Genomic DNA, 107,593 nt, shown 5'->3' with positions numbered 1-107,593 from the left:
GAGAGAAGGCTGGGGGCCAGGATTCCTGGGTTCTATGTGGGGCTGGGGGGGGGATGGTTAGAGGTGGGGGCTGGGAGCCAGGACTCCTGGGTTCTATGGGGGTGCTGGGTGTGGTTAGAAGAGAGAAGGCTGGGAGCCAGGACTCCTGGGTTCTATGGGCCTGGGGGCAGGAGGGGTAATAGGCAGCCCCCTCTCCTAGGGCCTGCTCAAAAGAGTTTGGCTCAGATGCCCCCTGAAAGGGGGGGCTGTGTGTGACGGTGGGGATCCCATTGCTCTGCCCTGTGTGGCCTTGGTACACTGCTCCCCTACCCCAGTACAGCACTGGTATCGCTGACGGGGGGTGGGGGCATGGGTCAGTGCTTGCTGGGGCCAGAGCAGCCCTTGGCACCAGGGAGACCAGCTTATGCCCCTGTTGTGGGTACGTTCAGGGCTGGGAGGGGGCAGCTGTTTGTGTACCAGCCTCGTTAATCAGTGACAGCACCAGGGGACATTAACGCAGGCAGAGGCCTAGCCTGTCCCCAGTTCAAGGTGAGCCCCCCCTCCTATCCCAACATGCCCCAGCTGTGGCCTGTTAACCCCCTCTGGATTGGGGCGGAGTTCCTGCCCCGCTCCCTGGGAGGGGTAACACTCTGCCCCAGATCCCTCCTGATTTCCAGCGGCAGGCAGGAGAGCCCAATGGGGCCCTGCGCCAGCAGCCTGGGTGCAGGGTGCATGTTACAGGACAGAGTCCAAGAAGAGACCATCACAGCGGCTGTATATCCCAGGGGCCCAGCCCCACCCTAAACCCACCCCCCAACCAGGACCAGGTAGCACAGGAGCCTAGACTAGCTTGTGCCAGAGAGCATGAGGCCCTGGAAATGAGGGTGGGACACCCCAATAATCCTGCCAGTGACCTGCACCCCCCCCAAGGGCCCTGACAGCTGAATGTGAGTGGCAGTTCCCCCCCCCCGCCCCCCACGGCCTTCAGTGAGACCCTGAGCACGTTAGCAAGAACCAGCCAAGGCCCGGAGTCACGGCTCTGTGCCTGGCCCTGCCCAGCCCCTCGCGCCCCCAATGCAGGCGGGATCCCTCGAGCTCATGGGCCGACTCCTCAGCAGGTGTAAAGCAGCCATGCTGCATCACAGGGGCGTTACAGCAGCAGAGCACTGGCCCAGGGTGTTTAGAAGTTAGGCCCAGTCCCTTGGGCCAGTTCAGGCTAAACAATGGTCATGGGAACTTGCCCTGCTGGTGGATGCGACTGGCTCAGCCCCTGCAGGGGTGGGGGGGATGCTCTCCACTTCTCCTGCACCTACCCAAGGCAGCACCGTTTCTCTGCACCCGCAAAGCAAGAAGAATTTGGAATTTAAAATAAATGCATGAAATCCTGACCTCCACACGCCAGGCAGGAAAAGCGCTGCCCATGCAGCTGGGGGGGTGGGGGTGGGGGTGGGGGGTGCTCGCCTGCGTCTCAAGAGAAGGGGGTGCAAAGCTGACCTGAAAGGCAGCTGGGGCTCGAATGGGGCAGCTCTGAGCAAGCGGACGGGGGATTCTCCTGGGCCATGAAGGGCTCAGGTTTAGGGGAACTTTTGCTCTTTAAACAAACCCTGAAGTTTGGGGGCTAGAACTGAGCTCACAGATTCCCCCAGTAACACAGAGTTAAAATCCAGAGCCTGCCCCACAAGGGAGCTGATGGGTAAACACCCCAGGCTGAGCCCCATAGGTATCCGGATCTGCCACGGACTCCCCCACCTGACTCTGGGGGCGTCACGCTCTCCAGCTCAGGTCCTGGCTGCAGAACAGAGAGTACGATCCTGCCTTGGGCTGTTTCTGGAGAACAGAAACCTGAGCTGGGCTAATGGGGGGCTCCACCCCCCTTGCTCCTGACACCAACAGGCCCTTGGATTCCATACACACAGACTCAAGCCCTCGCCCCAGCATCACAAAACATAAGCTGGTTCTACGCCGTGCAGATGCCATGACACCCTTGAAAATACCAGTGTAACTGATGCCTGCCTGAGTTTACAGAGAGCCTAAAGCAGCAGCTCCACAAGGTGTGAACTGACCCTCACTCAGGGCCCCACTTTGTGTGTGTGAGCAAAACACACACACAATTTGGCATTTTCCCCACATACCACAGAATTCAGCTTGCCAGCTGCCAGAGGGGAGTTTGCACTGCAGAGCCAGGCATGCGTGCAGGGGCCGGCCTTACACGGAGACACAACAAATGAGCATTGGGAGAACCTGGTCCTGTATCTGCAGAGCACCCAGGGCCGTGGATGTGATGAGTGGCCTGGTGGCACGGCTCGAGGAGTCGGGGGCAAGCAGCAGCCCTCAGACACAGGCATGGCCCCGGCCCCCTCCCCTTTCACGCTCAGAAAACAGAGGCTACGTGAGACGATCTCAGAAAGAGACGTTTTTATAAAAGGCTATTTTTTCCCTCTCTTTATACCCATAAAATGATACAATTCTGTAAGTATAGAAATGTGTAATAAATTATACGGACTGCTCCTCGGGCCCGGCCCAACGCCACCTCCCCTCCCCTCCCCCGAACAAACAGAAAGAACCAAAAATAGATACTCTAGCACACTAGCGCCCAGCCAGCTCTCAAACAGACAGTTCCTCTTTGGTATAAAAGTCAGACTCCGGGGGCCATGCCCCTCCCCCAGCCAGGCTGCTTCAGCCCTCGCCCCTTCCCAGAAGGGCTTAACACAACCACAGCAATGCCTGAGGTTACTTCAACCTTCCAGAGCCCAGTCCCTTCTGGGGACTCCAGCACAGAGGGGAGGGAAACTGAGGCACAGAGCCCATCACAGAGCTGGGAATAGAACCCAAGAGTCCTGGCACCCAGACCCCCCTCCCCCATTCTAAGCACGTGGGCAGAGCTCTGTGGTCACCCCAGGAGCTGTAACCCTTGGGGTGCAGTGACACCCCCCCCACCCGAACCTGTCCCTGGCTTGCAAGGCCCCTCACCTTCAAAGGCAGAATGAGATGGGGGGGGTGAACACTGGGTCTCCCCCCACATCGTATTTGGCAACCAGCACAGACAGAGATCAAGGGGAGGGAGGAGGGTGGATCAGAAGGCATCCCCTGCACAAGACTGGCCTGGGCCCATTGTGCCCCCTCCCCAGGGGGCTTTTTCATCCCTCTGCCTCCAGCTGGATCCCACCTCACTGGGGCTGGCCCCTTAGCTGATCCCCACCCTAGGGCCCCCGGGATCTTTCCCAGCCTGGCCACAGCCCAGGGTCTCTGACATCCTGCAACATCAAGCAACTCAACCTCCGAGGGCCCCCAAGCTATCGGGATCGGCAGCAGCTGGGGCACTACAGCAGTGAGCCATGCGTGGGCAGCGTGCGTGCCAGAGGGTGGTACCGGGGGGAGGGGCTGTGCAAAGGACACGAGGAATGCATCACAAGAAGCGTGCGGAGGTAAGCTACAAATACGTGTGCAAGAGAAGGGCCATGCACCTGCCAGTGCTGCATGAGGGGGCGGCCAGCAGGCTGGACGCTTCCCCAGGGAAGCGTGGACGGGAGATGGATGGCTGGGGCGCCCCAAGGAAGGTGGCTCAGGACACACACATACACACACTCACCCCGTATTCCCAGCACAGAGGGGAAGGGAAACAGGGCCCATAACACCCAGATGATTGTGAAAGGCTCCCTGGTGCAGGGAATGAATCACAATCAGCCCGTCAACAATGTTGACCCCAGGACCTGGCCCCTTGCCTAAGCCTCTGGCACGCAGCAAAGAAAGGAGTTGGGGGGGTGGTGGTTCCCCTTTTGAATCCATCGGCTGGGCTGGTCCCAGGACCTGGGCAGAGGTCACATGAGGCCAGAGCCAAGCTCCACCAGCTGGAGGGTGCGGGGGGAGAAGTACCAGCCAAGAGCCCGGTGGCTGCGCCCTCCCTCCCCCAAGCTGGGAGAACCTCAGGGCTGCCCCTGCAGCCAGGACCCCGAGGAGCCCCACTCAGGTGACCTCTGCACCACGACTTTGCTCTGGTCTGTAACAGCTCCCTAGGGCCCCGTTTGCTCCCCAGCTCTGGCCCTGGCTCCAGGGGCCACAGCCTCCAGCCCAGGGCAGGCACTGACTGGACGCAGCACCCAGGGCTCGGGTCTCTGCCCGGCCACATACGGTTTCACCATGTGTAGAAACCAGCCGCGGCAGAGGAGAGGGCAGGGCCAGTAACTCCTCCGTGCCAGGGCATCCCTCTCCCAGCCCAGGCTCCCCCCACCCCACCCCTGCCCTGCTGCAGGAGGCCAAGCCCATGCTGGGGCGCCCACGCAGCCCTGGGACTGACGCTGCCTGCGTGGGGAGAGCGTCTGTGCCCCTCTCTGCTCAGCCGGCTCCTCTCCAGGAGCAGCCAGTGCCAGCGGGGACAGAGAAGAGTCACTTTGTAAACATGGGGGCTCCGTTTGCTGCTGCTTTTCTCATTTTATAGATATAAAAAAGACACGTGGTGGCGGGGGTGGGGTGGACGCGCTGCCAAGCCCAGCGCCCCCTGCCAGGCCCTCCCCGTGTCTCCAGCATGTTACATTCGCGCGTGACTCAGGCTCGCTGTACACTCCGGGCAGGTGGATGTCCCGATATACGACGCTGCCGGCGCTCTCTGTGCCCGGGCTCCGGACGGGGGTGCCGTGCCGGGCCGCTGGGCCGTCTGGATGGGGGTTTTTTGGTTACACGGTTGGCTGTGGTCCAGACTCCGCCTCCAAACCTCAGCACCTGGGGAGCCTCCCGGGGCGCCCCAACCCCTTGCCACAGCAGCACCTGCAGCAGCCAGCAGGGCCCGCGTGGGAACAGCCGGGGAGCTGCCAGGCAGGCCAGCCCCTAGCGGCAGTGAGAATCGGAGCCCCCCAGCCTCACACCTTGAGCGGCTTGTCGGCCCCCCCGCTGGGGCTGCTGGCGGTGCTGTCTCCACCCTTCTTCTTGCGCAGGGTCTCGATCCAGCTGGAGCTGGAGCGGGCGGCGAAGCTGGAGAGCGCCAGGGAGCTGAGTCGCATGTTCTTGCCCGACATGATGAGCTCGCCGAAGCCTTCCTGGTGGGAGAAGGCGTAGCCGGAGCGCCGCGAGCCGGCACGCCCCACCCGCCGCATGCAGCGGTGCTGCGCTCGCTGCTTCTTCCGCACCAGCTGGGTGTAGCGCACCTGGGGGGGGGGCACAGTGAGAAGCCCGGCCGAAGACCCCACAACCCGCCCTCCGTGAAACTGCAGGGGAAAGGCCCAGCCAGGGTGAACGGGGGCCAGGAAGAGACGTGGTAGCCTGCCCGAGACACCCCCCAGTCCTCCCCTCCCCGGGCGGCTCCTGCAGAGACGGGGGCAGGGGCCAAAGCCATGGAGACGTTCCAGTGAGGGGGCAGTAGCCTGGGGGGAGGTGGAACCGGCCCCTGCCCCACCATGAGATCACTCGGGACAGACAACTCCCCCCCACAGCCCTGGCCGAGTGGAGATGGATCCAGCCCCCATGGTCCACAGCAAGGCCTTTCCTGGCTCTGGTCAGAGGGGGCACTGCGGGGCAGCCCACTTGCCCTCAGCCAAGCATGGGGCGCTGGGGGTGAGGGAGGTCTGAAGGCCGAGGAGGGGGCCCGCTCCGCACTGGGGGACGCGCGAGGGCCCCGGCTCGGCTGCATGTGCTCACCGTGTCCGATAGCTCGGGCTTCAGGTCCAGCTTGAGGAATCGGAAGGCCACGACTGGCATGATGCAGACCACGGTGGTAAGGGTGATGGTGAGCCAGACTGTGGGCTGGGCCAGCGTGTTCTGGGCATTACCTGGGCAGCAGGAGGGGGAGAGACCTGAGAGCCAGGCAGGCGGGAGCGGCCTGCCCCACTCCCCCTCCTCCCACAGCAGGAGTCAGAAGAGAAATGAAGCTGTCACTGGGGTCTCCCCCGTCCCCGGGAATCAGGCGTGGTGCTGGGAGAGCAGCAGAGTTCAGAGGGCACCAGTTGGGATGGGGAAGGGGCACCTCACTAACCCACTAGAAACCTGCCCTCGTCTGCCTTGGGGACCCCCCTGGTGGGGTCAGGAGTGAATCCCCCCCCCAGGTCAGACTGGCAGGCACCTTGGGGCGGGGTTCCCCTTCCTTTGCCGTGTAGAGCGTGGTCACCGGGGCACGTCTCGTGCAGTCAGCCCCTGGCATTGTGGGGACCTCAGGGACACCTCGGTCTTGCCTACTCTCTGCCTGCGGCACCAGCCCCTCAGGTGAATGCAGCTGCTTGGACTCACCCACGAAGCGGAACTGGTTGGGGAAGATCTGGAAGAGGCCATTGCTGTGCATGGCAAAGAGGATGGCGAAGTACACAGCCAGGCTGCCCCAGATGAAGAAGTGGTTGATGGCTGTCCAGAACCCCGTGTCCAGCCCAATCTGAGGGAAGAGGAGAGAGCTCAGGAGGCAGAGCAGACAGGATGCTGAGCCAGGCAGGGAGAGCCGATGGGCAGCCCCGGGGCAGTGCCCTTGGTCCCGAGCGTCACACAGGCCCACTGCCCTTCACCATGCACTCCGCCCAGCACCGAGATGCAGCCACCTCTGGGGGGGCGGGGGGGGGCACAGCAGCCGTTCAACAGCTTAGATCCAGGCTCCTCTGCTTCCTGGGCTAACTGACCCCGTACGGGGTGCGAGAGAAACGTCAGGCTGGAGGGGACCCGAAAGGCCACGGAGGCAGAGCCAAATGGGGGCAGCCCACCTGCACGCTGACCACGATCACCAGGGAGGTTGCCACGGTGACAGCAAAGGACTGGTAGTCGGCCAGCTGGGCGCCATCGTCGCGGGTGGCGTCGGCGAAGACGCCGTAGGGGATGAAGAACATGAGGACGGAGGTGTAGATGCCCTGGGCGATGCAGATGAAGAACTCCCGCTTGTTGAAGAGCAGGTTGAGCTGGCCCGGCTCGTAGAGCTTGGGGTACTCCATGCTGCGCTGCTCCGTCACGTCCTGGGGGGCGGGGACATGGCAGGGCTGAGCCTGGGCCCCCCCCAAGAGCCGCCCCTGCAGGGAAGCTGAGGGCTGGACAGGCCATGGACCAAGCCCACCTCTTGCCCCTGAGGAGGGGGCCCTGACCCCATGGGGGGAGGGAAACTCGTCCTGACCCCACCCAGCTGGGTTAGGGCCCGCAGTGCCCAGGGACCCAGAGATGGGGGAGCCTTGAGCCCGCCTCAGCTGCTGCGGCCCTTCCAAGCGGCACCCCCCGAATTCCCTGTCTCCCCACCTGCAGGATGGGGGCTCCCTGCTGCGATCGCAGGCCATGAGGCTCCATGAGCATAGGAGACAGCCTGAGCCCCCCCGCCTCAGCCCAGCAGGAGCAGATCTTCACCCTGCCCCTCCCCCAGCCCCACCGATCGAGGGAGACGTACCTGGTCGAACACCCCCATGGCGAGCACGGGCAGCGAGGTGTAGACGATGTTGTACAGAGTGATGAAGTATTGGTCATAGACCGTCTGTCGAGAGATGGGGGGGGTTAGGGCGAGGGGCGGGGAAAATACTCCTGCTCCCCTGCACGCGGGAACGGACGAGCAACTCGCTTTCCTGCCTCGGAGACACACGCGCTCCCCCATCGACTCGCTCCCCCCAGCTCTGTGCTCCCCTCCGGCCATCCCCAAGTGCTGAAGGATCCAATGACCAGCCTGGTTCTCTCTACCCGCGATGATGAACCAGCAGGGTGGCCAGAAGGGAGCTCACCTGCGGCCTCCCAGTCCAAAAGCACCAGCCTGCCCTGCTTGGGCATCCTGCAACCTCTTCCAGCAAGGCAGGGAGGATGCAGCCATTGCAGGCTGGCGCTGGGCTGCGCCCGGATGCCAGCTCTACACTCTGAGCCCCCGTCGCGCTGCAGCAGTTGGAGCTTTCGCCCAGGTTCAGCGCCAGCTGCTGCCCCACAACAGGCTGGGCGCTCGAGGCCCCATCGCCGTCCTCCCCCATCATCACCCTGCAGGGCAGGGCCCGTCCCTCCCCGTGTCCACGCAGCACCCGGCACAGCAGGGCCCTGATCCTGGCTGGGTCCAAATCCAGCAGGCATAGTCCAAAGGGAAGACCCATGGCCTCGGGGAACCCTGTCCAGGGCCCAGCAGCCGGGCACCACACCTGGGCCGAGAAGCCGCAGAAGAACCCGAACCAGAAATGGACCATGGTGAAGGCAAAGTTCTTGTAGAAGAAGTAGCAGAGGAATTTGCACATGCGCAGGTAGGACCAGCGGCCGTGCACCAGCAGGAGGCGCTGCAGGAACTTGAACTGGGAGAAGGAATAGTCGGAGGCCAGCACGGCCTGGATGCCCTCCTGCCCGCTGATGCCCACGCCGATGTGGGCAGCTGTGGGGGGAAGAGACGTGTAGGTCAGCAGGGAACTCAGAGCAGCCCCGCATAACGCCCTGCAGTGGGAGAACGGCGCTGCCCTCTCCGCCGGGGCCTGGACCTGTGCCACAGGCGGAGACTCTCCCCTCCCCGCACAGCCCTGACCCCAACCCCGCAGGCAGAGCCCCTCCTTGCCCAGCCTGCAGAGCCCCTCCCCTCCCCTCCCCTAACCCTGATCCCGCCCCACAGGCGGAGCCCCTCCCCTTCCCTCCCCTCGCCCTGACCCCGCCCCACAGGCAGAGCCCCTCCTCACCCAGCCTGCAGAGCCACTCCCCTTCCCTCCCCTAACCCTGACCCCGCCCCACAGGCAGAGACCCTCTCCTCCCTTCTCCTTCCCTCTCCTCGTCCTGACCCCGCACCCACAGGCAGAGCCCCTCCCCTCCCCTCCCCTGAGCCTGATCCCGCCCCACAGGCGGAGCCCCTCCCATCCCATCCCCTCCCCACCCTGACCCCGCCCTGCAGGCAGAGCCCCTCCCCTCCCCTCCCCTCCCCGCCCTGACCCCGCCCTGCAGGCAGAGCCCCTCCCCTCCTCTCCCCTCCCCGCCCTGCAGGCAGAGCCCTTCCCCTCCCCTCCCCTCCCCGCCCTGACCCCGCCCTGCAGACAGAGCCCCTCCCCTCCGCATCCAGCCCTGACCCCGCCCCACAAGCAGAGCCCCTCCCCTGCTCGCCCTGCAGGCAGAGCTCCTCTCCTCCTCTCCCCTCCCTGACCCCGCCCTGCAGGCAGAGCCCCTCCCCTCCATGCCCTGACCCCGCCCTGCAGACAGAGCCCCTCCCCTCCGCATCCAGCCCTGACCCCGCCCCACAGGCAGAGCCCCTCCCCTGCTCGCCCTGCAGGCAGAGCTCCTCCCCTCCTCTCCCCTCCCTGACCCCGCCCTGCAGGCAGAGCCCCTCCCCTCCTCTCCCTGACCCCGCACCACAGGCAGAGCCCCTCCCCTCCATGCCCTGACCCCGCCCTGCAGGCAGAGCCCCTCCCCTCCTCTCCCCGCCCTGACCCCGCCCCACAGGCAGAGCCCCTCCCCTCCGCATCCAGCCCTGACCAGCCCTGACCCTGCCCCACAGGCAGAGCCCCTACCCTGCAGGCAGAGCCCCTCCCCTCCTCTCCCGTCCCCGCCCTGCAGGCAGAGCCCCTCCCCTCCGCATCCAGCCCTGACCCCGCCCCACAGGCAGAGCCCCTCCCCTCCCCACCCTGACCCCGCCCTGCAGGCAGAGCCCCTCCCCTCCTCTCCCCTCCCTGCCCTGACCCCACCCTGCATGCAGAGCCCCTCCCCTCCTCGCCCTGACCCCGCCCTGCAGGCAGAGCCCCTCCCCTGCGCATCCAGCCCTGACCAGCCCTGACCCCGCCCCACAGGCAGAGCCCCTCCCCTCCTCTCCCCGCCCTGACCCCGCCCTGCAGGCAGAGCCCCTCCCCTGCGCATCCAGCCCTGACCAGCCCTGACCCCGCCCCACAGGCAGAGCCCCTCCCCTCCTCTCCCCGCCCTGACCCCGCCCTGCAGGCAGAGCCCCTCCCCTGCGCATCCAGCCCTGACCAGCCCTGACCCCGCCCCACAGGCAGAGCCCCTCCCCTCCTCTCCCCTCCCTGCCCTGACCCCGCCCTGCATGCAGAGCCCCTCCCCTCCTCGCCCTGACCCCGCCCTGCAGGCAGAGCCCCTCCCCTCCTTGCCCTGACCCCGCCCCACAGGCAGAGCCCCTCCCCTCCTCTCCCCTCCCCGCCCTGACCCCGCCCCACAGGCAGAGCCCCTCCCCTCCTCGCCCTGACCCCGCCCTGCAGGCAGAGCCCCTCCCCTCCGCATCCAGCCCTGACCCCGCCCCACAGGCAGAGCCCCTCCCCTGCTCGCCCTGCATGCAGAGCCCCTCCCCTCCTCTCCCTGACCCCACCCTGCAGGCAGAGCCCCTCCCCTCCTTGCCCTGACCCCGCCCTGCAGGCAGAGCCCCTCCCCTCCTCTCCCCTCCCCGACCCCGCCCCACAGGCAGAGCCCCTCCCCTCCTCACCCTGACGCCGCCCTGCAGGCAGAGCCCCTCCCCTCCGCATCCAGCCCTGACCAGCCCTGACCCCGCCCCACAGGCAGAGCCCCTCCCCTGCTCGCCCTGCAGGCAGAGCCCCTCCCCTCCTCTCCCGTCCCCGACCCCGCCCCACAGGCAGAGCCCCTCCCCTCCATGCCCTGACCCCACCCTGCAGGCAGAGCCCCTCCCCTCCGCATCCAGCCCTGACCAGCCCTGACCCCGCCCCACAGGCAGAGCCCCTCCCCTGCTCGCCCTGCAGGCAGAGCTCCTCCCCTCCTCTCCCCTCCCTGACCCCGCCCTGCAGGCAGAGCCCCTCCCCTCTCCGCCCTGACCCCACCCTGCAGGCAGAGCCCCTCCCCTCCTCTCCCCTCCTCGCCCTGCAGGCAGAGCCCTTCCCCTCCTCTCCCCTCCCCGCCCTGACCCCGCCCTGCAGGCAGAGCCCCTCCCCTCCTCTCCCCTCCCCGCCCTGACCCCGCCCTGCAGACAGAGCCCCTCCCCTCCTCTCCTCTCCCCTCCCCTCCCTGACCCCGCCCTGCAGGCAGAGCCCCTCCCCTCCCCTGCTCGCCCTGCAGGCAGAGCCCCTCCCCTCCCCTCCGCACCCAGCCCTGACCCCGGCTCCGGCCCCGCAGGCGGAGCCCCCCCCGCGCTCACTCTTGATCATGCTGACGTCGTTGGCACCGTCCCCGATGGCCAGCGTCACGGCCTTCTTGTACTTCTTCACCAGCTCCACCACCTGGGCCTTCTGCAGCGGGGTGACGCGGCAGCAGATCACGGCCTTGCAGGCGCAGGCCGTCTCCAGGAACTCCAGCTCCATGTCGGCCTCCAGCGCGTGGGCCTGTGGGGAGGGGCACGGACGGGTGAGCGGCAGAGAAGTGCCCTGGAGACCTGTGCACCTGAGCCCAGCAGGGACACCCGGAGTTGGGAGCAATCAGGGACAGCAAGGGAGCGCCGAGGGAGGGAATGGCAGGGGGTTACCGGTCGGGACAGGTAGCACCGGCAGAGTTGGGGGTAGGGTAGGGGGGAGCCGCAGCTGTGAGTCAGGACTGAGGGGCCCCGGAGGGGGAGAGGGGAGTTTGCCCTTGGTAACACTGCTCCCCTCCCCGCCGCACCCCTTACCAGGCTGTGCCCGTTGATGACCAGGGCGTACTCGCCCGCAATGGCCTCCAGCACCGAGGTGAGCCGGGACGCCGACATGGAAGAGGCGAGTTTCTCCTGGCAGGAGAAGCCGTTGCCCATGGAACGCGACGAGTCCATCATCTTCTCCCGGGCTTTCCTGGGGGAGAGGAGAAGGCTCAGCCAGGCTCCCGTCAGCAGCACAGGGACCGGGATGGGGCATCCTCCCTACTCCCCCCAGCACCCCTGCCCCAGGCCCCCCCGAGCCCTCACCTGAGCTCCTCCCGCACCTCCAGCACAGTGTGGCCTGTCACGATGAACACCTCCGTCATGTCGTCCGTCAGCATCTTGCAGGAGTAGCCGATGTTCACGGCCGTCTCTGGGGAGGGGAGATGCGGGCTGAGCTTGTGCCCAATCGCTGCCCCTCGAGCCCCCTGGGGAGCCCCCCACAAACTGGAGGGGATCAACTCCCCCAGCCCACTCCCCCCTGCCTCACCCCAGACTTGATCACCCCTCCCCTCGTGACCCTGGGGGCACCCGGGCTTTGATCCTCATGGTGCCTTGCAGGAGGATTCCTGGCACCGCTGGCCATCAGATATCGATGGGGGGTCCTGCCCCCCAAGCCCAGAGGGGCTGGGTTCTCTGCCTGAGCCTGGCGAGCAGCGACACCAGCTGTGCCAGCCCAGAACAGCTCCTCTCCACCCAGCCCCCCGCGCAGGGCCAGCCTCACCTTGCTTGTCCCCAGTCAGCACCCAGATCTTGATGTTGGCCAGCGTCAGGATGGCGATGGTTTCGGGGACCCCCTGCTGCAGTTTGTCCTCAATGGCGGTGGCCCCCAGCAGCTGGGCAGAGAAAGCAGACACAGCAGTGATTCTGGGGCACCACCTCGCGCCATGGCCCCGACCTGCCCCTCAGGCGGCGCTCTGAGCCCACCTACCGTCATGTCCCGCTCCACCTCCTCGTACAGCCGGGCCAGGCGGTCCTCGCGGCCCTCGGAGGCTGTGCTGGCTCGCAGCAGCTGATCGGCCCACTCCTCATAGTACCCGTCCTCCAGGTCCTTGTAGGCCAGCACCAGCGTCCGCAGCCCCTCGCCGGCGTACTCCTGCAGGGCAGCGGGCACGTCAGCTCCCCAGCCAGCCCTTTTGGGGCCCAGGCCAATCCCTGGGGACCCCCAGCCAGCGGGCGCGTCAGCTCCCCAGCCAGCCCTGCGGGGCCCAGGCCAGTCCCTGAGGGCCCCCCAGCCAGCCCTGTGGGACAGTGGCCGCATTAGCTCCATAGCCAGCCCTGCAGAGCCCAGGCCAATCCCTGGGGTCCCCCCAGCCAACGGGCACGTCAGCTCCCCAGCCAGCCCTGTGGGGGCCCAGGCCAATCCCTGGGGGCCCCCCAGCCAGCGGGCACGTCAGCTCCCCAGGCAGCCCTGAGGGGGGCAGAGTCTGGCAGTGGAGTTCCAGGGCAATGCCCCACAGCAGCACCCAGGACTCCGGTTCGATTGGCAGCTGCCCTGTGATCCACCCAGCCCCCAAGGGATCAGGGCCCCCAGAGGGCCAGCTGCAGCCAGCGCCCGGGACCCCCACTCACATTCAGATGGTCGGTGGTTACATTCAGCAGCTCGTGGTGGGCCGGGTGCAGCCGCTCCAGGAGGATGGTGTCGGCCCCTTTGCAGTACAGACGGATCCGGCCCTCGGGGCTGCGCACTGGCGGGAAGGAAGGAACTGCTGGGACATGCAGGGACCAGAGCGGCCAGAGACCGCGGTGCCCCAAGGGGAACGACCCCCAAGCCCAGCACTGGCTGGGCCCAGCCGGGTCAACGTGCCCTCCCTCCGTGGGCAGACTGCCAAGGTCAGGCCCCCAGAGCTGAGGGGGTGAGAGGGGGACGTCTCTGCGGGGGGCAGAGGTTGGTGATCCTGCACTGCCCCAAGGCCGCCGTGTTCTCCAGCCCCACCCTGCTCACTGCATGGGGCCCACCACACTCAGAGGCTGGACCCCCAACCCACGGGGCAGCAGGAGCCTGAGGGCCAGCAGCCTCAGGCTGGCAAATCCTGGGGAGCTGAAGGTCCCCTCCACAACCCCTGGCTCCCAGTGCCTGCGGCCGAGCCCCCTGCGCCCCCCAGGCACAGACACTGCCGGGCCCCACAGGCCCCTGCCGCCCTCCACCCCACTGTTCACAGGATCCCCCGGCCCGGCTCACCGATGACCGACATGCGCTTGCGGACGTTGTTGAAGTCCAGGATGGCCAGCAGCTGGTAGGTGACGGCCCGGCCCAGCTCCTGCACCGTGATGGTCTTGGGCGTGCGTGAGCGGAAGACGAAGCTGAAGTTCCTGGCGGCCGTGACCAGCGCCCCCTCGTCCGGGGACTGCGCCTTGTAGTACAGCTCCCCTGAGGGGGCACAGCGGGGGTGGGGGGGGTCAGCACTGGGCCTCCACCACCAACACCCCCCATGGGAGACGGGCCGAGCTCCCCTGCACCCCCAGGGGACAGCCCAAGCCCCCCGAGAGGCCACCCACCTTCGTTCCTCTCCTCGGACATGACGGTGTGGCAGAGCGAGAGCAGGCGGAAGAACTCGTGCACATGGGGGTTGCCCAGCTGCACGGCCTGCAGCAGGCTGGCGTCCCAGAACCGGAACCGCGGGTCGGCCAGAGGGTTGAAGGAAAAGTCGACCGGATCCGTCCTCTAGGGATGGGGAGAGAGTTACGCCCCCGTCTAACCCCAGCCATGGCCAAGGGCACCCCAAAGCCTGTCCCCCGCCCAACACGGAGAGGCTTGGAGGGCAGGGCCCCCCCTTGAAATGCACAGACCACCCCCTGCGCCCCACCCCCCAACAGAGCCCATCTCCCTGGGACTCCCCACTCCATCTCAGTCACCTCCCACCCCGGGATGGGGCAGCTCATACCTCCCCCAGCTCCGCCTTGTGCCCAAGCACGTCCAGCACATCACCTGCAAACGCAGAGGGCAAAGGGTTAACGTGGGGACACCTGGCAGCACAGCACCGCGGGGCGGGCATGCTGGGAACCCCACCTCACAGGAGCCGCGCTCTCCCCAGGACAGAGCCGCCCAGTGGAACGAGCAGCTGCCCCTGTCCCACCCAGCTCCACCCGCTCACCCCCCAGCGGCCACAGACCGAGAACAGATGGACATGGGTGGGGGGTAGCTCCTTTGGCAGCAGCCCCCCGGGATGCAGCAGTCAGAGTGGCTGGTCCCCCGTGGAGCTGCTGCCTGGCATCCGCACATCGAGGCTAGGTCGGCCCTCGCAGGAGGGGTGTCCCAGCACCCAGGGAGCTGGGGTGCACCCACAGTAAGTGCCCCAGGGAGCAGAGGATGGGGAGAGCCCCCACCAGGGCCGGGGGAAGACATCCTCTCCCTCTCCCCAGGCCCCCGGCCCGGCTCACCGTAGCTGCGCCCGTTGATGGAGCACTTGCTGAAGATCATGATGTTCTGGGTGAGGGTGCCGGTCTTGTCGGAGAAGATGTACTCGACCTGGCCCAGCTCCTCGTTGAGCGTGGTGGTGCGGGCCTCGGCCGGCGTCTGCCGCTGCGCGCAGTACATCTTCTTGTCCCAGTTGATGAAGTAGCTGTGGCCGAGGCGGATCACTTCCACGCTGCACACGGGGAGGGAGGGGACACAGGGCTCAGCACGGCTGGGCGGGGAGCACCCCCCAGGGGAGCAACTCGCTGCTGCCAGCCATGAACCCCACAGCACCCCCGGCACTTCCATCACAGCGTCAGCACTTACCCTACCATCACACGGAGCTGGAGCAGAGCCGGGGAGAGAACCCAGGAGTCCTGGCTCCCAGCCCCCTGCACTAACCACTGCAATCCCCTCCCCTCCCCGAGCCAGGGAGAGAACCCAGGAGTCCTGGCTCCCAGCCCCCTGCACTAACCACTGCAATCCTCTCCCCTCCCAGAGCCAGGGAGAGAACCCAGGAGTCCTGGCTCCCAGCCCCGCTCTAACCACTAGGCCCCACACCCCTCCCAGAGCCAGGGAGAGAACCCAGGAGTCCTGGCTCCCAGCCCCCTGCACTAACCACTAGGCCCCACACCCCTCCCAGAGCCAGGGAAAGAACCCAGGAGTCCTGGCTCCCAGCCCCCTGCACTAACCACTGCAATCCCCTCCCCTCCCCGAGCCAGGGAGAGAACCTAGGAGTCCTGGCTCCCAGCCCCGCTCTAACCACTAGGCCCCACACCCCTCCCAGAGCCAGGGAGAGAACCCAGGAGTCCTGGCTCCCCGGCCCAGTGCCCACTTTTTGGACTGCGCTATTGCCTCCTAAATTGGTTGCCAGGGCCCCACCGCTCCTACTGACCAACACAGGCGCGTGCCGGCCGGCAGGAGAAGCGCTGCAGCCGAGGGGCTCAGATGAAGGGGGAGTTCGCGTGGGAGTGAGGGGCTCTTCAGCTGACCCCCCAGGAATCCTGCACAAGGCCTGGCGCTAGAGCCATGGACTAGAGGTGCCCCCATCCCCCTGACCGCCCCCCAGCAGGAAATGGAGGAGCTAGGCTCAGGGGCGGGGCGGGCGTGACCGGTTCTTACCTCGGGGCTAAGGGGACAGAACCATGCTGGGGAACGAAAAGAGAGAGAAATTAAAAGAGAGAGAGAAGGGGTGGTGGGGCAGGGTGAGATGGGCACCGGCAGCTGGGTCAGACAGAGCCGCGCGGCAGCCAGGCCTGGAGGCAGGATGGCACGGGCGGCTCTGTGCCTCGGAGACGCCGACTTGGTCCTCCACCAGAGAGCAGCAGCACCGTCGTTTCCCGGCACCCCCCACAAAGCCTGGTACCCCCTCGCCGGCACCCCCCCCACACACAGAGCCCAACGCCGTCATTTCCTGGCACCCCCCACAAAGCCTGGTACCCCCTCCCCGGCACCCCCACACACACATACAGTCCAGCACCGCCCTTCCCTGGCACCCCCCACAAAGCCTGGTACCCCCTCCCCGGCACCCGCCCCCCTCCACACACAGCCCAGCACCGTCCTTCCCCAGCACCCCGCACAAAGCCTGGTACCCCCTCCCTGGGCACCCACTCCCCGGCACCCCCCCCACACACACACAGCCCAGCACCGTCCTTCCCCGGCACCCCCCACAAAGCCTGGTACCCCCTCCCCGGCACCCCACACACACACACAGTCCAGCACCACCCTTCCCTGGCACCCCCCACAAAGCCTGGTACCCCCTCCCTGGGCACCCCCTCCCTGGCACCCCCCACAAAGCCTGGTACCCCCTCCCCGGCACACACCCCCCCACAGTCCAGCACCACCCTTCCCCGGCACCCCCCACAAAGCCTGGTACTCCCTCCCTGGGCACCCACTCCCCGGCACCCCCCCCACACACACACAGCCCAGCACCGTCCTTCCCCGGCACCCCCCACAAAGCCTGGTACCCCCTCCCCGGCACCCCACACACACACACAGTCCAGCACCGCCCTTCCCTGGCACCCCCCACAAAGCCTGGTACCCCCTCCCTGGGCACCCCCTCCCTGGCACCCCCCACAAAGCCTGGTACCCCCTCCCCGGCACACACCCCCCCACAGTCCAGCACCACCCTTCCCCGGCACCCCCCACAAAGCCTGGTACCCCCTCCCTGGGCACCCCATCCCCGGCACCCCCCCCCACACACACACACACACATAGCCCAGCACCGTCCTTCCTTGCCAACCCCACAAAGCCTGGTACCCCCTCCCTGGGCACCTCCTCCCCGGCACCCCCCCCACACACACAGAGCCCAGCACCACCCTTCCCCAGCACCTCCACATACATCCTGGAATCCCCCTCCCCAGCATACCCCCCTCACACACACACAGCCCAGCACCCCCTCCCCGGCACCCCCCACAAAGCCTGGTACCCCCTCCCCGGGCATCCCATCCTTGGCACCCCCCCACACACACACAGCCCAGCACCGTCCTTCCCCGGCACCCCCCACAAAGCCTGGTACCCCCTCCCTGGGCACCCCCTCCCCGGCACCCCCCCCCACACACACAGCCCAGCCCCGTCCTTCCCCAGCACGCCCCACAAATCCTGGTACCCCCTCCCTGGGCACCCCCCTACACACAGCCCAGCCCCGCCCTTCCTCAGCACCCCCCACAAAGCCTGTTACCTTCTCTCCGGGCACTCCCTCCCTGGCACCCCCACACAGCCGGACACCCTGTCCCAGACACCCCAGACACAGCCTGGAACCCCCTCCCTGGCACCCCCTCACACACACACAGCCCACCACCGCCCTTCCCCAGCACCTCCACATACATCCCGGGATCCCCTTCCCCAGCACACCCTCCCCAGCACACCCCGCTCACACACACACAGCCCAGCACCCCCTCCCCAGCACCCCCTCACACACACACAGCCCACCACCGCCCTTCCCCAGCACCTCCACATACATCCCAGGATCCCCTTCCCCAGCACACCCTCCCCAGCACACCCCGCTCACACACACACAGCCCAGCACCGCCCTTCCCCAGCACCCCCACACAGCCAGACACCCTGTCCCAGGCACCCCTCACACAGCCCGGCACCCCCTCCCCGGGCATCCTCCCCCATACACACACAGCCCAGCACCGTCCTTCCCCAGCACCCCCCACAAAGCCTGGTACCTCCTCCACGGACACCCCCTCCCGGGCCCCCCCCCCACAGTCAGACACCCTGTCCCAGGCACCCCCCTCCACACACAGCCCAGCACCACCCTTCCCCAGCACCTCCACATACATCCCAGAAGCCCCTCCCCAGCACCGCCCCCACACACACAGCCAGCACACCGCCAGCACCCCCCCAACACACACAGCCCGGCACTGCCCATCCCCAGCACCCCCCACAGCCAGACACCCTGTCCCTGGCACCCCCCTGACACAGCCCAGCACCACCCTTCCTGGCATCTCCACATACAGCCAGGTACTCCCTCCCCAACACCCTCCCTCACAAACACAGCCCAGCACCTGCCCCCCAACACAGACAGGTACTAACTCCCCGAGTGCTCTCACACACACACAGAGCCCAGTACCCCCTCCCCAACACCGCCACACACATAGCCAGGTACCCCGTCCCCAGGCATCTCCCTCAAACAGAGCCTGGTAACCCCTCCCCACACCTCCCCCCCAACAGCCTGGTACCCACTCCCTGGGCACCCCTTTCAAACACAGCCAGGGCCCCCCTCTCCACTGGACTCTTATCCCTCCCCCCATCTCCACCACCCCACACTCCCTGGATTCCCCTCCATGCACCCTCTTTCCCTGAGACCCCCAATCACAGGCCCTTTTCCTTGGGCTTCTACCCGTATCTCCCATGCGCCCACCTCCCCAACCTTCCCATGCTGCCCCACCGGGCCTGGGCTTCTGACCCCCAAGTGACTGTGTCCCCTGCCCCAGGGAAGCGCCACGCAGGAGCCTGGCAGCAGCCCCCAGCCCCGGGCCCCAGGCGCTGCCTACCTGACGTAGAGCGAAATGGGCACCACAGTGTTGAGGATGATGATGTAGGACCAGAAGGAGAGGAAGCCGGAGAAGAAGGCACTGTCCACCGCTGTGTCCCAGGGCAGATAGATCTGGAAGCAGGCTCCCACCTCGTGCTCCCAGATGGCATTGCCGATGGCCAGGATTACCCCCATGCACACCAGGAACCCGAAGATCTGCCAGAGGGAGGGCAGGGGTCAGAGTACATAGCGAGACTGGCACTGCTCCCCCGTTCCAATCGGGGCCGGCCACACCCCCGGGGGCTGGGGCCACGTCCCCCAGCCCGGGATCGGGGCCGGCCACACCCCCGGGGGCTGGGGCCACGTCCCCCAGCCCGGGATCGGGGCCGGCCGCACCCCCCGGGGGCTGGGGCCACGTCCCCCAGCCCGGGATCGGGGCCGGCCGCACCCCCCGGGGGCTGGGGCCACGTCCCTCAGCCCGGGATCGGGGCCGGCCACACCCCCGGGGGCTGGGGCCACATACCCCAGCCCGGGATCGGGGCCGACCGCACCCCCGGGGGCTGGGGCCACGTCCCCCAGCCCGGGATCGGGGCCGGCCGCACCCTCGGGGGCTGGGGCCTCTGCGGTTCTTTATTCCATCCCAGGTTTAAAAGCCTCCAGGAACATCATGTCCTGGCACCTCGGCACCACTAGAGGGCAGCCTCTGCCCTCTGCACCCAGAGGGGAGGGATGGGAGGGCAGGTGGGGGGGGGGTACGGGGGGCTGTGCATGGGGGTGCGGGGGGGGGGGGGGAGGCTCCGGCTGCCACACGCTGGAGCCGAGACGGGCGCTGCTGCTCCACGGTAACGGAACCAGTACATGGCAGATCTTCCACCCACCAGGGGCATCTCCCCTACCCGCCGGGCAGGTCCGGGGTGTCTCCCCTACCCACGCACCCAGAGCACCAGCGTGTTCATCAGCCGGTCGATGCTCGTCCTCTTGAACTTGGTCCTCCCGCTGTTCTGCATCAGCTTGGTGTCGGGACCTGGGGGGTGGGAAACACGTCACCAGGAGCCAACACCCTAGTGCCCCTCAGGACCCTCCCCTCCCGTTCGGAGGGACCCCCTGTGACGAAGTGGGGGGTTCTAGGTTTTTCCATGTTTTCCAGTGGTTTGCGTGCAGAGGGGGTGGGACTCAGTGTCCCCAGGTGTTACTGGTTTAATGAGGGGAGGGGAGAGGGAGTTTGTTGTTACAGAGGTCGGGAGAGGGAACTCAGGACTCCGGCCATCTGGGAGGATGGAGACCCCAGCGACTGGTGACCTGGCGACCGGTGACCTGGAGACCTGGAGACGCAGCTCAGGAGTCACAGCCAGTTCTGGCCAGTGGGAGGACAATGGACTGTGGGGAGAGGACCCCAGTGACCTGACCAGCCGGTTCCAGCCAGAGGGGCCTGGAGAGAAGACAATGGACAGAGGCAGGGTTGGGGCCAGGAATATCGGAGGCCCAGCAGGGAGCAGGGGGGCTGGGGCTGGAGAGGGGGAGCAGGCAGAGCCCCCCTGGATGCAGGGGGACTGGGATGTGCTGTGCTGAGGCCCTGAGAATTTCCTGCGCTGGGTTCAACTCTCAATAAACTCTCCTGTTTTATGCTGGCTGAGAGTCGCTACGGGCTAGAGAACAGGGCTGGGGCAGTGGGGGGGCATTATTCCCTGAGGGGGCCCACAGCAGAGACAGACATGCTGAGGCTCAGAGAGGTGCGGCTCCAGGAGATGGAGGGGCCTGACCCCAAGAGAGAGTGTACCCCCGAGAAGAGCTGTCACACTGAAAGGGGCACCCCCCACGGACCGCACGGGGCCATGAGTGGGCATGACCTGTGAGTCTGTGACACCCCACTGAAGCTCTGTCTGACACCTGGTCGCTCGTAGGGCCGGGAACAGCCCCCTCCATGGAGAGGACTGATTACATGGCAGAGCAGGCCGTGGGGAGAGGGGACAGGCCCCGGCGTTAATACAACCACCACCCCCATGCCCCCACCTGCGAAGACAACGAGGCCAAAGCACCACTCGGTGTTGCGAAGCATGCAGCCCCGCAGCAGCATGTTCTGGTTGCTCAGCTGGTATTTGTTCTCCTTCCAGTACAGGGTCCCGCTGAACTTGTCCAGTTTGTTGTTGGGGGGCTCGCAGATCACCTCACCTGGGGAGAGAGCCAGCAGCCTGGTACCCCTCAGCCCAGACCCACAGGCTTCTGGCAACCCGGGCACAGGGGCTGGGATTCAGGCTGGGCTGAGAGCTTCATTCAGACATTCCCGGCCCCTCCCAGCATGGGGCATGGGAGGGAGCGGGGCGGGAGCAGGCTGGTCCCACCTACAGCCCGGTGACACAGATACACCTGGCAGGAGCCAGCAGGTCGATCACCCCGTGTCTGACCATCTCCTCAGTACCTGGCCCCATGGGGTCGGCACTGCGAGGTGTGTGTGTGTGGGAAACAATTTCAGAGTGAGGTGCCGTGAGAGGGGAGGCAGGGAGCTGCCCCAGCCAGGCTGGGGACAAGGACACCGCCAGACAGCCTGTGTTTCCTGGCCAGGGACCTCCAGGGAGACAGCCAGCCCCGAGAGCTCTTGGCAGAGGGGCCGCTGGGCTCAGAGTATGTGGGAGCAGAACTAGCCCAAAGGGTGACCCATGACAGGGACTCCGCCAACAGGGGCTGGCTCAGGGGTCCCAACTCTCTGGCCGGGACAAGTGCTGCAGGGACCAGGCAGTGGGTGAGAAATGCCAAATGAGACAGGAAAGTCGCTGGTTACTAAGGCCAGGCTATAAACTGCATCTTATGTTTTCCTTTTATGTGCGGCCTTACGTTCCCAGATCTGAGCCTGGCTTGAGTTGGACTCTCCCTCGAGCTCTGCTAAACCAACGGCAGGTTGGCTTTACTCCAAACCTGCAAAAGTGCCTCGTGCTAAGGACAGTGTCGAACTGGGGGGAAACCAGGGGCCCTGCTTCCCTGGAGTCGGTGCCCACTGGGGGTGCCGGAAGCTGGGGATGGGGCACTTGAGTGTACTGACGTGGGCTGTGTAAACCGCTGGGCTGCACCGGGAAAGGGGAGGGCTCCCGGAGCAGAGCGCCTGTGTGGCCAGCAGCTGGTGGCTGGGCAGCGTTTCCCCTGGTGGGCACAGACTGGGCTCCCTCTCGCTGTGAGCAGGGGTAGGAATTTACCCTCAACCCCTCAGGTAACCCCCAAAAGTGCCATCCCCAAAGCACGTAATGAGAATGCAGAGAGAGAAAGGCTGAGCGTGCAGGGCTGCCCTGGCCCCCGCACTCACCATCAAACTGGGCCAGCTTGCTGATGTCCCCGAGCTCCGAGGTGACAGGAATGGCCTGGCGCACTTTCATGTTGGTCTCTCTGGAAGGAGGAGAGGCAGCGTGGGCCGGAGCGAGGGCACAGAACAGGGGCCTGAACACCTGGCCCCATTCCCTGCCCAGCCTGGGTCTGTCTCGTGCATGTAGCGCGAGTGCTGGGGACAGGCCGTCTCCCACTGCGTCTGTGCAGGGCCTAGCGCGATGCCCCTGTCCTGGCCAGCGGCCGTGCCAGTGCGGGAACGGCTTGCGGTCATGCCGGGCAGCAACTCACTGGGCTTGGCATTACCAGCCTGAGGGTGCCAACTGGGGGACGAACTGCTCCGGGGCAGAGCTGTGTCACGAAACTGGCCAGGGCGACGCTCACCCCCGGGACTCTTCTGAATTCAGCCGGGCCTGCGGGAGCCGGGATAAGGGCTGGCTTTGGGGAGAGAGACACTGCGCCGGCTGCGTGGGATGTGGGCCAGGCAAACCGATAACGTAACCTTTATTCTGTGGACGAGTCTCGGACTCCCCACACTGGGCTCTGGGGCCAAGAAACCCAAGTACTCTGAAAACGCTGCCGGGTGCCCTGCCAACACGGGGGGGGGGGGGGGGGGGGGGGACCCAGCAGGGGCCGGAGGTGTCTGGCTCAGTCGGACTCGCTGGGCAGAGCTGACGGGGCCAAGCAGGAGGCCTGCAGCCCAGAGGCTCTGTCTGGGAGGCGCTGAGGCCCCACACTGCCCCTGGCTTGCGGATCCTGCTGGCTCTGAACGGCCTTACTGAAGGATGCAGCATCCATGCTGGGGTGCCCCTCACACCCCTAGCGGCTGGCCGGGAGGAAGAGAGACGAGGTCACTCACCCATCGAGCTCGGCCGTCTCTATGTAGCATAGCCCATGGGGTTCGCTGCTGGAGAGGAGCAGGAGGTCAGCCTGTTGGGGAAGAGGAACAGCCAGGGCTGAGCTGCCATGGGGGTCCCTGCCGCCTCCCCCAACCCTGACGTTCCGTATCCCTGCCACTGGGGGAGACGCAGGCTCCTCGCCCCGCCGAGACCCAGGCAGGCCAGCCTGCCGCCGGCTGCCCAGACCGCCTCTTGCCAAGGTGGCAGGTGCTAGCGCATCCCCAGGGGAGGACCCCTCACCCCTAGGATAGGGGAGAGACTCCTGCCCCCCACCTGGAAGGCAGCTCTGGGTTGGGGGCTCCGCACACAGGCTGCAGGGCTGGACTCACCGCCACAAAGTGGTTGTTCTCCAGCTTGATGATGTCTCCGACACGTACGTTCATCCACTGCTCCTGCTGGAGGCTGTGGGGGCGAGAGGAGCAGAGTCAGGGGGTCTGGGGAGCAGGAGCCCCCCACCCTCCCCTCCCATCTCAGCCATGCCTGTGCTCCAAGGCCTTTCCCTGCCTGAGCCCATGAGAGCAGCGGCTCTGAACCACCACCCCCCACCCCTTCTTCAGAGGAGGCCTGCTCCCCACAGCCCCTCTCCCACGGAACTTCTGTGCCGGATGCTGGGGGAGGCAGACAGCCCATTTTCAGCTGGGGAACCTGCCTCCCTGTGGTCCCCCAGGGCCTCCCTCAGGCCGGGGCCCCAGGACACTCACGTTCCATTGATCAGCACCTGAGATTGGCGATTGTTCACCTGGTTGTCGCTCTTGTGGCGGAACTGGAAGGGGAGGGCAAAGACCTCGGTCAGGGGATCCCAGGAGGGGCCCCATTCCCCCCACCTGCACCCAACACGGGCTGCCGAGCCTGGGCCTTCCCAGGAGTAGGGGGGACAGCAGCTTGGCCTGGTAGTGCCCGTCCTCTTGCCCCCGAGCAGTGCCCGGCTCCATCCGGACCACACACTGGACAGCGGACCCAGCTTCACCTCCCCATGCTCAGGGCAGCTGGAAGGAATGCTGCTTCCCCCCTGCACCCCGCCCTCCACCCCGGGCATGGCGCATCACTCACGTAGTCGTCAGTGGCATCTTTGACAGCTGTGATAGTTAAGACGAGAACCAAAGGCACGATGGTGGTGAACCAGGAGAGTGAGGAGATCTGGGGGATCAGCTGGAGAGAGGGGGGTGCGATTACACACAAAGGGCACCCCACCATCGCCGCCCCGGGGACCCCAGGGCTACCCAGCCCGGCCAGAAGGGGCACCCGTGCAGGGAGGGATGCTGCATGCAGAAGGCACTGGGCCCCACTAGCCTAGGCAGGGATCCCCAGCAGGGTTCCACCCCGGGGCCCATCCCCTCCCCTCCCCAGGGGACCCCCCCAAGCCAGCCACTGTACGCTACCCAGGGAGGGAGGGGCCGTGTCCCCCCACCTGCAGGATGAGGAGAAAGAGGAAATAGGTGTTGGCCACTTCCTGGAACTGCTCGAAGAGGTTGACGGGCAGGAAGGTGACGATATTGTACTTGGAAGTCTGGATACAGTTGCTCTGGAGAGAGACAGTGGGAGATGGGCAGGATTAGGGGAGACACGGACCACGGGTCCCACTCTGAAGGGCCCAACCCCAACCATGGGGACCCCCTAAGAATCCCTCCCCACCCCAGCTCTCCTACATTCCACTCACCCCAGGCTCAGAGAGGAGGAAAACCACTGTCTGAGCTGGCAGCCTGGACTCCTGGGTTCTGTTCCCAGCTCTGACTCGCAGGGGCCCTCTCTCGGCCTCTGTTTACCCCCCTGTACACGGGGGGGGGGTCGATAGCCCCAGGAGGGAGGACGAGGCGAACAAGCGGAACCAGCATCTCTGGCCCCACCCTCTGACAGCTCGCCAGGCAAGGCACCACCACAGCCCAATGCCAGACACACACCCCCCACCCCACAAGCTGTCCTGAAATAGCACCAAGAAGAGCAAGAGGCTGGGCCCGAGGAACAGCTAAAAATAACCTTTCCCTGCCCCCTCCCACAGCAAAAAATGGCGGGGGGAAAGGCCAAGGTGAACTGCTCCCATCCCGCCACCACAGCGCTGGCAGAAGCAGCTGGTTAAGTAGCCAGACATGTAAATGCATCGGGGACTCCCGTGGGCCCTCCAGAAGCCAGGAGGAGGGAGGTGTGGTGCCCGGCTGTGGTGGCAGCCCCCCCACCGGGACATCCCAGAGCCTTCAGCTCCGCATTATTAATAGCTACTCAGCAGCAGAACTTTCTCATGGACAAAAGCCTATTTTTAGCTCCTACCCCCGACCCCCAGAGGAGTCAGACGAGGACAGTGACCCGCAACTCAGAACCACGATCCCCCAGCACTGCACGCCCCACATACCCCAGGCAGAGCCACCTCCCCGCAGACCCGCATTTCCCCACTGGGTCCCACGCCCCCAGCCCCACGCGGGGAACCCAAGCCAGAGCCGCCTCGGCAGTGACCCTGCGCAGGAGGGGAGAGCAGAGTTAGGGGCACAGGGACAGATGGGGAGAAACCTTTGGGGTGGGCCTGGAGACAGAGAGTCTATGGGTCACTGACCCCCACCCCATCAGCCATGCCCAGCTGCCCATACTAGCCAGGCCCTGCAAGGCGGGGCAGTCGCCACACACCCCCATGGGCTCGATGGCACTCACCGCATACTGGAACTTTTCGTTGTACTCTCGGGCATTGGCCTTCACCCGCCTTTCTTCCTCTGCAACAGAACCCGGGTCAGCCAGAGAACGACGGGCCCTGCACATGCCCCCCGCCAGGGCCACTACGCCAGCCCATAGCTGACACTCCGGATACAGGATAACCTTGATGGGACATGTGCCCACCCTGCCCCCCCAGCTCTGCCAGTGCCCTTCACTCCCGACCCGCAGCCCCTCAGCTCGGCTGGGCCCCCCAGTTCTGACCCACAGACCCCCAGCTTGGTTGGGCCCCCCAATCCCAACCTGCAGCCCCCTAGCTTAGCTGGGCACCCAATCCTGACCCACAGACCCCGAGCTCCACTGGGCCCCTCACTCCCAACCTGCAGTCCCCTAGCTCAGCTGTCCCCGCAATCCTGACCCATAGACCCCCAGCTTGGTTGGGCCCCCCAATCCTGACCTGCAGCCCCACAGCTCAGCTGAGCCCCTCAATCCTGACCCACAGCTCCACTGGGCCCCACAATCCCAACCTGCAGCCCCACAGCTCGGCTGGGCCCCAATCCCAACTTGCAGCCCCCCAGTTCCACTGGGCCCCCCAATTCTGACCCACAGGTCCACTGGGCCCCCCAATCCTGACCCGCAGCCCCCCAGCTCCGCTGGGTCCCCCAGTCCTGACCCGCAGCCCCCCAGCTCTGATGGCCATTCCTCCCCAGCTCAGCCCCCCACCATCGGAAGCCTCTCAATCTGGATCTGGTTTCGGGTCAGAGCTCTGGAGTGTAGAAACTCCACACCCCGCCCCCCCAGAGATTAAGGGGGTGGGAACTCTGTGCCCCAGGGGACATACAAGCACTCCCAGCTCTCCAACCCCGTCCCAGTCACACAGGAACCCGAACCTGAGCTGCAGGCCCCAGGGCAAGGCGGGTTGAAGAGAAGCAATGTCTGCAGTGTACGTCTGACCCCATGGAACCCCATTGGCACCGAAACCCTTCACTGGCCCCAGATGATAGCCCCCTCCAGCCTCATTTAAATATTTAAAGGAACTGCGCTCCAGCAGTGGATGGGACTAGCAGAAGGAAAATGTGCCGCTCCCATTACACGGACCCGCCCCTCGGGGCCAGAGGACCTCTTACCTGGGGGGTGTTTTTTTGCACACAGCTCCATGGCATCCACGGCCGGCTAGTCAGGCCCATGGGAGACCCTGCACTGAGGGGAAGGGGGAGAGAAACACGTCAGGAGAGCCAGAGACCCCACTTCCCACCCTGCGGCTCCAGGACCCACAGCCTAGAAAGTGCTGGCAGCTTCTATGGCTCCCCCCAACTCCCTCCTGGCGGCTGAGGGAGGGGAGGGAATTGGGGGTGATTGTGATCAAGTCAAACTGACCAGAGCCAACACAGCCTGAACCCCTCAGTGCCAACCAGCAATGCACCCCCTGCCCCCGCTGCACACAGACCTCTGTCCATGCTCCTCGGTTCCGACCTACAGCCCCCTGCTACCCCAGCCCTGCCCCACATCGCTCAGCAGATGTTCTAGTAAGTCCCTAGACGCACCCCAGTTTCTGCACCCCCTTCCCACTCTGGGGGATAGTCCCAGGTATCCCGTGCCCGATGGGGCCCGTGGGGAGTGGAGGCAGCCCCAGCTGGCAGAGCTGCTCCCTGGGAGCCTCCCCGCCCAGCAGGATGAGCGGCCCAGGACACAGCTCAGCTATGCAGCCCCAGGGACACGTGGCTGTGGGACCCTGGGGCAGGGCTCAGACCCTCACGTCTGGCTCGCTGCGCCTCCTCCCACACCTGCCCATACGTGGGCAGCCAGGAGCTAGGATGGCAGCCGCTTGCTTGCAGCCGGCCTGCTCCAGGCTGGGAGTGGGGGGAATGCACAGTACAGGCCCCATTCACACGCTGTCAACAGAGGCGCTGCGTATGGTGCAGGCCTGGAACCGCCATCCCTTGTGCCCAGGCCTGGCCCTCCCAACCTGCCCCAGACACACCCGATGAGCCAGGTTACTAGGGCGCACAGCTCTGCGCATGGCCCCCGAGGAGACACGGAGCTCAGGGCCAGCCCCAGGGATCTGAGACAGTCGCTGCTGGGATCAGCATGGCGGGAGCCTCAGAACGATCAGACCTGGGGCGATAGGGAATCAGGAGCCCCACGCATGGCAGCACCCAGGGGCTTGACTGTTTCCTGTCCAGCATCCGTGGGCAGCAGGGGCAGCAGCATCTGGAGCTCCTGCCTGCGGACGTGCCTGGCCCACCCCACAGGGAGATGTCTCCAACCCGCCCAGAGAGCCGGAGTCCCAGGCATTCAGCTCCCATGCAGAGCACCCTGCCCAGGGAAGAGAGATAGCTGGAGGCTGCTCCCAGAGACCCTAGTGCAGGGAAGCTGGGCGCAAGGCCCTGTCCTAGATCTCTTTGCACTATGTCCTAGGAGCCCCAGAGAGGCTGCAGGCAGTTTGACCAGAGCCTCACATGGGTATGTCAGAGCCACTAGCAGCACAGAGAGTACAGCCCCATGCATCCCACTCCCCTGCTCCAGCATCCCCCCAACTTTCAGAGGGGAAACTGAGGCACAGAGGCTAGCTGGCCCAGTGGTTCGGGTGCTGGTCTGTGATTTGGCAGACCTAGGTTCAGTTCCCAGCTCTGAGACAGTCTCCCTGTGAAGTGGGGATGGTCTTTCTCTCCCTGGGTGTCTGTGCAGACCCTGGGGATGCTGCCAGCGCATCCCTAGCTCGACTCTGACTCCCCTCCAGGCTCCTGAAGACTCCCCCAGGGCTCCCTCTCCCCGGATAACACTGCCACCGGCCTCCATCAGTGACACACCCAGCACAGGATGGGGCCACGGAGGTGTCACTGAGGCAAGAGCCTGAACGGTGGGGAAAGGCCGCACAGGCAGTGGCATGGCCGGGCAGAGAACTCAGGTGTCCTGGCTGCTCATCACGCCCCTGCCTGTGGTCACGAGGTGCAGATCAGTGAGCCAGGCCCAGCAGCCACATCACGACCTGAGAGCCGAGGGACAGGAAATGGAGGGGGATGGGTCAGAGGCAGTAGGTGCAGAGACCATAATGAAGGGGGCAGGGGGGAGCCTGAAGCACATGGGGCCCCGAGATGGGGGGGGAGGGCCCTCACTTCACCCTCCTCCCTGCCCCATGCCCACACCGCTGGGGACTCCACAGGTGGCAGCAGCTGGGCCTTGGGGGCAGAGAACACTCCAGGAGGGGCTACCCAGAGCAGAGAGACCAAGCCAAGGGTGCAGGGGCACCATAATCTAGTAGCCCAGGCCCAGACAGGAGCCCAGACTCCAGGGTTCTCTCCCCAGCTCTGGGAGGGGGGCGGGGTCTAGTGGTTAGAGCAGGGTGGGCTGGGAGCCAGGACTCCTGGGTTCTCTACCCAGTTCTGGGAGGGGAGCGGGCTCTAGTGGGGGGTGAACAGGTCTCCTCACCCCACTAGGGGCCTGTAACCCCTACAGTGTTGGGGGTAGACAGCTCGGACTGCATGCAGGGCCTCCATCTCCCTCTGCCCGCACAGTGCCCAGCGCCACAGGGCTGCAGCACCAGACATCTCCTGCCTGGCTGCAACTGCTCAGAGGAGGCTGACCTGGGACAGGGCACCCAGCTGGGACACCAGGGAGCTCGGTTCCATTCCTAGCTTTGCCACCGGCACCCCAAGGGCCCTTGGACGCATCACTGATGCCCTCTGGGCCTCCGGTGCCAATCGTAAAAGGGGAGAATAATCCTGCCTAGGCCCATTCAGAGGTGATTGCAGGGAATGTGTTTCCCTGGGTCTGCACAGCGCGGGGCGGCCCCAATCCTCAGTCCATCTGGCACAAGGGAGTGGCCCGGGGTTCTCAGTCATGGCCCAGTACAAGGGGGCAGCCCTCAATCTCGGGCAGGGCCCCCCAGGTGCTACTCTGAGATGCAGAATAAGACTAAAACAAACAGCCCCAGGGGACCTGGCTGATTTCTGCGCCCAGGGGCTAGTTGGGCTCCCCCAGCCCCTGGTGGGGGGGGGAGAAGAGCCCCCCAAAAACCCACCTGCCAGGTTTAAATATGTCCCCAGCGCATTTGGAGCCAAAGCCAGCTGGGCTGGGACTCTCCCAGCTCCCCCCACATGCGGTCAGACCCGTGGGGCCCGGTCCCCACGTGGGGGTTGCGGGGGGGGGGGGCTGGGCTCCAGCGGGGGCGTACAGAACTCGGGGGTAAATCTGTGCCTCTTGCACGGGGGATCTGGGTCCCCCCCACCCCAGGGAGCGGCCCAGGCCGGGATGCGGCGCGGGCCGGGGGGGCTCTCCCAGGCCGGGTGACACGAAAGCAGATTCTGCTCCAGCCGCAACCAGAGCCAGAGTCGGGCCGCACAGCCCCCCCCAGCCCGCGCCAAAAACCGGAGCGGGGCTGGGAAAACCCTTCCCCACGGCGTCCCCCGCTGCCGGGCGGAGAACCTGGGAGCAGATCCCGCATCGTCCTCCTGCCTCCCCGCGCCCGCAGCATCCCCCTCTCCTCCCTGCAGGAGCCCCCCTTCCTGCCCCCTCCCCCCAGCATCCCCCTCCCCTCCCTGCAGGAGCCCCCCGTCCTGCCCCCTCCCCCCAGCATCCCCCTCCCCTCCCTGCAGGAGCCCCCCCCGCTCTCTCCATCACCTCCAGGAGCCGCTGCCTGGCGCCCCCCACCGCTGCAGAGCCCCATCCGGGGGGGCCGCGCCTGCACTCCCCCCGCCCCCTCACCTCTGCGAGCAGCCCCCCCGCCCCGTCCTTGCAGCGGCGGGTGCGCGGGGCGTGGGGGAGGCGGCCCCGGTGCTGCGCGCAGCCCCAGCTCGGTGCCAGCGCCGGGGGGGGGGGGGCGGAAGTGATGAAAGAGGCAGAGCCCGGCCGGCTGCGGAGCTGCCATGGGGGGCTGGGGGGCGAGTTAACCCCTGGCGCGCCGGGGGGGGGCGGGATCCGCGGGGCTCAGCTCGGCTCCTGCCTGGGAACCGGGCCCGGTGCAGCCCCTGGCCGCGGGGACCCTCCCCGGCCCCCCAACCCTGGTACACCCGGGACCCCTCCCCAGCCCCCCAAGCCTGGTACCCCCTGCCCGCCCCCCGGGACCCCTCCCCCGGCCCGCCAGCCCTGGTACACCCGGGACCCCTCCCCAGCCCCCCAACCCTGGTACCCCCGCCTGCCTGGGACCCCTCCCCGGCCCCCCCCCCAGCCCCATCTCCGGCTAGTCCTGACCTGGACCTCCAGGACCCCTCCCCCGGACCCCCAGCCCTGGTACCCACCCCCTGCCCGGGACCCCTCCCCCAAACCCCAACCCTGGTACCTGGCCCCTTCTCCGGCCCCCCCGGGACCCTTCCCCCAGGCCCCTGAGCCCTGGTACCCGGCCCCTCCCCGGTCCCCTCAGCCCCATCTCCAGCTAGTCCTGACCCAGCCCCCTGGGACCCTTCCCCCAGCCCCCCAGCCCTGGTACCCAGCCCCCAGACCCTTCTCCGGCTAGTCCTGACCTGGCCCACCTGGGACCCTTCCCCCGGCCCCCCGGGACCCTTCCCCCAGCCCTGGTACCCAGCCCCCAGACCCTTCTCGGGCTTGTCTTGACCCGGACCCCTGGGACCCCTCCCCCGGCCCTCTCTGTCCCCTTCTCTGGCCAGCCCTGACCTGGTACCCGACCCCCCTGGCCTCTTCTCTGGCCAGCCCTGACCTGGTACCCGGCCCCCCTCTGTCCCCCTGTGCTACCTGGCTTGCCTGGCTTCTTCTCTGGCCAGCCGTGACCTGGTACCCGGCCCCCTGGCCCCTTCTCTGGCTAGCTTAGGGCTAACCTGGTCCTCCCCCTCGGATCCTGTCTCGCTCCCTGGCTGCCGGCTCCTTCTCTGCCTGCGGTGCTGTTGTACCCTGTGGTCCCAGCAGCACAGAGACACAAGGTGGGTGAGGGAGGATCTTTTAAGGAACCAGGCTCTGTGGGGAGAGGAGGTTTGGAGCCCGGCCCAGCTGTTCTCCAGGCCTGGCCATGCCGGGTGAGAGCTGGAAAGCCCGTCCCTGCCCCTGCAGACCTGGGCTATCACCGCCCCCACCTGGTCACCCTGGCATTCATCTGGCTCCGAACTGATCACCAGGCTGCTGCTCAGGGCAGCACATGTTCAGTCCGTGCCAAGCAAACCCGGCAAGGCAGCCCCTACCTCACCGCCACATCGCCTGGCTGCGAATAGTCAAGTGTGATTTGATGGTCAACGCCAATGGTCCCACCCACCTGGTCCCACACGCCAGCCCCTGATCCCGGCCTGGAGCCAGCTGTGTGTTTTACACCCTGTACAGTGCTGTAGTGACTGGTACGGCCAGCAGGGGACGCCCTCCTGCTGCCCACCCCGGGCACAGAGCCACCCACCCACAGAGATGGCAGCAGCTCTGGGGCATGACACAGACACGGCCGCTCTGCACTGCATGCTGGGCCGGTAGCCTCCACCAGCCGCACCCCACCACCACCACCACCGTTGGCTGGTGCTGTCCCTGCAACCACGTCACCCCTCACTGCAGAGCAGACACCTCTGACAAGCAGCGGCAGCTGTTCTCTCCCCCGCTCCCCCCACAGGAGGCTGCCTTTAGCCTGGAGGAGGATGGGGGCAGTGGGGGTGGCTAGGAGGTAAGGGGTGGGTCTGGGAGTCACACAGGTTTATAACAGGCTGAGGGGAGCCATGGGACATTTACACCCCAGCCCTAGGGAACAGTCAGCACAGTCCTGGCCTGGTCCCCGGAGCTACCTCAGCTCAGAGCCTGGACCAGGCTAAGCTGCCCAGACTGCTCCAACTCCAGAGGTGCCGGTGACTCTGGGAGCCCTGGAGTAGCAGGTTCAGGGATTTATCAGCAGGGGAATTCCACTGCCCTGCTCCCTCTAGGCCCTTCCCAGCCGGAATCTGGGCCAACCCCTGCTCCGGCTTCCTGCTCCACATTGCACGGTGCCTCGTACAGCCGAGCCCCCCTGGCGTTTGCTGCACTGGGATCTAGGAAGGAAGCAGCCCAGGGTCTGGGGCAGTCAGGCAGGCCCAGCTTCTGTCTCCCGCCCTGCTCAGCTCACATTCTTGGGCGCTCCTGGAAGGCCAGGAATGCTGCAGCTGGCAGCTGGCGTGTGCGTGTGTGTGTGTGTGTGTGTATAAGCCCATGTGCAAGGGGCAGTGGCGGCCTCTAGTGGGGCACACGCGCACCCCAGGAAATGCTGCACCAGGGCTGGGCGTGCTGGCATCATGCTTGCTGGCTGCCTGCCCTGCCAGGCTGTGAGCCTGATAAGGGTGGGGCGGGGAGATAGCGGGTGCAGCCAGCGGTGGGGCCGGGGATGGGACGAGATGGCTTGACTTTCACTTCCTGTGCTGGGGGGAGCTGGGTCTGTAGGGAGGCAGAGACTGAGCCAGCCTGGAGTCCCAGGCAGGGGCTTGGCTCAGTGGCAGGCCGCAAACCCAACCCCTAAAGGGGCCCCCTGGGCCTGGCTAATGCTAGCTACACAGCCCTGCTGCTGCCCTCAATCCCAAAGCTGCAGCCCCCTGACCTCCCCTCTTCCTCATCTGTCCCTACTGGCAATCCCCCCCCCCCGCCCTCTTCTACGAGCCCTAGTGCACTAAACCAGCCCCCCTCACCACAGTGTCCTCTGGCTATTTTCTGATGTGCAAGAGCAGAACTTCTGCTGTGGCCCTAACAACAGTTACTGAAACCATTCTTACCAGCATGTCTGCTGTGGCCAGCTCAGGGCCCGGGAGCGCCAGCCGCTGGCCATTTCATGTCGATACCAACGGTGAGGGGGAAGGACCGAGAAATCTCTTGGATCCACACACATGAGGATGCCCGAGGAACCCCAGCGTCCTGCACCGAGCAGCCACTATGTGCCAATTGCACCGGAATCCATCAGTTGCTCTTGCCAGGATGGGACCTGCTGGTTAATTCCCCAGCGCTGACTTGCAGAGTAGCAGGGCACTTCTCCCCTTCTGCAGTGCTGCCAGGCCTGGGGATCTCAGGTCGCCAGTGGGGTAAGATTGCTGTCCCTGATCCCTTCTCACCTGGTCACAAGCCAGCCTGTGCCATCTCTGCTTGGGATTTACCTAGAGCCTTCAATCTGTCCGTGTCTGCCCCAGCTGTAACAGCAGGTTGACCCTGGAGGATGCTGCAGGTAGGGACTGCGGCTCAGACATGTATCTGCACACACTTCACCCAGGGGACGTTAAGGGCAGAAAGATTTCCTGCCCCTCCTATGCCCTGTCTGGCCCAGCCTCCTGCACAAGGATGGATGGCAAAGCTCAGCCCATCTCCGCTCTCAGCTGGGGCTTTTCCTGGGCAACTCCATAAACAGCTGGTAGAGGGCAGAGCCCACAACTGGACGTGCTGGGGGGTGCCCCCTCCAGACCGCACAGGGCGAGGGGCAGGTCAGACGTGCCAAGGGACGCGGAGCCAGGGCGTTGGTGGGAAGAGGGGATTACACCGAGCACATGCTGGGCTCTGGGATGCAGGGAGGGGAGTGGCCTGGGGGCCAAAGCCCAGCCCTGGCACAGACGTGGGGGTGGGGGGGAGCTGCAAACCAGAGCAGACTGAAGCACTGTTCAGTGTCAAAGTGCAGTTGGCAGGGGCTGGGTCCCAGCAAAGAGCCATGCAATGCAGCACCACGGGGCCCTGGGGTAAATGAAAGGGGACGGGTGCTCCTGAGCCAGACCCGGCCAGGGTTGTGTTTAAGGACAGGCAGGGGGATGCAGGAGGGGGTGGCAGCTGCTGGAGAGCAGAGAATGTGCCCCACACCCTTTCCTTGCTCTGTGCCCCTGGCCAGCAGCCCAGCCCCCCACAGGCAGGAGCTGCCACCAGAGTTGGTTACATTTCCTGTTGGCTGAAGGGCTCAGCCTGTGGCAGGGCAGAGCCCAGAGACGTGCCCCCCACCCCCTCCATGGTGCTCGAGCTCCCTCTGACCAGCTAAAGGGAACTAGGCAGGAATGGTCCCTCCGCCGGCCCCACCCAGGCCTCTGCAAAGGAGACAGTGCCCAGGGAGTTTTTACTCTCCTCTTTCCTCCAGCTGCCAGCTCAGCACCAGCGCCACGCTGGGACCCTGAGCCCCTTCTGGCCCCCACAGTACCTTGGAGCTGGCCCGGTGCCCGGAGCACCCTCACCACCCACAGGGGTTTTGCTTTCACCCCCATCGAAGACCTGGGTGCCCCAGCCTGCCACATATATGGAGTCACAGCCTGAAGTCCCAGGGCTGGTGCAGCCGCAGCAGGAGCCCATGGAGAGGACACTAACCAGAACCATCCGCCCCGCGGCCCCTGGGGGATGCCTTGTTCCTGCATTCACGATGCCCAGCATCAGCAGCTCTGTGCCCATCACCTGCCCAAGGAACCACAGGGACAGGGAGCTGATCTACCTGACTCTCAGCCCCCACAGGGCAAGGGGGCATGGCTGGGGGAGGCGGGGAGCAGACCAGCATACACTCCTGGGGGACCTGTGTTGGAGCAGACGGGAGCTAGTGTGACTGACTGACAAATGCTGGAGGCTGACCCAGTCAGGGCACAGGGGCATCTCTTCCTCTCCAGTTCACACAGCCTGGGCCATGTGGGAAGGTGACCATGGTCCCAAGGGCCAAGGGCTCCGACCTCTGGAGGACCACATGCTGGGAGCTGTGGCCCCACATGGCTGCTACTGGCCCCATTTCATGCCAGTTCAGCCCAGCATCAGGGCTCCCGCTGGGAGCTGCCTAGGATGGGGGCACCTGCCGTGACCTTCGTTTTGGGGCAGGGGAGAGGGGCTGCAGCAGCCTGAACTGCCCAGTGCCCCCAGCAGGGTGGGCAGCATGTTCGCCACACAGACTGACTCTCAGCTCCGTGCCCCCTGAGACGATTTGCATAGCAGTACCCAGAATGCTTAGCACCTTCTGGCATGAGGTCAGACTTCAGGCACCAGGGTTCCAGCTGGCTCCTCTCCACAGCTCATCCAGACATGTGTCAACTCCCTGTCTCTGCAGCGAAATCAGCTGGGGTCCTGGGCACCTGTGGGTGCCCCACCCTTACCTACGCAGGGTGCTGGGACACAGAGAAACCCCATTATGCTCCTGGGGTGGGGACAGCTTGGGAAAGGCAGCACCCTCCCCCCTCCAACCACCCCGGACACCTCACTGTTCCCCTGCTCACCCCAGCACTGTGTAGGCACGCACCACACTGCAGGGACCCCTCATTCCTGACCCGCAGCCCCACAGCTTGTCACTGCCCTGACTGCAGCGTGCCAGGCAGGCGGCTCGGCAAACCGGCCTCAGACCAGTCCCAGTCCCTGCAAGAGGCCATGGGGAGGCGTTGGCAGAGCCAGGGTGCGTGTAACTAGCTGGCACAGGACAGAACCATGCAGGCAGGAGAGCAGAGCCAGGGTAGGCAGGCCCTGCAGCCAGTGCTGCCAGCAATGCCCTACAGCCGTTTGCCACAGGGCTGTTCACCTCTGGGCCAAGGACTCTTCACCCCTCGGGGTGCTCCAGCAGCTGGGGTAAGCTTGAGCTCCATCCCAGAGCAGCCGTGCCCTCACCCCAGGCTCAGTGGTACCCGGCTAAGGGGTCTCCATTATCCCAGCACCACACAGCCCTCAGAGCTGGTGCATGCCCATCACCTCCAGGGCAGGCCACCAACCCCATCTCATTCTAGCCAGTGGCTGCACATGGGAGGGAAGGTGCCAACCCCTCCCCCCAGCACCCAGACTGGGCACAGAGTGGCGCCGACGGGTACCAGGCGCTCCCAGACAGCTCACACCACACCTGTAGCAGAAATAGACTTTATTCCTCTGCATGTACACAGCACCCCTGTACTGCAGCTCAGTGAGCCCCCTGGAAAGCTGGCAGCCCGTCTGGCACAGGGCACCAGGGCCTGGCGTAGCCTCGGGTTTCGCTGCTGGGCTTCAGACACGCCTGCAATACAGGGCAGCTGGAGTGAGAATGCCCCCCTGGTTCTCACCCCAGCACCCATCAGCAGACCCAGAAGAGAGGCCAGGGGAGCAAGCGAGCGCCTGCCAGGCTTGCAATGGGGCAGAGCCGCCAGCCAGCCAGGCCCCACCTGTCAGACCAGATGAACTATCAATGCCCCAGCCCTGAGCCTGCTGCCACTATCCCATCCCAAGTGCAGGTGGGGCCTCATTCCTGCCCCATCTGAGAGCCCCCAAGCGCCTGCCACTGCCTGGGCCCAGGCCTTGAGGAGCTGGCCTCGGGCTTAACCCTGCTGCCAGCCGAGCCCTAGCCCTCAGGGGGCTGAATCCAGGAGCCACGAGCTCCCTCCCCAGATCACTGCAGCAGGCAATGCCCAGCTCAGGAATGTGTCTCCACCAGTCACCCTGCTGCCTGGCAGCCAGCCAAGGCTCAATGCAGCTGCAGGCAGAGTCACCCCGTCTCCCCTGGCAGCCAGCGAGGGAAGGCTGAAAATGCAGAGTCCCCCGCACTGCAGGCTGGAGAGACACCCTCTTCCAGGGCCTAGGAAGTAGGGATGCTTGTGCCCTGCGTCCTGGCACGCCCCCCCAGGGTTACGTACAGGGACTCCCAGGGATGCTCCAAGGGAAGCCAGGGCTATCGGCTTGAGAACCAGCCACGGAAGAAGGTCTCCAGGAAGGAGAAGGGGTCACCCAGGTTTGGAGTACGGAGTCCCCCCTGCTGCTGCCAGTCGCCCACAAACTGCACCAGCTCTCCTGGACAGCAGAAGGAAGGATCAATGGAGCCGAGTGCTCCCAGACAGTCCCCAATAACCTTGCCCTGACTCCCCCACTGGCTCCATTCTCCACCCGCCCCCAGGCCCAGCCAGTGGCAGAGCCCAGCCCCGGGCCCACACTCACCATCCTCCGGGATGGTGTCCTCTTCCTGAGGGTCCTTGCCCTGCCCACCCTCTGGGATGGTGGTGACAAGGGTCTGATCCCCTCTGCGGCGGGTAACAACGGTCTCTCTGCGCCCTTGGCTGTCCTGCACCGTCCGACGTTCCTCCACAGTCTGAGGATGGGACGGCAGGCACTCGTCACACCCAGCCCAGAGCAGCCCTGGCCCCTCCCGGCCCCACCCGTGGGAGCCCAAGTCTCCGGCAGCCACGAGGCATAGCAGGCCGTGCAGGATAGGCACTGTGGCTGAGCCGATGGCCAAGGACTATCCCAGCCACCAGCAGGAGCCACACCAAACACGCCCCGCTCCCAGGCCGACATGTGCAAGCCCCCAGTGAGAAAGGAGGAGACGGCCCTTTCCGCCACAGCCCCGAGGAGTCGGCCCCTTGATGCCTGGCCATGCAGCACTCACCCCATCAGGCCCCGTCACCGTGGTGACGGACACGCTCTGGAAATAAGAGTGGGCCTTTGGCTCGCCCGGTCTCAGGACGGTCTCCAGCCCCTCCGAGGAGACTCGGGAATCCAGATCTGTGCAGAGGATGGAAATGCATGAGGCAGGAGCGCAGGGACCCCATCCTGGGAAGGGCCTGGGAGAGAGTGGGGCTCTGCAACCATGACCCCAAGATGTGTCTCGTGCCCCAGACGGAGCAGCAGGAGCTCAGGGCCTCGGTGCCCCCTCCCAGTCCTGGGAGCTCCGGAACAGCACCTACCACAGCCAGAACAGCCTGGCAGTCCCAGCTGCACCCTCCCCCCAAAGCTCAGACTCTCATGCAATCCCCCCAGGGCACTAGCTGCCTCCAGACCTGATAGGCACTGACCTTTGTCCTCTCTGGCACTCGGGGGAGCCGGATGCATCTCTCCCAGCTAGGATGGAAAGCAAAGAGCCAGTTAATGGAGGATGGGGGCATTACAGTGGCAAACAGGGCAAGTGATGGGGCCTCTGATGGCTTGTTACAGACCTGTCTGGCTTTCTGGCGGGGCCTATTCCCACCAGCTTGTGCCAGCACCTGCCAGGAGGGCCCCTGCTATCCCTGAGGTACCAACAGAGAGCAAGGGCAGCGCCCCTGCCATGCCAGCAACGAGAGAGATGGCTGCTGCGAGACTCAGATGAGAAGGCTCCCATGTGTTCACTCACCCCAGCAAATGGCCGCCAAGGCCTCATGCCTGGGGCTGCAGGGCCCACACTGTCCCCCAAGTCCCTCCCAGGGACCGGGCCCTCTGCAGAGCTCATGGGCTGGTGACTGTCCGGATATTTGAGCATCGAGTCCCGCAGCGCCTGCCGTTTCTGCTCCTCACTCAGGTGGCCCGAGGCAGGTGGGGCGGCCTCAGTGCCAGGAAGCTCTAGGGAGCAAAGAGGGAAAGCAGCACATCACACCCCTGTTCTACTAACAGCCCTCAGCTGTGATGTGTATCCCCCGCCCCGTGCTGCTGTCCCAACCCTGGGCTATCCCCACCCCAGGGCCGCTGGTGCCCCTCAATCCTGACTCGCAGCCCGTTATCTCTAGGTGCTCTCTCCAGCAGATGATGCCAATCAAACAGCAGGGGCTAGAGAAATTCACAGGCAATGGAGCTGTCTGCTCAGAGCCAATACCAGCCCCATACAGGGAAAGGCCCAGCACTACTCTTGACCCAACCCAGCACAGCACCCTACCGAAGGGCTGGCAGGGCAGGGTCCAGGCCCCTATCTCGTTGAAGAGCTCGTTAAAGTCACGGAAAAGCTCATCAAAGCCAAAGTTGTCATGGAAGCGCATCCCGCCAAAGCTGAACCCAAAGTCCTCGGGGCGCACCCCAAATGAGGGGCCTTCGTATTCGTCCTCCTCATCTTCATCCCGGGTGATGCCCCCAAAGAAGGGGTCTCGGGGCCTATGGGTGGGGGGAGAGGAGTCACAGCAAAGCACATTGGCATTTGAGGGGAAGGCCCCCCACCCTCTGGGGGAATGTCCCACTCCTCAGGGAGCCTTGCCCAGCACCACGACATTGCCACCGTGGGGGAGGGGTGCCAGACTTGGGCCTGGGGGGGAGAGAGGGGTGCTAGGATCGGGCTGGGCCTGGGCGGATGAGGAGGGGCCAAGTGGGGTTGGGGCCAGGCTTGGGGGGCCAAGACGGGGGAGAGGCCAGGCAGCAGAGCCTGGCTCGGGCCAGGGGGACATAAGTGAGCTGGGTTGTGCTGGGCCCTGGGGTCAGGCCTGGTAGGGGAAGGAGGGTGGGGCCCAGGAAGGGGCAGTGATGGGGGTGCCAGGCTCTGGCCGGGGGACGATGCGGAGCTCAAGCCTGGGGGGTGGGGGAAGGGCCAGGCTCTGGCTGAGGACTGGGGGGGGCCAAGCCCGGCGGGGGGGGGTGCTGAGGGCTCGGGCCGGGGTGTGTGTGCTGGGCTCGGGGAGGGGGGGCCGAGCCCGTGGGGGGGAGGGTTGCTGGGCTGGGGGGGCCGAGGCCGGGGGGGGGGCACTGGGCTCGGGCGGGGGGGCCGAGCGGGGGGGGGTTGCTGGGCTGGGGGGTCCGAGCCCGGGGGGGGGTCCGGTCCAGGCGGCTCCGCGTCTCCAACCTGCGACCCCGCGGGAAGCCGAAGAACCCCCGGAACAGCTCGTAAAGGCTCATCCCGCTACTGCCGTAAAGCCAGACGGCCCCTCTACCGCAAAGCGCGGCCGCTGCGCGACCTCCCCCTGCCGCACGTCAAACGCGGCCCGATTGGTGCCGCGCCGCCGTAAAGCGATACCAGCCCGACGCTCTGGCGACTTCCCACAATCCTCCTCGGGCGCGCGGCCGTAAAGCGAAACTTCCCACGTCGTACGGCTACGTCCCCCTCGCCGCCGAAAACCAAGGCCACTGTCGTGAGCCACGCTCTAGCTCTCCCTTCTACCGTAAACCGAGGCAGCCAGTGCCGCCGTAAAGCAAATCACGCAAAGAGTCGTAAAAAGTTCTGGGGGGGGTTCTGCGCAGGTGTGTGGCCCCGCCCCTCCCGTTGTTGTGTTTGGGTCGCAGGGGGAGGGTCAGACCGGGACACGCGGGATTCCCGCCCCGCCCGTCGGAAATGAGCATAAACAATACAAGTAACTTATAACAGCCACACATCCCATTGTTCTGCCTTGTATGTGGTCACTTGGCACCCCTCCCCCGCCTGGCCCCCCCCGCCCCAGGGAGATCGGGGGCCCCTTGTGCCGGGCGCCCCCACCCCTGAGAGATTGGGGGCCCCTTGTGCCGGGCACAGCCCCCACCAAGAGCAATGTTGGGCACAGTCCAGAGCCCCTTCTGCTGGGCATGTACAGATCCTGGCGGAAATCAAAGCACCCCTTGTGCTGAGCCTGGCACAGACCCTGAGCAAGATCAGGGGCCCCGTCATGCCAGATCCCCACCAAAACCAGGCCCCGTTGGGCCAGGTGCAGCCCAGTCACACTGGAACTGTTCCTGCTCTGAAGTGCTCATGATATAAACAGGCCAGACGAAGGCAGGATTATGTTCCCCATTGTATGGAGAGGGAAACTGAGGCCCAGGAAACAAGACCCCCACATTGAAAACCATCTCTGTGCTGGCGCTGCGGGAGGCATGTATCTGCCCCAGCCATCTGGAGACGCCGGCGCGGTTGGGGGCTGAAGTCCAGTTTGGGTGCAGATCTCACGGCTGTCAGAGCTTTCCCTTCTCTCTCACAAGGAGCTGGACGGGTCCCATGGGCAGGGCCCTGATGAGCTGCCAGGCCTCGAGCCGCATCAGCCCCTGCAGGCTCCTCTCCCCGATCTGGAGCACCTCGTCCCCAGGCTGCAGAAGGTCCTTGGGGCCCCCTGCAGGAGACACCGGGGTGAGGAGCCTGGACCCTGGGACCTGGATCGAGGGGCTGCACTGGGGCCACATGCAGACAGGATGATGAAGCAGGGACCATGGGGAGAAGGCCAGCTGTAGGGATGGGGGGCGGGGGGATTTCTCCGCTTGCAATGGGGGACTTTGTTCCCTGAGCCCTCTCCCCCAACGGGGCTGCTGTGAGGGTAAAGCCAGGCCTCCCTGATGACAGTCGCTGGGACCCACAGGGCAGCGATGGGCTGGGAGCTGCTCCTGTGCAGAGCGCGACCCTCTGCCCCAGTCAGCCTCCCCCCGCCAATGTCTCCCTCCCTCTCGCTCTCTGCCAGCTCCGCAGCCCTGCAGACAGGAGGTCGCTGCTCAGGGAGCAGGGGCAGCGCAGGGAGCACCGGGCGAGCTCCGATCCCCCCACGCCCTCAGTCACCATGGCTGGACACTGGGCCAGCTGGCTTGGGGTCTCTAATGCCCCACTGGCCAGAGCCCCTCAGACCTGCTTCACACAGAGGCCTCCGGAGGGGGCTTGGTTCAGTTGCTGCCCACTCTGGTGGGGCAGCCCTGTCTGACCCCTACACTGCCCCCCTGGCTCTCACCCTGGAAGATCTTCTTGACTGTCAGTGGCCTGTCCCCCTGCAGCGACCCCCGTCCCCCGTCCAGGCTGAATCTGAGCCCGTTGGCGTCTTTCACCACCTGCACGGGCCTCACCATGGTGTCTGTGGGGGGACAGACAGAGCCGTCAGACGCCAGCCCCTCCCTGTTCAGCTCAGGGCCCTGTCTGGCCGTCACTCACCTGGTGCTGATGGAGGGGGCTGTGGGCACGGTGCTGGGAGGGAGCCGTTGGGGAGCCCATCCACTCCCCCCTTCCGCAGCACCACAATGGCCTGCCGGGCGGTCCGGGCCCGGTGCAGCGTTTGCAGCGCCTCCCCATGGCTGCAGCCCGCCAGCGAGTGCCCATTGATGGAGACAACCTCATCCCCTGGCTGGATGGTGCCCTCCTGGGCGGCCAGGCCTCCGGCAAAGATGCGGTGGATCTGCAAGGAATCATGGCAGGGGGCTGAAGCGTTAGCCCCTAGAGTCGAGGCCCACCCTCCACTCTCATCCCGCCGGCCCTGCCAGTCGCAGGCCCCCCTCCCCCTGCTGCTCCCTGGGGGACCCCAGCACTCACCGTCACCTTCTTGTGCTGGTCGCTGCCCCCTGCTAGGCTGAAGCCCAGCCCGGCCCCCTGGTCCTTGTGCAGCACGACCACCTGGATCTCCTGGAGGTGCTGCTGGGAGAGAGGCCAGTCAGGGGCTGGGGCCTCTGCAGAGCCCGGGGCTGGGGGACAAGGCTCCCTTCCATCCCAGTCTGCGCCCGGGCACCTGGGCTGGGGATTGACGTGCCCCCACCAGCTGCAGCCATTGCCTCTGCTCCTCTGGCAGCTGGGCCCAGGCCGCAGGAAGGATCAGCTTTAACTCCCCTGCCCCCGACCAGCCCAACGCAGAGACCCAGCCCGATGGGGAGCCCTGGCCCAACAGGGAGCCCGGCCCGACGCGGAGACCCAGCCCGACATGGAGCTCTGGCCCGAGCCTCTTCACTCTGACCCCACCCAACCCGGCTCAATCTTGCCTGGGTCCCAGGGGCTAGGGCCCAGCCAGGACAGGTCCCTTGCACAGGCTGAGGGGGACAGACAGGCGGACGGCACCCCTCAGGCAGCACATACCTGCTGGCTCTCATCTCCCAGGCCCTTCACCTCCTCCAGCAGCTGCTCCAGGTCTTGGGCTGGGATGAGGGACACCATGGACAGGCCGGACAGGCTGGAGTTCAGTGATGCCGAGTGTCCCTCGTCCAGGCCAAACTCCCTCAGCTCGGCCACGCTGGGGGCAGCAGAAACCCTGTCACGGCCAGGCGCCAACCCCCTCATGGAGGCCTCAGCACCCACACCGGCCGCCACTCAACCCTGCCCTTCACCCCCCACCTCCCAGCACTGCCCCCCAGCACCCACACCTGCCCCCACACCCCAACACTGCCCCCAGCACCCACACCTGCCCCCCAACACTGCCCCCAGCACCCCCCAGTGCTGCCTCTGTCTCCCAGGGTTCAGGCACCCTGCACCAAACCCAGCTGCCCCCCAAAGGCCCTCGCCCATCCCAGCAGAGCCCTGCTCCCTGCCCCTCCCGCTCAGCTCCTGGCCCTTGGGTCCTGCCCGGCTCTGCCAAGGGTGGCTGGCACTGGGCTCTCAGTGCGAAGTTCACACACCCAGCCACCCTGGGTTACCCTGGCTTTGGTACCAGCAGGGTGCCAGGCCCCCCAGCACAGAGAAAGGGGGCGAGAGCTCTCCAGGCCCAAGCTGGCAGGCAGGACTGAGCAGGAGGGGAGACTCCAGGGCCAGCTCAGCCCAGCTACCCACCTGAGGGCGAAGCTCCTGCCGTCCAGCTGGCTCTGCTCACTGGGGGCGGTGAGTGAGGACTCTGTGGAGTCAGAGTCGTCCCCGTCGGACTCCCCCAGGCCCCAGGGGGCAGGGGGCAGGGCCGGGGGCAGCTTTGGGGCCCTGCCCTCTGTGGGGAGCGGGGAGGATGTCAAGGGGCTGCACCTGGGCAGGTGACTCTGGGATGGCCCCCCAGCAGGCCTGGCCCCTGGCAGCCCCTCACCAGCTGGACCTTCCCCCCAGGCCGCCTTGGGTCTGCTGGCATCTGTGGGGGTCCAAGGCAGCCTCGGGGCCCTGGCTCCTGCTCTCCTGCCCCCCTGGGGCTGCTCAGGGGCCGGTGGCTCTGTCTGGGGCAGCCCCGGGACCCTGGCTCCTGCTCTCCTGCTCCCCTGGGGCTGCTCAGGGGCTGGTGGCTCCGGCTGGGGCAGGCACAGCCTGGCTGGCAGGGCTGAGAGTTGTTGCCCTTTCCCAGGAGGCCATGGCTCCAGCTCCCTGCCCCAGGCTGCCTGGCTTTGCCTGCCCGTCAGCCTGCCTCTGCCCCGGGGGGCAGCAGCCGCACAGGAAGCCTGGCTCGCCCCGAAGCGCAGCTCGAAGGAGCGAACCTGCTCCCTGACGGAGCAGCCTGGCCCCACACTGAGGCCCCTGCCCCTGACGGGGGGAGGCTGCATTTCCCCAGCTGGCTCCATCTGGGCAGGGGGCCCGGAGCTGCTGGGGCGCAGGGCTGGGTCCCTGCTGGACGGGACTCTCTCCTCACTCCTGCGGGGCGGCCAGTCCCTGCCACTGGGCCTCAGCTCCTGGGCCCACCTCCCCCAGGCCCTGGGGCTGGGGGGCTGGAGACGCCGGGGGGCAGGTTCCTCGCTTGCGGCCAAGTTCTTCTGGAAGAACCTGATCCGCTCCTGTAGGCTGAGGCTCGGAAGGTCAAGGGGCCTCTGGGCCGACGCCTCCTGCAGGGGCCTCACTTGGAAACGCGGGGAGGGCCCCAGCCCCTGTGGGCTGTCACAGCTCCCAGCTCGCCAAGGCCTGGCTGCGGTGGCCCAGCTCCTAGGCCGTGGCTGGCCAGGGCCCAGATGGGGGGTCTGGGCAGCGACTGGCTCCATTCCCAGCAGCGGGTGAGGAAGCTACAAGTCCGTGTCCCACGGGGCGGCTGAGGGATCCCCAGCTGATCCCACTGGATCCCTCGTAGCTGGTCCTGCTGGATCCGTCAGCTTCCCCCAGCCAATCCTGGCATATCCATCCTGGGGGGATGCTCCCCCATGCGCTGGGCTTCTTCCCAGAGTGATGAAGCCTCCCAGCCTCGCCCACCTGGACCGGGACAGCGACTGAGGAGATGATCTGACCGTGGGGTGCCCTGGACTTCTGCGTCCCTCCTGGACCTGTTGGAAGCATAAGCTAAAGGGGGGTTGATTCCCTGGATCCTGCTCTGTCTCTGTGCGACAGGGCCTGGCCTGGGCACTCCCCCACCGGAGTCTCATTCCCCCAAGTGTGTCATTACCGGGAGCTTTGGAGCCACTGAGTTATTTAAGGTGCCATTTAGACAGAACCTGCCCTGGTGTGGGAGGGAGCCATTTAACCCCCCGCATGACTGGGGCCAGGCATGGCCCCAACTGTCTCGTGTTCTGGGCAGGTCTGGGACTGAACAAACTCCAGTGTCTTTTGGATTTGGTTGCCTGCAAGAACGATGAGGCTCTGGGAGAGGGCAGGCAGCGCCAGACCAGTTGAATCCTGCATCCAGAAACACTTTGAAGCACTTTACAAACTAGCCAGGGATGGCTTCAGCCACCTCTGAGATGCAACACATCAGCTGGATAACAGGGAGAATGGGGTGGGGGTGGGGGGTTGTTCAGCACCCAGAGCCTGGTTTTGTTAAAGGGAAAAAAAACATTTTGCAAAAAGCAAACAGCAGCAGATTTGTAACAAGATTTACAAAAATCAGTAAAACAGGGATTTAATTCTGCTGCAAGTTTGCAGCCTGGACCCCCACGGCCTGATGGGCACTAGCCACCCAGATGCCATGGGTGTTGGCTGCCCAGACCCCACAGCCCGACGGGCACCGGTTACCCAGACTCTGCTGCATTTCTACCTGCACATGGGACCCCAAGTGAACGGGTCCTGTCTGCGTTTAGCTGGGTGCTGGACCTAGCTGGATGTGTGCAGAGGCAGCTGACTTTGTTCCTTGCTCCTCCCAGGGAGCAGCGAGAGGCCGGAGGTTTGGGTTGAACTGTCTGATGGTGAGCTGGGCAACATGTCTTAAATGGGCCTGTTGAAGCCAGCTGTTGAGGGCAGGGATGCACCCACCCCAGCTGCCAGGGAACCAAGGGATGGGGAGAGGAGTTGTTCACGTGAGCATTTGGCCAGGACGCTGGGGTCCAGAGAAGTGCCAGGCACCTTCCATCACAAGTAGCCAGGATGCAGTGCTTTGGGGTTCATCCAGGTGCCCCCCACTCCCCATCGCACGAGAGGCAGCACCTCTCCTCTCCCTGGCAGTGCAGGGTTAGAGCAGACGCACGGCCACGAGAACAGGGGGAAGACAGCCTGTGATTACGTGGGCAGAGCGAGTGCAGCCTTGGCCTTCTGCTGCCCCCCCCAGCACCTCCCCCAAAACACACTGCCGAGGAGCCAGGTAACCTCTCCCCCACCTCTCACCCCGTTCCCATCCCCCAACCTCCTGAGCAGCTGCCGAGGGTACTCGATAAACCCTCCAATGGGGGGCACATGGGACCAGCCCTCCTCCCAGTACTGCTGTGGGGGGGGGTCTCTGCCAGTTTCTGCCCCCTCCACCAGCAGGTCTGACCTGGCCTTACCCTGCAGAAGAGCCCCAGCCCTGGGGGTGGCAGTCAGCTGATGCTGTACCCCCCCTGACTCGGGCACCGCCAAGCGGCCGGAGCCGCAAGAGGGTCTTGCTCGGCCGTTGCTGTGCACGTGGGGTGCTGAGCAGCCTCTGGGTTAGAAAGGCAGGGCCCCCCCGCTCTCTGTGAGCAGCGCAGCAAGGTGCAGGGGCGACTTCCTGCCCGTCTGCTTCCGCTGGGCCTGGGACAAGCCGCCACGGCTTCCCTTCTCGACAGAGCCCGCCACGGGGCTGCTGCGCGGGGAGGTGTCTCTGCAGCCCCTTGGTGCAGCCAAGCTGGGGTAAAGGGGGTGGCAGACAATGAGGTGTCAGGGCCACAGCTCCCCCCTCACTCCATCTGCCCCCCACCCCCTATTGCACAGTCCTGCTGCTGCATGGACAGCCACCCTGAGCACCGCTCTTCACCCCCATTAACCCCTGGCCCAAAGAGCCCTCGGGAGGGTTAACTGGCCCCTGGGGCGCAGCTTGGAACCTACAGGATCCTGCTGCTGAGGGGCCCTGCACAGCACCAACTGGGGACAAGGTGGGAGCCACCCCTCTCCAGGAACCAAGGGCCAGCCTGGATGTTCCTAGCCACCACCACATGTGGCTCTGGCCTGGGGCACGGCCCTGCTGACAAGCCCTCGCACCCCCTGCAAAGCCCCGACTGGGGAAGGGTTGATCAGTATCTGCCAGGCTCACAAAGATCACGTCACACCATGTACACCAGCACACAGCACCAGGGTGCTCGCTATATTGGGTGCAGGGATTTCTAACCATTCCAGGGCCCAAAGGGCTGCAAATCACAGAGCACTTTGCAAAGCGGCCGTCAGCTTTGGTATTGGAAAACAGGAAACTTGTCAAAGGTGCAAAGAGCAACGTTCTGCCCTGGTACAGGCAGGGACCAGAGCAGCACCTGGAATGCGAGTACCCAGACCAAGGAGAAGGCAGGGACAGAGCCGGAAGTTAAGGGAACGGAACAAACGGATGGGTCAGCCGTGAGGGGCAGGTAGAAAGTTCTGTAACTTGTCACACCAGCCTACAAGTGCTCCCAGAGGAAGCGCGTAGCTTCAGCATGTGTGAACCGAGCCACACTGCACAGAACAGCTTCCCGGGAACTGGCTTGCGTCAAACCCATTTTCCTGCCCTACGTGATGGACTTTAGCAAAAAACCTGGCTGATGTCAGCTCTCCGGTCTCCAGTATGTTTCATTAGGAATCAAGCTGTGATCAACCAATTGCCTGGTCAATCTACCAACCCAGAGACAGTTCCTCTAGGAGGGCTACATCCCACCCGTCCCTCCTGCCTCCCAGAAAGGAGAGCTGGTCACTGTGAGGCGGGACCCCAACAGGCCAGCAGCTCTTGGAGAAAACTGAGGGAAAGGACGTGTGCTCTGGGGCTAGGAGGGCCTGGGCAGCAAAGACCCTCCCAGCACTTTCAACCCCAGCCCAGGTGTGGGCTCTGCAGCACATTAGCCAGCCAGGGTGGGGCTGTAAAGCCAGCCCCATCCTCCCCATGCAGGGAGGTCAGCAGGAGCTAGTCTGTTAGTCACCACTGGGTGGCAGCCTCTGCCCAGGAGAGACTCCTGCCCCATCTCCTGCACAGTGTGGGAATGGCCTTGGGGGATTCTGCCCAGAACCCCCGCACAGACTTAGACAGGGCAGTAAGGAGGGGTCAGGCCTGCCCACCTGGCAGTGGCATGCAGGAGACAGGCAGCCTCGAGGTGGGGACTAAGCAAAGAGCTCCTAACGAGAGCGCAGTTCCGCTGTGTCACCGCCCGTAGCCAGTGACCACTTCATCTGGGGCAGGAGACCATGCCTGCAGCCGGCCCACCAAGGCATGGGCCCTGGAAGGGCAGAGATGCCTGGGGACCCGGGGGGGGGAGGGGGGAAAGCAGCTGCTGAGACATGAGTGTAAACAAAAAGGGGCATGCAGGCCTGGAGACAGAGCGGGCCTGGCCTCCTCCACTACCCATCAGGACAGTGGGCCAGGGCCCGGCCCGCTGCTTTCCCTCGCCAGCATCTGTGACCTGCTCCAGGGCCCAGTACCAAAAATCCTGACCAAGGCTCAGAAGGTAGGTATTAAAAAATACACACATCACTTTGTGATCTTTATTCTCTTTTAGTAAATAACCCGCACGGGGGCTTCATTTGAAGTGACCAGTTCCAACTGAAAAATACAAGATCTGGACCGCATAGAAAAAAAAAAAAAAAGACCAAAAAAAACCCAAAAGCAGAATATACTTACAGCGTGCAAGGGGGCAGGGGAAGGGCCTGGCCTGGGGCCCACTGTGGGGAAGGGGGCAGATGGAGAACTGAAAAGAAGGAGGGTTTCCCTCCACATGCCCTCCGGGGCTGGCGGGAGCGATGGAGTGTGCAGAGGAAATGAGGACTCCAGGACGGCGTGGGGTTTTCGTTTTTATATACAAGACACATTTATCCATTAAATTTAGAACACAGTACAAAAAACACTTCAACTAATTCATCGGACAATGCTGTTCATATCAATGACTGTTCTTATTCCTAATAGTAAAGGGGGTTTGCTGTAGGTGGACTTGCAGCTTTCCACTCCTTTGGGTCCACCGGGGTCAGGGGGCAGCAGGATGTGGGGAGAAGGGGGGAGGAGAAAGGAGTAAAAACCAAAAAAGGCCCCTACGGCAAACGGTTCAGAGTCTGAACGCAGAGAGAGAGAGAAAGAGAGAAAATACAAATTCTATATTACATACAACAGGAAAGGTGGCTGAAAACAGACACAATGCAGAGCCATGTGGCCGGCCTGCTCCGGGGGCTGCTGGCGCTGTGCCGGGAGATAGGGGGCGCTCTCCTCCCCGGGTTCCGTTGTCGTCGTTTTCGGTACGTTTCTCTTCCAGAAGCAAGAGGCGAGGGGCGCAGGGCCGCTGCAGCCTCAGTTGGCGCCCCAGTTGTAGCTGTTGTAGGTGGACTTGTTGGCCTGGGATTTCTGGGGGATGGAGCTGCCCTGGCTGCGCTGTCCGGTGCCGCTCTAGGGGGGTGGAGGGGAAGCAGAGGGTTACTGGGGGGAGCTGGAAGCCCTAAGAATCCCCGGGGTCCTGAGCCCGGCCTGCCAGGACACACCTTGCCCTGAAACCCAGGAGTCCCGCACCCGCACGAGCTGCAGACCTGCGAGACCGGTTCCAGGTAAGCTGCCCCAGCCTCACCGTGCCAGGTGCGTGTCGCTCTGCTGCACAAGGCAGCCATGGCGCCAACCTGCTGCGGCTCTTGCCCAGAGAGACGGCCCAGCCGCCCGCACCGCACCCCCAGCCTAGCGGCTCTCTCAGCCCATAGCCCCCGACCCAGCTGGGATCCCCGCCTCCCCCTTCCACACGAGCCACTCCGCGCATCTTCCTCCAGACCAGGAATGCTTCCAAGACCAGCACGCAGCAGCAGCTGGAGGACTCACCAGGGCTGGGGCTCAGGGAACCGGGGGGTGGGGGTGGGCAGGGGTGAGCATGGGCGTGTGTGTGTGCCGCGGGTGTGAGTGTGTGTGCACTTACTGACTGAGGGCCTCCCTCCTCGCCTGGCAGGGTGGGACGGGAGTGGGCGCTGAGGGGCCTAGGGGCAGGGGTGGGGAGAGGGCAAGGCATTATCATTCAGAGAGGTTCATTACCTGGTCCTCCTGCTGGCGTTGGCAGCACAGTATCATCTGCAAATATGGAAGCTGTTGCAGTACCAGGATATGTAAAATAAAGGGACAAACTATGACAATAGAAATCCACGGTTAGACCTGACAGCTACGGCGGGATCGTGGGGGTGGCAATTAACCCCTCCACTGCTGGCCTGCGGAGCCGCCATTCCAGGGAACGGGGAGGTCAGGACGTACCAGGTATGTTCCCGGGGAGAGGGGCAATGGCTAAACGTACCTGGTACGGCCCAGCAGCAATGGGGTGGCGCTGAGTACCTCCCAGCTGATGCACCCCAGGCCTTCCTCACCTCTTCCTCTCACAGGCCGTGTGTGTATGTGCAGGCGTGAACGAGCGTGTGCATGTCACCGCGTGTCTGCATGTGTCCGCTGTGGGGCATGAGAAGGGAAGGGGGGCCAGGGGAGCGAGAGAGAGCCCTAGGAAATAACCCGGCAGGGGCTGGGGGGCTGCTTACCTGGCCGTCCTGCTGCAGATGGTGGTGGAGGATCTGCGAGTGGGGCTGCTGATGCGGGGTGAGGATGTGCATGAATGGCGCCGGTGGGTACGCTGCAGCTGTCGCGGGGTTGAGGGGGCCACCGCTGCCCAGTGCTGAAGGCAAGTTGAACGAGGCTGCCGGGGTTCCAGTGTGAAATCCCTGCTTCTCAAAGGACTGCTGCCAAGGAGACACCACGAGGGGTGAGAGATGCCGGGGAGAGCCACGCTAGCAGTGGCTGCAGCGTGGGCAGGTGCAGGGTGGGGCTCTTTCACCCTGCCTGCTTCAGATGGGACACATTTTCCAGCCCCAAAAGCAACATCTCCGGCTGCTCTCTCAAATCCCGCCTGGCTGGATCTCCTCTGCGGGGAGAGAGACAATCGCTCCACAGAGCCCCCTGCATTAGGGGGCATGTCTACACTGCAGCTGGGAGCGTGCTTCTCAGTCCAGCTAGCATGCTACAAACAGCAGAGTGGATGTCGCAACGACGGCAGAGGCTCAGGCTGTGTCCACAGCTGTTTGCAGTGCTCTAGCTCGAGGCAAGCTAGGGAGTGTCTAACTGGCTGAGAGGCACACTCCCAGCTGCAGTGCAGACACCCAGACAGGCCAGCAGTCCCCACAAAGCCTGGCACGTCCCCCCGGAGCGCCCCTCCCCACCACCAGCTACTATCTGCCCAGAGACTATGGACGAGACACCAACCTGGGTCTTGGAGTAGACTGAGCCCGAGATGTCTGGCACTCCCGTATTACTGGATGTCACTGATACACCTGTGGAGGGAGGAATCCAAAAGGCAGCGTCAGGCAGGAGCTCCATCAGCAGGCAGGCAGGGGGTGGGCACCCTGGGGTTCCCAGGGGAACCAGTGCCACTCCTGGGCAGGAAGGAGCCACAGCACTGAATACAGCCACTGGAGAGTCACCTCCCTCCAGGTGGGGTTTGGCGAGAGCCCCTGCCTGGCAGGAGGAAACCCCTTCTCAGGAAAGTGGAGAATCTCTCACATTCCCAGCTTGAATACCCTGGTCTGACACCCCACCCCGCTCCTACCCCTCTGCCTCAACCCAATGACACCAGGAAAAGAAATCCTCTGCTTTGTGTGAGTTGCCAGATGGCCCCCGGCAGCGGCTCCTAGGAAGGGCACGACAGCTCTGTCCTTCCAGAATACAGTCCTCAGAGGGGCTTTGACCTTGGCCTTCCACGGCCACCCATTTCTACCAGCTGCCATGTCCTCATCTCTCCGGTTCCACTGGTGCGCTCTCCCTGGGCTGTGTGCTCCCGAGACAGCTGAATGCTCTGCAGGGGTGTGCCCGCAGAGCTTACATGCTGTCACCAGGCAGCCCTGGCACTACTAAGGGGTGTGCTGAGGAGACGGCCCAACACCAGCATTCAGTCCACATGCCAGTCCTTCTGCGTGGAGCCGTTTCGCACCTTGCTAATGCTGGTACAGGGAACAGTTCCAATGCCACCAAGCCCCAAGTTCAAGATCCGTCAAGGAGGAGACAATCAGGCAAGGGTGACAGGGAGCTCTTGACTCCAAGAAGAGAACAATTTGCTGCCAAAGCAGTTTCTTTGGGTCTCCAATGAGAAATGTGGTCTAGATAAAATTATTATAAAGTGATTGCAGAACTGGTTGGAAGCCTGACCTCAAAGAGGTGTTATCAGCAGTCTGCTGTCAGAGTGGGAGGTGTATCTAGTGGGGTCCTGCAGGGGACAGGCCTGGGACTGGTACTAGTCAATATTTTCATTAATGACTTCGATAACGCAGTGGAGAGCATGTTCAGCAAGTGTGCAGGTGACACTAAGGTGGGAGGGGCTGCGAGCACGATGGAGGAGAGGACAGGAATGCAGAAGGGTCATGACAAATTGGAGAGTTGGTCTGAAATCAACAAGGTGAAATTAAATACAGACAGTGCAAAGTCCTTCACTTGGGAAGGAAAAAATTCAATGCCCAATTAAAAGTGGGGAATAACTGGCTAGGTGTTAGTACTGCTGAAAAGAACCTGGGGGCTCAAGGAGATCATAACTTGAATGAGGCAATGAGTGATGCAGGTGGAAAAAACTTCTGAGGCGTATTAAGAGGAGTGTCGCACGTAAGACACGAGAGGTCACTGTCCCAGCTCTACTCAGCATTGGCAAAGCCTCAGCAGGATCCTGTGTCCAGCTCTGGGGGCCAGTTCAGGAAAGATGTGGAAGCGTTGGAGAGTCCAGAGAAGAGCAACAAAAATGATCAAAGGTTTAGAAAACTGGGCCTAGGAGGAAAGGTTAAAAAACTGGGCAGGTTCAGCCTTGAGAGAAGACAACAGAGGTGCAGTGATTAAGAACTGGATAGTCTTTGAATACATGAAGGGCAGTTACAAGGAGGACAATGATCAATTGCTCTCCACGGCCACGGGAGGTAGGATAACAAGTAACGGCTCAATCTGCAGCAAGGGAGATGTACGTGGGATCAGGAAAAACTTCCTAGCTCTCAGGGGAGTTAAGCATCGTCATAAGCGTCCGAGGGAGGAGGTTTAAAACAAGTTGGACAAACACCAGTCTTGGCTGGTCCAGGTTTACTTGGGCCTGCTTCAGCTCAGGGGCGGGACTCGGTTACTTCTTCAAGTCCCTTCTAGCCCAGCGTTTCCAGGATCTCCTGGCTGCCACAAAGAAGGGATGGAACATTTCCCCATCTCCTGAACTAGCCAGGGCTTCGTAACCAAGGAGGTGGGGCTGAGAGCAAGGGGGCTGTGGCCACAGTGTGCTGGGGGCAGCAGGGGCGAAGCACATTCCCGCCCCTACAAGGCACAGAAAGGGCAGGACAGCCCCTTAGTAAGCACGCTCATTAGGAGCGGGCTGAGTCTAACGCACACCTGAGTCCAGTGCTAGCTAAAGCCCTTGGTTTGTACACAAACGTTTGTGGGGACTGAGCCCACACACACATACACGGAGATTTCACTTCAGCTCACACCTTCCCAGCAGACTTCGGCACAGAGCAACAGGTGCTGTCGCTCAGGTCTTGGGGGAAGACAGATGACAGTGGGCTGCCAACTAAGAGTGGCCTGAGGCAGAAATGGATCTAGGTTCCTGGCTGCTGAGAAGTCCCCTGGCCTTAAGTGCTGACCTTGGCAGTAAGAAGAGTGGCCTGTACATTTCCCACCTCCAGTGCACCAAGGACAGGCTGGAAAGGCCAGGGCAGGGTCAGCGACTCACCGGGAGAGCACAGCAGCAAGAATTACTCTGATTTACAGGTCATGGTGGGGGACACAGACCAGCTGGGCCTTCTCACCCTGATGCTGTGCACAAATACTAGAGACACCTGCCATTTGTCAGAGCCCGGCGGAGACAGCACATACTGTCTGGTGTCAGACAAAGTCCAGACTGCCAACACACATGCAGAAATCTTAGAGAAATTCCAGATGACTGGGAGAATGCGACTATTGTGCCAACATTAAAACAAGAAAAGACAAGCAGGATGACCTGGGTAACTACAGGCCAGGCACCCTGACATCAATCGCAGACCAAATAATGGAAAAGCTGATACAGGACTCAGTTGATAAAAGGAATTCAAGGACAGGAATATACTTAACGCCAGTCAACCTGGTTTTACAGAAAATAGGTCTTGTCAAACAAGCCTTACTTCCTTGAGATTCCAAGTCCGGGTGATAAAGGTAAATGCACAGATGTAACACACTTTTGGAAGGTGTCTGACTTAGTGCCCCACGACTTTCTCATGGAAAAACTGGCACTGTACAATAGCCGTGGGATACACGTTACATGGATTAACAACTGGCTGACATCTCAAACACCCATTGACAACTACTAAGTCAGACCCTGTTGTGACGAACTGGGAAAGTTCTTAATGTTTTCTCTGAATACTGTGTTGGTGCCTCAGTGTCCCCATGGCAGTTCTTAAGTATCTGGCAGAGCAAAGGGCCAGTGCACCTAAATGCCTGACCCTCTGTCTCCTAGCAACTGATGGCCTGGGCCCCTCCCCTGCAAAGGTGCCAGCTGAAGGTGTTGGAGACAAAGGGATCAGGTGACCTCCTGGCCCGGGAAAGGGGCTGAGGAGAGAGGAGGGGCTGGGAGGGGTTGTTAGTCTGGAGCTGGCTGGGGTCAAGGGTGGAGGGCAGACCTGGGGGTCTGGCTCACTGCCCCCCAGAATGGACCCAGCCGAGGGGTCCGGCTTGGGACCCCTTGTATCTACAAGCTCTGTATAGGCCTTGTATCTACAAGCTCTGTTTTAGACCCTGTTCCTGTCATCGAATAAACCTCTGTTTTACTGGCTGGCTGAGAGTCACGTCTGACTGCAAAGTGGGGATGCCCCAGGACCCCGCTGGGGCGGGCTCGCTGTGGGAAGCGCACGGAGGGGCAGAGGATGCTGAATGCTCCAAGGAGAGACCCAGGAGGTGAAGCTGTGTGAACTTCTTGCCCTGGAGACAGTCTGCTCCAAGGGAGAGGAGGCTCCCCAAAGTCCTGACTGGCTTGGTGGGGAGCAGTTCCAGAGCATCGCCCGGTGACTCCGTGACACCTGTTCAACAGTTTCACCAGTGATCTGGAAACAAATATAAAGTCACTGATGATGAAACAGAGACTGGCAGAGTGATAAACAATGAGGAGGCCAGGGCACTCAGCAAGTGCAATCCGGATTGCTTGGTAAGGTGGGCCATTTGAATAAAATGGGTTTGAACAGAAAATTATACATCTAGGAACAAGTAATTCCCTACAGACGGGGGGCTGTCTCTCGGAGGTAGTGACTGATAGCAGCCAAGCAACTGAACGCGAGCACCCAGCGTGATGCTGTGGCAAAAGAGGGCAGATGCCATCCTCAGACTTAAGGAGAAAGGAGGTGATTTTACCTCTGTACTTCACAGACGAGCTCGATGCTAGAACAGCACGTCTGGTTCCCATGCACGTGTTTCCAAAGGAAGCTGAAAACATGGAGAAGGTGCAGAGGCCCCAAAATGATTTGAGGGCAGAAGAAAACGCCCTGCAGTGAGCAACTCCAAGAGTCTGATCTGTTCAGTTCAACCAAAAGATCAAGGGGTGACTTGATATGAGTGTGGACCTTCACGGGGAGAAAATCCCAAGTAGTGAAGGGCTCGTCAATCTAGCAGAGGCAACGGAACAAGAACCAATGGCTGGAAGCTGAAGCCAGACAAATGTAATTTAGAAATTAGGCCTAAGTTTTTCTCAGTTCAGGGGATTAACCATTGGAACTAACTGCCAAGGGAAGGGGTGGATTGTCCATCCCCCGATGCCTGCAGACTAAGACTGGCTGCCTTTCAGGATTATGAACTTTAGCCAAAAAAGTGATCGGACTCACTACAGGGATATGTGGGTGAAATTCTCAGGCCTGTGACACATACAGGAGGTCAAACTAAGTGATTGAACAGTCCCTGCTAGTTTTAAATGCTATCTGTCTATGAGAGCGATGCTCGGGGAGCCAGTAATCCAGCATGTGACTCTCTGGAAGGGTGTGCAGTGCTCCGTGCATCCCATACAAGCTAACTCAGGGATATGGCTGGGCCGGTCCAGAAGAATCAATATGCTGTACAAGGGTGCATCAGGGCTACTGTCTCTCTCGAGTCCACTCTCGATGCTGCTGCAGATGGGAAAGAGAAATGTCAGCTATGTCATTCAGCTGATGGCTAAATCCTGCAGCAGCTCTGAAGGGCTGTACATCTGTCTGCCCTCCAGGCTAGAGGTCACAGACAGTCAGGAGAGCAAGAAGAATTCACCCAAGTGCCAGGGGTCCTGGCCACCCCTCTAGAGCCACACGTGAATATCTTATAAGTCATTCCCAGGAAGCACTCTGGGCCCTCACTCTTCTCACTCACCCATGGGCAATCCACCAAGAACAAGGTGTCTGTACATAAACAGAGAGGACATCCCAGCATCTTCACGGACAAGTTGCCCCTCAACCCAGGACTCCACAGCACTGCTTCTAATTAGCCAGCAGGTGCCCTCCCTATGAGGTGTAAACGCCCCTGGATAAGCAGCCATTCTAGCCCCAGGGCTCTTGAAGTCAGTCTCAGGAACGTTGGGCACAGTCCGACACCAGGATGATTTTTGATGGATCTCCCGGCCTGGGATTGAAAGTGGTGTTTGCCCAGCCTGCAGCAGCACTTTGTTTCCAACAGCAGCCCGGAGAGACCCAATGCCAAAAGGCATCGTCTGTGACAGCCCAGCAGCCCAGAGCAGGCAGACTCAACGGACTAGCTGGTTCCAGCCCAGGACAATTGCCCGTTTCCTCTCCCGTGACTCCCAACAACGCTCCACACGTTACAGACTGACTGGCTGGCCACCGAACGTCTCTTACCAGTGCTGTATCCATGAGAGCCATAGCCGCTGGGCTGCTGGAAAGGGGTTGCTGACGCGTTGACGCTGACATTCACACCATGCTGCTTGGAAGAGGTAGGAGCGACCTAGAGAAAGGAAGGGGCCAGGATGGTGAGCACGGGGCCAGCCAGGCTCCTACGCCCTGTCTCCGCCCCACCCCCCGAGGCGTGGGAAGCGGGAGCACTCACAGGGAACACGGCGGGCCCATACTGGAAGGTGCTGGGGAGCCCTGGTACCCCTGTGTAGTATGGCAGACTGGTGTAACTGTAGCCAGGAGGCAGAGCTGGGTTCAGGAACGTCTGCTGCGTGGTATGGTGTGTCTGCGTCTGGCTCTGCTGAGGCTGTGCCAAAGTTGTTGCTGGAGCAGGGGAGGAGGCGTCGCCTCGGCCAAACTTCGTGAGGTCACCTGGAGCGGGGAGGGAGACAGGTGGGAATGAGGTGGCCGGGCTGAGCGACAGATATGTGAGCGACTGCTTTGCACTGGTCACCTTTCACAAGGATCTCAAAGAACTTTGCCAACAGCCGGCCTCAACCCCCCATGGGGGACAGGTGAGCAAGGCTCAGGGCGGGGAGCTGGCTTGCTCAGGGTCACAGAGTGACAGCTGCAGAGCCAGGAACACAATGCAGGCCCCTGCCCCAACATCCAGATGATCCTTTGAGGATTCCAAGCCATTAAATCAGAGGGGCCTGGTACACTGAGAGAACTAATCTCGGACCCCTCTGCAGCTAGACCTACAGACACACAGCAGCCACGCAGTTCCCAAAGCCCCTTTGTCCTCTGTGCCCCTCACAATCCATAGCGCAAGCAGACTCCAAAGGGAGAGGGGTTCCTGTAATCAGCTCCCCAGGGGCGAATCGACATGACAGTGTCCTGCCGAAGTGCTTCAACAAGCCCTTATAGCAGCCTATGGCCTTCACACTCCAACCCCCGCACAAGGGAGCGAGACCCACCCACACTGGGGTTTGTCTGAGAGACTCCTACAGGCCCCACTCACAGCCCGAGCGCCAGACGCACCAGGATCTCGCAAGTAGAGTCCCGCAGTTTATGGCGATTCCAAATGAAGCTTGGAACAGGCCCAGGACAAAGCAGCAGCTCACCAGCGACTCCAAGCTGCAAGGGTAGGTGTACACCGGGGGGCCTGCGGGGCTCAGGCTCACGGGCTGTTTAACGGCAGTGTAGGCGTTTGGGCTGCAGCCCAGGCTCTAAGCCCTTGCAAGGTGGGAGGGTCTCAGAGCTCAGGCTGCAGCCCAAGCATCTCACCATTGTTAAACAGCCCCTAGCGGGTGCGTGAAGTGCAGTGTAGACATACCCTAAGAGCCCTGCCCCGTCAGCCAGTAGCTGCCCGGTGCTCAGGTCTCACTGAACATGAGAGTCAGATACTGACGAGCTGAAGATGTGAATAGTTTCTTTTTCCAATGCTGCTCACACCTCTGTCCTCTCCATGCCATGGCAGAGACCCAGAACATTGCAGGGGCCCAATGGCCTGCAGAGAATACTCGCAAATATCACTTCCTCTGCTCCCGCCAGCAGCTGGCCCTGCAGACTAGGCACAGGCCGAGGGGTCTGCGAAGCCTCCATTTGCATTTCTTTAAGAGCACCTGCTCGCTCTACCCTGCAAACACTCTCCCCATTCAGAGCACACACAGTAAGGCAGTGACTTCTGCCGGCAGCCAGCTCCAGGACAACCACAAACACCAATTATGGCTCCAGTGCTAACGTGGCAAATTATGCATGTGGCAGCCCACCAGCCTGGGGCTGGGATTCTGAGTCCAGCGGGCTGGTCCAAAGCCCTTCCTGCCTGAAGCAAGAGGAGAAGCAACGCACAGGAAAGCAAAGACGAGCAGCTCAGGAGCGAACTGCAGGCCTCAGTGCTGGAGGTGGGACAGAAAGCCCCTTTCAGGCGAGGTGGCCCCTCCTAATTCCAGCTCCGGACTGGTCCCTAGGGCGCATTTGCTAGGGTGGTGCCCAATAAAGATCTGAAATGCCCCACCCGACTCTTCCCTTGGGACATTCCCCAAAGCCAAAAGGAGCTGATTTTCCAGCTCTTCAGCCTGAATTTCATGCTGTTACTTCTCAGCATTCCTGTCCCTCCTGTGTTTCAACCCTTCAGAAGTGCTGTGCCAAGTCTTCATTTACTCACTCTGATTTAAGGTTTCGTGTGCCAGTAATAAATTTTAACGTTTTTAGAAGGTCTCTTTCTATAAGTCTATAATACATAACTAAACTACTGTTGTATGGAAAGTAAATAAGATTTAAAAAATGTTTAAGAAGCTTCATTTAAAATTAAATTAAAATGGAGAGCCCCTTGGACCAGTGGCCAAGACCCAGGTAGGGTGAGTGCTACTGAAAAATCAGCTCAAGTGCCACCTTCGGCGCACGTGCCAGGAGGTTGCCAACCCCTGTTCTACTCCCTCCAAGTATCTGCCAACTGTACCTTCCCCTGCTTAGATGCTGCTTTGCCAAGCCAGACAGGCAGCTCTTCATCTGCCTGCTCAATGGATCCCTCTAGATATTTTACTGCAATGAAGTGTCCAGTCATGGTCACACCAGAAACGGGACTGTCAAGAGGAACCAAAAGGAACCAATAAAGCCACTAAGCTGGTGAACCACCGCAAGCCATGGGTGGTGCCTGCTCCGCCAGCCACCCCACACTCCCGAGGATAGAACCGCACAGTGCTAGTCCCAGCAGGGCAGTGCACAGGAAGCTACAATGAACAGCAGGAGTTCGAGTCAGCTCAGAAACAAATGGCTGGTGTCAAAGCCCTTCCCTAGCATGGCAGGTTAAGTGCAGGGTGAGCAAAGCACAGGAAATGCCACACACTCAGTGGGAGAAACACACCAGGCTGAGCTGCAGTCAGAGAGGCTCCAGCAGAGCCTGCCACGTGGAGCATCCAGAATCTAAGAGCTCCCCTACATGGCTGCTTCCAGGTGCAGCGTTAAAACTCATGCACACAGAGATTTTACTTTCAGAAGAAAACACTGCCCAGGGCTCACACTACAGCCAAGCCACCCCGAACGCCTCTCTCCTACCAGAATACGGATTGCTGCTCAGGCTGCCGTCTCTTCCAGTCAGCGGGGTGGTGGGGGTAGGGAATGGGATGCTGTAATAATCCTGAAAGAGACATGGAGAAAGCACAATGAGCTACATGCTGTTACAAAGGTGGGCCTCTTGGAGAAACAGGATTTCCAGGCTGCAACAGCCCAGTGTGTTGGAGTAATGCAGTTCAAATCAGTCACATGGTAGGCTGATCGCATCTGGTAGCAACTCCGGATTTTCTCTTGCATTTACCATCCCCCTGTCTGGCCATTAGAAGAGCTAGAAAGGGTTTACTGATATCCATGCTCTTTAAAGGTCCAGCACTGTACCTGCAGCATCACAGCCATAGGAACAAGAACAATTTCCCTTCTGCTGACATGTGCCACATCCCCGGGGCAAGCAGTTCCCTGTCTCTGGAGACAGTCAGCACCATCCGCCCGCTCACAGTGAGCAGAGTGCTGCTTGTTTGGACTCGGCTTCAGAAACCTACCGTCCCAATCATCACTGCTGGCCAAATAATTAATGCTACTGGTTCCCAAGTGCCCGAAGAACATGTGGAGGAGCTGAACTGATCAAATTGAGTAGAGTGACCTCTACAGAAAGCACCACAGCTGTATACATACGGAATCCCATTTGCTAGTCTCTCACAAATATCTTACAACCTGGCATGCCTGTCTGGATTCACTGGTTAGGTCCAGAGATGCAGGCCAGCTGCTAGGATTAGAGAAGCGCCTTACAAATCTTATTTTACGCACTCACCAATGGGAATCTCGTCTGAAGCATCTGCAAGTCGTCATAACCATACACTTGTGGCTAAGAAAGGAGCAGGAGATTGCGTTAGGTACATAAATCTTACAGCTCATGACCAAGTAGCCAAGGCAGATCTGAATAACCATGTCCATATAATTATCTGACCAATGATGAAGACCAGCCCCCCCATGACAACAAGGGAGAGTGTGACTGGAAAGAGAAACTGCTACGGGACCTGGTCAAAGATCTCTAGTTCGCTGATGTGCAGTCTGGTGCCACATGGGATTCCAGGGCTCATCAAATATCAGTGGGACAATCCTGCTTGTGAGTAGTTTGCAGGAGTTGTATACGGAAATCTGCAACTTCTCTAGTTTTTCTCACACACAGACAGACAGGCACACACACGCTTGTATCACACAGCTAAGATTGTGGGCTCTTAACCGATAGAGCACCTCACAGCCACCCGACAGAATGGTGACTGGTGTGGAAAAGCTGAACACGCCAGCTAAGATCTTTAGTTCAGTCTGTCACCCTGGTCCCCAGCTCTTGGGAAAATTCTCCAGCACAGGCACTGCAATCAGTGCTCCAGGGATCCCACTTCTCTACCGTACGGAGAAAGCTCTGTGGTAAGTCCTAGTGCCCCACTGCTGCCTACCTCCCATTCCAGCTGTTTGCACATTAACCCACCAAGGAGCTGGCACTGCTCCAAACCTCCGCTCCCAGGGACCTTGGATCAATAGGTGCTGGTGGCTGAACAGGCTGGAAACCAGGGCTCCTTGCTCTGCATTGCATGGGGGTGGGGAGTGTCTGCACATGCGCTACTTGCTGGAAGTTAGCAGCTCTGACAGAGTCCTCCATCAAGAACACCCCTGCAGTCATCTCCACCAAGTGACACTTACCCCTGCACCCAGATCATTGCTCCCTCCCGCAGGGCCCTTTTCCAGCCGAGGGAGGGGCCTCCCACCCTATTGATTAGCTTTTGTAAGAGTTTTATGTTGCAAGTTCAACCAGGTGGTGTCTGCTTGACTGCATCTGGTACCAACTCTGATTCTTCTAGCATGCACTGTCCCTCCCTGCTAGCTATAGAGAGCTAGGAAGGATCTACTGGCATGCTGCACTTCTGCAGCCCGCGGCTCCCCAAGCCCACTCACCGGATAGGCATGTAAGAGCCCTGGAGCCATGATGTACGGATTAGGCAACAGTGGTGGAACTCCAGGAGGGAGGTTGGGAGGGGCTTTTCCTGATGAGGAAAACACAGTTACACAGTGAAACAAACACTGATCAGATCAGCTTCTCCCCCGGCCGCCACCCAGATCAGCTTCTCCCTCTCCCCCCACCACAGGCAGCGCCCCTCCCCCCAGTACCAGATCAGCTTCTCCCCCCGGCCCCGAGGTACCAGATCAGCTTCTCCCTCTTCCTCCCCTGCCGCCCAGTACCAGATCAGCTTCTCGTCCTCCCCCCAGTACCAGATCAGCTTCTCGTCCTCCCCCCAGTACCAGATCAGCTTCTACCTCCAGCCCCGAGGTACCAGATCAGCTTCTCCCTCTTCCTCCCCCGCCGCCCAGTACCAGATCAGCTTCTCCCTCTCCCCCCACCACAGGCAACCCCCCTACCCCCCCGTACCAAATCAGCTTCTCACCCCACCCCCACCCCCCTAGTACCAGATCAGTTTCTTGCCCCACCCCCACCACAGGCAGCACCCCCCGGGTACCAGGTCAGCTCCCCCCCCTGCCCAGCAGCCTCCCTCCCCAAGTACCTGCTGTTGTGGCCACAGAGCTGCGAGTGGAGGCTGTCACTGTGGAGTTGCTGCTGAGGCTCAGGCCCAGGCTGCTGACGCTGCTCAGACTGGAGGAGACGCTGACCACAGGTGGGGCAGCCGAGACTGTGGTGGAGGAGGTGGAGAAAGTGCTAGCAGAAGAATGGAGGCTCACTTCACTCTCCACACTAGTGTGCTAAAGGAAGGGTGGGGAGAGAAAGAGTTAGAGGCCCAGGCACTGTCCATGTAGCCAAGCGGGGCGAACCCCCCCAACACACACAGGAGCAGTATGCCGGGGGGAGGATGCACACAGCTGTCTGGACCTGAAAATCCAGAACTGCAGCAGCGAGATGGCTTTGCTGGTGCACTGGGCATGTAGCTCTGCAGTTGGGCTCTCCCAAAGCACAGGCCTGCATTTAGTTACATCTCCAGCTATCAAACAGTACCACATGGCTGCAGGCAGAACGAAATGCAGCCAGGGAAACTCGGTGCAGCAACTGAGCATCTCCCAAAGTCACAAGGTAGAGGAGTTAACCTACACTAGGAAACCAAAACCCGCTCTGAAACCTCCCCTCAGTCACCAGGGCAAACCTTACGGTCCCAGGTTTTAAGGGCTCCCCTATCCCTCCAGCACCCCGAAACAGGCAGCTAAGGAACAACAAGGGGAAGATGGGTGAGAAAATCCACTGAAGCAAGACTCTGTTGGCTCTTCACAGCCTGTCACCTACTCTGCAAATAGGACAAAGAGCCACCCCTTTGGCAGGTTCCCTGTTCAGACTCAGGTGAGATCCTCTAACATCAGACTGCTGCAGTCACAATCTGGGGAACTGGCTGCCCAACAGCCAGCCTGAAAAACAACCCCTAAGACTCAGCCCAGGACCTAAGGCTCTTCAAGCTACTGATACAGGATGAAAAGGCCCTTCGGTCTGGAAGGGGCAGTACTGGAAGAACCCACAATTAAAAAGGAAGCAAAACCCCTAAGCAAGCCCAGAGCCTTCCCCAGCACACAGGGAACAATACAGTACTGCAAGAGAGACCAGGAGAAAAGGACTGCTCATCCCATCTGTTACTGGAGTAAGTGCAATGTCCCAGGAACACCCAGCTCCCTGACGCTTCCAATAAAACCAAACCCTCCCCTGCTCCCAAAAGCAGAGAGTCCGGAACCTCTGCCAGGTATTTAAACACACTGAAGGCAGCTCCAGAGCAATCCCAGGAGAGCGGTGTCTGAACACAGGCTGCTGTGAGCGCCAGCCGCTCTGGGCTCAGTATTTCAGCACTGCCAGCAGTCGGTATGTCGGAGAGCTGCAGTTCAATCAGCCAGTCTAGTCTGACTGCATCTGGTTGCAACCCCAGGTTTCTGTGGCATACGCTCCTCCCTTAATGGCTACAGCAAGCTAGGAAGGAGCTATTGGTATGTGACAAACAGGCACGGCCTCTTCTTGCCTTGAACCACGGACAGGCGTGCAATATATTGAAACAAATCCCCCCTCATAACCATTAGATTGTCACCCAGCCCCCTCCGTGGCCAGCCTGGCTGAGCCCCGCCCCATCTCAGACTGACTGGCTGCCCTCGTTACTTGGTTGTGGGCAGTTCTGCCACCAGATCTACGTTATACACATTGCCTGCTGCTGCACCGGGGCCTGGCTTTCACAGGGAATGGTGCATCCATATTTCCAGTGAGTGGGGCCAGAGTAACAGGCGCTCAGTGCCTTAGCAGATCTGCACTGCAGTATCTGGACTCACCAGAAGAGTTGATGTTGATGTGCGCCCAGAGGATGTAGACGAGGAGAGGCTGTTCTGCTGGGTGGGTAACGTGCTGCAGGAGGACAGAAAAAGCTGTCAAGCCAACCACAGAGGTAGACAGCAGGGCTCCACTCCCCCTCCAATGCTGCCACACAGCTCCCTTATCTTCCTCCACAGGAAACGTCAGGTGCCAGGACAGGACTGTGTTTGGGATGGATGATCGACATGGAGGGAGCAACAAGACTGGAAGGCAGGTGCAGTCCAGCCCCTGGCAGCAAAGCTGAGCTTGCTTCCCAGACAAACAGCATGGGACATTGCAGGGGAAGATCCCTTGAGAGCACTCTCCTTGGTGGAGCCAGTGCTTCCCTGGCTCCTTGGCCAGGTAGGGGAAGGGGCACCTTTTCTTGCCAAGAATGACTGTAGCTCCATCACATGGTGTCTGAGTGCGGGGTTCCTGGAGGCCCCTCTGGACAGAGGAGGGGTGCCGCATCCCCACATGGGCAGCAAGTGGTCCCCTCTGCTCACCATTTCTGAACAGGGCCTAGCATTCTGCTTCTCCAGCGACTGGCATGCCCGGAGCTCACCTGCTGAGTTGGGCGGTGGTCGTACTGGGGAGCTCCTCAGCGTGGTTCAGGCTACTCAGAGCTGATGAGTGCTGGCTGGCTGTTGTCAGCAGGGATGATGCTGATACTGCATCGTTCAGAGGTGCGATATTGGGGGCAGAGGGGGAATCTGATTTCACCACAGGGCCTGGAGCACCTATGAATGAAAGCTGTGGTTAGGAGCCTTCTGAGCACTGGAACACCACCTGCAAACATTCCCCCTCCCAACAGCCCGTGGACGAAGGGGATACAGCATGAACTGGCGGCAAGAGCAGACAACTAGGAGATGGGAGACCTGGGGCTTATTTCTGGCTCTGCTACTGACCTGCTGCATGACCATGGTCAGGCCACTGCATCTCTGTGCCTCAGTTTCCCTTAACTATAAAACAGAAGCAATGATCCTTATCCAGTTTCACACAGAGCTGAGATCTATGAATGAAAAGCCCTTGCTAAGGGCCAAGGATCATCGTCAGGAATAGACTGTCCCACTACACAGGCACACAAGTTACATGACCTGAACAAAGTCACAGAAGCAAGTGGTAAAATACAGAACATTTTAGCATAAGCAAATCTAACAAGCAACACGGAGGTGACCAGCATGGTGAGGATTTTCTGCCAGCCTGGATCGAGGCTGCTGCTCACAATCCCCAAAGGAGCACAAGGCCATGTGTGGTGTGAGCAAACCCAACCCCCAACCTGTCATGCTGGCACTCACCTTCGACGGCCTGCGTGGTTTGTAACTGCGTGGGCTGCACAGAACTGAAACCATTCTGGAAAAGAAAGAGGAGAGTTCGGTATGGCTGCAGCTTGTCCTCTCTGACCCCTCAGCATTTGTTTAACTCCCCTCCAGGCCCATACAATAGCTCCAGGAGTAGACTTGTGACCATACGAATTGTCAAACCAGATCAGACACGAGCCTAACCTCGTTCAGGCCCCCCTCGAGCCTAACCTCGTTCAGGCCCCCCATGATTCCTTCATTCCACTGCAGCACCAGATGCTTCAGAGGAAGGTGCAAGAAACCTCCTAATCCCTAGTAGTTAGAGACCAGCTCAAGCACTGATCAAGAAGTCTGCATCTCCTCCAACGCAGATGTTTCCATTAACTATTCCCACTCTGGACGGTTTTGTGATCCATAGGAATGTACAAGCCCTTCTGGAATCATGCTATAGGCTCCCCCTCAGCACTACCCTTCTGCAGTGAGTACCACAGGTGGTGTGTGAAAAGCAGAACTGTCGGTTAGTTTTCATTTGGCCATCAGTGAATTTCACTGCAGGCGAACAAATCTCAGCACTGGGACTCTTGATACCAGTGCATTTGGCAGGGACGTGACATGTAACCAACTGTGAGGGGTTCTCAGTACATTTATCAGATTCCACAAGACAAGAGGCGACACTAAAGGATCCTCGAGGCAATTCCCCCATCCCACCCAGAGAGGTCATCAGGCCACCCTAAGCAGCCTGCAGGGAAGCCCAGAAAGGGACAGACTCTCAGCAGCACCAGAAAAGAGAGAAGAGACTTGTTAGCTGAGCAATACCCCTCTCAGCAGCTGACCCAGGTGCGGCGTGGCAGGTTCCAGCGGACGGTGTGTGCAGCCCTTGGCCAGAGAGAGGGGAGACACTAGGGATCACGGGAAGGAATGAGAAAATCCCACACGTTCCCCATCCCAAGAAATAACTGATCATCCGCTGCTGGCACTGCAAACGCACCGTCCACACCAGCACCCAGGGGGCCACACTTCAGCTACAAGACCCAGATTACACCTGTTCCTGCTTGGGGCTAAATTAACGATGAAGCTCCAATATATACCAAATATTGACAGACCCTGCCACTAGCTGGTGTTGCAGATTTTGCAAGGAAGTTACAGTGGAATGAAGGAATCATGGGTTTCCACACTCATCTCTCCATTTAAAGTGACCCACTCCCACCTCTCCTCCTTCAGTCCTGAGCAAGGCCAGTTTGCAGACAACCATCACATCCTGTGGTGACATTAGCTCCACCTCTGCACAGCAGCTAGTCCCTAGCTCAGGCAGAGGAGAGGGCTTTTCCATAGCAAGCCAGCAAAGCTGAGCACTCGGCTCTCCCAGTTTTCCGGCTCTCCCTCTGCGTGATCTGCAGGGCCCAGTTATCAGCTTTTTGATTCTTACACCTTTCCTGTGCTGCAGAATTACAGCCACCCCTCCATACAGGGCTTCACACTCTGCCACGGTAAGACAGCACCTCCGAGAGGGGATGCACTGGCCCCGGAAGGCAGTCAAGGCCAGCTCCCTACCTTCGCCTGGGTCAGGTCTTTCTGGGGTGAGGAGGAGATGGAGTTTGGGTATCGCCTGGTTTGGGTGGATCTCTGTTCATACAGTGGTCCCTGAGCGCTGTTCTGGGAGGTATACGTTGCTGTCTGTATTGTGCCGCCCTGGTAACCAGACTCCTGGCTTTGATTGGACGAAGATTCACTAAACAGAAAGAAAGGAAGGCGTTTGTTTTCTCTTCAAAATGACCCTGCTGGGCTGGCAGCCTCAAGCCTTTGCTAAAATGTGCTAACCAATGTAGCTGAACCCAGCAGAGAAGTGCAGCCAGGAGAGGGACGGCCTCGCCACAGAGAGACTCTCACGGAAAAAGGCTTGTGGTGCTGTGGACTGAGCACTGGATGGAAGAAAGGAACTCCCAAGTTCTGACTGCTACTGACTCGCTCAGTGGCCCAGGCCAAGTCACTTCATCTTTCTGGGCTTCCTTTTCCCACCCATAAAATGGAGCTAGTACTTAGGAGGAGGCTGTGAGGACCGGCTAATGCAGGGATACTCAGAGTGAGGCTTGCAGCAGCTCTTCAATGGGTCTCCTGCCGCTATTTGCAGCACATGATGTAAAAACCCTGTGCAATTTAATTACTAACTGAAATTATTAACCAATCAGGATGCTTTTACTATATTATTAACCAGCTGTAGTTGATAAAATAATACTTGGTCAGTCACTTTGCTGGGAGAATGATATACATTTCCCCAGCCAGGCTGTTTAAATATGAATTTATAGCACTCCAGTAAATGAAACATGAATTCCCACAACTGTGACTCTTGGGTAATGCTGATAGCTAATTTGGCTCCTGAACCGCTGAGGTCTGAGTATCTCTAGACTAACGGTTCTGTAATGGATCGGGGATGGAATGTTCTGTATAAAATTAAGGGTGAAAAATCCAGGCAAGTTTTCCCCTTTCTGACAAACTCAGAGGTTCCCATCCTTGATAAGGAGAGAGAGGATATAAATATATGTGAAATCAGACTGGACAAGCACATAAACGGGGACACACGGTAATGCCTGGAGGAGGAACTGCCTAACGTTACAGGTCTTCCCCAGCAATTCCACCATTCCCCCCAGCTTTGAGCAGTAAGTGCACAGAACCCAGACACCACTGAAACCCTTGGGAATTACTGTGCCACGGACCTTGCACAGGAAGGGGTTGGGCAGGCAGGTCAGCTGTAAGTCACAGTTTACATTAGAGCTCCTGAGGCCCATTGACTCTCACAAACCACGACTGCTTCCTCCACTCCCCGGCCTGAATGCCAGACATCTCCAGTAACTCGCCCGGCCGGGACAAAAGGGCCAACAGTTTCCTGTTCAGCATTACATCAGGGCAATGCTGTTGCACAATAAGGGATGCTGGGGACTGGGAGGATCAGCCAGCCAGCCTAGGGGCGAGAACCCTTCAATTTGACAAGGCACGCTCGGTTTTAACGGACAGAAGTGCTCAGCTCTCTCCCGGTTCGCTACAGAAGTCTCCACAATTTGTATTTATAGCGTGAAGCAGCAAGCACACAGAACCTGTTCACAAGGAACAAGGCGCAGTTGTGCTGGGGATTCCCTCTCATTCTTCGGAGGGAGTGGTTTAACGGCAGCAGGAAACCTGCCCTAATTTACTTTCTGTTTAAGTACCGCAGGCCAATCAGCCATAGGCTTGTCTGAATGAGTCTGCTGGCAACTTAACTGTTTACTGTTGCATACGCTGTCCCCCCTTTATGGCTATGAGGCCAGCCAGAAAGGGTCTACTGGTATGCGGTAGAGTTAGGGAGCTCCCAGAACAGGTGGGGGCAGGCTGCAGGGCCAGCTGTGACACAGGCAGCTTGGACACCAAGGAAACTCCCACCCCACTGTGCTGTGGCTGGTACAGGAGACTCCAGAATCTCAGCAGTACAACAAGGTGCCCCTGTGGTTAGGACGAAGCTGTTTCTCCTCCTGACCCTGCAATGGGTTAGAGCATCGAGGCTCCTTATAGCAGGTCCACTGAGACCCAGACGGAGCTGGAAGCAAGGCTGCCCCTAATGGCTAAGGAGCAAGTGCCACCTGCCTCTGTCCACCATGGGTACTGGGGTGTTTCCCTGTGCGCCCCAGGCCTTTACCTTGCAGTGCTGGCATAGAGGCTGCTTTGAGACTGGCTCACAGAGGCGCTCGTCGTGGGCGTTGATTCATACTCCGAGAGAACAGGCTCCGAACCAAACTGTAATGCCCCAAACTGCAGGTTTAGCCCTGAGATATCTGCTGAGCCAGGCATTTCCACCGCAAGAGCAGGAATCTGCAAAGGAAGGAGGGGTCCCTGAAAGGCAAGTCACTGCAAGGACAACCGAACTGGGCAATCAGGACTTCACATGAGCGTCCTGCAGGCACAACAAATCAGACTGAAGCGGGCAGAGAAAATTCAACGTGTGCACAGCAGGGCTCTGACCTCAGCCTGCCCCATGCTTCAGTGCCACGATGCTAGAGCTAGGTCAGCTGACCAGCAGCCCCAGAATACAGGGATCAGGCCACAAGGGCTCACCTACGCTGATGTCTGCAGGGTTACAACTCTGCAGTCAGATACTGAGGTACTGAGAACCCCACACTTGACTTCAGTGACACCCACCCTCACCCTGCTGGAATTTCAAACACGCTCTTCCGTGGTCTGCAGGTGCTCTGGGCACTCCGGATTATACCGTGAACACGAATCTGTTCAGCCGGGAACACACAAGCCTATGAAGAGCCTAATCCAACTAAGGGTAGTCAAATCCAGCTCCGTTCCCATTACTGGGGGGAGGCTGCTACAATTCCAACACAGCTCCTGCTGCCACCTCCCTGCACATCCCATACCTTAGATGTCAAGGAGGCTTTCTTCTTCTGCTGTTTGAGCTTCTGCTGCACTGGCTGGGGACTGGAGGACTGGTTGTCCGATGACCCCGGGGACATCTGAGGAACAGGGTTGGTTTTGCTGGGCAGAGGGGAAGATGGGGGGGGTGGTGCCGTTGTAGCAGCTGTCACCACAGGCTGCTTCTCCTGCATGAACACCTCCATCATCGCTGAGGCTGGCGTGAAAGCCTGACGCTTGGTGAAGGGGCTGTGAACTGATGAGTCCGTTGGGTTCTTTAGATCTGCCACACAAAACAAAGTTGGATCAATACAGGTTGTTTTGTGAGAGCTAACGCTAGTCCCACCACTTCTAGGTTTCAGAAATGAAATAAATGTTTGAGAGTTTGCCCCTCCTTGGAGCCTTTCATCGAGCATCTCAAAGCTCTTCACACAGTTAGTTAACCTCCAGGGAGATATTAGGCCCCTCCTACATGGGCACATGAGGAATACCACTCCCAAGGGAGTCAGGGACTTTGCTGGGAAAAGAACTGCAGGAGTCCTGAGTCCCAGTCCAGCATTCTAACCAGACCCCCGCCTTCTTCCGCGGGCGGCGTGCCGACGTGTCAAGCATTCCACCTTTCAGCTCAGCGTGCAAGGCCTCCCTGCGGCTCTTGCCACGAAGTTTAGGGGAGGAAAGAAGCAGATCTAGTCAGCAGAGCTTCTCCATCACAGAACAACTGCAACTAACTCACAAGAGAGTACGGAACACCGACTCTCACAGAAACCTGTCTTCACTTCCCTTCCCTCCTCTGCAAGTTTGGCTAAACTGGATTGCCCGATTCTTTTGCTTCACCTACCGCATACCCAGCAAGTAACACCCAGGCCTTCCTCCCCTCAGTACGGCTGCGCCTCCTGTACCCCTCAGCACCAGGGCTTACTAAAAGCGCCTCCCATTCTCTCTGCCTCTGCTCTGGGGCTCCTTATCTGAAACGCTCAGAGGATGCCAACACTGGCAGCTGCTGGAACAGGGCTGAGTTTTTCCTCAGCTCGTATTTGAGCCACAACCATTTCCCCAGAGCAAGAAACAACGTGTAGGAGCTGAAAGAACAGCATCAACACTAGATCATGCAGGGCTCAGAGAGACCTTCGAAGCGCAGAACAGCGAGAGCTGCTTTTGTATCACAGGTATTCCCCAGGGCCAGGAAAACTGCTTCCTTTCCCCACTGGCCTCTGGCATGAGAGCCACCAGCAGAGGCTAGTTTCCTTTCCAAGGGGCCTGATGAGATCAGCAGCCCAGCTCCCTCCAGCAGACGGTGGCTGACACATGCCTGTGAATCAGATCTAGTCCGCGGGCTTGCTCCTGGGCTCCCAGCACTTGAGGCCACCACTCCCCAAATTCCTCTCTGCAGGTCTCTGCATTTCAAGAACATGCCAGGCTACATAAATGGCAAGAGGACTGGTCAGCAGATACCTGCGGGTGGAGTGTCCGTGTGGCAGGCTGGCAGTGCTGAAACAGATGCCAGTGCAATGGGCTCATTTCAGCTGCTGGGAGCAGAAAAGGGACGAGGAAAGACCCTGACACGGTCTTAATGAGCAATAATTACTCTCCAGTCAGACAGCAATTAGATGCATGTTCCCTGAGATTATTTCTGAATGGCAACGAGCCCAAAGGCTCCAGGGCTCGCATTCCCAATTGAATCCTCCATGCCACCCACTGCAGCACGCTCTGCAGCCCTGCCTGCAATCAATTTACCGCCTGGAAACCGGGTCCTTGCTGCCTTACCATACTGCACGAGAGCCGAGGACTGTGCTGGGGATCCCATGTCCCAGGAGGAGGAGGTGTTGCTCCCGCCAGGCTGGGTGTGCTGAGCAGCCAGCTGAGCCAGAGCCTGAGCTGTCTTGAACTGCTCCAGGAACTGAGAGCCTGTGGTGCTGCTGCTTTTGGCCTCTCCGACATCTCCAAACCCCTTCCCCAGCATGCTCACCTGGGGTTTTAACAAGGAAAGGAAAAGTCACCACTAAAAGCAGGGGCTAAGATTTCCAAGGGCAGGCCTGAGCTGCACGAAAGCTGAGTGCCCCTGCCCTGCGTGTCACTGCGCTGCCTGTTTCACACACAGGCTTTGCGTCTAGTGGATGTATTGTGGGTGCTGTCTGTAATGAGAGGCTTTATGCTCGTATTGGGCCCTGTGCTGCGCGTGATGACAGGTTTCAGAGAATGGACGCAGCACAGCTGAGCTCTCCAATAAGGTAACAGGTGGATCTGCAAGAATCCCTAAGTGCCAATGAAAGTCCAGGGGGCTCCCGCTCCCCAGTCACATACATGCTTTGGAAAATGCCACCCATCGTTATCCTCCCAATCCTTCTGCCAGGGTGACACAAAGAAGCAGCTGTCCAGCTCCAGGCACCTCTCTGGGACCATTTCAACAATTCCCTTCTTCGCTCTTCAATACAGGACTGCTGGGCTCTCAGCGGCTGGGGGGTACCCATGCTCAGCTGCTGGTTGGCCAAGAACCAACCCTGCACAAGCTAAGCCTGAGATGTAGGGACTGAGAGGAAGAGGGACATGCAGGACAGAGCATAGTGGCAGCACTCGCATGCCTTAAGGAACAGGCACATTTGGTGCTTTGAAACCAGGGTCTGTCCTTGGAACACATCACCTCCTTGAGAGGGAGAAATTGGCTCTCTGTGAAGCCTCCAGAAGGGTACAGAATAGGAGACACCTGGCAAGGCTACAGTCACAGGCCCAGCTGCCCAGACACACTCAAAGGCACGCTCCCTTGCTGTGGTTACCACCCTCAGTCACCCTTTCAGACAACACAGCTCACAGCTGCTCAAAGACTATGGGATTTGCTTTTCCCCTTTTGTAGGGAGAAAGAGGCACGAGGCCTGGAGTTAGCAAGGACTGAACACTGCTCCCACACTGAGGCTACCTAACTCCTATGAACCCACAACACTGGGAGCCACGGGCGCAGGCTGAAGCTGTAAGACACACAGCCCGGGGATTCCCACCCACTCTGCCCCTCTCCCATTATGCAAAGAGAGGGTCTCAGAAGGTGGCTGAGAACCACTGAATTCAGCAGGTGCCATGCCTAGGCAGAGGTGAGTGGCAGCTTCCTTACCATGCTGTGATGAGGGAAGGCGTTACCAGATGCAGGCTGGGATAAAGCCGTCTGCTTGGAATTGCTGAACACCAGAGGCTGGGCAAGAGAAGGGGCCTGGGTTGAATCCAGGTTTGATGACTCATTCTCCAGAGAAGAGGGTGTCTTTCCTAACAGCACCGCAAGGTCAATTCTGGGAGAAGGAAAAGGATGAAACCACCAAGGTTAACTGGAGCCGTACCATCCCTTGAGGGTTAATAGCTTTCTACTCCTGCCAAGAATGCCCTTCCCCACCCCTGTGACCTCAAAGAGAGTCACACTACACTACCTCAGCAACCGTCTCTAGCAGTCTCAAAGGACCGACTGAAAGGAGCAGCCACCTGTACCTACTACAAGTAACCAAAAGGAAAAAACAGGCCTAAGAGCAACTACTACGTATGGGCACCTGGGCAAGACACACCTGTGCTACTTATCAGCTAGGCTGAATAAGTGGCGCGAATGTAACCCTGCCACACTACTAAGAAAAGTCTGGCAAGCAACATAATAGACAAAGACAGAAAGGTTTACGCTTGGTAACCAGGGCAAACAAATTAAGTTATACAAAGCAAGAGTCATGTCCAAGCAGGTAAAACCTTGACTAATAAATTAACAGGCCACTGATGTAACTGTTGTCCTGGGACCAGCAACTGACATGTTAATGGTTTACACCTGCAAACAGTTCATTGAGCTCGACATGCAAGAATAAATCTACGCTCTATGGAAATAATTCTGATTGGACCTTTTGGAGGAACTCAAAGCTTTTACAGACATGAATAACCCTCAAATCCTCCTGGGAAGTAGTTAAGCATCTTGGCTAAGACGTTCAAATCGGTCTAGGGGATTTAGACACATGCCTTTCATGAAAAATCAACAGATGTGCCTAAATCTCTTAGTCTGATCTGAAAATCTCAAAGCTGTTTTACAAAGGGAGAATTTGATGAGCCCATGCCAGCGATAACAGAACTTGGGAATTCCAGGCTTCCAAACCTGGGCTCCAAGCACTTAGCCCTTCCACTCAAACTCATGGGAACTTATTCAGAGCTCCTCAATATTGTCCAAGTGGATGGCCATCTGTCTTGGATGGTTTAGACACAACAAACCCTGCATCTTGGCAGGGCGTTAGACTAGGCGACCCTTTTAACCCTATGAAGCAATGCCCTGCCCCCAGACTACCATATTGCTATTAACATAGCATTGTTATTAAGCTATCACCTCTGGCCAGCTGTGATTGTCACATTCTCTGCAGGCAGAGGCACTGAAGACACATTGGAGGCAGTGAAAATCTTGGTCTCTGAAAGCTAGAAGACAGAAGAGGGAGGTAACCCACATATTAGAACCATGCTTTAAAGCTCCGAATAAAGAGAGATTTCAAAGTTAAAGCAAAAATGCAAAGAAACTGGGGCTGGGCAGAACATGTGCAGGAAGGTTCACTCATGGCATCCCACAAGAATCAGTGTGTGGCTTGGGTGCTGACCAGAAACAGCCAGCCCTTGGTTTTGCCTGGGTTCACCCTCCTCAATGACTCAGTCAATCATCTACCAGGCTTAGACAGCATATCCACTCAGTGCTGGTAGCCCCCTCAGTCAGTGAAAAATCTGTTGGGAAACGGGCATCTGGAAACTCACCAAGTGCAGCACCCCAAACCCACCCGACATGGAGGAGGAAACATCTGTGAGAGGAGAGTCAGCTGAGCCTCAATTCCCACAGCCAAGGTGAGGACTTTGGCTACTGGGCCAAGGACCCACAGGCCTGCTAGGGCGGTGAGGAAGAACTGCTAAGTTAGGCCCTGAGTCAGCAAAGCCCCCTCAGATGTGCTTGCATTTCACTCAAGTCACAGACAAGCTGAAGTGCTCTGCTGAACTGGGTCTACAACCAGCAAAGGGGCAGTCTGCTTTCTACAGCCCCAGGAGCTACTGTCTGAAGTCTAAGGAATGCTCAGGATAGATGGATGGGAAGTTTTAGAGCAGCCACCAACCACATAGTTTAGAGGGAACTATATTTGTATATAAACAGCTTTTATCCCTGAGAGAGAAACCCAAGAACGGTTGCAAGCACCTCTGCAAGTAATGGCAAAAAAAAAATCACAGAAAACCATCCCAGGCCAGAGCGTTTGCTTTGCGTGCAAAGGGCCTTCATGTAACACAAGAAAGGGTGTCCAGACTGCCTTCAAGCAGAGACCTGATAAGCGCAGGAACAGCTCTAACTGCCTGTGTTTCTACACACAGCACTAACACTTCCTTCGGACCGCGCCTGCAGAATGAATGCCTTTTCCTTTGCTGTCAACTCCAGCTGCCCAGCTGAAAGGAAGTGAAAAAATGCACAATAAAGGGCTCAGTCCTGCAGCCATTTAAGGTGATAGCAAAACTCTCCCTTGATTTAAATGGCAGCTGGATGAGGGCCAAAGTTCTAAGAACTTTAAAAACCAAGGCAAAGTTTCTTCTGAAGCAGTGGATTTGGATGCTGAGAACACAGATAAAGCAACAAGATGAAAATGAGACAAGCCACAGATTAACACAGAAGGAAGAGCTCAGAGCTCCTGGAAATGAGCATAAAAAGCACAACCTTGGCAATAAAGACAAGCAAAGGTACTTGACATTCTGCATCCAGACTCCCTCCCGCCAGCCCCAGAGTAGATATTACAGATCCACAAGAGGCCGAGCTTTCCAAGCTGCAAACTCGCAGTTTTAACTTTCCACAGAGTTCGGTAGCGACAATATTTAATCCACCTGAGTCCTGCAGTGCAGTTCCTGGAACAAGGAGCCTGGTTTGGGGCTATTCCTACTGTCCTCAGCTAGCAGGTTTTGTTCCCCTTCTACCATGGGGAGGGGATTGAGAGTACCTACATCTTCATTCCAGTCCTCTGTTCCCCATTCCTCCGTCGCTGTCCTCCATGCACCTACAAGGAAAGCAAGAGTTTGGGAAGTTTGCTGCATGTCGTCGTCCCATTTCTCGCAAAAGCCAGGAAAGTGGTTTGGAAGCATAGCAGGCAGCTGGATGGGTTCTTACTCAGCAACCAGGCACAGGCGAGAGGCTAAGAAAGGCTGCACACAGACACACCCCAACACCAAAGCAGAAACTCAGGGTATTGGGTTTAGCCAGGGGGCTCCCTGGGTTCTTCCCCAGCCCCTTTGCTCAGAACCAATAGTTTTCCTGCTTCCCCCTCTCCTTGCAGCAGCTGCACCCACAACCAGCTACTCCCAGCCCAGCAGAGATCGAGAGCACCTTCTCCAGAGTGCCTTCTGCCAGAGGTGGCGCCAAAGTCCAGCTCTCTTGTGGGACACCACCATGCAGCGAGACTGGCTAGCAATCATTTGGGTTTTCTTCAAAGGACACCGTCAGATCAAAGTTATTCCCAAGTTTCAGGGACTTTTATAAGACCCAAGAACTGAAACGTTTACCTGGGTTTATTTTTGTTTCAATGAGAACGTTTCCCTGCAGTGTTTGAAACCCAACACGGGGGCACTTTGCCTAGTGCATGAGACTCTGAAAGTGAAATCTACTAGGAATCTATGATTCATGAATTTTCCTTGCCCAATTTCAGACAAATGCAAAAGGTGAACAGATAAAATACTGCAGTGAAAAGATCATCATGTCCGTTTCAATGCTCCAAGGTTTCATTTATAAAGATAGAGAAATTTACATTTTTTTTTTACATTTGTTTTTAACCTGACTGCATCCTCTACAAGCCAGTTCCAAGTCCCTTGTCCCTCCACCCCTTTCCCCTCCACACACACACACTTAATTTTAGGTCCTGGGGTGGGAGTAGAGGTAGAGCATTTCACATCAGAAAAATCAGGGAACAAAAGCAGCCTGCCACTTTTCAGCAGGTTATTTTCACTCATACAAACCAGACTATAAAAAAGCCACACAGCCAACAGGATTAATTCTATAGACATATACAAGAATAGGACACGTTCTGCCCATGACAACACTGTAATCAGCTGACGAGCTTTTCAGAACTTGTAAAAGTGGAACATTTTGGTCTCTGTTCTTAGAGGCTAGTCAGACCCCTCCCAGATTTGGAGGGAAGGGGGAGGGGCATTTCCAGATAGTCTATCACTGTCAGGCCAAGATTTGAAAAGTCTCCCAGTTCCAGAGATGAAGCTGCTTGAGAGCACCAAAGAAGCATATTACTAGCAAAGCCTATTGTTTATTTTTCCTGGCAAACTGAGCCTATTCAAACCTCTAAATATTTTATTCTATTAAGGATCAAAACATTAATACAGTTTAATCCCTTGGGTCCTTGCAGCCTCCAGGCATCCCACGCTCAGAGAACCCCAACCCCCAAACGGTAGAACACAGGCAGGGAAGGAGTACATGCTACTCTTTTGGGGGGTGGAGAAGAGTTAAAGCCAGCTTTCCTCATTTCCCATCTACCTTTTTGCTCCCTCAGCAGCAGTGTGAAGGCTCCTTTCCAGGCCTTCAGGCACGACCGCCCGTCTCCCTACCCAGGCAGAGGGTAGGTGCCTCAATCCAATTGCGATTGGCAGAAAGCAAGAAACAAAGTCTGTGCTGAGAGACGTGGCCCTGGGATCCATTTTAAATTTCCCTCTCTCAGACCAGTTTTGGGAATAAGAGGAAGACCAGGGGGCAGGGAAGGCTACGCTAAAAACTCTTCAGCTTCCAGACCCATGAGAAAGGCTTTCCCTACATTCCAAAACTTCTCCCCTACCAGGCTGCTTCACAGGTGTCACATACCCAGTCCAGCCCTGTCCAAGATTTCTTGTGCGTGGAGGGGGAAGGAGAAGTGTATGCAAAGAGCTGCTTTCTATCCAAGATGCTCTCCAGAAAGGAAATGGATGGTTTCCTAACCAGCACACTGTATATCTACCTTGCTGAAAATACACCAAACATCCCACTGAGCTCCTGGCCAAGCGAGATCATCTCCAGCGAATCCAGCACTCTGACACTCAAGATGATGTCCTATTCAGAAAGACAGCAGATTGCCTGCCCTGCCCTGCCCTCTCCCGCCTGGTGAAAGAGTCTCTTCCAGGGCTGCTGCTTCTCTTCTTAGGGAAGGAGTTGGCTGCGAGAAGTATTATCCATTTTCAAGGCAGCAGAGGTGCAGCAATTGAGTCAGCTCGTACTGGATAGTGGTTCAGGTGACTTCCCAGACACAAAGCCTGCTCCTGCAACAGTAGCTAATCATTCCCTCTGGACAGCCTGGTGCCCTGTTGTACTCGCCATGAGCTTGAAGAGAGGGACTCCTCGGTGACCCCATTTCTTTTCTTTTCTGACATCTCTCCAACATTAACATTGGAGTCTGCTGCTCCCGTAACTGACCAGGAGGCATGCAGGTGACAAGTCACTAACTGGATACTCACTGACCTAATTCAGAGAAGAGCGACTAGGCTCAAGAAACTCCATGTCCTGGAATGTAAATCCAGATGCACACACAAAGGGGTGCAACACTGAATGGCCAAACTCCAGCAGCTGGTTTCACACTAACAGCTTGTGTGCTACCCACTGCTGGAGGTCTCAGCTCAGAGCTGCAAACCAGCCAAAAAAGGAACAGGAAACTGCAGACGAAAGGGACATGCAGGCTTAATCTTGGGGGGAAAACTGGGAGGAGAAGCAGGTAATGGAAAACCTGCACCCAAACCCTCACAGGATCCTTATCCAGAAAAACAGGCGTTGACTTCAATGGCCAAGATTCCCCCCTTTATTCTTCACGTTCCATGGTAAAGGGGAGGATTTGCCATCCCTTGAAGTCTTCAGATTGAGACTGGCTGCCTTTCTGGAAGATCTGCTTTAGTCAAGCAAGCTAGTGGGCTCAATGTGGGGATGACTGTGAAATTCTCCGGCCTGTGTGATACAGGAGCTCAGAACTGATGATCTAATGGGCCCTTCAGGTCTTAAAGTGCATAATAATGAAATATCCCAAAGGCAGGAAGCAAAGTGACAAGGCCCTAAATCTCTGAGGCATCAAGTGTGCAGGGAAGCTCAGAAATCCAGGAACCTCGGGGACATGTGTGTACAGGAAGGAGGAGCGGTGGCATGCCAGAGCAGCGACTAATCAAGGCATTGCTTACCAAGGAGCAGTTGTAAGTGGGAGAGATCTGCTGAGATAACCTAGCAGGTCTAATTACACCTGCAGCAGCATTCCAGACCCTCCGCAGAAACTTGTTCTGGAGGCCGGGGAGCAGAGCACTGGAATCACTGAGCCTGGGACTCAGGGGTATGTGCCAAGTCCAAACTCCTGGCAGCTGAGTGAGAGAGATGGGCACCTGAGCTGCCTAGCACTTCTTTGTACTGGGCAGGATGTTGTCAGGGCCATAGACCTGGTGGCGCTGAGGGTGCAGACAAGCAGTGGCTGAACCTGGATTTTACATCACCCATGTGCCTTTAGACATAACCGCTCCTGATTTACATTTAAGGTGTCAGCATTAGTAAAAGCACAGTCAGAACAAACATCAAATATTCATAAGAATGACATATCCACAGATATTTCAGTTTTTAAAATAAGCTATAAAGTAAAGGTATCCGGGGCAGTTAGTGCACCTGGATGTATCATACCAGGAGCAGTGTCAAATTTTCGGGGATAATTTGAGCCCTCACCCCCAATGAAATCAAGTCCTGAAACAAAAAAGAAAAAGAAAAAGAAAAACAACCAGTGAAATTTTGGCTTGAGAACAAGGTTTCATTGCCCTCACGTACACCAGTCACATTGTACCTGTGGATATTGCTAAAATTAAAGAGAGATGCTCAAGGCTGCTAAAATGGAAACATAAAATGATCATGCATGACATGTTTGTACAGAACTAATCATGAAATTACACTATGGACACATTATAGCACAGAAGCAAACCTGGATCCTTCTATGTGAGTGAAGCAATTGTCTCTCCCCACCCAGTAACCACAGACTCTGTTTAGATTTACCCTTCCTAAGAACACTGGTTTGGGTGTACACACAATGAAAATCTACTTGGAAAAGAAAGGTATGAACTTGCAGTAAGTAGAAGTGGTGCATTTCTATCCATTCTTTTATCCTACGCAGTGTAAACACAGACATCCTCTTGCCCCAGAGGTATGGATTCTTACACAGCCCTCTGGCAGTCCAGATTAACTGGCTACACTGTCTCAGATCCATTGGTAGGAGTTTCAATCTGCTAAAAAGCTGTGACCAAAAGAGTGATTTTTTTGAAAAGGCTATTCCCTGTCTTCAAAAGAGGAACAAAATCAGAGCTGCATGCTGTGAAGGTGCAATAATCCATTCTAATGAACAGCTTTGAAAGTGAGACAGAAAAATCCATTTGCTAGATTACCATAACTACAGCATAGTTACGATATTAACCACTTCCTTACACAGACAGAACGTACTCAATGGAAACTAACAAGTAACAGGACTTCAGTTGGTATTTTGGAAGGAGAATAAAAAGCTGCCATCAGTCAGCCTTATTGTTGTTTACACAATGTACTCTGTGCAAACAGGTGTGCCAGAACACAGCCCCTGTGCCAGGAAGCAGTCAGAGGCAAGTGCACCAGTGCCCTTGGTCAGCACCTTCACCAGCTCGTAGCAGGGCAGGGCACTGCACGACTCAGGTGCTTCCAGCGCACACAATAGATCTGACTGTGCAGCTCTCATGCTTCCACTGATAACCTCAAAGTGTTGGACAGTAAAACTTACCAGGAAACCCAATGAACACACACCGGACACTTGCAGCAAGAACAGCATTGTGCATAAGGAAAGCAGGTCACTGAATTCCTGCCCAGAATCCACAATCCATTCCTTTGCTATTTTATCCATGTGATTGAAGGGGACTTGCAAGAAACCAATTTTTGATCTAACCAGCAGGCAGTAATGGGACAGAAGCAGGGAGGTCACTCACTTGTCCCATCGTCGGGCTCAAAGCTACCAGTACTGTTCCATGTGTTGTTGCTATTCCCATAGCTCTCCTCCGTGCCGGCTGGCTCTGCATAATCAGCTGGGTTGAAAGTTCTGGAACACAGATTGGGGGTAGCACGTTTAGATTTCCTCCTAACTGCTGTGAATGAAAATCAATCACACTCAAACCAGGACATAGCTAAACGATTCCAAGCAGGCCCCGTCCACTTTGTAAGACAAACCTACTGCAGTCTTAGCCATTCCAAATGCACCTCAGTACATACAGCTGCTGCAATGGGACAGGTACACAAACCAGCAAGGAATGACAGAACCCACCAGTTAGACTTATGCTGTCCCCTGGCCAGCCCCGTGCAGAGACAAACTCACAAATGATCTTGCTTTTCTTGTTTTGTATCCAATAAAAACTTACCCCATTCCCTGGGCAGAAAATCTTCCCCCCCGCCTTCCAGAGCCACCTGTAAGAGACAAACACACATCAGTGTAGTCCTGCCGTCAAACAGCAAGGCTCACCACTCTGTGCTGTGTGTTGATGGGAAGGTAAGTGTTTAACACTATGCAGCATTTCAGACGCCCAGTGTATGACAATGTCCAGCATCTTCCTGAATTGATAAGGTTTCAGACTGTTCCTTTTACATGCATGTGAATTACACGTTAGAGGTGTAATTAGGGATAAATGATTCCAGTCACAGATTAGCTCCCCATCAGTCACAAGGCACAAATATGAGAGACCAGACTCCAAATCTATAGAACATGGCCTCATCAGCAACTACCAAACAGCTCAGGTTGTTTCATGGAAAGATTTATTTTTAGACTCTCGGCAATGAGAATGAATGAGTGCTGCTCACAGAGAGGCAGCAAAGCTGCCCAGAGGTACTAGCACTTAGATCCTGCTGCCAATCAATGCTTTCCCTGAACTCATACAATAGCCGCCTCTGTCTTTGTTCCCCCCCACCTGTAAAATGGGCTAATATTTAACTAAGCCTCCTGGGTAGGGTATGAGAACTAGCTAATGGCTCTACTATGCTTACCAGGTGCAAAGCAATATGTAGGTGCTAAGCATTAACACAAGAAAAGAGATGAAAAATATTTACTGCCTGTGACTTCTATTCAGCCCCTCAAGACCTCTCTACAGAAGAGCTTTTTGAAGTCAATGGGAAATAGCTACATTAGACCCACCATCCCTGGCACACAATCCCCCTTTGCGTACCTCTGCCTCGTCCACGGCCCCGTCTCCCTCTCTCTGTGCCTCTTCCAGAGGAGCCTCCGCTCTTACCACCATCCAGTCCATTCTCCTGGCCCCGAACTGAAAGACAGAGATGACACTAGGACAACTGCCATCATTACTCTGGACTCAGGGAAGGAAACCCTAAAGCACGTGGTGGGGGTGGCGTGGGAAACAGAGACAGGAGCTAGAGATGCTATGGCACCATGGTTTGCTCCTGTGAGTGCTGTTTGGCAGCTATGGCGTGAATCCATCGCCCAGGGACCCGGCACCAGGTGGGACCCTGCACACATACAAGAGGATGGGTTTTGTAGTCATTTTTCTAGACTTATGAGCTTTAGCACAAACATCAGCACAATGCTTTAAGTGCCTGCCATGTACCATGATAGTTATAGTTGCTATTAAAGGGCAGGCTCATACACTCTCTTCCACGGCTGGTGCCTCGGCCTCGTCTCGGTGGCCCGCCACGTCGCCGGCTGTAATCCCGATCCCTGTCCCGGTTCTCTTTGCCTTCTTCGCTGGGTTCTGTCTGCCCGCTGTCCTTCTGCCCCGAGACGCCTTTCTTCTTCCCAACCATTTCCCAGGAATGCTGAAGTTTAGCAGAGAGGGAAAGAAGTTCATCATTTGAGCAACATTGGATGCAGGCTACAGGCATAATTTAACATCCTGGGGAGACTATAATGAGGGAAGACAGAAAACTGTCCCAATAAAGCAAGATAGGCACTTATCCAAAGCGTCACATCACAGACACTGCCGTCTTCCTCTCCACTGTCTGAGCTGACAGGCTCCTGGCAGCTTTCACTCAGTCACCCACCCAGGAATGCTTGTTCCTCAGTTTGCATTCCTTCATTTTAAGTGATGTTCGCCTGAACCCTGAAGGACTCAAGTTTGCCCTTCGAACAGACCCAGCATGGACAAGACAGGCCCCTCTCCTGTTGACTTGCAGGCAGCTGTATAGGGCTGGGGGGGTGCTGTTTTGGTTTAGCCCATCTCAGAGGCCAATCGATGATTTGAGCTGTGCTTGCTCTTATAACCCAAACAGCTCGGCCCCAGGAACTGAAGAAAGAACCATCATCTCTTAAGTCACTCCACATGTTGGGCAATTTGACTTTTCTCTGCTGTCTGAGACCCCCTCAGGCTACAGCCCCCCAGACAGGGTTCTCACTTGCTCTCATTTAAGGCAAGTGAAGTGATTTCGCAATAGCCACAGAAACTTTCAAAAAGTCCCAGTGATCATTCAGCTCATTACCTAGGGATCTCGGGCACAGATCTGCGCTAGGTCACTCATCCCAGAGAAGACCCAATTAAAGGACTGCTAGACAAACATTATGTTAGCTCAGACATTTGAAAGTAACGTTTTGGCTTTAACGGGAGGAAGGAACTGCCCGAGTTTTTTGGCAAGACAACCAAAAGAGGTGTCACTTGCTTGGGCCCCAGTATCTGTCCACATAATATATTAACTCTGGAAATTATAAAAAATCCCAGGGTACCTGCTGTTCCTACCACACAGGCATCTTTACACATCTGCCTGGTTCCAAGGAGGAGAGTATTGTGGGAGACACCAAACCCCCCCCCCCCCAACAGGAATGCTCAAGTCATTCTGAGTTTAATTAAACAACACGTCACCACCTCATCCCAACACCCAAGGCAGTTTTATTTCATGCCAGTATGAAATGGTTTCACATTCATTTTGAACCAATGCTATACGCTGTTAGCACAATTAACACTGAGTCACAAGTCACTGACACACACCTGAAAACATGACTTGCTGACTAATGAACAGCTGGCCGTGGATGGCAACACAGAGTGTGGCAAAAAAGCTTTTAGGCACACACTGGCCTCAAACCAGAGGAGTCTCTCTCTCTTCACAGGCAACTGACTGAGAAGGAAGTCAGGATAGTATTTACTTTGTACAGTACAACAATCAAACTCAGAACTAATATCCTGTCTGCTCTTCTAGCCTCTGGAGTGTGGCTCGTTCCAATACTACTGCATTAAGCAAGTGAGTCAGTGCTCACTAGCAGTAGGGTATCTTTGAGACACATTATCAATGGCGCATCATCCTAACAAACATCTTTTCACTGAGTTGTTCAGCAGAAGTTGAACTCAGACCAGGAGAGGCTCAGAAAGCCTTCACCACTTTCAGTGCAGATGAAGACTCTGCTCAGATCGATGCAGGTGGCAACCTGCAAGAACCCCATGGCACTGCAGAGTGCAGCAGTGGCTGGCACAGAGAGGGTTTTACTGTGCCAATGCTGGTCCTGCCTTTGCAAAGCTACTGCAGTGACTGTGTCTGGCATCTCACTCTGCTTAGTCCCTCAGCTGCCACGTAAAGGAAACAGGGCAAACCTTCAGATTTGATATAACCCACAACATTAATTTCTTAAATGAACGAGTGAAAATAAACTGCTAAGATTTTAATGGTACATCAGTTTTATTGGAAGAAGCCCTGGAAGTGATTCTGGGTGAAGCACAGCACCACAGCTAAGATTTGCCTAGGTTAGATGTACTCCTGTTATGTTTAAAATGAGTTTACAGCTAATGGACAGCCAGTTCTTGCAGGTTTCTGGGCAGAAAGGGCTGGTCCTTAAACCCACATGGCTCTGTGATGAGATGGAAGCATCCACCACGCGGACAGTACAGAAGTCAGTAGATGCCAAAGCATGTGGGAATCCACCAATTGGGAGGAGAGATGTTGCACAGAATACAGATGGCAGGGACATACAGTTCAGTAATCGGAACATCTTTTTTTTTTTAACTTTTAATTGAAAGAAACCCAGCTAATGCACCACACACTAAAGTGAGAGTCTCAAACCCAGTAGAGCTAGGGAATCTGGTTAAGATCAGCCTTCCAATACCAACAGTACCTCACTGTCCCCAGATAGGCAAGCTCTGACTTGCAGCTGCAGTTTGGCAGGGCCTTTGACATTATTCACTGACAGTTTCATCAGTTGTAACAGAATCCATGTTTGGGCTCCTTTACACAGAGATGATGGACACTCCCTGGCACTAGGTGGGAGGCTTCCTTTGGGCAGATGCCTACTGAGAGGAGCTAAGTGTGAGAGAACGTGGGCACTCACATGAACCATGCAGCTCAAGTCTAACTAGCAGACAAACTGCACCTAGCAGCGCTGGACCCTAGCATGCTACAGCAGGGACAGCCCATGCAATGGCGAATGTGTCAGCTGAGAGACACGGGATTGCACCAAGATCAGAGTAAAAACCCAGGGCCAAAGATGTTAAAGTTCCAGAGACACAGAAGGAAACAGAGGTTTACACTAGGTTACTCACTTGCTTCCTCTGAGGCTGTCAGATGACTGCACCTTGATCTGTTCCCCAATGCATAAACAGGAAAGGCCGTTAAACAAGCTAGGGCATGGCCCCCCATTACAGGTACCCTGCATTCTTAACTGTTGGGGTCTCCTGACTGGCACTGTACAGACAGCACTTTCCAAACTACCCCCTCCCGTGTGCTCCGCAGGCGCCATTTAGCTGTATCACCTGGCGATCACTAGCTCCAACCAGGCTTCACACAACCACCTTTTTGCTAATCAAAGCTGAAGAAGCCTGCCCTACCGTGTCTGGATTCCCCTCCAGCAGCACGTTGATGGCTCTGTTGACATCCCCGTTACAGTCGTGCAGCGCAATCACACACTCATCTTGGTTCTTGCCCGTAATATCAATCAGCTGTGGGGAGGAAGGGGACACAATCAGCTCATTCCAAACCCAGAGAGGACTAACACCTCCTTAGAGCTAAGAAATGCCTTGGGTCTGAGAGGAGAGAAAACCTGTAATTGCAGAAGAGAAGAGTTACCAAGAAGCGTCCAGGCGTGGATGTCTCCTTGCTGTCCCTTAGTTTAATTGTGTGGCCCAGAACATACACTGGGGGGCCACAGAAGCAGGAGTGAGGGAGCCCCCATGTCTCAGAAGTCCTAAAGTCACCTCTCACCAGTCAACGTGAAAGCAGAGCCTTGCAAAGCCCAGAGTGACTCCAGGTGTTGGCCAAAGGCCCTCACAACAAAGGGCAATAATGCTGCAGAGAGAACTGAAGGGCTGATGGCTCAACCTCGTGAGCTCACATGTGGGACACAAAAGCTTTGGTATCTGCCTCCTCTGACCGAGGCAGCTTATTATCCCAAGGGCAGCTCTCCCTGGGTCTGCCCCACTGCAGAGAGTTCTCTTAACAGAAGAAACAAGATGACAATGAAGGGCAGACCTTCTAGCCTGGCAAAAGTATTGGAGTTAGCTGCCCTTTTGACCTGCTTCCCCCCAGCTCTCCATCACTGGCCTGTTCTAGCTTATTTCAGAATTGCCATTGTTGCTCTCAGCCTCAGGTTCAACACAGCTGGCACTTCGGCTCCTGGAAAGAGAGCTGCCAACTTCCACTCTAGCTCGAGACATTGTTCAACCCTGAGTTCTCCCCACTCACTTGTTTCACCTTCTCCTCAAAGTCAGCATCGTTGTGGTCCGAAATCATCTGTGCAAGTCGAATCTGTTCTGCAGTGGCCTAGAGAGATTGTGGATGATAACGGAGGAGGGTTAGAGCTGTACATTTCAAATTAACTCTCTTCTAAGCACATACAGCTTCCTTGAGAACACCAGTAAGGAGTGAAGGGAAGAGGGGCACACAGGTGGGAGGTCTCAAAGTGGAGATAAAGATGAAAGAGAAGCAGGTGGCGAGGTCTGGAGGAGAACAAAATGCCACTGAACCTGTGTGAGCCAACAATCTCACACTGAACTAGCTTCCCAGGACAGATCCCTTAGTACAGGCAGAAACAAGAACCTCAAAGCAAACTCTGCAAGTGGCACGTCAGCCAGACGGGTTTACCTACAGTGACAGAGAGCAGTCTGGAAAATGCAGAGAGGTTCCAGCTCAGGCTCTCACTCAAACATACTGAAGCAGTGACCGCACTGTCAGAGAGCCCCTGGTTAGCCTGTCAACCTGCCTCTAAACCCAGCGCACTTCAGCACAGAGGAAGCTGTTCTAGGAGGTATGTTAGGCTAACGGTTCTCAGTCAGCGTCCGCAAACCCTCTGGGGGTCTGCAAGCCGGTTTTAGGGGGTCATAGGGACCTGTGGCTGAGGCAAAGGGCTGAAACCAGGAGCAGAACTGCAGGGAGCCCTGAGCCATGGCACCCCAGTGGGGCTGAAGCCTGGAGCACCAGTGCCCATACGAGGAAGAAGCCGTGAGGGCCTCCCCAGAGCTGAACCCCCACCCATAGCCCCGAGCCCATCCACCTCACGGCCGTCCCATGGCTGATGTCCGCAGCATGGAGCCCCCTCCCCCCACAGCTGAATCCCCAAGTCCCACAGGGCTAAAGTCTCAAGCTCCCCCCTCCCCACTCAAATATATCCAGTCACTGAAGCCAGGAGCCCTGAGTGCCCCCCATCCCTGCTAGGGCCTGGAGGTTTGTTTTTTTTTTTTTTTTTTTGGGGGGGGGGGGGGGGCTCTGAAAGAAAAAGGTTGAGAACCCCTGTGTTAGGCCAAGCCCAGTTATTAGTCAACTGCTTGGAGCAGCTGAAGGCACCAGGTCTCCACCTCCGAGTCAACTGGTTTCCATGGACACTCTCTTACCTGTGGCCGCTGCTTGTGCTGTGTCTGGCTCTGTGTCTGTGTCTGCTCCCAGTTCCCCCGGGCTCGGTTAGTGCCCACCGATGTCATCATTTACAGTATATACAAATAACAGTATTTACAAGGTAGAACTCTGCGGGGGGGAGGTTGGGGAGGGGAGGAGATGAGAGAACAGACTATTAGAAACTGAAAACAAAAGGCAGCACCAAGATTCTGGGTACTGAGTGGGCGGGACGCCAAAGTAAAGTTTATACCCCAACTCCATCTCCAGAGATGTAAAACCAGAAGGCCACCCACCTTTTCCTATTTACTGAAGCCCTGACATGTAATGTGTGATATCTGAAAGGCACAATACTGAACCCATGCTGAGATCTCTCTGTGGGAACAGCCCAGGAAGATTGCCTCCCATCCCCTCCTGCCCCCCCAAATCTGAGTGACTAAGTCTTAGGAGCAGAAATACTTTTCTCCCTGGTAGGAGGCAGCCTTTAACATTCTGCAGCTCAAATGCAAGAGGCTGAGGAATATAAATTCGCATTACTCAACACCGATCCTGCCATCTACATGGCCTGGAGACTCCTCAGTGCTACCGTGATGGATACTTCATAAGTGCACAAAACAAACAGCTCAAAGCCCCAAGACAATCAGCTGAATCTCTGATCTCACTGCTTTCATTCTCTGCTCTCACAAGTTCACCTCTCATCCCAGAGAAAGGTGGGGAAGCGACTCCCCAAGTCAAGATGTTTCCAGGATGATACCAAACTGGGAGGGATTGCAACTGCTTTGGAGGACAGCGTCATAATGGAAAACGATCTGGACAAATTGGAGAAATGGTCTGAGGTAAACAGGATGAAGTTTAATAAAGACAAATGCAAAGTGCTCCACTTAGGAAGGAACAATCAGTTTCACACATACAGAATGGGAAGAGACTGTCTAGGAAGGAGTATGGCAGAAAGAGATCTAGGGGTCATAGTGGACCACAAGCAAAATATGAGTCAACAGTGTGATACTGTTGCAGAAAAAGCAAACATGATTCTGGGATGCATTAACAGGTGTGTTGTGAGCAAGACACGAGAAGTCATTCTTCCGCTCTACTCTGCGCTGGTTAGGCCTCAGCTGGAGTATTGTGTCCAGTTCTGGGTACCGCATTTCAAGAAAGATGTGGAGAAACTGGAGAGGGTCCAGAGAAGAGCAACAAGAATGATTAAAGGTCTTGAGAACATGACCTATGAAGGAGGCTGAAGGAATTGGGTTTGTTTAGTTTGGAAAAGAGAAGACTGAGAGGGGACATGATAGCAGTTTTCAGGTATCTAAAAGGGTGTCATCAGGAGGAAGGAGAAAATTTGTTCATCTTAGCCTCTAAGGATAGAACAAGAAGCAATGGGCTTAAACTGCAGCAAGGGAGGTTTAGGTTGGACATTAGGAAAAAGTTCCTAACTGTCAGGGTAGTTAAACACTGGAATAAACTGCCTAGGGAGGTTGTGGAATCTCCATCTCTGGAGATATTTAAGAGTAGATTAGATAAATGTCTATCAGGGACGGTCTAGACCGTCTTTGGTCCTGCCATGAGGGCAGAGGACTGGACTTGATGACCTTTCAAGGTCCCTTCCAGCCCTACAATCTATGAATCTATGAAAACATTAAACGGGTTTGTGGGCTTGGTTGGTTTGTTTGAAATAAACAGAGCTCTCATCTTCAAACACAAACCCAGCTCATTTGGGCTGGGACCTTGTTCTACGAATATTAATTTTTCATCTATAATCCAACATACTCCGGAAAGAAAAGTGCTATAAATATCATCTGAGGGATTCCAAAACCCTTCAAAAATTCTACGCAGGATTCAATCACTTCGCCCATGACTAATGTAGGGCACAGCAACTAGCAAGATGCTCTCAGCAATGCTATACAATAATTTCAGGACTTCCTGTCCAGACATAGTTCAGCACAGGGAACAGATCACAGTCAAATTGAATTGCAAATCCCTACACCCCCAATGCAAGGAAAATCCAGCAGCGACAGTAACACCTTGTGCAATCTCATCATAGCGAAACCGCTCCAAAGAATAAGGAATGCCAGGTACATTCAAAAGCACCAAGCAGGATTTCAGTTATTTACCAGCCTCTGAACCAAGTAATTTTGCACTTAATACTTTACCACTGGGGTAATAAGGCTATGAACTCTGCCTCTGGAGCAAAAGGCCCTTCACTAGCAGCATGCGGGACTTCCCTAATCTAAGAAGGAACAAATAATACCCGCAGACAGATATTTAGCTAGAAAACATCAGCAAGAGAAACAAGTGATCAGTATCTTGTCTGAAACTTTCTTCATCGAGATCAACTGTGTCCCCTCAAGTGGGAACCAATCTACTATAGGAGGGTGGGAGGGAGTGAAAAGCCTCTCAGCATGAGGCAGTGCTAAGGGATGGGAAATCTAAATCTTCAAAGACAGTGACCAGACACAATGCAACTAGATCTTTCCTTTGGAGCACATAGCAGAGGTCCCTAAAGTTAGTTTTGCACTGTGTGTGTAAACCTGCAATACTATTTTGCTGCTCCACTGAGAGATGGCCTGTACCAGCTTCTCTTGTTCACCTGAATCTTTCCTGCAGCTTCCCACAAAAGGTCAAATCATCCACCTCCTTGGGATATCATGTCTTGCAGCTATTTAAACATACAGACTCCTAAATAATACTGATTTTTCAGAACTTTTTGAAACTTCCAGATCTTGCTCAGTTCCTTCAGAAATAAAATCTTATTACCAAATAATGTTTGACACACAAATCACCTCAGCACTCCTGAGTTCTAAAGCTCAGACTGATACCCTCTGACAAATCACACCCTCTGCCTCGCTTTTCCGGTCTGTAACATGTGGGTAACAATCACCTGCCTTTGTTGTTGTTATTTGCATTACCTCAGCACTTAGGAGTCCTAGTCATGGACCAGGACCAACTCTGCTGCACTCTATACAAAAACAGAACAAGAAGATACTCTCTGCCCCAAGCACCTTAAAGTCCAAGTATAAGACAAGAGATAGATACACACGGAGGGGGAGCACCAGGAAACAATGAGACAATATTGGTTAGCATGGGAGGCTGTCTCAGTGCACCAGGAGCCTAACCATTGCCAAGTGTTTTGTAGGCACCACTGCAAAGGGGAGTATGGGGGTTGAAGATGGATAATGAGGTAGCTTGGGGGGACCTACCTTAAAAGTGTAGCTGTGAGGACTCGTGTTTGTGATGTGCTGCAGAAACACTGAGCATTACAGACATTTCTTGTTGTATTAAACGTACTACATGCATAATATCCGGCCGTGAGAGTGTGTGCAGGGCACAATTAACTTTCAGACTTTGTGAATAACATTTAGCCTCATCAAGTTCCACCTTCCCTTCTGTCATAAACAGATGGTTAAGGGTTAATGTCTCTTTTACCTGTAAAGGGTTAACAAGCTCAGTGAACCTGGCTGACACCTGACCAAAGGACCAATCGGGGGGACAAGATACTTTCAAATCTTGGTGGAGGGAAGTCTTTGTTTGTGCTTTTTGTTTTGTTCATTGTTCGCTCTTGGGAGTAAGAGGGACCAGACGTACACCCAGGCTCTCCAAATCTTTCTAAATCAGTCTTTCATGTGTCAAAATTGTAAGTAATAGCCAGGCAAGGCAGATTAGTCTTATGTTTGTTTTCTCAACTTGTAAATGTTTCTTTTAGCTGGAAGGATTTTTACCTCTGTTTGCTGTAACTTTGAATCTAAGGCTGGGGGAGGGGTCCCTCTGGTCTATATGAATCAAAATACCGTATAAAGCATTTTCCATCCTAATTTTACAGAGATAATTTTTACCTTTTCTTTCTTTAATTAAAAGCTTTCTTTTTAAGAACCTGATTGATTTTTCCTTGTTTTAAGATCCAAGGAATTGGGTCTGAACTCACCAGGGATTGGTGGGGGGATAGGAGGGGGGATGGTAAATTCCTCCTTGGTTTAAGATCCAAGGAGTTTGGATCTGTGTAAAGCCTCTCAAGCCAAACCAGGGAGGGGAAAGTCTGGAGGGGGGAAAGGAGGGGGGATGGTTAATTTCTCCTTGTTTTAAGATCCAAGGGATTTGGATCTGTGTTCCCCAGGGAAGGTTTTGGGGGAACAAAAAGTGTGCCAGACACTAAATTCTGGCTGGTGGCAGTGTACCAGATCTAAGCTAGTAATTAAGCTTAGAAGTGCTCATGCAGGTCCCCACTTTTTGTACTCTAAAGTTCAAAGTGGGGAAAAAACCTTGACATGGTGGTAGAGGCGGGATTTTGTAGGAACCAAAAGTCAGTAGGATTTTTTTTTCCTCTCCTTTCTAGCTGCTTGGAAAGCAGCCTGAGGGCAGAGGTGTTAAGTTTTAACAAAAGTCTTTGTTAAGAGGAGGCTTCAAGCTATGAGCAAGCAGACAGCAAAAAGGAATTTAAAAGTTGAATTGTTTTCCTTTCTCCCTCTTGGGTATAGCTAGTTAGAAAATCTCTGCTAACCAAGCAGCCCTGAGCAGAGTACATCCCAGGTTTCAGTGAGCTGCAGAGGGGTGTTGTGGCCAGCACGAGAAAGCAGAAAAATGAGTACCAGTGGAGCAACTAACAAACTAGAAATGGCTAGGCTGGACGCAGAAGAGAAAGCCAAAGAGGCTGAGCACAGGAGAACTATGGAGATGAAACAGAAAGAGATAGAGATGAAAGAAAGAGAAGAAAAAGCCAAAGAGGCTGACCACCGGAGGGCTTTGGAGCTCCAGAGGGAGGCCCACCAGCAGGCCCTGGAATTAGCAAAGGTTAAGCCGGATGTACCAGCCAACCCTAACAACCCTTCTCCAGGTACTGTTTCCCATCCCAGAAAATTCCCCACCTACAAGGCAGGTGATGATACTGAGGCCTTCTTAGAAAATTTTGAAAGGACCTGCCATGGGTACAACATCCCTACAGACCAGTACACAACAGAGTTGAGGCCACAGCTCAGTGGACCCTTAGCAGACGTGGCAGCTGAAATGCCTAAGGAACACATGAACAATTATGATCTTTTTCAAACCAAGGCCAGAATCAGAATGGGGCTAACACCCGAGCATGCCTGCCGGCAGTTCAGAGCCCTAAGGTGGAAACCAGATGTGTCATTTACCCAACATGCCTATCACATTGGAAAGAAATGGGATGCCTGAATATCAGGAGCAAATGCTAACTCTCTGGAAGAGCTGTCCCTCCTAATGCAAATGGAACAGTTCTTAGAGGGTGTACCTGAGAAAATAAAAAGGTACATCCTAGATGGGAAGCCCAAAACTGTAACCAAGGCGGGGAAATTTGGAGCCAAATGGGTGAAAGTGGCAAAAAAACTACTAGCAAGGGGAGCAAATATCACAGCGGGCAAACCGAAAATAAACTCTATCACCGGGGGAAACCCAAGACCCCACCTACAACCCAAGGAAAGCCCCAGTCACCCTATTGTCCCACCTCACCAGTCTCCAGCAACCCACCTCGACTCAGCGACCAGTCAGCTGGGCAATGTTTTAAACGTAATGAACTGGGTCATATAAAGGCCAACTGCCCCAAGAACCCCAACCGAGTACAGTTCATTACACCACCATCACACCAAGAATCCCTAGGCCCAGATGCCTCTCAAATACCATCGGAGCAAAGGGAAACCTTAAGAGTGGGCGGAAAGAAGGTTATCGCGTAAAAAGACACGGGGGCACCAGTATCAGCTATCCACCAATCCTTAGTGGACCCCAAATTCACCAACCCAGAGGCCCAAGTGACAATTCACCCATTCATGTCAAAAATCTGTAAACTTGCCTACAGCTAAACTGCCTGTCCAGTACAAAGGCTGGTCAGGAATGTGGACTTTTGCAGTCTATGACAATTATCCCATCCCCATGCTACTGGGGGAAGATGTGGCCAACCAGGTGAAGCTGGGCAAGAGGGTGGGGATGGTTACATGCAGCCAACCCAGGCAAGCTTCCAGACCCATCCTTGTTCCTGAGCCGTCCACAAGGGCCCCATCTGTGTTACCAGAGACCCGGACAGAGGTAGTGGACCCGGATCCCCGTCAAAGACTGCAACAGCCATAGTGCATCCAGTCCCAGAACCGGAACTGGAAAAGCAACCAGCACCAGAACCGTTGCCAGCACTGACGCCAGCGCTTGCAAACCCATCTCCAAACCCAACGCCAGAGGGCACCTGCGGGCCTGACCTGGCAGAGGCAGGAGACAACCCTAACCAAGAGGCTTAGCCCGAGCCTGAAATATCGCATAGTGCACTAGCGAGAAGCGGTTCACCATCAACGAAAACAACCCCACCACCTACATCGCTTCCAGAGAGACCAAGCCCAAGTCCACAGTCTAAGAGGAACTGGTGTCTCCAACCTCAAGGAAACAGTTCCAGGCTAAGCAGGAAGCAAACAGCAGCCTTCAGAAAGCTTGGTCGGTGGCACGAAGCACCCCACCGCCTCTCCGCTCTTCGAACCGATCCCGGTTTGTTGTAAAACAAGGACCTTTATACAAGAAGACTCTTTCTGGTGGACACCAGAAAAACTGGCATCCTCAAAAACAGTTGGCAGTTCCAACTAAGTATCAGGTAAAGCTCTTAAGCTTAGCCCATAATCATCCCAGTGGCCATTCTGGGGTAAACAGAACCAAAGACAGGTTGGGGAAGTCCTTCCACTGGGAGGGGACGGGCAAGAACGCTGCTAATTATGTCCAGTCTTGTAAGGTGTGCCAAAGAGTGGAAAAGCCCCAAGACCAGGTCAAAGCCCCTCTCCAGCCACTCCCCATAATTGAGGTCCCATTTCAGCAAGTAGCTGTGAATATTCTGGGTCCTTTCCCAAAAAAAAAACCCCAGAGGAAAGTTTTCAACTACTGACTTTCATGGATTTTGCTACCCGATGGCCGGAAGCAGTAGCTCTAAGCAACACCAGGGCTAAAACTGTGTGCCAGGCCTTAGCAAACATTTTTGCTAGGGTAGGTTGGCCCTCCGACATCCTTACAGATTTGGGAACTAATTTCCCGGCAGAGAACATGAAAAATCTGTGGGAAGCTCATGAAGTGAATCACTTGGTTGCCACCTCTTACCACCATCAAACCAATGGCCTGGTGGAGAGATTTAATGAAACTTTGGGGGCCATGATACGTAAATTCATAAATGAACACTTCAATGATTGGGACCTAGTGTTACAGCAGTTGCTTTTTGCCTACAGGGCTGTATCACATCCCAGTTTAGGGTTTTCACCATTCAAACTTATGTGTGGCCACAAGGTTAAGGGGCCATTACAGTTGGTGAAGCAGCAATGGGAGGGGTTTATGCCTTCTCCAGGAACTAACATTCTAGACTTCGTAAGCAACCTACAAAGCACCCTCCGACACTCTTTAGCCCTTGCTAAAAAAAACCTAAAGGATGCTCAGGAAGAGCAAAAGGCCTGGTATGATAAACATACCAGAGAGCGTTCCTTCAAAGTAGAAAACCAGGTTATGGTCTTAAAGGTGCAACAGGCCCATAAGATGAAAGCGTCATGGGAAGGGCCATTCACAGTCCAAGAGCGCCTGCAAGCTGTTAACTATCTCATAGTGTTCCCCACCTCAACCCTAAAGCCTAAAGTGTACCATGTTAATTCTCTCAAGCCCTTTTATTCCAGAGACTTAAAGGTTTGTCAGTTTACAGCCCAGGGAGGAAATAACACTAAGTGGCCTAAAAGTGTCTCATGCGAAAAAAAAAAGCGACGATGGTGTGGAAGAGGTAAACCTCTCCACAACCCTTGAACGTCTGCAGCAGCAACAGATCAAGGAGCTGTGCACTAGCTTTGCCCAAATATTCTCAGCCACCCCAGGACGGACTGAACGGGCATATCACTCCATTGACACAGGTAATGCTCACACAATTAAAACCCCACTCTACCGGGTGTATCCTCATGCCCAAGCTGCTATAGAATGGAAAATCCAAAACATGCTACAGATGGGTATAATCCGCCCCTCTAACAATGCATAGGCATCTCCAGTGGTTCTAGTACTCAAACCAGATGGAGAAATACACTTTTGCGTGAACTACTGTAAGCTAAATGCTATAACTCGTCTCAACAACTATCCAATGCCACGCACCGATGAGCTATTAAAAAGATTGGAACACGCCCAGTTCATCTCTACAATAGACTTAACCAAGGGGTACTGGCAAGTACCGCTAGATGAATCCGCCAAAGAAAGGTCAGCCTTCATCACCCATGCAGGGGTGTATGAATTTAATGTGCTTCCTTTCAGGCTGCGAAATGCACCCGCCACCTTCCAAAGACTTGTAGATGGTCTCCTAGCAGGACTGGAAGAATATGCAGTTGCCTACCTCAATGATGTAGCCATTTTTTCTGATTCATGGGCAAACACCTAAAACACCTGGAAAAAGTCTTTGAGCACATCAGGCAGGCAGAACTAACTTAAGGCTAAAAAGTGTTAAATAGGCCAAAACAGAGTGACTTACCTTGGACACCAGGTGGGTCAAGGAACAATAAACCCCCTACAGGCCAAGGTGGATGCTATCCAAAAGTGGCCTGTCCCAAAGTCAAAGAAACAGGTCCAATCCTTCTTAGGCTTGGCCGGGTATTACAGGCGATTTGTACCACACTACAGCCAAATCGCTGCCCCACTAACAGACCTGACCAAAAAAACCCAGCCGAATACAGTTAAGTGAACTAATAAGTGTCAAAAGGCCTTTACCCAGCTTAAGGAAACACTCATGTCTGACCCTGTGCTAAGGGCCCCAATAACAAACCATTCCTAGTAACCACAAATGCGTCTAAGCGTGGTGCAGGAGCAGTTTTAATGCAAAAAGGACCGGATCAAAAATTTCATCCTGTTGTGTTTCTCAGCAAAAAACTGTCTGGAAAAAAAAAAAAAAAAAAGCCACTGGTCAATCAGAAAAAAAAAATGCTATGCCATTGTGTACGCCCTGGAAAAGCTATGCCTGTACGTTTGGGACGGCGGTTCCAGCTACAAACCGACCATGCTGCGGTAAAGTGGCTTCATACTGCCAAGGAAAACAACAAAAAACTGCTTCAATAAAGTTTAGCTCTCCAAGATTTTAATTTTAAAATTCAACACATTTCAAAAGCTTCTAACAAAGTAGCTAATGCACTCTCCCATAAAAGTTTCCCAAAATCAACTGGTTAAAAATTGTTTAAAATGTAAAAAGTCTTGTAGTTTACATAATTAGTAGTATATGTAAAGGTGCATGTGTTTTATTAATCTGTTTATTCTAAAGTTCTAGGAAAAAATCACCGCCAGTGCAGTTCCACACTGTCTGAGATTTGGGGGGCGTGTCAAACAGATAGTTAAGGGTTAATGTCTCTTTTACCTGTAAAGGGTTAACAAGCTCAGTGAACCTGGCTGACACCTGACCAAAGGACCAATCGGGGGACAAGATACTTTCAAATCTTGGTGGAGGGAAGTCTTTGTTTGTGCTTTTTGTTTTGTTCATTGTTCGCTCTTGGGAGTAAGAGGGACCAGACGTACACCCAGGCTCTCCAAATCTTTCTAAATCAGTCTTTCATGTGTCAAAATTGTAAGTAATAGCCAGGCAAGGCAGATTAGTCTTATGTTTGTTTTCTCAACTTGTAAATGTTTCTTTTTGCTGGAAGGATTTTTACCTCTGTTTGCTGTAACTTTGAATCTAAGGCGGGGGGGTGGGTTCCCCTCTGGTCTATATGAATCAAAATACCGTATAAAGCATTTTCCATCCTAATTTTACAGAGATAATTTTTACCTTTTCTTTCTTTAATTAAAAGCTTTCTTTTTAAGAACCTGATTGATTTTTCCTTGTTTTAAGATCCAAGGAATTGGGTCTGAACTCACCAAGGATTGGTGGGGGGAAAGGAGGGGGGATGGTAAATTCCTCCTTGGTTTAAGATCCAAGGAGTTTGGATCTGTGTAAAGCCTCTCAAGCCAAACCAGGGAGGGGAAAGTCTGGAGGGGGAAAAGGAGGGGAGATGGTTAATTTCTCCTTGTTTTAAGATCCAAGGGATTTGGATCTGTGTTCCCCAGGGAAGGTTTTGGGGGAACAAGAAGTGTGCCAGACACTAAATTCTGGCTAGTGGCAGTGTACCAGATCTAAGCTAGTAATTAAGCTTAGAAGTGCTCATGCAGGTCCCCACTTTTTGTACTCTAAAGTTCAAAGTGGGGAAAAAACCTTGACACCTTCCAATACCTGAAACACCTTTAGACAATACAGAGAGATGGTTTTCCCCTGAATTTATACTGCTGTCACTAATAAAGAAGCCTGATCATTTGGCAGTATGACTCTAACAGTACCACCGCCTAATACAAAGCATGTTAACCTGTGCTACGGGGTTCATCCCTCAGTAAGAATATTTGGGGTAGAGTCAATGAAGAAAAAACTTTTTTCCTGCTCCTTAAATCACTGCAGAAACTTTAATATAAATCAGAAAACGAAAAGCCAGCTCAGGCTATTTAACGAACTCCCCCTCATCCCACCATACCTGATTCTTCCCCTAGCATTATTTTTATTCCTCACTGGTACATCTATTACAGTACTACGTATTTCACAGATAAACACGGTATCATATTAAAATATTTGGCATCAGAACTGCAGGCCCAGAGGGAAGAAATACTGCATGTTTCAAACTGCAATAACAATCTGCCATTTCAGTAGGATATGGTTCTATTACTTTCTTGTCCTAAACCCTTATGCAGTTACTAGGCACTGTTTTAACTGCTGCCATGTTTCAATCCTGGCACAGGAGCATTTCAATGGTGAATTAAATAACCACTATGCATAAAACTCACCAAGCAACTACTGATCTAAGGATCTGTTCTGATCCCAACCCCGCAATGAGCTCTGTGCAGTGCCCCACAGACTTCAGTGAGGCTCTGTGTAGGCCCAGGGTTCCACCTACCAAGAATTCACTTCAGGATCATACTCTAGTTTGTGCAGCACTTCGGAATCCTTAGGGATTAAGCACTATTAAAAATGCAAAATATTAGTTCAGTAGTCTGACATCTGAAACGCTACCACACAAAAACAGTGACAGTCTTAGCTAACTGAAGTTTCTAACTGGTATTTTGGTCACTCATTTCACCTGTATATTTCTTTTTAAATTGTATAGCATCTTGTACTTCAAAGGCAGATGCTATATAAATAAAATAGTGATTCCATTTTCTTTCCATTGTGTCCCTGGTATTCTAGAATGAAATGAACTAGAGAAATGACAAACATTACCAAATCAGTTTGACTTCTGAATTATGTCAGAAAGGGAAATACTATATTGATATAGCATCAGACAAAGCCACAGGGCTCCTCAGCTATCTTATGACACAACCACTACACCTCAAGCAGCTTGCAATTTAATTTACTATCATTTTAATTTCATGTTTTTAATAATTTACTTTGCAGTTACTCTTCACTTTCTGTACTTAATTGCAACTGCTTTTCATTTCACAGGTAGAAGAGATTCCTATCTATGCAGGCTAGTAGGTATTTTGGGGTCTTCAGGAAAAAGGGAGACAGAAATGTAAGATGTATAATAATCTATGCATTCCATTAAAAATCCTGGCTCAGCTACATTTTGTAGAGAAGTGATCTCTCAGTCAAATGCACAATTGCAAGAAGTGTTCACGGCACAAAACATATTCAGGTGACTGGGTTCTATTCCCAGCTCTGCCAGACTTCCGGGGTGACTTTAGGCAAGTCACAGCATGACTCAGCCTCAGTTTCCCTATCTGTTAGAAGGGAATGAAGCTTAATTAACATTTGGCAAAAGGCTCTGAGGTCTCAGATGAAAGGACTACAGAAGGGCCCAGTATTTAAAATGATTATTCTGCACTGCTGGGGAGCGTGTGCACCGGAAAGAGCCTGGCACAGAGGGATATTTTATAAGGATTATGCCACATTTTGCAAAGAAGAAAGGACATTTCCGTTGTGGATGAAATAATTCATGGGTATAGAGAATACAGATTTTTGCAAAGTGCTTTGAGATAAAGCACTATTGAAACCTTAATGTAGTTTTAGCGGTTGTTATCTTATGGGAAGCTCTGAATAGACAGTTTCAAAGGCTACAGAAATATTCTGTAACATGAAATTCTGAACCGGTGCGGATGCCAATGAAATGGAATGATCCTTCAGGAGCTATAGCAGCTATAAATACAAAATATTATTATTCCAAGTTGCTGCAGGTTCCTATGAACATATTGGTAATTAGAGCTCTGCCTAAACTAAGATTATGCTGGATTGTAGATGGCATGTTACGTAATAAATGCATGAGATACACGGCACTACAGAAGTGCCTAAAAGTGGATCATTTCCTTTAATTCACCCTCTTCCAGCCCAGGGACGTGTTAGCGCTGGGTACTATGATGCATATAGTTATGGTTTACATATACAGTCAATAAAGCTTTTTAGAGCCCACCTGAACAAAGGGTACCACACACAAGAGTCTGCACAATTGCTACAAGCTGTCAGAAGTGCCTTTCTAAAACAATCTGGTATAGGGAACGCTACTGAAATAAATCCACCATTGTTATAGCTACCAGCAGGACAGGGGACAGCCCCTGGGGAAGAGGAGCACTGCACAAGGACGGCATGAGCACTCTAGAAGGGAGTAGCATGGAAGTGCCCCGTGGCCAGCACAGGCTTCAGTCTGCTTGGGAGAGAGACGGGCAGAGCCAACGGCAGACGACGGGGATGAGCCCCCCACAGGACCAGAAAGGTTTCAGGCCCTTAGGGCCAAGGGCAGAGAAGAGGCACGGACATGCTCCCCCCACTGCAGGATCGAGAGGCCAGCAGGGCCGCCCCCAGGGGGGAAAGGGAGCAGGCAGCGGGGTGCACGCCCGCGGGGGAGGCGCTGCTGCCACCAGCGCGAGGCGCTCGGGCAAGGACCAGGTGCAAGAAGCGCGGCCCGGGGCCAGGGAGGCTCCATCCGCGCCGGGGCCGGGCCGGCCATTGTGCGGGGCGGGGGCCGCAGCCAGGCAGCTCCATCCAGCGGGAGATCAAGGCAGGGAGCCGCCAGGCCGGGCCGCCCCGGAGGCAGCTGGGGAGGGGACGGGCCGGCAGCTCCCTCGGCGCCGGCAGGACGGGGGGGTCAGGAGCCCGGCCGCGGCGCCGCTTCCGCCCTCATGGCCGCTGCCGCCATTCCCCGCCCCCATCCTGCCCACGACCCCCTCCCCGGGCCCGGCCGCCCCACTACGCGAGCCCCCGGCTTCGGCCGGGCCCACTAGGCCGCGAACCCGACCATAAACAAAACCCGCCGCACGGCGCCGGATCCGGGCAGGCAGCGGGGCCGGGGCCGCCTCCCCCTGGCCGGGGGCCCCGCGCCGGCCGCGCCCGCGCTCCCCGGCTGAGGGGGGTCCTGCCGGGACCGGGATTTAAAGGGGCCGCGCGCAATTACCGGGGCCGCCACCGCCTCCGCGTTGCCAACTTTACCTGAGTCTCCACCACACTGACAACTACCCAGCGGCGCCCGCCCCATCACGTGACCCGGGAGAAGGCGGGGCCAGGCCGGCCTCTGGCCGCCCGCGCCACGTGACCCCGGCGGGCGCCTCTTTCGCCTCTCCCGCCTGTCACGTGGCTCGGCCTCGCTCCTCTCCTTGGCGCTCCCCGTGTCACGTGGTTTCTGGCGGTTGGCCGGCGCGCCCCGTCCGCGTCATGTGACGGGGGCGCACTGTGGCTTCAGCGGCCGCCATGTTGTTGCGGGGCCCCGGGCCGGGCCGGGCCGGGGATGGCGACGTCCAGCAGCAACTGGCTCTCCGGGGTCAACGTGGTGCTGGTGATGGCCTACGGGAGCCTGGTGAGGACCGGGCCGGGCCCCGCCCCGCCCGCCGCCCGGCTCGGCTCGGCTCGGCGGGGCGAGGCTCCTGCTCGGGGCCCCACAACGAGCGGGGAGGAGCGGGGGGGGGCCGCTGCGGGCCTGGGGCACTTCCCGCCCAGCCGGGGGGGGGTCCCGCCTCTGGGGGTCCCTGCCAGCCAAGGGGGGGAGTGGGAGGTCCCATAGTGTGTGTGTGGGGGGGTCCCGCCTGTGCGGGTCCCTGCCAGCCGGGGGCGATTGGGAGGTTCCATGGGGGGGGGTCCCGCCTCTGGGGGTCCCTGCCAGCCGGGGGGGAGATTGGGAGGCCCTGCAGTGGGGGGGGTCCCACCTGTGGGGGTCCCTGCCTGCCAGGGGGGGATTGGGAGGCCCCACAGTGGGGGGGGGTTGCTCCCCACACAGGGGACGCAGCCCCTTCGAAATGGCCATTGTGGGCTGTACGCTTGGCGCCACATCCGCTGCTGTGAAATCAACCCCCTGGGCGTCTCCGCTGCTGGAGACTTGTTCTACGGGAGCTGCCAAACCCAGCTGTGGGTAACACGGAATTGGGAGCTCCAGGCTTGACTCATTGCAGATGGGGGGAGACGGGTCACGGCAGGTGCTTTGGTCTCCGAGGTAACAGTATTTTGGCTGTGCTGGGTTCTAACAGCTTTTCTTTTCACTGCGCTTAACTAGGTGTTTGTGCTGCTGTTCATCTTTGTGAAAAGACAGATAATGCGCTTCGCCATGAAGTCCCGCCGAGGGCCCCACGTGCCGGTTGGACAACATGCCCCCAAGGTCTGTTTGTTGGATTTGCCTCCGATTGGCTGCAGCGGGAGGTTATGCTTTGGGCGATCAATTTGCTTATTTAGATAAGGCTTTGTGTTTACTGATGCTGCAATATACAAAAATAGGAAGCTATATTCCAAGCTAAACAGGGCCAGATGGGGCCAGTTCTTAGATGGGAGACCTTCAGGGAATAGCCAGGTGCTGCAGGAAATGGTCTTGGCCCTTCTTTTCCCCATGATTCACTACTGAACCCAATGCTCCAGCCCGGAGCTAGGGAATGCTGTGCTCCTGGAGGATACCATCTTTCTGATGAGTTTTAAAATCAATGCTCTCGTTAAAGATTCTGTGATGCACTTTGTAATAGTCAGGACATTAGCTGTGGTGTCCTGGCTAAAGGAAAGCTCTGATGGCCATGTCTACACTCTGAGCGCTACAGCACCACAGTTCTGGCCCCATAGGCCTATAGCACAGAATCTTCCTGCAGTGCCCAAAGGGGTTTCTCTGTTCCGGTAGGAACTCCACTTCTCCAGTGATGGCTGGGTCAATGAAAGTTTTCAGTTGACCTAGCTATGCCTACACTTGGGGCTAATGCTGCTCTGAGGTGTGAATTTTTCACACCCCAGAGCGCCTTGATCTAACTTTTAAGTGGACACCAGGCCGGATAGCTGTGCTCCAACTCTCTGAATTCTGCTTGACTATGGGAATCTTCACTTCCTGGATTAAATGGTTGCAGAGTGTTACTTTCTATTGTTAAGTAATTGCTGCATCTCAGGGCTGGGCACAGTGGTCCCTATCATGGGTGCTTTGGGAAGGAGGGTGCTCTATAAATGTAAGATGCTCTTGTTCTCTTCTGGACAGGACCTGAAAGAGGAAATTGATGTTCGCCTCTCAAGGGTACAGGACATTAAGTATGAACCCCGACTGCTGGCTGAAGATGATGCCAGGCTCCTGCAGCTGGAGACACCAGGAAGCCAATGTACTGTGTCTGCTAAATCTCTGCACCCTAACTTATTGATGAGTATAGTGGATGGAGGGGGAGGATGATCCAGAGGCTTCTTGTTCAGCCTTCCAACCTCCTCAGTGCAAACATCATCCCCGCTACTGCGCTCAGAACCTGGGAATGCTGAAGTTACACTGCCAGCTTTTGAGTCTGTCAGGCTCTTGCCATAGTATTATGTGACCTGCTGCAATGGCGTTCTGGGTCCAGTCCTTCCTCGTGGGACAGGTGGTGCCATCGCTGAGCTGCTCATGGTTACCAAGCAGCCTGTCACATCAGAACCTGGCAGGATCCCTAACCTGTACTCAGGCTTGGTTAAAATCAAGCCGACTGCGGCCCTGTCCCTGTCTTTAATACACAGAAGCAGCCCGTGGGGACCAAGGCTCCCACCACACAGGCTGAAATGAAGCCATTCAGCTCAAAATAGGGACTAGCGGGTACAGAGCTGTTGTTCCTCTCTGCCATATCACAGGAAGGCAGCCCCAACCTATAGTGTGTACCTGTCTGGGCCACCACTGCTCTGACACTCCAGGCTTTACCTTTCTCACCAAGCAGAGCAGAAACCCCCAGACAAAGGAAACGGATTGTCAGTTACCATTGGTGCTGCATAATCGGATTAGTGTCATTCTGCGATTTGCACGGGGCTAGCCTCATTGCCGGGGAAAGGCTCCAAGGGGATAATCTCTTGTTCACGCAGCCCCCACTTGTGCCAACTTGCTGGGGGGTCGGTCGGTCTGTCTGTCTGTCTCCAGACCAGTTTGTGTGTTGTCTTTTCCAGGTTGCTATAACTACTTGTACAGAATGAAGGCACTGGATGCAATCAAAGCTTCTGGTAAGAAAGAGTCTGTAGGTGGGGAGTGTGGCCAGTCAGGGACATGCCCCAGGAGCCTAGTCCGAAAGCCTAGTGCTAGCACAAGGGTTCTCAGCCTGGGGGCTGCCACCATATCCCTAGATGGGAGGGGTTCCCAGCTAAGGAATTGAGGTCCTCACTAGATGGGGTAGAGATGTCTGCTAGAGGGAAAGGTTGAGAACTTCTGTGCTAGAACATGAAAACTAGTATGTGACACAAATACAGTGAAGTAGACACTAATTTGATCTGGTTAGTCAGTATCCAAGGTGAGTAAAATACAGAACGTAACAGACAGTAGAAGCCATGGGAAGTTATTTACACTGAGTCTTTCCTTTCTAAATTATCTGCAGTGTCACAGGAAAAGACATTCCTCAAATACTATGCTGCCTGGCTTTCCGAAAGGATCCCGCACGGTTGTGTGTCTCACTGTCAGGGTGGGGGTGTCCAGTTTGAGACACCGGGGCTTGATTTTCTGAGAAACTCCCCAAATTAGTAAAGGCTTCTGCAGACTTAGGCTGTAAAGTGTCTGACTTGTGCTCCCTTTTGATGCAGTGATTCGTTGATCCTAGCTTCAGTCTCTCTGCCTGCAGCAAGAACCTGGTCTCTGCTGTATGGTGCCTCTGTCAGAAAGGCAGAGGTGCAGACAGAGGAGTTTGTTGGATGGTTTGGGTCACTCACAAGGACGGACTCTCTTCCAGGCCCCTGGAGTGTGTGTCACACTCATACCCGCCCATCACTGGCATCATGTGTTGCGTTGTTTTTTCAGAGATCCCATTTTATGTAGAAGGCCGACACCCCCAGTCCCTAATGGGAAAGAATTTCCATGCCTACCTGTTGGAGCTGAGAAATTCCAGCACTCCATTCAGAGGTATCCGCAAAACCTTGATTGACACCCTCCTGGATGGGTATGATACTGCACGCTATGGGACAGGGGTGAGTGTCAGCCCAGATCTTCTTTCGTCTTTGCCAAGGGGGTGAATTCCCACAGAGACAGGTCTTTCGTCTCGCAGCATTTCCCCACAATTCCCCTCTGTTCTGCCCGCTGCTGTGAACAGGACCAAGGACAATGCATGCCAGGGATCCAGGATCTCTAAGGCACTCTTCTGTTTGTGTTCAGGTCTTTGGGAAGACGGAATATCTGAAGTACCAGGGTGCCCTGACTGAGCTCGCGAACATGTAAGTGTAACTGGCGATGGGGATGTTTAACATCCGGGCCTTGGTCTGCATGGTGATCCGTTGAAGAGGGTTGTGGATGGTGAAATTCTGCAGCTGGCTGTGTCTGTACAGGGACTGAGAAGAGAGAGGCCAAAACCAAATTGACAAAGATGTGTCCCCTTTAAGAAGGCCCCCAAAATAGTCCCAGCCAGCAGAGTTCCTAGTGCTTTCATGGTTGTCGGAGGCAGGCAGTCTGTCTCCCTGAGGCATCGGGTCAGGAAAGGAGCCACTTGACCCAGTTCTTAAGCCCTTACCTCAGAGCTGTGAGTCAGAGCAACCAAACTGACAGAAAAGCAATGTCTGTAGGGCTCAGGTCAGGAGTGGCCTGGGGCCTGCAACCTATGGCAGCCAGCATGGCTTCTGGTCCCGTCCATTGTTCAGTTTCCTTGTGGTGTTTTCCTTGACCACACCTAGGCTGTCCCTTGTACAGGTTAACGAGTACACCCTGCCACAGTTTGCCTGCCCAGACCAGCCTTCCAAGAGCCTGCACCCATCGATTTAACTGATTGGCACATCTCATTAGGCTTCTTGCAATCTCATTCGCTCAGGAAGGGTTGCTCTCTGTTCTGGATGGATTCAGTAACCTCTCCTTTTTCTCCACAGTATCAAAGCGCGAGGAGGCAGCAGCCAGAGGCAGCACCAGTCAGCAGCGAAGGACCTCACGCTCTCGCCTGATATCTCCAACCCAGCCACCATCCAGGTCACCTACCTGCCTTCCAGCCAGAAGAGCAAACGTGCCAAACACTTCCTGGAGCTGAAGAGCTTCAAGGACAACTACAACACGCTGGAGAGCACCCTGTGAGCTGTGGCAGGAGTGCTGCTCCTGGGACCTGCCACTGACAGCCCCTTGCTGCGTGGGGCAAGTCACAAGGGGCGTTTGGCAACAGTCCGTGTCCAGGCGGCAGCTGGAAGGCGGGAAGTCACTGGGCTCATGGGTCACTCTCTGCTGCATGGAGTTGGATTTAACAGCGACATCATGCTGGGGATACCTGGCCTCTGGGCAGGAGGCCCTTTCCAAAGCCGTGTACTGGCTGCAGAACAGGGAGCTGAGCAGCAGCCGGCATGGACCTTGTGGTTTGGGCTCTAAAGAGATTCCAGACGCAATCCCGTTTGAGTGGCTAGTGTCTCTCTGGAGCCCCTAGCCCTGTGAACAGAACATTTGAGTAGCTTGAGCTTATTTATAAAAGACACTGCTCCAGGGCAGTGCTCCTGCACCTCTCCGTACTGACTGTGCTGGCTTCATTCACTCCACCGATCCTCCATCACTCCCAGCGATGGCTCGGGGGCTGAGGCCAGAGGTGGTTTCCAGCTCCCTCACTGGAGCCACTGGCTGGGCTTTCCGAAGGCTAAATGCCTGGGGCGGGGGGAGTGTTGATTCCCTCTGATGCAAGCAGGGCCTGTGGTTCCATCCGCCCACTCCTTCTCAGCCTGTTGTGCTTGAATTGCCCTTTAGACCGGGGGCAGGCAGGTGTTGATATCTTGAGCCTGGTTGAACCCCACCCCCACAGTAAATGGCTGTGTCCTGCTCTTGCGGGGTGAGGGTGCTGCTGCTCACTGTCTCTTCCACATGCCCTAGCTGGGTGAAAACCTTCCCTGTTCCCTCCCGCTCTCACCAGCACTGCAGGCCACCTGGGGAAGGGGCAGCAGCAGCACAGCCTCTGGTGAAAGCTCCCAGGCTGACAGCAGACCCTTGCAAGCTGAGTATGCTGCATGCCAGTCACCTGGGCTTTGCAGATACCAGCTCTGGGTTGGAGGAGGTGTCCCTGGCAGCCAGGCCTGCTCTCTCTCTCTCTCTCTCTCTCTCTCTTTTTAAATTGCTGGTTAATAAAAGGAACATTCCCGTGTGGCCGACATGCACCGTTGCTCTTTGATGGCAGGGATCCCTTGTCTGACCCCTCGGGACAGCCTGCTCCCTGGCCTAGCTGCTGGGGGGTGGCTAAGAAAGAGTGGGGGAAGTGTCTAATCCCAGGGCAGAGGTGGCTGGTGCAGCTGCCTGGGCTCTCCAGGGAGTGGGTGTGGGGGCTTCCGAGAAAGGTCTCTGCACTGAGCAGCCTCCTGCATCACCTGGCCAAGAACAGCTGGGAGCCCTCAAGGCTCTGCTGCCTGCCTGCTTCCTCTCCAGCTCCCCTCCCCTTGCCAGGAACGTGGGCCCTTCCCTGGCGAAGGGCTCTGCACAGTGCCCCTTCCACTTGGGCTGGCTACAGTGGCGTTACACAGCGCTACCGGCAGGCGCTGGGATTCTCACTGCATCATGCTCCTTTCTCTGTCTCCACCTCCCTGGGAGAAAAGGGGGGCCGCTCCTTGTTTTACATGTGGGGAGC

At 57.5% G+C, this 107,593-nt stretch overlaps 5 protein-coding genes across 27 annotated transcripts; 1 reads left to right on the top strand and 4 right to left on the bottom strand.

Moving 5' to 3' along the window:
* Window positions 1-2,379: 2,379 nt before the first annotated feature.
* On the bottom strand, window positions 2,380-33,379 carry ATP8B2 (ATPase phospholipid transporting 8B2). Of its 5 annotated transcripts, none has more exons than XM_050930788.1 (28): window positions 33,305-33,379; window positions 26,774-26,841; window positions 25,650-25,708; window positions 24,421-24,534; window positions 24,063-24,161; window positions 23,714-23,775; window positions 23,342-23,414; window positions 22,973-23,043; window positions 22,097-22,176; window positions 20,815-20,973; window positions 19,740-19,828; window positions 18,824-19,020; window positions 14,807-15,015; window positions 14,311-14,354; window positions 13,925-14,090; window positions 13,608-13,796; window positions 12,998-13,113; window positions 12,357-12,521; window positions 12,150-12,261; window positions 11,693-11,798; window positions 11,423-11,579; window positions 10,958-11,141; window positions 8,040-8,263; window positions 7,316-7,399; window positions 6,651-6,896; window positions 6,193-6,331; window positions 5,608-5,738; window positions 2,380-5,117 (listed from the first exon to the last, which is right to left on the bottom strand). In XM_050930788.1, exons 2-28 carry the CDS (start codon window positions 26,802-26,804, stop codon window positions 4,833-4,835), a joined length of 3,591 nt encoding a protein of 1,196 aa, XP_050786745.1. In that variant the 5' UTR covers window positions 26,805-26,841; window positions 33,305-33,379; the 3' UTR covers window positions 2,380-4,832. The 5 variants fall into 5 exon arrangements, 4 of the variants coding, with proteins under 4 accessions (XP_050786745.1, XP_050786743.1, XP_050786744.1 ...); XM_050930786.1 differs by lacking the exon at window positions 33,305-33,379 and adding an exon at window positions 30,351-30,449; XM_050930787.1 differs by lacking the exon at window positions 33,305-33,379 and adding an exon at window positions 30,267-30,338.
* Window positions 33,380-36,314: 2,935 nt separating this feature from the next.
* Window positions 36,315-40,164, bottom strand: HAX1 (HCLS1 associated protein X-1). 3 transcript variants are annotated; one of them, XM_050930821.1, is made up of 8 exons: window positions 39,991-40,158; window positions 39,100-39,311; window positions 38,584-38,789; window positions 38,267-38,312; window positions 37,861-37,976; window positions 37,413-37,563; window positions 37,115-37,268; window positions 36,355-36,501 (listed from the first exon to the last, which is right to left on the bottom strand). In XM_050930821.1, exons 1-7 carry the CDS (start codon window positions 40,041-40,043, stop codon window positions 37,150-37,152), a joined length of 903 nt encoding a protein of 300 aa, XP_050786778.1. In that variant the 5' UTR covers window positions 40,044-40,158; the 3' UTR covers window positions 36,355-36,501; window positions 37,115-37,149. The 3 variants fall into 3 exon arrangements, with proteins under 3 accessions (XP_050786776.1, XP_050786778.1, XP_050786777.1); XM_050930819.1 differs by lacking the exon at window positions 37,115-37,268 and having other exon boundaries at window positions 36,315-36,501; window positions 39,991-40,164; XM_050930820.1 differs by having other exon boundaries at window positions 36,355-37,268.
* A 732-nt stretch (window positions 40,165-40,896) lies between these two features.
* On the bottom strand, window positions 40,897-46,709 carry LOC127038269 (pro-interleukin-16-like). The gene is made up of 7 exons (XM_050930809.1): window positions 46,437-46,709; window positions 43,618-45,008; window positions 42,931-43,084; window positions 42,397-42,495; window positions 42,022-42,262; window positions 41,825-41,944; window positions 40,897-41,221 (listed from the first exon to the last, which is right to left on the bottom strand). Exons 2-7 carry the CDS (start codon window positions 44,730-44,732, stop codon window positions 41,067-41,069), a joined length of 1,884 nt encoding a protein of 627 aa, XP_050786766.1. The 5' UTR covers window positions 44,733-45,008; window positions 46,437-46,709; the 3' UTR covers window positions 40,897-41,066.
* Window positions 46,710-48,863: 2,154 nt separating this feature from the next.
* UBAP2L (ubiquitin associated protein 2 like) lies at window positions 48,864-101,137 on the bottom strand. Of its 17 annotated transcripts, none has more exons than XM_050930790.1 (29): window positions 101,064-101,137; window positions 87,655-87,784; window positions 86,510-86,587; window positions 85,657-85,767; window positions 82,462-82,669; window positions 82,066-82,161; window positions 81,268-81,313; window positions 80,842-80,951; window positions 79,529-79,588; window positions 75,856-75,908; window positions 74,225-74,310; window positions 72,995-73,166; window positions 71,659-71,860; window positions 69,900-70,177; window positions 69,176-69,348; window positions 67,063-67,240; window positions 65,509-65,563; window positions 64,776-64,950; window positions 64,192-64,264; window positions 62,448-62,643; window positions 61,843-61,931; window positions 60,701-60,754; window positions 59,935-60,016; window positions 57,092-57,309; window positions 56,884-56,989; window positions 51,290-51,357; window positions 50,572-50,769; window positions 50,084-50,134; window positions 48,864-49,459 (listed from the first exon to the last, which is right to left on the bottom strand). In XM_050930790.1, the coding sequence occupies exons 2-29, from the start codon at window positions 87,742-87,744 to the stop codon at window positions 49,364-49,366; spliced, it is 3,402 nt and encodes a 1,133-aa protein (XP_050786747.1). In that variant the 5' UTR covers window positions 87,745-87,784; window positions 101,064-101,137; the 3' UTR covers window positions 48,864-49,363. The 17 variants fall into 17 exon arrangements, with proteins under 17 accessions (XP_050786747.1, XP_050786751.1, XP_050786750.1 ...); XM_050930794.1 differs by having other exon boundaries at window positions 50,084-50,119; XM_050930793.1 differs by having other exon boundaries at window positions 50,572-50,766.
* A 167-nt stretch (window positions 101,138-101,304) lies between these two features.
* C20H1orf43 (chromosome 20 C1orf43 homolog) lies at window positions 101,305-106,492 on the top strand. Its single transcript, XM_050931112.1, has 7 exons — window positions 101,305-101,427; window positions 102,118-102,219; window positions 103,069-103,186; window positions 103,986-104,039; window positions 104,824-104,990; window positions 105,175-105,233; window positions 105,876-106,492. The coding sequence occupies exons 1-7, from the start codon at window positions 101,359-101,361 to the stop codon at window positions 106,072-106,074; spliced, it is 768 nt and encodes a 255-aa protein (XP_050787069.1). The 5' UTR covers window positions 101,305-101,358; the 3' UTR covers window positions 106,075-106,492.
* Window positions 106,493-107,593: the final 1,101 nt, after the last annotated feature.

The sequence above is a fragment of the Gopherus flavomarginatus genome, chromosome 20 (genome assembly GCF_025201925.1).
Source record: "Gopherus flavomarginatus isolate rGopFla2 chromosome 20, rGopFla2.mat.asm, whole genome shotgun sequence".
NCBI lineage: Eukaryota > Metazoa > Chordata > Testudines > Testudinidae > Gopherus > Gopherus flavomarginatus.
The sequence above is the reverse complement of the archived record's forward strand: the minus strand, read 5'-3'. Positions and strand labels throughout refer to the sequence as shown.

Bases quoted from the DNA above. Each gene is read 5' to 3' on its own strand.
- HAX1 (XM_050930819.1), bottom strand. From the start codon at position 40,043: ATGAGCCTTTACGAGCTGTTCCGGGGGTTCTTCGGCTTCCCGCGGGGT. The intron at 38,790-39,099 runs GTAGGGTGCTGT...TTTGCTCCCTAG, and splicing joins CCTGCCCTGCCAGCCCTTCG to AGCTTCCTGGCACTGAGGCC. The intron at 36,502-37,412 runs GTGAGTGTGGGC...CCTGTATTGCAG, and splicing joins GGACACCATCCCGGAGGATG to GCGTGTCTGAAGCCCAGCAG.
- ATP8B2 (XM_050930788.1), bottom strand. From the start codon at position 26,804: ATGGAGCTGTGTGCAAAAAAACACCCCCCAG. The intron at 23,044-23,341 runs GTGAGTCCAGCC...CTTCCCCAACAG, and splicing joins AGAACAACCACTTTGTGGCG to GCTGACCTCCTGCTCCTCTC. The intron at 19,021-19,739 runs GTGCGTGGGTAG...TCCCTCTGGCAG, and splicing joins TGAACACGCTGGTGCTCTGG to ATCTTCGGGTTCCTGGTGTG.
- LOC127038269 (XM_050930809.1), bottom strand. From the start codon at position 44,732: ATGGAGCCAGTCGCTGCCCAGACCCCCCATCTGGGCCCTGGCCAGCCA. The intron at 43,085-43,617 runs GTGGGTAGCTGG...TGCTGCCCCCAG, and splicing joins GGCAGGAGCTTCGCCCTCAG to CGTGGCCGAGCTGAGGGAGT. The intron at 42,496-42,930 runs GTATGTGCTGCC...CTCTCCCAGCAG, and splicing joins TGGGAGATGAGAGCCAGCAG to CACCTCCAGGAGATCCAGGT.
- C20H1orf43 (XM_050931112.1), top strand. From the start codon at position 101,359: ATGGCGACGTCCAGCAGCAACTGGCTCTCCGGGGTCAACGTGGTGCTG. The intron at 102,220-103,068 runs GTCTGTTTGTTG...TCTTCTGGACAG, and splicing joins TTGGACAACATGCCCCCAAG to GACCTGAAAGAGGAAATTGA. The intron at 103,187-103,985 runs GTACTGTGTCTG...TGTCTTTTCCAG, and splicing joins GGAGACACCAGGAAGCCAAT to GTTGCTATAACTACTTGTAC.
- UBAP2L (XM_050930790.1), bottom strand. From the start codon at position 87,744: ATGATGACATCGGTGGGCACTAACCGAGCCCGGGGGAACTGGGAGCAG. The intron at 60,017-60,700 runs GTGAGTGCGTAA...TGTCTCTTTCAG, and splicing joins TTCAGACGAGATTCCCATTG to GATTATTACAGCATCCCATT. The intron at 57,310-59,934 runs GTAGGAGAGAGG...TCCCCGCTCCAG, and splicing joins GAGCAGCAATCCGTATTCTG to GTGACCTCACGAAGTTTGGC.